This window comes from Platalea leucorodia (genome assembly GCF_965183815.1).
Source record: "Platalea leucorodia genome assembly, chromosome: 11".
NCBI classification, from domain to species: domain Eukaryota; kingdom Metazoa; phylum Chordata; class Aves; order Pelecaniformes; family Threskiornithidae; genus Platalea; species Platalea leucorodia.
In genome coordinates this window covers 8310687-8443457 of record NC_138833.1, presented here as the reverse complement: position 1 = coordinate 8443457, position 132771 = coordinate 8310687, and the positions used below count along the sequence as shown (strand labels likewise).

Sequence of the window (132771 nt, the reverse complement as noted above, 5' to 3'; positions counted from 1 at the left end):
GGTGGGTTTCAGTCTCATCGCTGTGGATGGAGACTCTCCGCCGAGGAGTGGGACCACCCAAATCCACATTGTCATTCTAGATGCAAATGACAATGCTCCTGTCTTCACAGAGGAGCTGTACGTTGGTCAGGTCTTGGAAAATGCACCGGAGGGCTCTGTGGTCCTCAGCGTGGTGGCAACCGATCGGGACGTGGGAATCAACGGGGACATCACCTATCAGTTCAGCCAAGCAGTGGGCCAGAGCCACTCGGCATTCGCACTTGACCCCACCAGCGGTGAAATTAAAGTCACAAAGCCTCTGGACTTTGAGGCAGCACAGAATCACGAGCTCAGCGTGCGGGCCACAGATGGCGGGGGCCTCTCGTCAATCTGCAAAGTGTTGGTGGAGGTGGTGGATGTGAATGACAATGCACCAGAGCTGGTGGTCAATTCCTTCAGCAGCCCCCTCCCCGAGAACGCGTTACCCGGGACGGTGGTCGCCCTCTTTACTGTCAGGGACCGAGATGCCGGTGCCAACGGGAAGATCACCTGTGCCCTTGAAGACCAGCTGTCGTTCTCCCTGCGGCCGGCCTATAAGAATTACTACGAGCTGGTGACCGTGAGCACTCTGGACAGGGAGGAGACGGCACGGTACATCCTCACTGTCACAGCAGCAGACGCGGGGTCACCTCCTCTCACGACCACCCAGACCTTCACGGTGGACATCTCCGATGTCAATGACAATGCACCTGTCTTCAACCAGACGTCGTACACCATGCATGTGCGTGAGAACAATGCCCCCACGGTGCTCGTCGGAGCCGTCAGTGCCGCGGATGCCGACGTGGGGCCCAATGCCAAGGTGACCTATTCCCTGGCACCAGCCCACCCCGCAGAGCAGCCTCCCTGCTCCTGCATCTCTGTGAACTCTGAGAACGGGCAGGTGTTTGTGCTGCGGCCTCTGGACTATGAGCAGGTGAGGCAGATGGAAGTCTTGGTGAGCGCCTCCGATGCGGGCTCTCCTCGCCTTAGTGCCAACGTCACCGTCCGCCTTGTCGTGGTGGATGAGAATGACAATGCGCCGCTGGTGCTGTACCCGTCGCACGACAGCAGCCCACCATCCAGCGAGCTGGTGCCCATGTCGGCTGAGGCAGGGTACCTCATCACCAAAGTGGTGGCCGTGGATGCCGACTCGGGGCAGAACTCGTGGCTCTCGTACCACCTGCTGAGGGCCACCGACCCCGGGCTGTTTGTGGTGGGTGCGCAGAGTGGGGAGGTGCGGCTGAGGAGGCCCGTGACAGAGAGAGACACCGTGAAGCAGAAGCTCGTTGTCCTGGTGCGAGACAACGGGCAGCCACCGCTGTCGGCCACCGTGGCGCTGAGCGCACTGCTGCTCAGTGACTTCTCAGACATGCGCCTACCGCACAGCAGCCTGGCCACGGAGGATGACAGCGGCTCCCTGACAACCTATTTAATCATTTCATTGGTCTGTGTCTCGCTCCTCTTCCTCACGTCCACGGCAGCCTTCGTCGCTCGCAAGATGTGCAAGAGAAAGGAGCTGAAGGGTGGGCATGTGGTTTACGGCGCTGGCAACTTGCAGAGCGGCCTGGCTGATTCAGCTGCTGCGGGGACCCTGTCCCACGCCTATTGCTACGAGATCAACCTCACGACAGGCTCGGGCAACAGCGAGTTCAAGTTCCTGAAGCCCATCCTCCCCAGCCTGCCACCACAGCACTGTGGCACGAGCGGGGACACTGACGGCGAACGAGATTTCCCCCGTGGCCCTATCACCACGGAGGACATGGCACCAGACAACGCCGGCATGCTCTCTGCAGAAGAGTTCAATAGTCTTTCCTTTAACTAGCATGGAGTCAGCCCAGCCAGAGGCTTCATGCCTCCTGATCGGAAGGGAGCTGGGCTACAACACGGGGCAATGGTTCCTCCAGACTAAATCTGCATTTGCAATTGGTGTCACTGATTTCCCTCCAATTCTAAGTCAGAAGAAAGGTTGTCTCCCCCTCCAAACAAACAAACAAACAAACAAACAAACAAAGAAAAAACCTAAAGGCTCCCTCTCTCAGGCAATAATATCTTTCAGCTCTGCTGCAGCCATTTCTGAAATGCTTTGAGAGTGGGGTTAGTCCCAGGAGCCCCCGGCTAAGTTCTTGCCTCACTTTTTTTTTTTTTTTATTCTGTGCTGTGTTGCGATGGCAAGGTCAGGCAGACAAATCACATGCTCAGTGAAATGCACGTAGCTCTTGTTCCTTGTCAGAAAAGCAAGGAAGTTGTGAGTACCGTGTTACAATGTGTTGCAAGCGTGGGGCTCTTTCTTCTGTGGGTTTGGGATGCGTCTGTCTGAGCTGTGTGGGCTCTGTGTGTTTTGCCCCCTGGTCATTATGTCTGTCCGGACAGCCGTTGTGTGTCTGCCTATGCTGCACAAAGGCTGCCCGCTGAAGCAGGGAGTAGCTCACATCCAGCCGTTGCGATGCACGCAATTGCAGCTCAGCAGGCAAGAAGGCTGTGTTGACCCTTTGAATACAGAAGTCTCATGTTCTCTGAGGGAGAGCAGCAAAACGCACAACAAGATCTTCCTTTGGCCCATAAGGGGAGGGTTGCGTGGGCTGTCTCCTTGGGATTGCCTTGGAAATATGGCAGCACTAACGGTGTTGGGATAGGCTGTAACCGTGCAGAGCTGTGAGAACATGTTCATTGTCGTTGGGTGCACTGTATGAAAACGCCACGAGGTGCTTCAAAGGACTGTGTCTGAAGGTCGAATCGAGATGAACTTGGAAAAGGGCCCTTGACTTTGGTCTCATGCTTGTTGTTCCGGAATTCAGAGGCTTCTTGATGGGAGTGGAAAGGTGTCCCGATATGATTTTCTGGGTTTGTGTTAGAGCATTTGCATCCTCCTTTTTGCCCTTTCTCCTTCTACCCTGCAGACTGCCTTTGAGCATCGTCTTACCTATTCCTCTTGAGAAGGACTGTCACCCCATGTGTAATAACGGATTGCTTGACTGCAGGCAGTGTGGCAGGGAATAGCTGGAAAGCTTCACGCTGTGTTGTGCTGCAGTTAGAAACTGTACCGTTGTAAACCGGGATACCCTTGTGTGTAAAAGTGAAATAAAGAGAGCAGCTGAATGCCTTGTGTGGAGAGAGTCTTTGTGGAGATGTTCTTTCTGGGGAAGCTCTGTCCAAGTTTTCAAAAGGCCGGGAGGCTTTTTTTTCTCATTTTGTCCCTTGGCTGAGGTGAAGTTGAAGGGGTCCATTTCCTCGCTTTGGAGACGCAGCCGACAGAGCATTCAGTAAAACTGTGGGGATCACGGATTTGCTGGCAGGCCTGTATGGGTCTTGTGAGCCCTGATCTTCTGGCTGCAGCAGGGCCCGGTTCGATCGAGGTCAGGGGAAACTGGCGGCTACCCTAGCAGGGGCCCTGGGTGTGCAAAGGCCTCTGCAAAGGCGTGAGGTGGGGGCAGTGACCTGTCCAACTCTCCCAAGAGCTCCAGCTGCAGATGGCAACTGTAAGGCGTTCAAGCACAAAGTGTTTTGATTCTAAAGGCTTTGGGGGATGGACGGCACAAAGACAGGATACACGTTCCTTTGGGGAAGTATTTGGGGGAGCCCCAGGAGGTGGGCAATTGGTGGGTGAAAACCACTACCAGGGAGAGGATTCGCTCTTGGGAAATGCAGAGGACTACAGTTGTCCCTTCCGCAAAGGCCCCAATAAAAAGGTAAGTCCAGAGGACAAGCTGGTATAGTGATGCTGACTGGAAGACCGCTGTAGCTCAAGGACTGAGTGATCCACAGTCCCGTTAATCTGGGAAGGCACGCGCCTGTGCCGTGCTCTGCTGTGCTGTGCTGCATAAATCCCTGGTCAGCAGGACAAACTCAGCTCTCACTCAGGGGTGATGAGACAGCTGCCTGCAAGCAAGAAGTCCGCATGCGAACGTCTTTTACTGTGACAGTAGAAATGATGAATAGAATTGCTGTCTTGCAGGGAAGTCCTAAAACGGTGAGGACACTCTTTCAATTCTATGATGGGGGTCTGCGTGGCACGCTGTGTGTGGCTGGAGTTCTGTGTGAAGCTACTCTGCTCAGGGTTCTCCGCATCTAAAGGGACGAAGGATTCTCTATGCCAGCCTCTTCCTGTAGTGTGAGCTGTAACAGAGGGAGTTGTGAAGGACATCTTAGAGAGTCGGCGTGTCTCTCTTACTGAGATCTCAAGGAGCCAGCATCTCCGGGTGTAAAGCTGCTGCTTCTCAGGTTGCTGCAAGTCGAGGGTCTGGGTGTCTGATGCGGGTGATAACTAGATGGTTTATTGTGGTTTTTCCCCTGTGAGAGGGGGAGGCTGTTTCCCGTATCAGAGGGCCGGAACACGCTGCGGAGCTTTCCCGAGGGGCTCGTCGGAGGTGCCGTTTAGGAAGCAATGCGGTGGGCAGGACTTGTCAGAGAGCCTCTCCTGAACGCATGCATGTCCCGCGAATCCGTCAGCACCGTTCTGAGGGATGCTGGCAAGCGCGGGGCTGCAGCAGGCGCTGTTGGCTGAGCAGGAGTGGGAAGCCGGCAAGGCGGAGGGCCGCTTCCCGGCGCCGGAGCGCTGCAGGTGCTGTGTGCGGCTGCGAGTATCGCTGTTGGCCTCTGCAAAGGCGTGAGGTGGGGGCAGTGACCTTTGCAACTGACCCAAGAGCTCCAGCTGCGCTGAGGCGGGCGAGGACGAAGAAGCGCTGTGCAGCTGGCAGCCCGCTGGCGAGAGGGAAGGCAACGCGGGCCGCACGGCCCCTCCCGCCGTTGAGCCGGCGGAGTGGCCGGCCGGCAGGCGCGTCCACGCCTGAGCCTCGCCGGGAGCCGCCTGCGTTCCCCGTCGTCAGCCTGAGATTCCCGAGGAGCCGTAGTGCCGTGCTGGGCTGCTACCTGCGGAGGCTCTCGCCCGGCTGCTCGACCGGGGAGCGCGGCTCGGTGCCGCCGGGCTGAGCCTCCGCCCCACGGCGCCGTGGGAAACGGGTTGTGCTCGTCTCGCCGCCGTGTTTCTCCAAGGGCGCGGACTGGCGTCCCGGCAGCCAAGCGCGCCCGCCTGCCCGCGGGCTCCGGGCAGCGGGGAGCGGGGCAGGACGCGGGGCAGCTGCCGGCGCCGCCCGTGCGCTCGGACTCGAGCGGCGGCCCCGCAGGGCTCTCGGCGCTCCTTCCCGGCGCTTCCCGCCCCGGCGCGGTGTGCGCGCGGGTCCGTGCGCCGGGGCGAGCCGGCAGCGCGGGCAGCGGGCGGCGGCGGGCGCAGTGCCGCCGCGGGCCGCAGGGTGGTGCTCCCGGCCAAGGCGGCGCCGAGCGGCTGCGGGCGGGGAGGCGGCCGAGCCCAGCCCGGCCGAGCGCAGCCCGGCCCAGACGAGCCGGGCAGCGGCGGCGAGCGGCGGCGAGCGGCGGCGAGCGGTGCCCCGTGCAATCCGCTGCCGGGCCACGGCGGCCGCGCTCCGGGCCGCCGGCCGCACTCGGCGAGAGGGAGGGCGCCCGCCCGCCGCCCCGCCGCGCCGCCGCGCCGCCGCCGGGCGCCGCTTTCGGCGGAGGACCGCGCGGGCGATCGGCGAGGCGGAGGCTGTCCGCCGCCGCGACATGGCGATCGCAAGGCAAGTGCTCTGTCTCTCTGCTTTCCTCTCCCTGCCGCACGCTCGCTCCGAGCCCCTCCGCTACTCCGTAGCCGAGGAGGCGGAGAGCGGCTCCGTGGTAGCCAACGTGGCGGAGGACGCGGGGCTGGCCCCGGCGCAGCTCGCGGCTCGCCGCGCCCGCCTGGCCTCGGACGACGGCCGGCAGCACTTTCGCTTAGACCGCGGCACCGGCCGCCTCGTAGTGGCGGACAGGCTGGACCGGGAGGAGCTGTGCGGGCAGTCCGCTACCTGCACGCTCCCCTTCGAGCTCCTGCTGGCGAACCCCCTGCAGTTCTTTCGGGTCGAGGTGGCGGTGCAGGACGTCAACGACCATTCGCCCGTTTTCCCGGAGGAACGAGTCACTTTTAAGATCCCGGAAACGAGCAACCCGGGCTCGCGTTTCCCGCTGGAGGGGGCTCGGGACCTGGATGTTGGCAGCAACAGCATCCAGGCTTACAGCATCTCTCCCGATAACGAGTACTTTAGTGTCTCCTTTGGGAGTCGGAGTAAGGGAGACAAGTATGTGGAACTGGTCTTGGAAAAGCCGCTAGACAGAGAGGAGCAGGCGGAGGTGGGTTTCAGTCTCATCGCTGTGGATGGAGACTCTCCGCCGAGGAGTGGGACCACCCAAATCCACATTGTCATTCTAGATGCAAATGACAATGCTCCTGTCTTCACAGAGGAGCTGTACGTTGGTCAGGTCTTGGAAAATGCACCGGAGGGCTCTGTGGTCCTCAGCGTGGTGGCAACCGATCGGGACGTGGGAATCAACGGGGACATCACCTATCAGTTCAGCCAAGCAGTGGGCCAGAGCCACTCGGCATTCGCACTTGACCCCACCAGCGGTGAAATTAAAGTCACAAAGCCTCTGGACTTTGAGGCAGCACAGAATCACGAGCTCAGCGTGCGGGCCACAGATGGCGGGGGCCTCTCGTCAATCTGCAAGGTGTTGGTGGAGGTGGTGGATGTGAATGACAATGCACCAGAGCTGGTGGTCAATTCCTTCAGCAGCCCCCTCCCCGAGAACGCGTTACCCGGGACGGTGGTCGCCCTCTTTACTGTCAGGGACCGAGATGCCGGTGCCAACGGGAAGATCACCTGTGCCCTTGAAGACCAGCTGTCGTTCTCCCTGCGGCCGGCCTATAAGAATTACTACGAGCTGGTGACCGTGAGCACTCTGGACAGGGAGGAGACGGCACGGTACATCCTCACTGTCACAGCAGCAGACGCGGGGTCACCTCCTCTCACGACCACCCAGACCTTCACGGTGGACATCTCCGATGTCAACGACAATGCACCTGTCTTCAACCAGACGTCGTACACCATGCATGTGCGTGAGAACAATGCCCCCACGGTGCTCGTCGGAGCCGTCAGTGCCGCGGATGCCGACGTGGGGCCCAATGCCAAGGTGACCTATTCCCTGGCACCAGCCCACCCCGCAGAGCAGCCTCCCTGCTCCTGCATCTCTGTGAACTCTGAGAACGGGCAGGTGTTTGTGCTGCGGCCTCTGGACTATGAGCAGGTGAGGCAGATGGAAGTCTTGGTGAGCGCCTCCGATGCGGGCTCTCCTCGCCTTAGTGCCAACGTCACCGTCCGCCTTGTCGTGGTGGATGAGAATGACAATGCGCCGCTGGTGCTGTACCCGTCGCACGACAGCAGCCCACCATCCAGCGAGCTGGTGCCCATGTCGGCTGAGGCAGGGTACCTCATCACCAAAGTGGTGGCCGTGGATGCCGACTCGGGGCAGAACTCGTGGCTCTCGTACCACCTGCTGAGGGCCACCGACCCCGGGCTGTTTGTGGTGGGTGCGCAGAGTGGGGAGGTGCGGCTGAGGAGGCCCGTGACAGAGAGAGACACCGTGAAGCAGAAGCTCGTTGTCCTGGTGCGAGACAACGGGCAGCCACCGCTGTCGGCCACCGTGGCGCTGAGCGCACTGCTGCTCAGTGACTTCTCAGACATGCGCCTACCGCACAGCAGCCTGGCCACGGAGGATGACAGCGGCTCCCTGACAACCTATTTAATCATTTCATTGGTCTGTGTCTCGCTCCTCTTCCTCACGTCCACGGCAGCCTTCGTCGCTCGCAAGATGTGCAAGAGAAAGGAGCTGAAGGGTGGGCATGTGGTTTACGGCGCTGGCAACTTGCAGAGCGGCCTGGCTGATTCAGCTGCTGCGGGGACCCTGTCCCACGCCTATTGCTACGAGATCAACCTCACGACAGGCTCGGGCAACAGCGAGTTCAAGTTCCTGAAGCCCATCCTCCCCAGCCTGCCACCACAGCACTGTGGCACGAGCGGGGGCACTGACGGCGAACGAGATTTCCCCCGTGGCCCTATCACCACGGAGGACATGGCACCAGACAACGCCGGCATGCTCTCTGCAGAAGAGTTCAATAGTCTTTCCTTTAACTAGCATGGAGTCAGCCCAGCCAGAGGCTTCATGCCTCCTGATCGGAAGGGAGCTGGGCTACAACACGGGGCAATGGTTCCTCCAGACTAAATCTGCATTTGCAATTGGTGTCACTGATTTCCCTCCAATTCTAAGTCAGAAGAAAGGTTGTCTCCCCCTCCAAACAAACAAACAAAGAAAGAAAGAAAGAAAGAAAGAAAGAAAGAAAGAAAGAAAGAAAAAACCTAAAGGCTCCCTCTCTCAGGCAATAATATCTTTCAGCTCTGCTGCAGCCATTTCTGAAATGCTTTGAGAGTGGGGTTAGTCCCAGGAGCCCCCGGCTAAGTTCTTGCCTCACTTTTTTTTTTTTTTTATTCTGTGCTGTGTTGCGATGGCAAGGTCAGGCAGACAAATCACATGCTCAGTGAAATGCACGTAGCTCTTGTTCCTTGTCAGAAAAGCAAGGAAGTTGTGAGTACCGTGTTACAATGTGTTGCAAGCGTGGGGCTCTTTCTTCTGTGGGTTTGGGATGCGTCTGTCTGAGCTGTGTGGGCTCTGTGTGTTTTGCCCCCTGGTCATTATGTCTGTCCGGACAGCCATTGTGTGTCTGCCTATGCTGCACAAAGGCTGCCCGCTGAAGCAGGGAGTAGCTCACATCCAGCCGTTGCGATGCACGCAATTGCAGCTCAGCAGGCAAGAAGGCTGTGTTGACCCTTTGAATACAGAAGTCTCATGTTCTCTGAGGGAGAGCAGCAAAACGCACAACAAGATCTTCCTTTGGCCCATAAGGGGAGGGTTGCGTGGGCTGTCTCCTTGGGATTGCCTTGGAAATATGGCAGCACTAACGGTGTTGGGATAGGCTGTAACCGTGCAGAGCTGTGAGAACATGTTCATTGTCGTTGGGTGCACTGTATGAAAACGCCACGAGGTGCTTCAAAGGACTGTGTCTGAAGGTCGAATCGAGATGAACTTGGAAAAGGGCCCTTGACTTTGGTCTCATGCTTGTTGTTCCGGAATTCAGAGGCTTCTTGATGGGAGTGGAAAGGTGTCCCGATATGATTTTCTGGGTTTGTGTTAGAGCATTTGCATCCTCCTTTTTGCCCTTTCTCCTTCTACCCTGCAGACTGCCTTTGAGCATTGTCTTACCTATTCCTCTTGAGAAGGACTGTCACCCCATGTGTAATAACGGATTGCTTGACTGCAGGCAGTGTGGCAGGGAATAGCTGGAAAGCTTCACGCTGTGTTGTGCTGCAGTTAGAAACTGTACCGTTGTAAACCGGGATACCCTTGTGTGTAAAAGTGAAATAAAGAGAGCAGCTGAATGCCTTGTGTGGAGAGAGTCTTTGTGGAGATGTTCTTTCTGGGGAAGCTCTGTCCAAGTTTTCAAAAGGCCGGGAGGCTTTTTTTTCTCATTTTGTCCCTTGGCTGAGGTGAAGTTGAAGGGGTCCATTTCCTCGCTTTGGAGACGCAGCCGACAGAGCATTCAGTAAAACTGTGGGGATCACGGATTTGCTGGCAGGCCTGTATGGGTCTTGTGAGCCCTGATCTTCTGGCTGCAGCAGGGCCCGGTTCGATCGAGGTCAGGGGAAACTGGCGGCTACCCTAGCAGGGGCCCTGGGTGTGCAAAGGCCTCTGCAAAGGCGTGAGGTGGGGGCAGTGACCTGTCCAACTCTCCCAAGAGCTCCAGCTGCAGATGGCAACTGTAAGGCGTTCAAGCACAAAGTGTTTTGATTCTAAAGGCTTTGGGGGATGGACGGCACAAAGACAGGATACACGTTCCTTTGGGGAAGTATTTGGGGGAGCCCCAGGAGGTGGGCAATTGGTGGGTGAAAACCACTACCAGGGAGAGGATTCGCTCTTGGGAAATGCAGAGGACTACAGTTGTCCCTTCCGCAAAGGCCCCGATAAAAAGGTAAGTCCAGAGGACAAGCTGGTATAGTAATGCTGACTGGAAGACCGCTGTAGCTCGAGGACTGAGTGATCCACAGTCCCGTTAATCTGGGAAGGCACGCGCCTGTGCCGTGCTCTGCTGTGCTGTGCTGCATAAATCCCTGGTCAGCAGGACAAACTCAGCTCTCACTCAGGGGTGATGAGACAGCTGCCTGCAAGCAAGAAGTCCGCATGCGAACGTCTTTTACTGTGACAGTAGAAATGATGAATAGAATTGCTGTCTTGCAGGGAAGTCCTAAAACAGTGAGGACACTCTTTCAATTCTATGATGGGGGTCTGCGTGGCACGCTGTGTGTGGCTGGAGTTCTGTGTGAAGCTACTCTGCTCAGGGTTCTCCGCATCTAAAGGGACGAAGGATTCTCTATGCCAGCCTCTTCCTGTAGTGTGAGCTGTAACAGAGGGAGTTGTGAAGGACATCTTAGAGAGTCGGCGTGTCTCTCTTACTGAGATCTCAAGGAGCCAGCATCTCCGGGTGTAAAGCTGCTGCTTCTCAGGTTGCTGCAAGTCGAGGGTCTGGGTGTCTGATGCGGGTGATAACTAGATGGTTTATTGTGGTTTTTCCCCTGTGAGAGGGGGAGGCTGTTTCCCGTATCAGAGGGCCGGAACACGCTGCGGAGCTTTCCCGAGGGGCTCGTCGGAGGTGCCGTTTAGGAAGCAATGCGGTGGGCAGGACTTGTCAGAGAGCCTCTCCTGAACGCATGCATGTCCCGCGAATCCGTCAGCACCGTTCTGAGGGATGCTGGCAAGCGCGGGGCTGCAGCAGGCGCTGTTGGCTGAGCAGGAGTGGGAAGCCGGCAAGGCGGAGGGCCGCTTCCCGGCGCCGGAGCGCTGCAGGTGCTGTGTGCGGCTGCGAGTATCGCTGTTGGCCTCTGCAAAGGCGTGAGGTGGGGGCAGTGACCTTTGCAACTGACCCAAGAGCTCCAGCTGCGCTGAGGCGGGCGAGGACGAAGAAGCGCTGTGCAGCTGGCAGCCCGCTGGCGAGAGGGAAGGCAACGCGGGCCGCACGGCCCCTCCCGCCGTTGAGCCGGCGGAGTGGCCGGCCGGCAGGCGCGTCCACGCCTGAGCCTCGCCGGGAGCCGCCTGCGTTCCCCGTCGTCAGCCTGAGATTCCCGAGGAGCCGTAGTGCCGTGCTGGGCTGCTACCTGCGGAGGCTCTCGCCCGGCTGCTCGACCGGGGAGCGCGGCTCGGTGCCGCCGGGCTGAGCCTCCGCCCCACGGCGCCGTGGGAAACGGGTTGTGCTCGTCTCGCCGCCGTGTTTCTCCAAGGGCGCGGACTGGCGTCCCGGCAGCCAAGCGCGCCCGCCTGCCCGCGGGCTCCGGGCAGCGGGGAGCGGGGCAGGACGCGGGGCAGCTGCCGGCGCCGCCCGTGCGCTCGGACTCGAGCGGCGGCCCCGCAGGGCTCTCGGCGCTCCTTCCCGGCGCTTCCCGCCCCGGCGCGGTGTGCGCGCGGGTCCGTGCGCCGGGGCGAGCCGGCAGCGCGGGCAGCGGGCGGCGGCGGGCGCAGTGCCGCCGCGGGCCGCAGGGTGGTGCTCCCGGCCAAGGCGGCGCCGAGCGGCTGCGGGCGGGGAGGCGGCCGAGCCCAGCCCGGCCGAGCGCAGCCCGGCCCAGACGAGCCGGGCAGCGGCGGCGAGCGGCGGCGAGCGGCGGCGAGCGGTGCTCCGTGCAATCCGCTGCCGGGCCACGGCGGCCGCGCTCCGGGCCGCCGGCCGCACTCGGCGAGAGGGAGGGCGCCCGCCCGCCGCCCCGCCGCGCCGCCGCGCCGCCGCCGGGCGCCGCTTTCGGCGGAGGACCGCGCGGGCGATCGGCGAGGCGGAGGCTGTCCGCCGCCGCGACATGGCGATCGCAAGGCAAGTGCTCTGTGTCTCTGCTTTCCTCTCCCTGCCGCACGCTCGCTCCGAGTCCCTCCGCTACTCCGTAGCCGAGGAGGCGGAGAGCGGCTCCGTGGTAGCCAACGTGGCGGAGGACGCGGGGCTGGCCCCGGCGCAGCTCGCGGCTCGCCGCGCCCGCCTGGCCTCGGACGACGGCCGGCAGCACTTTCGCTTAGACCTCGGCACCGGCCGCCTCGTAGTGGCGGACAGGCTGGACCGGGAGGAGCTGTGCGGGCAGTCCGCTACCTGCACGCTCCCCTTCGAGCTCCTGCTGGCGAACCCCCTGCAGTTCTTTCGGGTCGAGGTGGCGGTGCAGGACGTCAACGACCATTCGCCCGTTTTCCCGGAGGAACGAGTCACTTTTAAGATCCCGGAAAGGAGCGACCCGGGCTCGCGTTTCCCGCTGGAGGGGGCTCGGGACCTGGATGTTGGCAGCAACAGCATCCAGGCTTACAGCATCTCTCCCGACAACGAGTACTTTAGTGTCTCCTTTGGCAGTCAGAGTGAGGACGACAAATATGTGGAACTGGTCTTGGAAAAGCCTCTAGACAGAGAGGAGCAGGCGGAGGTGGGTTTCAGTCTCATCGCTGTGGACGGAGGCTCTCCGCCGAGGAGTGGGACCACCCAAATCCACATTGTCGTTCTAGATGTAAATGACAACACTCCTGTCTTCAGCCAGAAAGTCTACGTTGGTCAGGTCTTGGAAAATGCACCGGAGGGCTCTGTGGTCCTCAGCGTGGTGGCAACCGATCGGGACATGGGCATCAACGGGGACATCACCTATCAGTTCAGCCAAGCAGTGGGCCAGAGCCACTCGGCATTCGCACTTGACCCCACCAGCGGTGAAATTAAAGTCACAAAGCCTCTGGACTTTGAGGCAGCACAGAATCACGAGCTCAGCGTGCGGGCCACAGATGGCGGGGGCCTCTCGTCAATCTGCAAGGTGTTGGTGGAGGTGGTGGATGTGAATGACAATGCACCAGAGCTGGTGGTCAATTCCTTCAGCAGCCCCCTCCCCGAGAACGCGTTACCCGGGACGGTGGTCGCCCTCTTTACTGTCAGGGACCGAGATGCCGGTGCCAACGGGAAGATCACCTGTGCCCTTGAAGACCAGCTGTCGTTCTCCCTGCGGCCGGCCTATAAGAATTACTACGAGCTGGTGACCGTGAGCACTCTGGACAGGGAGGAGACGGCACGGTACATCCTCACTGTCACAGCAGCAGACGCGGGGTCACCTCCTCTCACGACCACCCAGACCTTCACGGTGGACATCTCCGATGTCAATGACAATGCACCTGTCTTCAACCAGACGTCGTACACCATGCATGTGCGTGAGAACAATGCCCCCACGGTGCTCGTCGGAGCCGTCAGTGCCGCGGATGCCGACGTGGGGCCCAATGCCAAGGTGACCTATTCCCTGGCACCAGCCCACCCCGCAGAGCAGCCTCCCTGCTCCTGCATCTCTGTGAACTCTGAGAACGGGCAGGTGTTTGTGCTGCGGCCTCTGGACTATGAGCAGGTGAGGCAGATGGAAGTCTTGGTGAGCGCCTCCGATGCGGGCTCTCCTCGCCTTAGTGCCAACGTCACCGTCCGCCTTGTCGTGGTGGATGAGAATGACAATGCGCCGCTGGTGCTGTACCCGTCGCACGACAGCAGCCCACCATCCAGCGAGCTGGTGCCCATGTCGGCTGAGGCAGGGTACCTCATCACCAAAGTGGTGGCCGTGGATGCCGACTCGCGGCAGAACTCGTGGCTCTCGTACCACCTGCTGAGGGCCACCGACCCCGGGCTGTTTGTGGTGGGTGCGCAGAGTGGGGAGGTGCGGCTGAGGAGGCCCGTGACAGAGAGAGACACCGTGAAGCAGAAGCTCGTTGTCCTGGTGCGAGACAACGGGCAGCCACCGCTGTCGGCCACCGTGGCGCTGAGCGCACTGCTGCTCAGTGACTTCTCAGACATGCGCCTACCGCACAGCAGCCTGGCCACGGAGGATGACAGCGGCTCCCTGACAACCTATTTAATCATTTCATTGGTCTGTGTCTCGCTCCTCTTCCTCACGTCCACGGCAGCCTTCGTCGCTCGCAAGATGTGCAAGAGAAAGGAGCTGAAGGGTGGGCATGTGGTTTACGGCGCTGGCAACTTGCAGAGCGGCCTGGCTGATTCAGCTGCTGCGGGGACCCTGTCCCACGCCTATTGCTACGAGATCAACCTCACGACAGGCTCGGGCAACAGCGAGTTCAAGTTCCTGAAGCCCATCCTCCCCAGCCTGCCACCACAGCACTGTGGCACGAGCGGGGGCACTGACGGCGAACGAGATTTCCCCCGTGGCCCTATCACCACGGAGGACATGGCACCAGACAACGCCGGCATGCTCTCTGCAGAAGAGTTCAATAGTCTTTCCTTTAACTAGCATGGAGTCAGCCCAGCCAGAGGCTTCATGCCTCCTGATCGGAAGGGAGCTGGGCTACAACACGGGGCAATGGTTCCTCCAGACTAAATCTGCATTTGCAATTGGTGTCACTGATTTCCCTCCAATTCTAAGTCAGAAGAAAGGTTGTCTCCCCCTCCAAACAAACAAAGAAAGAAAGAAAGAAAGAAAGAAAGAAAGAAAGAAAAAACCTAAAGGCTCCCTCTCTCAGGCAATAATATCTTTCAGCTCTGCTGCAGCCATTTCTGAAATGCTTTGAGAGTGGGGTTAGTCCCAGGAGCCCCCGGCTAAGTTCTTGCCTCACTTTTTTTTTTTTTTTATTCTGTGCTGTGTTGCGATGGCAAGGTCAGGCAGACAAATCACATGCTCAGTGAAATGCACGTAGCTCTTGTTCCTTGTCAGAAAAGCAAGGAAGTTGTGAGTACCGTGTTACAATGTGTTGCAAGCGTGGGGCTCTTTCTTCTGTGGGTTTGGGATGCGTCTGTCTGAGCTGTGTGGGCTCTGTGTGTTTTGCCCCCTGGTCATTATGTCTGTCCGGACAGCCGTTGTGTGTCTGCCTATGCTGCACAAAGGCTGCCCGCTGAAGCAGGGAGTAGCTCACATCCAGCCGTTGCGATGCACGCAATTGCAGCTCAGCAGGCAAGAAGGCTGTGTTGACCCTTTGAATACAGAAGTCTCATGTTCTCTGAGGGAGAGCAGCAAAACGCACAACAAGATCTTCCTTTGGCCCATAAGGGGAGGGTTGCGTGGGCTGTCTCCTTGGGATTGCCTTGGAAATATGGCAGCACTAACGGTGTTGGGATAGGCTGTAACCGTGCAGAGCTGTGAGAACATGTTCATTGTCGTTGGGTGCACTGTATGAAAACGCCACGAGGTGCTTCAAAGGACTGTGTCTGAAGGTCGAATCGAGATGAACTTGGAAAAGGGCCCTTGACTTTGGTCTCATGCTTGTTGTTCCGGAATTCAGAGGCTTCTTGATGGGAGTGGAAAGGTGTCCCGATATGATTTTCTGGGTTTGTGTTAGAGCATTTGCATCCTCCTTTTTGCCCTTTCTCCTTCTACCCTGCAGACTGCCTTTGAGCATTGTCTTACCTATTCCTCTTGAGAAGGACTGTCACCCCATGTGTAATAACGGATTGCTTGACTGCAGGCAGTGTGGCAGGGAATAGCTGGAAAGCTTCACGCTGTGTTGTGCTGCAGTTAGAAACTGTACCGTTGTAAACCGGGATACCCTTGTGTGTAAAAGTGAAATAAAGAGAGCAGCTGAATGCCTTGTGTGGAGAGAGTCTTTGTGGAGATGTTCTTTCTGGGGAAGCTCTGTCCAAGTTTTCAAAAGGCCGGGAGGCTTTTTTTTCTCATTTTGTCCCTTGGCTGAGGTGAAGTTGAAGGGGTCCATTTCCTCGCTTTGGAGACGCAGCCGACAGAGCATTCAGTAAAACTGTGGGGATCACGGATTTGCTGGCAGGCCTGTATGGGTCTTGTGAGCCCTGATCTTCTGGCTGCAGCAGGGCCCGGTTCGATCGAGGTCAGGGGAAACTGGCGGCTACCCTAGCAGGGGCCCTGGGTGTGCAAAGGCCTCTGCAAAGGCGTGAGGTGGGGGCAGTGACCTGTCCAACTCTCCCAAGAGCTCCAGCTGCAGATGGCAACTGTAAGGCGTTCAAGCACAAAGTGTTTTGATTCTAAAGGCTTTGGGGGATGGACGGCACAAAGACAGGATACACGTTCCTTTGGGGAAGTATTTGGGGGAGCCCCAGGAGGTGGGCAATTGGTGGGTGAAAACCACTACCAGGGAGAGGATTCGCTCTTGGGAAATGCAGAGGACTACAGTTGTCCCTTCCGCAAAGGCCCCGATAAAAAGGTAAGTCCAGAGGACAAGCTGGTATAGTAATGCTGACTGGAAGACCGCTGTAGCTCGAGGACTGAGTGATCCACAGTCCCGTTAATCTGGGAAGGCACGCGCCTGTGCCGTGCTCTGCTGTGCTGTGCTGCATAAATCCCTGGTCAGCAGGACAAACTCAGCTCTCACTCAGGGGTGATGAGACAGCTGCCTGCAAGCAAGAAGTCCGCATGCGAACGTCTTTTACTGTGACAGTAGAAATGATGAATAGAATTGCTGTCTTGCAGGGAAGTCCTAAAACAGTGAGGACACTCTTTCAATTCTATGATGGGGGTCTGCGTGGCACGCTGTGTGTGGCTGGAGTTCTGTGTGAAGCTACTCTGCTCAGGGTTCTCCGCATCTAAAGGGACGAAGGATTCTCTATGCCAGCCTCTTCCTGTAGTGTGAGCTGTAACAGAGGGAGTTGTGAAGGACATCTTAGAGAGTCGGCGTGTCTCTCTTACTGAGATCTCAAGGAGCCAGCATCTCCGGGTGTAAAGCTGCTGCTTCTCAGGTTGCTGCAAGTCGAGGGTCTGGGTGTCTGATGCGGGTGATAACTAGATGGTTTATTGTGGTTTTTCCCCTGTGAGAGGGGGAGGCTGTTTCCCGTATCAGAGGGCCGGAACACGCTGCGGAGCTTTCCCGAGGGGCTCGTCGGAGGTGCCGTTTAGGAAGCAATGCGGTGGGCAGGACTTGTCAGAGAGCCTCTCCTGAACGCATGCATGTCCCGCGAATCCGTCAGCACCGTTCTGAGGGATGCTGGCAAGCGCGGGGCTGCAGCAGGCGCTGTTGGCTGAGCAGGAGTGGGAAGCCGGCAAGGCGGAGGGCCGCTTCCCGGCGCCGGAGCGCTGCAGGTGCTGTGTGCGTCTGCGAGTATCGCTGTTGGCCTCTGCAAAGGCGTGAGGTGGGGGCAGTGACCTTTGCAACTGACCCAAGAGCTCCAGCTGCGCTGAGGCGGGCGAGGACGAAGAAGCGCTGTGCAGCTGGCAGCCCGCTGGCGAGAGGGAAGGCAACGCGGGCCGCACGGCCCCTCCCGCCGTTGAGCCGGCGGAGTGGCCGGCCGGCAGGCGCGTCCACGCCTGAGCCTCGCCGGGAGCCGCCTGCGTTCCCCGTCGTCAGCCTGAGATTCCCGAGGAGCCGTAGTGCCGTGCTGGGCTGCTACCTGCGGAGGCTCTCGCCCGGCTGCTCGACCGGGGAGCGCGGCTCGGTGCCGCCGGGCTGAGCCTCCGCCCCACGGCGCCGTGGGAAACGGGTTGTGCTCGTCTCGCCGCCGTGTTTCTCCAAGGGCGCGGACTGGCGTCCCGGCAGCCAAGCGCGCCCGCCTGCCCGCGGGCTCCGGGCAGCGGGGAGCGGGGCAGGACGCGGGGCAGCTGCCGGCGCCGCCCGTGCGCTCGGACTCGAGCGGCGGCCCCGCAGGGCTCTCGGCGCTCCTTCCCGGCGCTTCCCGCCCCGGCGCGGTGTGCGCGCGGGTCCGTGCGCCGGGGCGAGCCGGCAGCGCGGGCAGCGGGCGGCGGCGGGCGCAGTGCCGCCGCGGGCCGCAGGGTGGTGCTCCCGGCCAAGGCGGCGCCGAGCGGCTGCGGGCGGGGAGGCGGCCGAGCCCAGCCCGGCCGAGCGCAGCCCGGCCCAGACGAGCCGGGCAGCGGCGGCGAGCGGCGGCGAGCGGCGGCGAGCGGTGCCCCGTGCAATCCGCTGCCGGGCCACGGCGGCCGCGCTCCGGGCCGCCGGCCGCACTCAGCGAGAGGGAGGGCGCCCGCCCGCCGCCCCGCCGCGCCGCCGCGCCGCCGCCGGGCGCCGCTTTCGGCGGAGGACCGCGCGGGCGATCGGCGAGGCGGAGGCTGTCCGCCGCCGCGACATGGCGATCGCAAGGCAAGTGCTCTGTCTCTCTGCTTTCCTCTCCCTGCCGCACGCTCGCTCCGAGCCCCTCCGCTACTCCGTAGCCGAGGAGGCGGAGAGCGGCTCCGTGGTAGCCAACGTGGCGGAGGACGCGGGGCTGGCCCCGGCGCAGCTCGCGGCTCGCCGCGCCCGCCTGGCCTCGGACGACGGCCGGCAGCACTTTCGCTTAGACCGCGGCACCGGCCGCCTCGTAGTGGCGGACAGGCTGGACCGGGAGGAGCTGTGCGGGCAGTCCGCTACCTGCACGCTCCCCTTCGAGCTCCTGCTGGCGAACCCCCTGCAGTTCTTTCGGGTCGAGGTGGCGGTGCAGGACGTCAACGACCATTCGCCCGTTTTCCCGGAGGAACGAGTCACTTTTAAGATCCCGGAAAGGAGCGACCCGGGCTCGCGTTTCCCGCTGGAGGGGGCTCGGGACCTGGATGTTGGCAGCAACAGCATCCAGGCTTACAGCATCTCTCCCGACAACGAGTACTTTAGTGTCTCCTTTGGCAGTCAGAGTGAGGACGACAAATATGTGGAACTGGTCTTGGAAAAGCCTCTAGACAGAGAGGAGCAGGCGGAGGTGGGTTTCAGCCTCATCGCTGTGGACGGAGGCTCTCCGCCGAGGAGTGGGACCACCCAAATCCACATTGTCGTTCTAGATGTAAATGACAACACTCCTGTCTTCAGCCAGAAAGTCTACGTTGGTCAGGTCTTGGAAAATGCACCGGAGGGCTCTGTGGTCCTCAGCGTGGTGGCAACCGATCGGGACATGGGCATCAACGGGGACATCACCTATCAGTTCAGCCAAGCAGTGGGCCAGAGCCACTCGGCATTCGCACTTGACCCCACCAGCGGTGAAATTAAAGTCACAAAGCCTCTGGACTTTGAGGCAGCACAGAATCACGAGCTCAGCGTGCGGGCCACAGATGGCGGGGGCCTCTCGTCAATCTGCAAGGTGTTGGTGGAGGTGGTGGATGTGAATGACAATGCACCAGAGCTGGTGGTCAATTCCTTCAGCAGCCCCCTCCCCGAGAACGCGTTACCCGGGACGGTGGTCGCCCTCTTTACTGTCAGGGACCGAGATGCCGGTGCCAACGGGAAGATCACCTGTGCCCTTGAAGACCAGCTGTCGTTCTCCCTGCGGCCGGCCTATAAGAATTACTACGAGCTGGTGACCGTGAGCACTCTGGACAGGGAGGAGACGGCACGGTACATCCTCACTGTCACAGCAGCAGACGCGGGGTCACCTCCTCTCACGACCACCCAGACCTTCACGGTGGACATCTCCGATGTCAATGACAATGCACCTGTCTTCAACCAGACGTCGTACACCATGCATGTGCGTGAGAACAATGCCCCCACGGTGCTCGTCGGAGCCGTCAGTGCCGCGGATGCCGACGTGGGGCCCAATGCCAAGGTGACCTATTCCCTGGCACCAGCCCACCCCGCAGAGCAGCCTCCCTGCTCCTGCATCTCTGTGAACTCTGAGAACGGGCAGGTGTTTGTGCTGCGGCCTCTGGACTATGAGCAGGTGAGGCAGATGGAAGTCTTGGTGAGCGCCTCCGATGCGGGCTCTCCTCGCCTTAGTGCCAACGTCACCGTCCGCCTTGTCGTGGTGGATGAGAATGACAATGCGCCGCTGGTGCTGTACCCGTCGCACGACAGCAGCCCACCATCCAGCGAGCTGGTGCCCATGTCGGCTGAGGCAGGGTACCTCATCACCAAAGTGGTGGCCGTGGATGCCGACTCGGGGCAGAACTCGTGGCTCTCGTACCACCTGCTGAGGGCCACCGACCCCGGGCTGTTTGTGGTGGGTGCGCAGAGTGGGGAGGTGCGGCTGAGGAGGCCCGTGACAGAGAGAGACACCGTGAAGCAGAAGCTCGTTGTCCTGGTGCGAGACAACGGGCAGCCACCGCTGTCGGCCACCGTGGCGCTGAGCGCACTGCTGCTCAGTGACTTCTCAGACATGCGCCTACCGCACAGCAGCCTGGCCACGGAGGATGACAGCGGCTCCCTGACAACCTATTTAATCATTTCATTGGTCTGTGTCTCGCTCCTCTTCCTCACGTCCACGGCAGCCTTCGTCGCTCGCAAGATGTGCAAGAGAAAGGAGCTGAAGGGTGGGCATGTGGTTTACGGCGCTGGCAACTTGCAGAGCGGCCTGGCTGATTCAGCTGCTGCGGGGACCCTGTCCCACGCCTATTGCTACGAGATCAACCTCACGACAGGCTCGGGCAACAGCGAGTTCAAGTTCCTGAAGCCCATCCTCCCCAGCCTGCCACCACAGCACTGTGGCACGAGCGGGGGCACTGACGGCGAACGAGATTTCCCCCGTGGCCCTATCACCACGGAGGACATGGCACCAGACAACGCCGGCATGCTCTCTGCAGAAGAGTTCAATAGTCTTTCCTTTAACTAGCATGGAGTCAGCCCAGCCAGAGGCTTCATGCCTCCTGATCGGAAGGGAGCTGGGCTACAACACGGGGCAATGGTTCCTCCAGACTAAATCTGCATTTGCAATTGGTGTCACTGATTTCCCTCCAATTCTAAGTCAGAAGAAAGGTTGTCTCCCCCTCCAAACAAACAAAGAAAGAAAGAAAGAAAGAAAGAAAGAAAGAAAGAAAAAACCTAAAGGCTCCCTCTCTCAGGCAATAATATCTTTCAGCTCTGCTGCAGCCATTTCTGAAATGCTTTGAGAGTGGGGTTAGTCCCAGGAGCCCCCGGCTAAGTTCTTGCCTCACTTTTTTTTTTTTTTTATTCTGTGCTGTGTTGCGATGGCAAGGTCAGGCAGACAAATCACATGCTCAGTGAAATGCACGTAGCTCTTGTTCCTTGTCAGAAAAGCAAGGAAGTTGTGAGTACCGTGTTACAATGTGTTGCAAGCGTGGGGCTCTTTCTTCTGTGGGTTTGGGATGCGTCTGTCTGAGCTGTGTGGGCTCTGTGTGTTTTGCCCCCTGGTCATTATGTCTGTCCGGACAGCCGTTGTGTGTCTGCCTATGCTGCACAAAGGCTGCCCGCTGAAGCAGGGAGTAGCTCACATCCAGCCGTTGCGATGCACGCAATTGCAGCTCAGCAGGCAAGAAGGCTGTGTTGACCCTTTGAATACAGAAGTCTCATGTTCTCTGAGGGAGAGCAGCAAAACGCACAACAAGATCTTCCTTTGGCCCATAAGGGGAGGGTTGCGTGGGCTGTCTCCTTGGGATTGCCTTGGAAATATGGCAGCACTAACGGTGTTGGGATAGGCTGTAACCGTGCAGAGCTGTGAGAACATGTTCATTGTCGTTGGGTGCACTGTATGAAAACGCCACGAGGTGCTTCAAAGGACTGTGTCTGAAGGTCGAATCGAGATGAACTTGGAAAAGGGCCCTTGACTTTGGTCTCATGCTTGTTGTTCCGGAATTCAGAGGCTTCTTGATGGGAGTGGAAAGGTGTCCCGATATGATTTTCTGGGTTTGTGTTAGAGCATTTGCATCCTCCTTTTTGCCCTTTCTCCTTCTACCCTGCAGACTGCCTTTGAGCATTGTCTTACCTATTCCTCTTGAGAAGGACTGTCACCCCATGTGTAATAACGGATTGCTTGACTGCAGGCAGTGTGGCAGGGAATAGCTGGAAAGCTTCACGCTGTGTTGTGCTGCAGTTAGAAACTGTACCGTTGTAAACCGGGATACCCTTGTGTGTAAAAGTGAAATAAAGAGAGCAGCTGAATGCCTTGTGTGGAGAGAGTCTTTGTGGAGATGTTCTTTCTGGGGAAGCTCTGTCCAAGTTTTCAAAAGGCCGGGAGGCTTTTTTTTCTCATTTTGTCCCTTGGCTGAGGTGAAGTTGAAGGGGTCCATTTCCTCGCTTTGGAGACGCAGCCGACAGAGCATTCAGTAAAACTGTGGGGATCACGGATTTGCTGGCAGGCCTGTATGGGTCTTGTGAGCCCTGATCTTCTGGCTGCAGCAGGGCCCGGTTCGATCGAGGTCAGGGGAAACTGGCGGCTACCCTAGCAGGGGCCCTGGGTGTGCAAAGGCCTCTGCAAAGGCGTGAGGTGGGGGCAGTGACCTGTCCAACTCTCCCAAGAGCTCCAGCTGCAGATGGCAACTGTAAGGCGTTCAAGCACAAAGTGTTTTGATTCTAAAGGCTTTGGGGGATGGACGGCACAAAGACAGGATACACGTTCCTTTGGGGAAGTATTTGGGGGAGCCCCAGGAGGTGGGCAATTGGTGGGTGAAAACCACTACCAGGGAGAGGATTCGCTCTTGGGAAATGCAGAGGACTACAGTTGTCCCTTCCGCAAAGGCCCCGATAAAAAGGTAAGTCCAGAGGACAAGCTGGTATAGTGATGCTGACTGGAAGACCGCTGTAGCTCGAGGACTGAGTGATCCACAGTCCCGTTAATCTGGGAAGGCACGCGCCTGTGCCGTGCTCTGCTGTGCTGTGCTGCATAAATCCCTGGTCAGCAGGACAAACTCAGCTCTCACTCAGGGGTGATGAGACAGCTGCCTGCAAGCAAGAAGTCCGCATGCGAACGTCTTTTACTGTGACAGTAGAAATGATGAATAGAATTGCTGTCTTGCAGGGAAGTCCTAAAACAGTGAGGACACTCTTTCAATTCTATGATGGGGGTCTGCGTGGCACGCTGTGTGTGGCTGGAGTTCTGTGTGAAGCTACTCTGCTCAGGGTTCTCCGCATCTAAAGGGACGAAGGATTCTCTATGCCAGCCTCTTCCTGTAGTGTGAGCTGTAACAGAGGGAGTTGTGAAGGACATCTTAGAGAGTCGGCGTGTCTCTCTTACTGAGATCTCAAGGAGCCAGCATCTCCGGGTGTAAAGCTGCTGCTTCTCAGGTTGCTGCAAGTCGAGGGTCTGGGTGTCTGATGCGGGTGATAACTAGATGGTTTATTGTGGTTTTTCCCCTGTGAGAGGGGGAGGCTGTTTCCCGTATCAGAGGGCCGGAACACGCTGCGGAGCTTTCCCGAGGGGCTCGTCGGAGGTGCCGTTTAGGAAGCAATGCGGTGGGCAGGACTTGTCAGAGAGCCTCTCCTGAACGCATGCATGTCCCGCGAATCCGTCAGCACCGTTCTGAGGGATGCTGGCAAGCGCGGGGCTGCAGCAGGCGCTGTTGGCTGAGCAGGAGTGGGAAGCCGGCAAGGCGGAGGGCCGCTTCCCGGCGCCGGAGCGCTGCAGGTGCTGTGTGCGGCTGCGAGTATCGCTGTTGGCCTCTGCAAAGGCGTGAGGTGGGGGCAGTGACCTTTGCAACTGACCCAAGAGCTCCAGCTGCGCTGAGGCGGGCGAGGACGAAGAAGCGCTGTGCAGCTGGCAGCCCGCTGGCGAGAGGGAAGGCAACGCGGGCCGCACGGCCCCTCCCGCCGTTGAGCCGGCGGAGTGGCCGGCCGGCAGGCGCGTCCACGCCTGAGCCTCGCCGGGAGCCGCCTGCGTTCCCCGTCGTCAGCCTGAGATTCCCGAGGAGCCGTAGTGCCGTGCTGGGCTGCTACCTGCGGAGGCTCTCGCCCGGCTGCTCGACCGGGGAGCGCGGCTCGGTGCCGCCGGGCTGAGCCTCCGCCCCACGGCGCCGTGGGAAACGGGTTGTGCTCGTCTCGCCGCCGTGTTTCTCCAAGGGCGCGGACTGGCGTCCCGGCAGCCAAGCGCGCCCGCCTGCCCGCGGGCTCCGGGCAGCGGGGAGCGGGGCAGGACGCGGGGCAGCTGCCGGCGCCGCCCGTGCGCTCGGACTCGAGCGGCGGCCCCGCAGGGCTCTCGGCGCTCCTTCCCGGCGCTTCCCGCCCCGGCGCGGTGTGCGCGCGGGTCCGTGCGCCGGGGCGAGCCGGCAGCGCGGGCAGCGGGCGGCGGCGGGCGCAGTGCCGCCGCGGGCCGCAGGGTGGTGCTCCCGGCCAAGGCGGCGCCGAGCGGCTGCGGGCGGGGAGGCGGCCGAGCCCAGCCCGGCCGAGCGCAGCCCGGCCCAGACGAGCCGGGCAGCGGCGGCGAGCGGCGGCGAGCGGCGGCGAGCGGTGCCCCGTGCAATCCGCTGCCGGGCCACGGCGGCCGCGCTCCGGGCCGCCGGCCGCACTCGGCGAGAGGGAGGGCGCCCGCCCGCCGCCCCGCCGCGCCGCCGCGCCGCCGCCGGGCGCCGCTTTCGGCGGAGGACCGCGCGGGCGATCGGCGAGGCGGAGGCTGTCCGCCGCCGCGACATGGCGATCGCAAGGCAAGTGCTCTGTCTCTCTGCTTTCCTCTCCCTGCCGCACGCTCGCTCCGAGTCCCTCCGCTACTCCGTAGCCGAGGAGGCGGAGAGCGGCTCCGTGGTAGCCAACGTGGCGGAGGACGCGGGGCTGGCCCCGGCGCAGCTCGCGGCTCGCCGCGCCCGCCTGGCCTCGGACGACGGCCGGCAGCACTTTCGCTTAGACCTCGGCACCGGCCGCCTCGTAGTGGCGGACAGGCTGGACCGGGAGGAGCTGTGCGGGCAGTCCGCTACCTGCACGCTCCCCTTCGAGCTCCTGCTGGCGAACCCCCTGCAGTTCTTTCGGGTCGAGGTGGCGGTGCAGGACGTCAACGACCATTCGCCCGTTTTCCCGGAGGAACGAGTCACTTTTAAGATCCCGGAAAGGAGCGACCCGGGCTCGCGTTTCCCGCTGGAGGGGGCTCGGGACCTGGATGTTGGCAGCAACAGCATCCAGGCTTACAGCATCTCTCCCGACAACGAGTACTTTAGTGTCTCCTTTGGCAGTCAGAGTGAGGACGACAAATATGTGGAACTGGTCTTGGAAAAGCCTCTAGACAGAGAGGAGCAGGCGGAGGTGGGTTTCAGCCTCATCGCCATGGACGGAGGCTCTCCGCCGAGGAGTGGGACCACCCAAATCCACATTGTCGTTCTAGATGTAAATGACAACACTCCTGTCTTCAGCCAGAAAGTCTACGTTGGTCAGGTCTTGGAAAATGCACCGGAGGGCTCTGTGGTCCTCAGCGTGGTGGCAACCGATCGGGACATGGGCATCAACGGGGACATCACCTATCAGTTCAGCCAAGCAGTGGGCCAGAGCCACTCGGCATTCGCACTTGACCCCACCAGCGGTGAAATTAAAGTCACAAAGCCTCTGGACTTTGAGGCAGCACAGAATCACGAGCTCAGCGTGCGGGCCACAGATGGCGGGGGCCTCTCGTCAATCTGCAAGGTGTTGGTGGAGGTGGTGGATGTGAATGACAATGCACCAGAGCTGGTGGTCAATTCCTTCAGCAGCCCCCTCCCCGAGAACGCGTTACCCGGGACGGTGGTCGCCCTCTTTACTGTCAGGGACCGAGATGCCGGTGCCAACGGGAAGATCACCTGTGCCCTTGAAGACCAGCTGTCGTTCTCCCTGCGGCCGGCCTATAAGAATTACTACGAGCTGGTGACCGTGAGCACTCTGGACAGGGAGGAGACGGCACGGTACATCCTCACTGTCACAGCAGCAGACGCGGGGTCACCTCCTCTCACGACCACCCAGACCTTCACGGTGGACATCTCCGATGTCAATGACAATGCACCTGTCTTCAACCAGACGTCGTACACCATGCATGTGCGTGAGAACAATGCCCCCACGGTGCTCGTCGGAGCCGTCAGTGCCGCGGATGCCGACGTGGGGCCCAATGCCAAGGTGACCTATTCCCTGGCACCAGCCCACCCCGCAGAGCAGCCTCCCTGCTCCTGCATCTCTGTGAACTCTGAGAACGGGCAGGTGTTTGTGCTGCGGCCTCTGGACTATGAGCAGGTGAGGCAGATGGAAGTCTTGGTGAGCGCCTCCGATGCGGGCTCTCCTCGCCTTAGTGCCAACGTCACCGTCCGCCTTGTCGTGGTGGATGAGAATGACAATGCGCCGCTGGTGCTGTACCCGTCGCACGACAGCAGCCCACCATCCAGCGAGCTGGTGCCCATGTCGGCTGAGGCAGGGTACCTCATCACCAAAGTGGTGGCCGTGGATGCCGACTCGGGGCAGAACTCGTGGCTCTCGTACCACCTGCTGAGGGCCACCGACCCCGGGCTGTTTGTGGTGGGTGCGCAGAGTGGGGAGGTGCGGCTGAGGAGGCCCGTGACAGAGAGAGACACCGTGAAGCAGAAGCTCGTTGTCCTGGTGCGAGACAACGGGCAGCCACCGCTGTCGGCCACCGTGGCGCTGAGCGCACTGCTGCTCAGTGACTTCTCAGACATGCGCCTACCGCACAGCAGCCTGGCCACGGAGGATGACAGCGGCTCCCTGACAACCTATTTAATCATTTCATTGGTCTGTGTCTCGCTCCTCTTCCTCACGTCCACGGCAGCCTTCGTCGCTCGCAAGATGTGCAAGAGAAAGGAGCTGAAGGGTGGGCATGTGGTTTACGGCGCTGGCAACTTGCAGAGCGGCCTGGCTGATTCAGCTGCTGCGGGGACCCTGTCCCACGCCTATTGCTACGAGATCAACCTCACGACAGGCTCGGGCAACAGCGAGTTCAAGTTCCTGAAGCCCATCCTCCCCAGCCTGCCACCACAGCACTGTGGCACGAGCGGGGGCACTGACGGCGAACGAGATTTCCCCCGTGGCCCTATCACCACGGAGGACATGGCACCAGACAACGCCGGCATGCTCTCTGCAGAAGAGTTCAATAGTCTTTCCTTTAACTAGCATGGAGTCAGCCCAGCCAGAGGCTTCATGCCTCCTGATCGGAAGGGAGCTGGGCTACAACACGGGGCAATGGTTCCTCCAGACTAAATCTGCATTTGCAATTGGTGTCACTGATTTCCCTCCAATTCTAAGTCAGAAGAAAGGTTGTCTCCCCCTCCAAACCAACCAACCAACCAACCAAACAAACAAACAAACAAAGAAAAAACCTAAAGGCTCCCTCTCTCAGGCAATAATATCTTTCAGCTCTGCTGCAGCCATTTCTGAAATGCTTTGAGAGTGGGGTTAGTCCCAGGAGCCCCCGGCTAAGTTCTTGCCTCACTTTTTTTTTTTTTTTATTCTGTGCTGTGTTGCGATGGCAAGGTCAGGCAGACAAATCACATGCTCAGTGAAATGCACGTAGCTCTTGTTCCTTGTCAGAAAAGCAAGGAAGTTGTGAGTACCGTGTTACAATGTGTTGCAAGCGTGGGGCTCTTTCTTCTGTGGGTTTGGGATGCGTCTGTCTGAGCTGTGTGGGCTCTGTGTGTTTTGCCCCCTGGTCATTATGTCTGTCCGGACAGCCGTTGTGTGTCTGCCTATGCTGCACAAAGGCTGCCCGCTGAAGCAGGGAGTAGCTCACATCCAGCCGTTGCGATGCACGCAATTGCAGCTCAGCAGGCAAGAAGGCTGTGTTGACCCTTTGAATACAGAAGTCTCATGTTCTCTGAGGGAGAGCAGCAAAACGCACAACAAGATCTTCCTTTGGCCCATAAGGGGAGGGTTGCGTGGGCTGTCTCCTTGGGATTGCCTTGGAAATATGGCAGCACTAACGGTGTTGGGATAGGCTGTAACCGTGCAGAGCTGTGAGAACATGTTCATTGTCGTTGGGTGCACTGTATGAAAACGCCACGAGGTGCTTCAAAGGACTGTGTCTGAAGGTCGAATCGAGATGAACTTGGAAAAGGGCCCTTGACTTTGGTCTCATGCTTGTTGTTCCGGAATTCAGAGGCTTCTTGATGGGAGTGGAAAGGTGTCCCGATATGATTTTCTGGGTTTGTGTTAGAGCATTTGCATCCTCCTTTTTGCCCTTTCTCCTTCTACCCTGCAGACTGCCTTTGAGCATTGTCTTACCTATTCCTCTTGAGAAGGACTGTCACCCCATGTGTAATAACGGATTGCTTGACTGCAGGCAGTGTGGCAGGGAATAGCTGGAAAGCTTCACGCTGTGTTGTGCTGCAGTTAGAAACTGTACCGTTGTAAACCGGGATACCCTTGTGTGTAAAAGTGAAATAAAGAGAGCAGCTGAATGCCTTGTGTGGAGAGAGTCTTTGTGGAGATGTTCTTTCTGGGGAAGCTCTGTCCAAGTTTTCAAAAGGCCGGGAGGCTTTTTTTTCTCATTTTGTCCCTTGGCTGAGGTGAAGTTGAAGGGGTCCATTTCCTCGCTTTGGAGACGCAGCCGACAGAGCATTCAGTAAAACTGTGGGGATCACGGATTTGCTGGCAGGCCTGTATGGGTCTTGTGAGCCCTGATCTTCTGGCTGCAGCAGGGCCCGGTTCGATCGAGGTCAGGGGAAACTGGCGGCTACCCTAGCAGGGGCCCTGGGTGTGCAAAGGCCTCTGCAAAGGCGTGAGGTGGGGGCAGTGACCTGTCCAACTCTCCCAAGAGCTCCAGCTGCAGATGGCAACTGTAAGGCGTTCAAGCACAAAGTGTTTTGATTCTAAAGGCTTTGGGGGATGGACGGCACAAAGACAGGATACACGTTCCTTTGGGGAAGTATTTGGGGGAGCCCCAGGAGGTGGGCAATTGGTGGGTGAAAACCACTACCAGGGAGAGGATTCGCTCTTGGGAAATGCAGAGGACTACAGTTGTCCCTTCCGCAAAGGCCCCGATAAAAAGGTAAGTCCAGAGGACAAGCTGGTATAGTGATGCTGACTGGAAGACCGCTGTAGCTCAAGGACTGAGTGATCCACAGTCCCGTTAATCTGGGAAGGCACGCGCCTGTGCCGTGCTCTGCTGTGCTGTGCTGCATAAATCCCTGGTCAGCAGGACAAACTCAGCTCTCACTCAGGGGTGATGAGACAGCTGCCTGCAAGCAAGAAGTCCGCATGCGAACGTCTTTTACTGTGACAGTAGAAATGATGAATAGAATTGCTGTCTTGCAGGGAAGTCCTAAAACAGTGAGGACACTCTTTCAATTCTATGATGGGGGTCTGCGTGGCACGCTGTGTGTGGCTGGAGTTCTGTGTGAAGCTACTCTGCTCAGGGTTCTCCGCATCTAAAGGGACGAAGGATTCTCTATGCCAGCCTCTTCCTGTAGTGTGAGCTGTAACAGAGGGAGTTGTGAAGGACATCTTAGAGAGTCGGCGTGTCTCTCTTACTGAGATCTCAAGGAGCCAGCATCTCCGGGTGTAAAGCTGCTGCTTCTCAGGTTGCTGCAAGTCGAGGGTCTGGGTGTCTGATGCGGGTGATAACTAGATGGTTTATTGTGGTTTTTCCCCTGTGAGAGGGGGAGGCTGTTTCCCGTATCAGAGGGCCGGAACACGCTGCGGAGCTTTCCCGAGGGGCTCGTCGGAGGTGCCGTTTAGGAAGCAATGCGGTGGGCAGGACTTGTCAGAGAGCCTCTCCTGAACGCATGCATGTCCCGCGAATCCGTCAGCACCGTTCTGAGGGATGCTGGCAAGCGCGGGGCTGCAGCAGGCGCTGTTGGCTGAGCAGGAGTGGGAAGCCGGCAAGGCGGAGGGCCGCTTCCCGGCGCCGGAGCGCTGCAGGTGCTGTGTGCGGCTGCGAGTATCGCTGTTGGCCTCTGCAAAGGCGTGAGGTGGGGGCAGTGACCTTTGCAACTGACCCAAGAGCTCCAGCTGCGCTGAGGCGGGCGAGGACGAAGAAGCGCTGTGCAGCTGGCAGCCCGCTGGCGAGAGGGAAGGCAACGCGGGCCGCACGGCCCCTCCCGCCGTTGAGCCGGCGGAGTGGCCGGCCGGCAGGCGCGTCCACGCCTGAGCCTCGCCGGGAGCCGCCTGCGTTCCCCGTCGTCAGCCTGAGATTCCCGAGGAGCCGTAGTGCCGTGCTGGGCTGCTACCTGCGGAGGCTCTCGCCCGGCTGCTCGACCGGGGAGCGCGGCTCGGTGCCGCCGGGCTGAGCCTCCGCCCCACGGCGCCGTGGGAAACGGGTTGTGCTCGTCTCGCCGCCGTGTTTCTCCAAGGGCGCGGACTGGCGTCCCGGCAGCCAAGCGCGCCCGCCTGCCCGCGGGCTCCGGGCAGCGGGGAGCGGGGCAGGACGCGGGGCAGCTGCCGGCGCCGCCCGTGCGCTCGGACTCGAGCGGCGGCCCCGCAGGGCTCTCGGCGCTCCTTCCCGGCGCTTCCCGCCCCGGCGCGGTGTGCGCGCGGGTCCGTGCGCCGGGGCGAGCCGGCAGCGCGGGCAGCGGGCGGCGGCGGGCGCAGTGCCGCCGCGGGCCGCAGGGTGGTGCTCCCGGCCAAGGCGGCGCCGAGCGGCTGCGGGCGGGGAGGCGGCCGAGCCCAGCCCGGCCGAGCGCAGCCCGGCCCAGACGAGCCGGGCAGCGGCGGCGAGCGGCGGCGAGCGGCGGCGAGCGGTGCTCCGTGCAATCCGCTGCCGGGCCACGGCGGCCGCGCTCCGGGCCGCCGGCCGCACTCGGCGAGAGGGAGGGCGCCCGCCCGCCGCCCCGCCGCGCCGCCGCGCCGCCGCCGGGCGCCGCTTTCGGCGGAGGACCGCGCGGGCGATCGGCGAGGCGGAGGCTGTCCGCCGCCGCGACATGGCGATCGCAAGGCAAGTGCTCTGTGTCTCTGCTTTCCTCTCCCTGCCGCACGCTCGCTCCGAGCCCCTCCGCTACTCCGTAGCCGAGGAGGCGGAGAGCGGCTCCGTGGTAGCCAACGTGGCGGAGGACGCGGGGCTGGCCCCGGCGCAGCTCGCGGCTCGCCGCGCCCGCCTGGCCTCGGACGACGGCCGGCAGCACTTTCGCTTAGACCGCGGCACCGGCCGCCTCGTAGTGGCGGACAGGCTGGACCGGGAGGAGCTGTGCGGGCAGTCCGCTACCTGCACGCTCCCCTTCGAGCTCCTGCTGGCGAACCCCCTGCAGTTCTTTCGGGTCGAGGTGGCGGTGCAGGACGTCAACGACCATTCGCCCGTTTTCCCGGAGGAACGAGTCACTTTTAAGATCCCGGAAAGGAGCGACCCGGGCTCGCGTTTCCCGCTGGAGGGGGCTCGGGACCTGGATGTTGGCAGCAACAGCATCCAGGCTTACAGCATCTCTCCCGACAACGAGTACTTTAGTGTCTCCTTTGGCAGTCAGAGTGAGGACGACAAATATGTGGAACTGGTCTTGGAAAAGCCTCTAGACAGAGAGGAGCAGGCGGAGGTGGGTTTCAGCCTCATCGCCATGGACGGAGGCTCTCCGCCGAGGAGTGGGACCACCCAAATCCACATTGTCGTTCTAGATGTAAATGACAACACTCCTGTCTTCAGCCAGAAAGTCTACGTTGGTCAGGTCTTGGAAAATGCACCGGAGGGCTCTGTGGTCCTCAGCGTGGTGGCAACCGATCGGGACATGGGCATCAACGGGGACATCACCTATCAGTTCAGCCAAGCAGTGGGCCAGAGCCACTCGGCATTCGCACTTGACCCCACCAGCGGTGAAATTAAAGTCACAAAGCCTCTGGACTTTGAGGCAGCACAGAATCACGAGCTCAGCGTGCGGGCCACAGATGGCGGGGGCCTCTCGTCAATCTGCAAGGTGTTGGTGGAGGTGGTGGATGTGAATGACAATGCACCAGAGCTGGTGGTCAATTCCTTCAGCAGCCCCCTCCCCGAGAACGCGTTACCCGGGACGGTGGTCGCCCTCTTTACTGTCAGGGACCGAGATGCCGGTGCCAATGGGAAGATCACCTGTGCCCTTGAAGACCAGCTGTCGTTCTCCCTGCGGCCGGCCTATAAGAATTACTACGAGCTGGTGACCGTGAGCACTCTGGACAGGGAGGAGACGGCACGGTACATCCTCACTGTCACAGCAGCAGACGCGGGGTCACCTCCTCTCACGACCACCCAGACCTTCACGGTGGACATCTCCGATGTCAACGACAATGCACCTGTCTTCAACCAGACGTCGTACACCATGCATGTGCGTGAGAACAATGCCCCCACGGTGCTCGTCGGAGCCGTCAGTGCCGCGGATGCCGACGTGGGGCCCAATGCCAAGGTGACCTATTCCCTGGCACCAGCCCACCCCGCAGAGCAGCCTCCCTGCTCCTGCATCTCTGTGAACTCTGAGAACGGGCAGGTGTTTGTGCTGCGGCCTCTGGACTATGAGCAGGTGAGGCAGATGGAAGTCTTGGTGAGCGCCTCCGATGCGGGCTCTCCTCGCCTTAGTGCCAACGTCACCGTCCGCCTTGTCGTGGTGGATGAGAATGACAATGCGCCGCTGGTGCTGTACCCGTCGCACGACAGCAGCCCACCATCCAGCGAGCTGGTGCCCATGTCGGCTGAGGCAGGGTACCTCATCACCAAAGTGGTGGCCGTGGATGCCGACTCGGGGCAGAACTCGTGGCTCTCGTACCACCTGCTGAGGGCCACCGACCCCGGGCTGTTTGTGGTGGGTGCGCAGAGTGGGGAGGTGCGGCTGAGGAGGCCCGTGACAGAGAGAGACACCGTGAAGCAGAAGCTCGTTGTCCTGGTGCGAGACAACGGGCAGCCACCGCTGTCGGCCACCGTGGCGCTGAGCGCACTGCTGCTCAGTGACTTCTCAGACATGCGCCTACCGCACAGCAGCCTGGCCACGGAGGATGACAGCGGCTCCCTGACAACCTATTTAATCATTTCATTGGTCTGTGTCTCGCTCCTCTTCCTCACGTCCACGGCAGCCTTCGTCGCTCGCAAGATGTGCAAGAGAAAGGAGCTGAAGGGTGGGCATGTGGTTTACGGCGCTGGCAACTTGCAGAGCGGCCTGGCTGATTCAGCTGCTGCGGGGACCCTGTCCCACGCCTATTGCTACGAGATCAACCTCACGACAGGCTCGGGCAACAGCGAGTTCAAGTTCCTGAAGCCCATCCTCCCCAGCCTGCCACCACAGCACTGTGGCACGAGCGGGGGCACTGACGGCGAACGAGATTTCCCCCGTGGCCCTATCACCACGGAGGACATGGCACCAGACAACGCCGGCATGCTCTCTGCAGAAGAGTTCAATAGTCTTTCCTTTAACTAGCATGGAGTCAGCCCAGCCAGAGGCTTCATGCCTCCTGATCGGAAGGGAGCTGGGCTACAACACGGGGCAATGGTTCCTCCAGACTAAATCTGCATTTGCAATTGGTGTCACTGATTTCCCTCCAATTCTAAGTCAGAAGAAAGGTTGTCTCCCCCTCCAAACAAACAAAGAAAGAAAGAAAGAAAGAAAGAAAGAAAGAAAAAACCTAAAGGCTCCCTCTCTCAGGCAATAATATCTTTCAGCTCTGCTGCAGCCATTTCTGAAATGCTTTGAGAGTGGGGTTAGTCCCAGGAGCCCCCGGCTAAGTTCTTGCCTCACTTTTTTTTTTTTTTTATTCTGTGCTGTGTTGCGATGGCAAGGTCAGGCAGACAAATCACATGCTCAGTGAAATGCACGTAGCTCTTGTTCCTTGTCAGAAAAGCAAGGAAGTTGTGAGTACCGTGTTACAATGTGTTGCAAGCGTGGGGCTCTTTCTTCTGTGGGTTTGGGATGCGTCTGTCTGAGCTGTGTGGGCTCTGTGTGTTTTGCCCCCTGGTCATTATGTCTGTCCGGACAGCCGTTGTGTGTCTGCCTATGCTGCACAAAGGCTGCCCGCTGAAGCAGGGAGTAGCTCACATCCAGCCGTTGCGATGCACGCAATTGCAGCTCAGCAGGCAAGAAGGCTGTGTTGACCCTTTGAATACAGAAGTCTCATGTTCTCTGAGGGAGAGCAGCAAAACGCACAACAAGATCTTCCTTTGGCCCATAAGGGGAGGGTTGCGTGGGCTGTCTCCTTGGGATTGCCTTGGAAATATGGCAGCACTAACGGTGTTGGGATAGGCTGTAACCGTGCAGAGCTGTGAGAACATGTTCATTGTCGTTGGGTGCACTGTATGAAAACGCCACGAGGTGCTTCAAAGGACTGTGTCTGAAGGTCGAATCGAGATGAACTTGGAAAAGGGCCCTTGACTTTGGTCTCATGCTTGTTGTTCCGGAATTCAGAGGCTTCTTGATGGGAGTGGAAAGGTGTCCCGATATGATTTTCTGGGTTTGTGTTAGAGCATTTGCATCCTCCTTTTTGCCCTTTCTCCTTCTACCCTGCAGACTGCCTTTGAGCATTGTCTTACCTATTCCTCTTGAGAAGGACTGTCACCCCATGTGTAATAACGGATTGCTTGACTGCAGGCAGTGTGGCAGGGAATAGCTGGAAAGCTTCACGCTGTGTTGTGCTGCAGTTAGAAACTGTACCGTTGTAAACCGGGATACCCTTGTGTGTAAAAGTGAAATAAAGAGAGCAGCTGAATGCCTTGTGTGGAGAGAGTCTTTGTGGAGATGTTCTTTCTGGGGAAGCTCTGTCCAAGTTTTCAAAAGGCCGGGAGGCTTTTTTTTCTCATTTTGTCCCTTGGCTGAGGTGAAGTTGAAGGGGTCCATTTCCTCGCTTTGGAGACGCAGCCGACAGAGCATTCAGTAAAACTGTGGGGATCACGGATTTGCTGGCAGGCCTGTATGGGTCTTGTGAGCCCTGATCTTCTGGCTGCAGCAGGGCCCGGTTCGATCGAGGTCAGGGGAAACTGGCGGCTACCCTAGCAGGGGCCCTGGGTGTGCAAAGGCCTCTGCAAAGGCGTGAGGTGGGGGCAGTGACCTGTCCAACTCTCCCAAGAGCTCCAGCTGCAGATGGCAACTGTAAGGCGTTCAAGCACAAAGTGTTTTGATTCTAAAGGCTTTGGGGGATGGACGGCACAAAGACAGGATACACGTTCCTTTGGGGAAGTATTTGGGGGAGCCCCAGGAGGTGGGCAATTGGTGGGTGAAAACCACTACCAGGGAGAGGATTCGCTCTTGGGAAATGCAGAGGACTACAGTTGTCCCTTCCGCAAAGGCCCCGATAAAAAGGTAAGTCCAGAGGACAAGCTGGTATAGTAATGCTGACTGGAAGACCGCTGTAGCTCGAGGACTGAGTGATCCACAGTCCCGTTAATCTGGGAAGGCACGCGCCTGTGCCGTGCTCTGCTGTGCTGTGCTGCATAAATCCCTGGTCAGCAGGACAAACTCAGCTCTCACTCAGGGGTGATGAGACAGCTGCCTGCAAGCAAGAAGTCCGCATGCGAACGTCTTTTACTGTGACAGTAGAAATGATGAATAGAATTGCTGTCTTGCAGGGAAGTCCTAAAACAGTGAGGACACTCTTTCAATTCTATGATGGGGGTCTGCGTGGCACGCTGTGTGTGGCTGGAGTTCTGTGTGAAGCTACTCTGCTCAGGGTTCTCCGCATCTAAAGGGACGAAGGATTCTCTATGCCAGCCTCTTCCTGTAGTGTGAGCTGTAACAGAGGGAGTTGTGAAGGACATCTTAGAGAGTCGGCGTGTCTCTCTTACTGAGATCTCAAGGAGCCAGCATCTCCGGGTGTAAAGCTGCTGCTTCTCAGGTTGCTGCAAGTCGAGGGTCTGGGTGTCTGATGCGGGTGATAACTAGATGGTTTATTGTGGTTTTTCCCCTGTGAGAGGGGGAGGCTGTTTCCCGTATCAGAGGGCCGGAACACGCTGCGGAGCTTTCCCGAGGGGCTCGTCGGAGGTGCCGTTTAGGAAGCAATGCGGTGGGCAGGACTTGTCAGAGAGCCTCTCCTGAACGCATGCATGTCCCGCGAATCCGTCAGCACCGTTCTGAGGGATGCTGGCAAGCGCGGGGCTGCAGCAGGCGCTGTTGGCTGAGCAGGAGTGGGAAGCCGGCAAGGCGGAGGGCCGCTTCCCGGCGCCGGAGCGCTGCAGGTGCTGTGTGCGGCTGCGAGTATCGCTGTTGGCCTCTGCAAAGGCGTGAGGTGGGGGCAGTGACCTTTGCAACTGACCCAAGAGCTCCAGCTGCGCTGAGGCGGGCGAGGACGAAGAAGCGCTGTGCAGCTGGCAGCCCGCTGGCGAGAGGGAAGGCAACGCGGGCCGCACGGCCCCTCCCGCCGTTGAGCCGGCGGAGTGGCCGGCCGGCAGGCGCGTCCACGCCTGAGCCTCGCCGGGAGCCGCCTGCGTTCCCCGTCGTCAGCCTGAGATTCCCGAGGAGCCGTAGTGCCGTGCTGGGCTGCTACCTGCGGAGGCTCTCGCCCGGCTGCTCGACCGGGGAGCGCGGCTCGGTGCCGCCGGGCTGAGCCTCCGCCCCACGGCGCCGTGGGAAACGGGTTGTGCTCGTCTCGCCGCCGTGTTTCTCCAAGGGCGCGGACTGGCGTCCCGGCAGCCAAGCGCGCCCGCCTGCCCGCGGGCTCCGGGCAGCGGGGAGCGGGGCAGGACGCGGGGCAGCTGCCGGCGCCGCCCGTGCGCTCGGACTCGAGCGGCGGCCCCGCAGGGCTCTCGGCGCTCCTTCCCGGCGCTTCCCGCCCCGGCGCGGTGTGCGCGCGGGTCCGTGCGCCGGGGCGAGCCGGCAGCGCGGGCAGCGGGCGGCGGCGGGCGCAGTGCCGCCGCGGGCCGCAGGGTGGTGCTCCCGGCCAAGGCGGCGCCGAGCGGCTGCGGGCGGGGAGGCGGCCGAGCCCAGCCCGGCCGAGCGCAGCCCGGCCCAGACGAGCCGGGCAGCGGCGGCGAGCGGCGGCGAGCGGCGGCGAGCGGTGCTCCGTGCAATCCGCTGCCGGGCCACGGCGGCCGCGCTCCGGGCCGCCGGCCGCACTCGGCGAGAGGGAGGGCGCCCGCCCGCCGCCCCGCCGCGCCGCCGCGCCGCCGCCGGGCGCCGCTTTCGGCGGAGGACCGCGCGGGCGATCGGCGAGGCGGAGGCTGTCCGCCGCCGCGACATGGCGATCGCAAGGCAAGTGCTCTGTGTCTCTGCTTTCCTCTCCCTGCCGCACGCTCGCTCCGAGCCCCTCCGCTACTCCGTAGCCGAGGAGGCGGAGAGCGGCTCCGTGGTAGCCAACGTGGCGGAGGACGCGGGGCTGGCCCCGGCGCAGCTCGCGGCTCGCCGCGCCCGCCTGGCCTCGGACGACGGCCGGCAGCACTTTCGCTTAGACCGCGGCACCGGCCGCCTCGTAGTGGCGGACAGGCTGGACCGGGAGGAGCTGTGCGGGCAGTCCGCTACCTGCACGCTCCCCTTCGAGCTCCTGCTGGCGAACCCCCTGCAGTTCTTTCGGGTCGAGGTGGCGGTGCAGGACGTCAACGACCATTCGCCCGTTTTCCCGGAGGAACGAGTCACTTTTAAGATCCCGGAAAGGAGCGACCCGGGCTCGCGTTTCCCGCTGGAGGGGGCTCGGGACCTGGATGTTGGCAGCAACAGCATCCAGGCTTACAGCATCTCTCCCGACAACGAGTACTTTAGTGTCTCCTTTGGCAGTCAGAGTGAGGACGACAAATATGTGGAACTGGTCTTGGAAAAGCCTCTAGACAGAGAGGAGCAGGCGGAGGTGGGTTTCAGCCTCATCGCCATGGACGGAGGCTCTCCGCCGAGGAGTGGGACCACCCAAATCCACATTGTCGTTCTAGATGTAAATGACAACACTCCTGTCTTCAGCCAGAAAGTCTACGTTGGTCAGGTCTTGGAAAATGCACCGGAGGGCTCTGTGGTCCTCAGCGTGGTGGCAACCGATCGGGACATGGGCATCAACGGGGACATCACCTATCAGTTCAGCCAAGCAGTGGGCCAGAGCCACTCGGCATTCGCACTTGACCCCACCAGCGGTGAAATTAAAGTCACAAAGCCTCTGGACTTTGAGGCAGCACAGAATCACGAGCTCAGCGTGCGGGCCACAGATGGCGGGGGCCTCTCGTCAATCTGCAAGGTGTTGGTGGAGGTGGTGGATGTGAATGACAATGCACCAGAGCTGGTGGTCAATTCCTTCAGCAGCCCCCTCCCCGAGAACGCGTTACCCGGGACGGTGGTCGCCCTCTTTACTGTCAGGGACCGAGATGCCGGTGCCAATGGGAAGATCACCTGTGCCCTTGAAGACCAGCTGTCGTTCTCCCTGCGGCCGGCCTATAAGAATTACTACGAGCTGGTGACCGTGAGCACTCTGGACAGGGAGGAGACGGCACGGTACATCCTCACTGTCACAGCAGCAGACGCGGGGTCACCTCCTCTCACGACCACCCAGACCTTCACGGTGGACATCTCCGATGTCAACGACAATGCACCTGTCTTCAACCAGACGTCGTACACCATGCATGTGCGTGAGAACAATGCCCCCACGGTGCTCGTCGGAGCCGTCAGTGCCGCGGATGCCGACGTGGGGCCCAATGCCAAGGTGACCTATTCCCTGGCACCAGCCCACCCCGCAGAGCAGCCTCCCTGCTCCTGCATCTCTGTGAACTCTGAGAACGGGCAGGTGTTTGTGCTGCGGCCTCTGGACTATGAGCAGGTGAGGCAGATGGAAGTCTTGGTGAGCGCCTCCGATGCGGGCTCTCCTCGCCTTAGTGCCAACGTCACCGTCCGCCTTGTCGTGGTGGATGAGAATGACAATGCGCCGCTGGTGCTGTACCCGTCGCACGACAGCAGCCCACCATCCAGCGAGCTGGTGCCCATGTCGGCTGAGGCAGGGTACCTCATCACCAAAGTGGTGGCCGTGGATGCCGACTCGCGGCAGAACTCGTGGCTCTCGTACCACCTGCTGAGGGCCACCGACCCCGGGCTGTTTGTGGTGGGTGCGCAGAGTGGGGAGGTGCGGCTGAGGAGGCCCGTGACAGAGAGAGACACCGTGAAGCAGAAGCTCGTTGTCCTGGTGCGAGACAACGGGCAGCCACCGCTGTCGGCCACCGTGGCGCTGAGCGCACTGCTGCTCAGTGACTTCTCAGACATGCGCCTACCGCACAGCAGCCTGGCCACGGAGGATGACAGCGGCTCCCTGACAACCTATTTAATCATTTCATTGGTCTGTGTCTCGCTCCTCTTCCTCACGTCCACGGCAGCCTTCGTCGCTCGCAAGATGTGCAAGAGAAAGGAGCTGAAGGGTGGGCATGTGGTTTACGGCGCTGGCAACTTGCAGAGCGGCCTGGCTGATTCAGCTGCTGCGGGGACCCTGTCCCACGCCTATTGCTACGAGATCAACCTCACGACAGGCTCGGGCAACAGCGAGTTCAAGTTCCTGAAGCCCATCCTCCCCAGCCTGCCACCACAGCACTGTGGCACGAGCGGGGGCACTGACGGCGAACGAGATTTCCCCCGTGGCCCTATCACCACGGAGGACATGGCACCAGACAACGCCGGCATGCTCTCTGCAGAAGAGTTCAATAGTCTTTCCTTTAACTAGCATGGAGTCAGCCCAGCCAGAGGCTTCATGCCTCCTGATCGGAAGGGAGCTGGGCTACAACACGGGGCAATGGTTCCTCCAGACTAAATCTGCATTTGCAATTGGTGTCACTGATTTCCCTCCAATTCTAAGTCAGAAGAAAGGTTGTCTCCCCCTCCAAACAAACAAACAAACAACCAACCAAACAAACAAACAAAGAAAAAACCTAAAGGCTCCCTCTCTCAGGCAATAATATCTTTCAGCTCTGCTGCAGCCATTTCTGAAATGCTTTGAGAGTGGGGTTAGTCCCAGGAGCCCCCGGCTAAGTTCTTGCCTCACTTTTTTTTTTTTTTTATTCTGTGCTGTGTTGCGATGGCAAGGTCAGGCAGACAAATCACATGCTCAGTGAAATGCACGTAGCTCTTGTTCCTTGTCAGAAAAGCAAGGAAGTTGTGAGTACCGTGTTACAATGTGTTGCAAGCGTGGGGCTCTTTCTTCTGTGGGTTTGGGATGCGTCTGTCTGAGCTGTGTGGGCTCTGTGTGTTTTGCCCCCTGGTCATTATGTCTGTCCGGACAGCCGTTGTGTGTCTGCCTATGCTGCACAAAGGCTGCCCGCTGAAGCAGGGAGTAGCTCACATCCAGCCGTTGCGATGCACGCAATTGCAGCTCAGCAGGCAAGAAGGCTGTGTTGACCCTTTGAATACAGAAGTCTCATGTTCTCTGAGGGAGAGCAGCAAAACGCACAACAAGATCTTCCTTTGGCCCATAAGGGGAGGGTTGCGTGGGCTGTCTCCTTGGGATTGCCTTGGAAATATGGCAGCACTAACGGTGTTGGGATAGGCTGTAACCGTGCAGAGCTGTGAGAACATGTTCATTGTCGTTGGGTGCACTGTATGAAAACGCCACGAGGTGCTTCAAAGGACTGTGTCTGAAGGTCGAATCGAGATGAACTTGGAAAAGGGCCCTTGACTTTGGTCTCATGCTTGTTGTTCCGGAATTCAGAGGCTTCTTGATGGGAGTGGAAAGGTGTCCCGATATGATTTTCTGGGTTTGTGTTAGAGCATTTGCATCCTCCTTTTTGCCCTTTCTCCTTCTACCCTGCAGACTGCCTTTGAGCATTGTCTTACCTATTCCTCTTGAGAAGGACTGTCACCCCATGTGTAATAACGGATTGCTTGACTGCAGGCAGTGTGGCAGGGAATAGCTGGAAAGCTTCACGCTGTGTTGTGCTGCAGTTAGAAACTGTACCGTTGTAAACCGGGATACCCTTGTGTGTAAAAGTGAAATAAAGAGAGCAGCTGAATGCCTTGTGTGGAGAGAGTCTTTGTGGAGATGTTCTTTCTGGGGAAGCTCTGTCCAAGTTTTCAAAAGGCCGGGAGGCTTTTTTTTCTCATTTTGTCCCTTGGCTGAGGTGAAGTTGAAGGGGTCCATTTCCTCGCTTTGGAGACGCAGCCGACAGAGCATTCAGTAAAACTGTGGGGATCACGGATTTGCTGGCAGGCCTGTATGGGTCTTGTGAGCCCTGATCTTCTGGCTGCAGCAGGGCCCGGTTCGATCGAGGTCAGGGGAAACTGGCGGCTACCCTAGCAGGGGCCCTGGGTGTGCAAAGGCCTCTGCAAAGGCGTGAGGTGGGGGCAGTGACCTGTCCAACTCTCCCAAGAGCTCCAGCTGCAGATGGCAACTGTAAGGCGTTCAAGCACAAAGTGTTTTGATTCTAAAGGCTTTGGGGGATGGACGGCACAAAGACAGGATACACGTTCCTTTGGGGAAGTATTTGGGGGAGCCCCAGGAGGTGGGCAATTGGTGGGTGAAAACCACTACCAGGGAGAGGATTCGCTCTTGGGAAATGCAGAGGACTACAGTTGTCCCTTCCGCAAAGGCCCCGATAAAAAGGTAAGTCCAGAGGACAAGCTGGTATAGTGATGCTGACTGGAAGACCGCTGTAGCTCGAGGACTGAGTGATCCACAGTCCCGTTAATCTGGGAAGGCACGCGCCTGTGCCGTGCTCTGCTGTGCTGTGCTGCATAAATCCCTGGTCAGCAGGACAAACTCAGCTCTCACTCAGGGGTGATGAGACAGCTGCCTGCAAGCAAGAAGTCCGCATGCGAACGTCTTTTACTGTGACAGTAGAAATGATGAATAGAATTGCTGTCTTGCAGGGAAGTCCTAAAACAGTGAGGACACTCTTTCAATTCTATGATGGGGGTCTGCGTGGCACGCTGTGTGTGGCTGGAGTTCTGTGTGAAGCTACTCTGCTCAGGGTTCTCCGCATCTAAAGGGACGAAGGATTCTCTATGCCAGCCTCTTCCTGTAGTGTGAGCTGTAACAGAGGGAGTTGTGAAGGACATCTTAGAGAGTCGGCGTGTCTCTCTTACTGAGATCTCAAGGAGCCAGCATCTCCGGGTGTAAAGCTGCTGCTTCTCAGGTTGCTGCAAGTCGAGGGTCTGGGTGTCTGATGCGGGTGATAACTAGATGGTTTATTGTGGTTTTTCCCCTGTGAGAGGGGGAGGCTGTTTCCCGTATCAGAGGGCCGGAACACGCTGCGGAGCTTTCCCGAGGGGCTCGTCGGAGGTGCCGTTTAGGAAGCAATGCGGTGGGCAGGACTTGTCAGAGAGCCTCTCCTGAACGCATGCATGTCCCGCGAATCCGTCAGCACCGTTCTGAGGGATGCTGGCAAGCGCGGGGCTGCAGCAGGCGCTGTTGGCTGAGCAGGAGTGGGAAGCCGGCAAGGCGGAGGGCCGCTTCCCGGCGCCGGAGCGCTGCAGGTGCTGTGTGCGGCTGCGAGTATCGCTGTTGGCCTCTGCAAAGGCGTGAGGTGGGGGCAGTGACCTTTGCAACTGACCCAAGAGCTCCAGCTGCGCTGAGGCGGGCGAGGACGAAGAAGCGCTGTGCAGCTGGCAGCCCGCTGGCGAGAGGGAAGGCAACGCGGGCCGCACGGCCCCTCCCGCCGTTGAGCCGGCGGAGTGGCCGGCCGGCAGGCGCGTCCACGCCTGAGCCTCGCCGGGAGCCGCCTGCGTTCCCCGTCGTCAGCCTGAGATTCCCGAGGAGCCGTAGTGCCGTGCTGGGCTGCTACCTGCGGAGGCTCTCGCCCGGCTGCTCGACCGGGGAGCGCGGCTCGGTGCCGCCGGGCTGAGCCTCCGCCCCACGGCGCCGTGGGAAACGGGTTGTGCTCGTCTCGCCGCCGTGTTTCTCCAAGGGCGCGGACTGGCGTCCCGGCAGCCAAGCGCGCCCGCCTGCCCGCGGGCTCCGGGCAGCGGGGAGCGGGGCAGGACGCGGGGCAGCTGCCGGCGCCGCCCGTGCGCTCGGACTCGAGCGGCGGCCCCGCAGGGCTCTCGGCGCTCCTTCCCGGCGCTTCCCGCCCCGGCGCGGTGTGCGCGCGGGTCCGTGCGCCGGGGCGAGCCGGCAGCGCGGGCAGCGGGCGGCGGCGGGCGCAGTGCCGCCGCGGGCCGCAGGGTGGTGCTCCCGGCCAAGGCGGCGCCGAGCGGCTGCGGGCGGGGAGGCGGCCGAGCCCAGCCCGGCCGAGCGCAGCCCGGCCCAGACGAGCCGGGCAGCGGCGGCGAGCGGCGGCGAGCGGCGGCGAGCGGTGCTCCGTGCAATCCGCTGCCGGGCCACGGCGGCCGCGCTCCGGGCCGCCGGCCGCACTCGGCGAGAGGGAGGGCGCCCGCCCGCCGCCCCGCCGCGCCGCCGCGCCGCCGCCGGGCGCCGCTTTCGGCGGAGGACCGCGCGGGCGATCGGCGAGGCGGAGGCTGTCCGCCGCCGCGACATGGCGATCGCAAGGCAAGTGCTCTGTCTCTCTGCTTTCCTCTCCCTGCCGCACGCTCGCTCCGAGCCCCTCCGCTACTCCGTAGCCGAGGAGGCGGAGAGCGGCTCCGTGGTAGCCAACGTGGCGGAGGACGCGGGGCTGGCCCCGGCGCAGCTCGCGGCTCGCCGCGCCCGCCTGGCCTCGGACGACGGCCGGCAGCACTTTCGCTTAGACCGCGGCACCGGCCGCCTCGTAGTGGCGGACAGGCTGGACCGGGAGGAGCTGTGCGGGCAGTCCGCTACCTGCACGCTCCCCTTCGAGCTCCTGCTGGCGAACCCCCTGCAGTTCTTTCGGGTCGAGGTGGCGGTGCAGGACGTCAACGACCATTCGCCCGTTTTCCCGGAGGAACGAGTCACTTTTAAGATCCCGGAAAGGAGCGACCCGGGCTCGCGTTTCCCGCTGGAGGGGGCTCGGGACCTGGATGTTGGCAGCAACAGCATCCAGGCTTACAGCATCTCTCCCGACAACGAGTACTTTAGTGTCTCCTTTGGCAGTCGGAGTAAGGGGAAGAAGTATGTGGAACTGGTCTTGGAAAAGCCTCTAGACAGAGAGGAGCAGGCGGAGGTGGGTTTCAGCCTCATCGCTGTGGACGGAGGCTCTCCGCCGAGGAGTGGGACCACCCAAATCCACATTGTCGTTCTAGATGTAAATGACAACGCTCCTGTCTTCACAGAGGAGCTGTATGTTGGTCAGGTCTTGGAAAATGCACCGGAGGGCTCTGTGGTCCTCAGCGTGGTGGCAACCGATCGGGACGTGGGAATCAACGGGGACATCACCTATCAGTTCAGCCAAGCAGTGAGCCAGAGCCACTCGGCATTCGCACTTGACCCCACCAGCGGTGAAATTAAAGTCACAAAGCCTCTGGACTTTGAGGCAGCACAGAATCACGAGCTCAGCGTGCGGGCCACAGATGGCGGGGGCCTCTCGTCAATCTGCAAGGTGTTGGTGGAGGTGGTGGATGTGAATGACAATGCACCAGAGCTGGTGGTCAATTCCTTCAGCAGCCCCCTCCCCGAGAACGCGTTACCCGGGACGGTGGTTGCCCTCTTTACTGTCAGGGACCGAGATGCCGGTGCCAACGGGAAGATCACCTGTGCCCTTGAAGACCAGCTGTCGTTCTCCCTGCGGCCGGCCTATAAGAATTACTACGAGCTGGTGACCGTGAGCACTCTGGACAGGGAGGAGACGGCACGGTACATCCTCACTGTCACAGCAGCAGACGCGGGGTCACCTCCTCTCACGACCACCCAGACCTTCACGGTGGACATCTCCGATGTCAACGACAATGCACCTGTCTTCAACCAGACGTCGTACACCATGCATGTGCGTGAGAACAATGCCCCCACGGTGCTCGTCGGAGCCGTCAGTGCCGCGGATGCCGACGTGGGGCCCAATGCCAAGGTGACCTATTCCCTGGCACCAGCCCACCCCGCAGAGCAGCCTCCCTGCTCCTGCATCTCTGTGAACTCTGAGAACGGGCAGGTGTTTGTGCTGCGGCCTCTGGACTATGAGCAGGTGAGGCAGATGGAAGTCTTGGTGAGCGCCTCCGATGCGGGCTCTCCTCGCCTTAGTGCCAACGTCACCGTCCGCCTTGTCGTGGTGGATGAGAATGACAATGCGCCGCTGGTGCTGTACCCGTCGCACGACAGCAGCCCACCATCCAGCGAGCTGGTGCCCATGTCAGCTGAGGCAGGGTACCTCATCACCAAAGTGGTGGCCGTGGATGCCGACTCGGGGCAGAACTCGTGGCTCTCGTACCACCTGCTGAGGGCCACCGACCCCGGGCTGTTTGTGGTGGGTGCGCAGAGTGGGGAGGTGCGGCTGAGGAGGCCCGTGACAGAGAGAGACACCGTGAAGCAGAAGCTCGTTGTCCTGGTGCGAGACAACGGGCAGCCACCGCTGTCGGCCACCGTGGCACTGAGCGCACTGCTGCTCAGTGACTTCTCAGACATGCGCCTACCGCACAGCAGCCTGGCCACGGAGGATGACAGCGGCTCCCTGACAACCTATTTAATCATTTCATTGGTCTGTGTCTCGCTCCTCTTCCTCACGTCCACGGCAGCCTTCGTCGCTCGCAAGATGTGCAAGAGAAAGGAGCTGAAGGGTGGGCATGTGGTTTACGGCGCTGGCAACTTGCAGAGCGGCCTGGCTGATTCAGCTGCTGCGGGGACCCTGTCCCACGCCTATTGCTACGAGATCAACCTCACGACAGGCTCGGGCAACAGCGAGTTCAAGTTCCTGAAGCCCATCCTCCCCAGCCTGCCACCACAGCACTGTGGCACGAGCGGGGGCACTGACGGCGAACGAGATTTCCCCCGTGGCCCTATCACCACGGAGGACATGGCACCAGACAACGCCGGCATGCTCTCTGCAGAAGAGTTCAATAGTCTTTCCTTTAACTAGCATGGAGTCAGCCCAGCCAGAGGCTTCATGCCTCCTGATCGGAAGGGAGCTGGGCTACAACACGGGGCAATGGTTCCTCCAGACTAAATCTGCATTTGCAATTGGTGTCACTGATTTCCCTCCAATTCTAAGTCAGAAGAAAGGTTGTCTCCCCCTCCAAACAAACAAACAACCAAACAAACAAACAAAGAAAAAACCTAAAGGCTCCCTCTCTCAGGCAATAATATCTTTCAGCTCTGCTGCAGCCATTTCTGAAATGCTTTGAGAGTGGGGTTAGTCCCAGGAGCCCCCGGCTAAGTTCTTGCCTCACTTTTTTTTTTTTTTTATTCTGTGCTGTGTTGCGATGGCAAGGTCAGGCAGACAAATCACATGCTCAGTGAAATGCACGTAGCTCTTGTTCCTTGTCAGAAAAGCAAGGAAGTTGTGAGTACCGTGTTACAATGTGTTGCAAGCGTGGGGCTCTTTCTTCTGTGGGTTTGGGATGTGTCTGTCTGAGCTGTGTGGGCTCTGTGTGTTTTGCCCCCGGTCATTATGTCTGTCCGGACAGCCGTTGTGTGTCTGCCTATGCTGCACAAAGGCTGCCCGCTGAAGCAGGGAGTAGCTCACATCCAGCCGTTGCGATGCACGCAATTGCAGCTCAGCAGGCAAGAAGGCTGTGTTGACCCTTTGAATACAGAAGTCTCATGTTCTCTGAGGGAGAGCAGCAAAACGCACAACAAGATCTTCCTTTGGCCCATAAGGGGAGGGTTGCGTGGGCTGTCTCCTTGGGATTGCCTTGGAAATATGGCAGCACTAACGGTGTTGGGATAGGCTGTAACCGTGCAGAGCTGTGAGAACATGTTCATTGTCGTTGGGTGCACTGTATGAAAACGCCACGAGGTGCTTCAAAGGACTGTGTCTGAAGGTCGAATCGAGATGAACTTGGAAAAGGGCCCTTGACTTTGGTCTCATGCTTGTTGTTCCGGAATTCAGAGGCTTCTTGATGGGAGTGGAAAGGTGTCCCGATATGATTTTCTGGGTTTGTGTTAGAGCATTTGCATCCTCCTTTTTGCCCTTTCTCCTTCTACCCTGCAGACTGCCTTTGAGCATTGTCTTACCTATTCCTCTTGAGAAGGACTGTCACCCCATGTGTAATAACGGATTGCTTGACTGCAGGCAGTGTGGCAGGGAATAGCTGGAAAGCTTCACGCTGTGTTGTGCTGCAGTTAGAAACTGTACCGTTGTAAACCGGGATACCCTTGTGTGTAAAAGTGAAATAAAGAGAGCAGCTGAATGCCTTGTGTGGAGAGAGTCTTTGTGGAGATGTTCTTTCTGGGGAAGCTCTGTCCAAGTTTTCAAAAGGCCGGGAGGCTTTTTTTTCTCATTTTGTCCCTTGGCTGAGGTGAAGTTGAAGGGGTCCATTTCCTCGCTTTGGAGACGCAGCCGACAGAGCATTCAGTAAAACTGTGGGGATCACGGATTTGCTGGCAGGCCTGTATGGGTCTTGTGAGCCCTGATCTTCTGGCTGCAGCAGGGCCCGGTTCGATCGAGGTCAGGGGAAACTGGCGGCTACCCTAGCAGGGGCCCTGGGTGTGCAAAGGCCTCTGCAAAGGCGTGAGGTGGGGGCAGTGACCTGTCCAACTCTCCCAAGAGCTCCAGCTGCAGATGGCAACTGTAAGGCGTTCAAGCACAAAGTGTTTTGATTCTAAAGGCTTTGGGGGATGGACGGCACAAAGACAGGATACATGTTCCTTTGGGGAAGTATTTGGGGGAGCCCCAGGAGGTGGGCAATTGGTGGGTGAAAACCACTACCAGGGAGAGGATTCGCTCTTGGGAAATGCAGAGGACTACAGTTGTCCCTTCCGCAAAGGCCCCGATAAAAAGGTAAGTCCAGAGGACAAGCTGGTATAGTGATGCTGACTGGAAGACCGCTGTAGCTCGAGGACTGAGTGATCCACAGTCCCGTTAATCTGGGAAGGCACGCGCCTGTGCCGTGCTCTGCTGTGCTGTGCTGCATAAATCCCTGGTCAGCAGGACAAACTCAGCTCTCACTCAGGGGTGATGAGACAGCTGCCTGCAAGCAAGAAGTCCGCATGCGAACGTCTTTTACTGTGACAGTAGAAATGATGAATAGAATTGCTGTCTTGCAGGGAAGTCCTAAAACAGTGAGGACACTCTTTCAATTCTATGATGGGGGTCTGCGTGGCACGCTGTGTGTGGCTGGAGTTCTGTGTGAAGCTACTCTGCTCAGGGTTCTCCGCATCTAAAGGGACGAAGGATTCTCTATGCCAGCCTCTTCCTGTAGTGTGAGCTGTAACAGAGGGAGTTGTGAAGGACATCTTAGAGAGTCGGCGTGTCTCTCTTACTGAGATCTCAAGGAGCCAGCATCTCCGGGTGTAAAGCTGCTGCTTCTCAGGTTGCTGCAAGTCGAGGGTCTGGGTGTCTGATGCGGGTGATAACTAGATGGTTTATTGTGGTTTTTCCCCTGTGAGAGGGGGAGGCTGTTTCCCGTATCAGAGGGCCGGAACACGCTGCGGAGCTTTCCCGAGGGGCTCGTCAGAGGTGCCGTTTAGGAAGCAATGCGGTGGGCAGGACTTGTCAGAGAGCCTCTCCTGAACGCATGCATGTCCCGCGAATCCGTCAGCACCGTTCTGAGGGATGCTGGCAAGCGCGGGGCTGCAGCAGGCGCTGTTGGCTGAGCAGGAGTGGGAAGCCGGCAAGGCGGAGGGCCGCTTCCCGGCGCCGGAGCGCTGCAGGTGCTGTGTGCGGCTGCGAGTATCGCTGTTGGCCTCTGCAAAGGCGTGAGGTGGGGGCAGTGACCTTTGCAACTGACCCAAGAGCTCCAGCTGCGCTGAGGCGGGCGAGGACGAAGAAGCGCTGTGCAGCTGGCAGCCCGCTGGCGAGAGGGAAGGCAACGCGGGCCGCACGGCCCCTCCCGCCGTTGAGCCGGCGGAGTGGCCGGCCGGCAGGCGCGTCCACGCCTGAGCCTCGCCGGGAGCCGCCTGCGTTCCCCGTCGTCAGCCTGAGATTCCCGAGGAGCCGTAGTGCCGTGCTGGGCTGCTACCTGCGGAGGCTCTCGCCCGGCTGCTCGACCGGGGAGCGCGGCTCGGTGCCGCCGGGCTGAGCCTCCGCCCCACGGCGCCGTGGGAAACGGGTTGTGCTCGTCTCGCCGCCGTGTTTCTCCAAGGGCGCGGACTGGCGTCCCGGCAGCCAAGCGCGCCCGCCTGCCCGCGGGCTCCGGGCAGCGGGGAGCGGGGCAGGACGCGGGGCAGCTGCCGGCGCCGCCCGTGCGCTCGGACTCGAGCGGCGGCCCCGCAGGGCTCTCGGCGCTCCTTCCCGGCGCTTCCCGCCCCGGCGCGGTGTGCGCGCGGGTCCGTGCGCCGGGGCGAGCCGGCAGCGCGGGCAGCGGGCGGCGGCGGGCGCAGTGCCGCCGCGGGCCGCAGGGTGGTGCTCCCGGCCAAGGCGGCGCCGAGCGGCTGCGGGCGGGGAGGCGGCCGAGCCCAGCCCGGCCGAGCGCAGCCCGGCCCAGACGAGCCGGGCAGCGGCGGCGAGCGGCGGCGAGCGGCGGCGAGCGGTGCCCCGTGCAATCCGCTGCCGGGCCACGGCGGCCGCGCTCCGGGCCGCCGGCCGCACTCGGCGAGAGGGAGGGCGCCCGCCCGCCGCCCCGCCGCGCCGCCGCGCCGCCGCCGGGCGCCGCTTTCGGCGGAGGACCGCGCGGGCGATCGGCGAGGCGGAGGCTGTCCGCCGCCGCGACATGGCGATCGCAAGGCAAGTGCTCTGTCTCTCTGCTTTCCTCTCCCTGCCGCACGCTCGCTCCGAGCCCCTCCGCTACTCCGTAGCCGAGGAGGCGGAGAGCGGCTCCGTGGTAGCCAACGTGGCGGAGGACGCGGGGCTGGCCCCGGCGCAGCTCGCGGCTCGCCGCGCCCGCCTGGCCTCGGACGACGGCCGGCAGCACTTTCGCTTAGACCGCGGCACCGGCCGCCTCGTAGTGGCGGACAGGCTGGACCGGGAGGAGCTGTGCGGGCAGTCCGCTACCTGCACGCTCCCCTTCGAGCTCCTGCTGGCGAACCCCCTGCAGTTCTTTCGGGTCGAGGTGGCGGTGCAGGACGTCAACGACCATTCGCCCGTTTTCCCGGAGGAACGAGTCACTTTTAAGATCCCGGAAACGAGCAACCCGGGCTCGCGTTTCCCGCTGGAGGGGGCTCGGGACCTGGATGTTGGCAGCAACAGCATCCAGGCTTACAGCATCTCTCCCGACAACGAGTACTTTAGTGTCTCCTTTGGCAGTCGGAGTAAGGGGAAGAAGTATGTGGAACTGGTCTTGGAAAAGCCTCTAGACAGAGAGGAGCAGGCGGAGGTGGGTTTCAGCCTCATCGCTGTGGACGGAGGCTCTCCGCCGAGGAGTGGGACCACCCAAATCCACATTGTCGTTCTAGATGTAAATGACAACGCTCCTGTCTTCACAGAGGAGCTGTACGTTGGTCAGGTCTTGGAAAATGCACCGGAGGGCTCTGTGGTCCTCAGCGTGGTGGCAACCGATCGGGACGTGGGAATCAACGGGGACATCACCTATCAGTTCAGCCAAGCAGTGGGCCAGAGCCACTCGGCATTCGCACTTGACCCCACCAGCGGTGAAATTAAAGTCACAAAGCCTCTGGACTTTGAGGCAGCACAGAATCACGAGCTCAGCGTGCGGGCCACAGATGGCGGGGGCCTCTCGTCAATCTGCAAGGTGTTGGTGGAGGTGGTGGATGTGAATGACAATGCACCAGAGCTGGTGGTCAATTCCTTCAGCAGCCCCCTCCCCGAGAACGCGTTACCCGGGACGGTGGTTGCCCTCTTTACTGTCAGGGACCGAGATGCCGGTGCCAACGGGAAGATCACCTGTGCCCTTGAAGACCAGCTGTCGTTCTCCCTGCGGCCGGCCTATAAGAATTACTACGAGCTGGTGACCGTGAGCACTCTGGACAGGGAGGAGACGGCACGGTACATCCTCACTGTCACAGCAGCAGACGCGGGGTCACCTCCTCTCACGACCACCCAGACCTTCACGGTGGACATCTCCGATGTCAACGACAATGCACCTGTCTTCAACCAGACGTCGTACACCATGCATGTGCGTGAGAACAATGCCCCCACGGTGCTCGTCGGAGCCGTCAGTGCCGCGGATGCCGACGTGGGGCCCAATGCCAAGGTGACCTATTCCCTGGCACCAGCCCACCCCGCAGAGCAGCCTCCCTGCTCCTGCATCTCTGTGAACTCTGAGAACGGGCAGGTGTTTGTGCTGCGGCCTCTGGACTATGAGCAGGTGAGGCAGATGGAAGTCTTGGTGAGCGCCTCCGATGCGGGCTCTCCTCGCCTTAGTGCCAACGTCACCGTCCGCCTTGTCGTGGTGGATGAGAATGACAATGCGCCGCTGGTGCTGTACCCGTCGCACGACAGCAGCCCACCATCCAGCGAGCTGGTGCCCATGTCGGCTGAGGCAGGGTACCTCATCACCAAAGTGGTGGCCGTGGATGCCGACTCGGGGCAGAACTCGTGGCTCTCGTACCACCTGCTGAGGGCCACCGACCCCGGGCTGTTTGTGGTGGGTGCGCAGAGTGGGGAGGTGCGGCTGAGGAGGCCCGTGACAGAGAGAGACACCGTGAAGCAGAAGCTCGTTGTCCTGGTGCGAGACAACGGGCAGCCACCGCTGTCGGCCACCGTGGCGCTGAGCGCACTGCTGCTCAGTGACTTCTCAGACATGCGCCTACCGCACAGCAGCCTGGCCACGGAGGATGACAGCGGCTCCCTGACAACCTATTTAATCATTTCATTGGTCTGTGTCTCGCTCCTCTTCCTCACGTCCACGGCAGCCTTCGTCGCTCGCAAGATGTGCAAGAGAAAGGAGCTGAAGGGTGGGCATGTGGTTTACGGCGCTGGCAACTTGCAGAGCGGCCTGGCTGATTCAGCTGCTGCGGGGACCCTGTCCCACGCCTATTGCTACGAGATCAACCTCACGACAGGCTCGGGCAACAGCGAGTTCAAGTTCCTGAAGCCCATCCTCCCCAGCCTGCCACCACAGCACTGTGGCACGAGCGGGGGCACTGACGGCGAACGAGATTTCCCCCGTGGCCCTATCACCACGGAGGACATGGCACCAGACAACGCCGGCATGCTCTCTGCAGAAGAGTTCAATAGTCTTTCCTTTAACTAGCATGGAGTCAGCCCAGCCAGAGGCTTCATGCCTCCTGATCGGAAGGGAGCTGGGCTACAACACGGGGCAATGGTTCCTCCAGACTAAATCTGCATTTGCAATTGGTGTCACTGATTTCCCTCCAATTCTAAGTCAGAAGAAAGGTTGTCTCCCCCTCCAAACAAACAAAGAAACAAACAAAGAAAGAAAGAAAGAAAGAAAGAAAAAACCTAAAGGCTCCCTCTCTCAGGCAATAATATCTTTCAGCTCTGCTGCAGCCATTTCTGAAATGCTTTGAGAGTGGGGTTAGTCCCAGGAGCCCCCGGCTAAGTTCTTGCCTCACTTTTTTTTTTTTTTTATTCTGTGCTGTGTTGCGATGGCAAGGTCAGGCAGACAAATCACATGCTCAGTGAAATGCACGTAGCTCTTGTTCCTTGTCAGAAAAGCAAGGAAGTTGTGAGTACCGTGTTACAATGTGTTGCAAGCGTGGGGCTCTTTCTTCTGTGGGTTTGGGATGCGTCTGTCTGAGCTGTGTGGGCTCTGTGTGTTTTGCCCCCTGGTCATTATGTCTGTCCGGACAGCCGTTGTGTGTCTGCCTATGCTGCACAAAGGCTGCCCGCTGAAGCAGGGAGTAGCTCACATCCAGCCGTTGCGATGCACGCAATTGCAGCTCAGCAGGCAAGAAGGCTGTGTTGACCCTTTGAATACAGAAGTCTCATGTTCTCTGAGGGAGAACAGCAAAACGCACAACAAGATCTTCCTTTGGCCCATAAGGGGAGGGTTGCGTGGGCTGTCTCCTTGGGATTGCCTTGGAAATATGGCAGCACTAACGGTGTTGGGATAGGCTGTAACCGTGCAGAGCTGTGAGAACATGTTCATTGTCGTTGGGTGCACTGTATGAAAACGCCACGAGGTGCTTCAAAGGACTGTGTCTGAAGGTCGAATCGAGATGAACTTGGAAAAGGGCCCTTGACTTTGGTCTCATGCTTGTTGTTCTGGAATTCAGAGGCTTCTTGATGGGAGTGGAAAGGTGTCCCGATATGATTTTCTGGGTTTGTGTTAGAGCATTTGCATCCTCCTTTTTGCCCTTTCTCCTTCTACCCTGCAGACTGCCTTTGAGCATTGTCTTACCTATTCCTCTTGAGAAGGACTGTCACCCCATGTGTAATAACGGATTGCTTGACTGCAGGCAGTGTGGCAGGGAATAGCTGGAAAGCTTCACGCTGTGTTGTGCTGCAGTTAGAAACTGTACCGTTGTAAACCGGGATACCCTTGTGTGTAAAAGTGAAATAAAGAGAGCAGCTGAATGCCTTGTGTGGAGAGAGTCTTTGTGGAGATGTTCTTTCTGGGGAAGCTCTGTCCAAGTTTTCAAAAGGCCGGGAGGCTTTTTTTTCTCATTTTGTCCCTTGGCTGAGGTGAAGTTGAAGGGGTCCATTTCCTCGCTTTGGAGACGCAGCCGACAGAGCATTCAGTAAAACTGTGGGGATCACGGATTTGCTGGCAGGCCTGTATGGGTCTTGTGAGCCCTGATCTTCTGGCTGCAGCAGGGCCCGGTTCGATTGAGGTCAGGGGAAACTGGCGGCTACCCTAGCAGGGGCCCTGGGTGTGCAAAGGCCTCTGCAAAGGCGTGAGGTGGGGGCAGTGACCTGTCCAACTCTCCCAAGAGCTCCAGCTGCAGATGGCAACTGTAAGGCGTTCAAGCACAAAGTGTTTTGATTCTAAAGGCTTTGGGGGATGGACGGCACAAAGACAGGATACACGTTCCTTTGGGGAAGTATTTGGGGGAGCCCCAGGAGGTGGGCAATTGGTGGGTGAAAACCACTACCAGGGAGAGGATTCGCTCTTGGGAAATGCAGAGGACTACAGTTGTCCCTTCCGCAAAGGCCCCGATAAAAAGGTAAGTCCAGAGGACAAGCTGGTATAGTGATGCTGACTGGAAGACCGCTGTAGCTCGAGGACTGAGTGATCCACAGTCCCGTTAATCTGGGAAGGCACGCGCCTGTGCCGTGCTCTGCTGTGCTGTGCTGCATAAATCCCTGGTCAGCAGGATAAACTCAGCTCTCACTCAGGGGTGGTGAGACAGCTGCCTGCAAGCAAGAAGTCCGCATGCGAACGCCTTTTGCTGTGACAGTAGAAATGATGAATAGAATTGCTGTCTTGCAGGGAAGTCCTAAAACGGTGAGGACACTCTTTCAATTCTATGATGGGGGTCTGCGTGGCACGCTGTGTGTGGCTGGAGTTCTGTGTGAAGCTACTCTGCTCAGGGTTCTCCGCATCTAAAGGGACGAAGGATTCTCTATGCCAGCCTCTTCCTGTAGTGTGAGCTGTAACAGAGGGAGTTGTGAAGGACATCTTAGAGAGTCGGCGTGTCTCTCTTACTGAGATCTCAAGGAGCCAGCATCTCCGGGTGTAAAGCTGCTGCTTCTCAGGTTGCTGCAAGTCGAGGGTCTGGGTGTCTGATGCGGGTGATAACTAGATGGTTTATTGTGGTTTTTCCCCTGTGAGAGGGGGAGGCTGTTTCCCGTATCAGAGGGCCGGAACACACTGCGGAGCTTTCCCGAGGGGCTCGTCGGAGGTGCCGTTTAGGAAGCAATGCGGTGGGCAGGACTTGTCAGAGAGCCTCTCCTGAACGCATGCATGTCCCGCGAATCCGTCAGCACCGTTCTGAGGGATGCTGGCAAGCGCGGGGCTGCAGCAGGCGCTGTTGGCTGAGCAGGAGTGGGAAGCCGGCAAGGCGGAGGGCCGCTTCCCGGCGCCGGAGCGCTGCAGGTGCTGTGTGCGGCTGCGAGTATCGCTGTTGGCCTCTGCAAAGGCGTGAGGTGGGGGCAGTGACCTTTGCAACTGACCCAAGAGCTCCAGCTGCGCTGAGGCGGGCGAGGACGAAGAAGCGCTGTGCAGCTGGCAGCCCGCTGGCGAGAGGGAAAGCAACGCGGGCCGCACGGCCCCTCCCGCCGTTGAGCCGGCGGAGTGGCCGGCCGGCAGGCGCGTCCACGCCTGAGCCTCGCCGGGAGCCGCCTGCGTTCCCCGTCGTCAGCCTGAGATTCCCGAGGAGCCGTAGTGCCGTGCTGGGCTGCTACCTGCGGAGGCTCTCGCCCGGCTGCTCGACCGGGGAGCGCGGCTCGGTGCCGCCGGGCTGAGCCTCCGCCCCACGGCGCCGTGGGAAACGGGTTGTGCTCGTCTCGCCGCCGTGTTTCTCCAAGGGCGCGGACTGGCGTCCCGGCAGCCAAGCGCGCCCGCCTGCCCGCGGGCTCCGGGCAGCGGGGAGCGGGGCAGGACGCGGGGCAGCTGCCGGCGCCGCCCGTGCGCTCGGACTCGAGCGGCGGCCCCGCAGGGCTCTCGGCGCTCCTTCCCGGCGCTTCCCGCCCCGGCGCGGTGTGCGCGCGGGTCCGTGCGCCGGGGCGAGCCGGCAGCGCGGGCAGCGGGCGGCGGCGGGCGCAGTGCCGCCGCGGGCCGCAGGGTGGTGCTCCCGGCCAAGGCGGCGCCGAGCGGCTGCGGGCGGGGAGGCGGCCGAGCCCAGCCCGGCCGAGCGCAGCCCGGCCCAGACGAGCCGGGCAGCGGCGGCGAGCGGCGGCGAGCGGCAGCGAGCGGTGCTCCGTGCAATCCGCTGCCGGGCCACGGCGGCCGCGCTCCGGGCCGCCGGCCGCACTCGGCGAGAGGGAGGGCGCCCGCCCGCCGCCCCGCCGCGCCGCCGCGCCGCCGCCGGGCGCCGCTTTCGGCGGAGGACCGCGCGGGCGATCGGCGAGGCGGAGGCTGTCCGCCGCCGCGACATGGCGATCGCAAGGCAAGTGCTCTGTCTCTCTGCTTTCCTCTCCCTGCCGCACGCTCGCTCCGAGCCCCTCCGCTACTCCGTAGCCGAGGAGGCGGAGAGCGGCTCCGTGGTAGCCAACGTGGCGGAGGACGCGGGGCTGGCCCCGGCGCAGCTCGCGGCTCGCCGCGCCCGCCTGGCCTCGGACGACGGCCGGCAGCACTTTCGCTTAGACCGCGGCACCGGCCGCCTCGTAGTGGCGGACAGGCTGGACCGGGAGGAGCTGTGCGGGCAGTCCGCTACCTGCACGCTCCCCTTCGAGCTCCTGCTGGCGAACCCCCTGCAGTTCTTTCGGGTCGAGGTGGCGGTGCAGGACGTCAACGACCATTCGCCCGTTTTCCCGGAGGAACGAGTCACTTTTAAGATCCCGGAAAGGAGCGACCCGGGCTCGCGTTTCCCGCTGGAGGGGGCTCGGGACCTGGATGTTGGCAGCAACAGCATCCAGGCTTACAGCATCTCTCCCGACAACGAGTACTTTAGTGTCTCCTTTGGCAGTCGGAGTAAGGGAGACAAATATGTGGAACTGGTCTTGGAAAAGCCGCTAGACAGAGAGGAGCAGGCGGAGGTGGGTTTCAGCCTCATCGCCATGGACGGAGGCTCTCCGCCGAGGAGTGGGACCACCCAAATCCACATTGTCGTTCTAGATGTAAATGACAATGCTCCTGTCTTCACAGAGGAGCGGTACATTGGTCAGGTCTTGGAAAATGCACCGGAGGGCTCTGTGGTCCTCAGCGTGGTGGCAACCGATCGGGACATGGGCATCAACGGGGACATCACCTATCAGTTCAGCCAAGCAGTGGGCCAGAGCCACTCGGCATTCGCACTTGACCCCACCAGCGGTGAAATTAAAGTCACAAAGCCTCTGGACTTTGAGGCAGCACAGAATCACGAGCTCAGCGTGCGGGCCACAGATGGCGGGGGCCTCTCGTCAATCTGCAAGGTGTTGGTGGAGGTGGTGGATGTGAATGACAATGCACCAGAGCTGGTGGTCAATTCCTTCAGCAGCCCCCTCCCCGAGAACGCGTTACCCGGGACGGTGGTCGCCCTCTTTACTGTCAGGGACCGAGATGCCGGTGCCAACGGGAAGATCACCTGTGCCCTTGAAGACCAGCTGTCGTTCTCCCTGCGGCCGGCCTATAAGAATTACTACGAGCTGGTGACCGTGAGCACTCTGGACAGGGAGGAGACGGCACGGTACATCCTCACTGTCACAGCAGCAGACGCGGGGTCACCTCCTCTCACGACCACCCAGACCTTCACGGTGGACATCTCCGATGTCAACGACAATGCACCTGTCTTCAACCAGACGTCGTACACCATGCATGTGCGTGAGAACAATGCCCCCACGGTGCTCGTCGGAGCCGTCAGTGCCGCGGATGCCGACGTGGGGCCCAATGCCAAGGTGACCTATTCCCTGGCACCAGCCCACCCCGCAGAGCAGCCTCCCTGCTCCTGCATCTCTGTGAACTCTGAGAACGGGCAGGTGTTTGTGCTGCGGCCTCTGGACTATGAGCAGGTGAGGCAGATGGAAGTCTTGGTGAGCGCCTCCGATGCGGGCTCTCCTCGCCTTAGTGCCAACGTCACCGTCCGCCTTGTCGTGGTGGATGAGAATGACAATGCGCCGCTGGTGCTGTACCCGTCGCATGACAGCAGCCCACCATCCAGCGAGCTGGTGCCCATGTCGGCTGAGGCAGGGTACCTCATCACCAAAGTGGTGGCCGTGGATGCCGACTCGGGGCAGAACTCGTGGCTCTCGTACCACCTGCTGAGGGCCACCGACCCCGGGCTGTTTGTGGTGGGTGCGCAGAGTGGGGAGGTGCGGCTGAGGAGGCCCGTGACAGAGAGAGACACCGTGAAGCAGAAGCTCGTTGTCCTGGTGCGAGACAACGGGCAGCCACCGCTGTCGGCCACCGTGGCGCTGAGCGCACTGCTGCTCAGTGACTTCTCAGACATGCGCCTACCGCACAGCAGCCTGGCCACGGAGGATGACAGCGGCTCCCTGACAACCTATTTAATCATTTCATTGGTCTGTGTCTCGCTCCTCTTCCTCACGTCCACGGCAGCCTTCGTCGCTCGCAAGATGTGCAAGAGAAAGGAGCTGAAGGGTGGGCATGTGGTTTACGGCGCTGGCAACTTGCAGAGCGGCCTGGCTGATTCAGCTGCTGCGGGGACCCTGTCCCACGCCTATTGCTACGAGATCAACCTCACGACAGGCTCGGGCAACAGCGAGTTCAAGTTCCTGAAGCCCATCCTCCCCAGCCTGCCACCACAGCACTGTGGCACGAGCGGGGGCACTGACGGCGAACGAGATTTCCCCCGTGGCCCTATCACCACGGAGGACATGGCACCAGACAACGCCGGCATGCTCTCTGCAGAAGAGTTCAATAGTCTTTCCTTTAACTAGCATGGAGTCAGCCCAGCCAGAGGCTTCATGCCTCCTGATCGGAAGGGAGCTGGGCTACAACACGGGGCAATGGTTCCTCCAGACTAAATCTGCATTTGCAATTGGTGTCACTGATTTCCCTCCAATTCTAAGTCAGAAGAAAGGTTGTCTCCCCCTCCAAACAAACAAAGAAAGAAAGAAAGAAAGAAAGAAAGAAAGAAAGAAAAAACCTAAAGGCTCCCTCTCTCAGGCAATAATATCTTTCAGCTCTGCTGCAGCCATTTCTGAAATGCTTTGAGAGTGGGGTTAGTCCCAGGAGCCCCCGGCTAAGTTCTTGCCTCACTTTTTTTTTTTTTTTATTCTGTGCTGTGTTGCGATGGCAAGGTCAGGCAGACAAATCACATGCTCAGTGAAATGCACGTAGCTCTTGTTCCTTGTCAGAAAAGCAAGGAAGTTGTGAGTACCGTGTTACAATGTGTTGCAAGCGTGGGGCTCTTTCTTCTGTGGGTTTGGGATGCGTCTGTCTGAGCTGTGTGGGCTCTGTGTGTTTTGCCCCCTGGTCATTATGTCTGTCCGGACAGCCGTTGTGTGTCTGCCTATGCTGCACAAAGGCTGCCCGCTGAAGCAGGGAGTAGCTCACATCCAGCCGTTGCGATGCACGCAATTGCAGCTCAGCAGGCAAGAAGGCTGTGTTGACCCTTTGAATACAGAAGTCTCATGTTCTCTGAGGGAGAACAGCAAAACGCACAACAAGATCTTCCTTTGGCCCATAAGGGGAGGGTTGCGTGGGCTGTCTCCTTGGGATTGCCTTGGAAATATGGCAGCACTAACGGTGTTGGGATAGGCTGTAACCGTGCAGAGCTGTGAGAACATGTTCATTGTCGTTGGGTGCACTGTATGAAAACGCCACGAGGTGCTTCAAAGGACTGTGTCTGAAGGTCGAATCGAGATGAACTTGGAAAAGGGCCCTTGACTTTGGTCTCATGCTTGTTGTTCTGGAATTCAGAGGCTTCTTGATGGGAGTGGAAAGGTGTCCCGATATGATTTTCTGGGTTTGTGTTAGAGCATTTGCATCCTCCTTTTTGCCCTTTCTCCTTCTACCCTGCAGACTGCCTTTGAGCATTGTCTTACCTATTCCTCTTGAGAAGGACTGTCACCCCATGTGTAATAACGGATTGCTTGACTGCAGGCAGTGTGGCAGGGAATAGCTGGAAAGCTTCACGCTGTGTTGTGCTGCAGTTAGAAACTGTACCGTTGTAAACCGGGATACCCTTGTGTGTAAAAGTGAAATAAAGAGAGCAGCTGAATGCCTTGTGTGGAGAGAGTCTTTGTGGAGATGTTCTTTCTGGGGAAGCTCTGTCCAAGTTTTCAAAAGGCCGGGAGGCTTTTTTTTCTCATTTTGTCCCTTGGCTGAGGTGAAGTTGAAGGGGTCCATTTCCTCGCTTTGGAGACGCAGCCGACAGAGCATTCAGTAAAACTGTGGGGATCACGGATTTGCTGGCAGGCCTGTATGGGTCTTGTGAGCCCTGATCTTCTGGCTGCAGCAGGGCCCGGTTCGATTGAGGTCAGGGGAAACTGGCGGCTACCCTAGCAGGGGCCCTGGGTGTGCAAAGGCCTCTGCAAAGGCGTGAGGTGGGGGCAGTGACCTGTCCAACTCTCCCAAGAGCTCCAGCTGCAGATGGCAACTGTAAGGCGTTCAAGCACAAAGTGTTTTGATTCTAAAGGCTTTGGGGGATGGACGGCACAAAGACAGGATACACGTTCCTTTGGGGAAGTATTTGGGGGAGCCCCAGGAGGTGGGCAATTGGTGGGTGAAAACCACTACCAGGGAGAGGATTCGCTCTTGGGAAATGCAGAGGACTACAGTTGTCCCTTCCGCAAAGGCCCCGATAAAAAGGTAAGTCCAGAGGACAAGCTGGTATAGTGATGCTGACTGGAAGACCGCTGTAGCTCGAGGACTGAGTGATCCACAGTCCCGTTAATCTGGGAAGGCACGCGCCTGTGCCGTGCTCTGCTGTGCTGTGCTGCATAAATCCCTGGTCAGCAGGATAAACTCAGCTCTCACTCAGGGGTGGTGAGACAGCTGCCTGCAAGCAAGAAGTCCGCATGCGAACGCCTTTTGCTGTGACAGTAGAAATGATGAATAGAATTGCTGTCTTGCAGGGAAGTCCTAAAACGGTGAGGACACTCTTTCAATTCTATGATGGGGGTCTGCGTGGCACGCTGTGTGTGGCTGGAGTTCTGTGTGAAGCTACTCTGCTCAGGGTTCTCCGCATCTAAAGGGACGAAGGATTCTCTATGCCAGCCTCTTCCTGTAGTGTGAGCTGTAACAGAGGGAGTTGTGAAGGACATCTTAGAGAGTCGGCGTGTCTCTCTTACTGAGATCTCAAGGAGCCAGCATCTCCGGGTGTAAAGCTGCTGCTTCTCAGGTTGCTGCAAGTCGAGGGTCTGGGTGTCTGATGCGGGTGATAACTAGATGGTTTATTGTGGTTTTTCCCCTGTGAGAGGGGGAGGCTGTTTCCCGTATCAGAGGGCCGGAACACACTGCGGAGCTTTCCCGAGGGGCTCGTCGGAGGTGCCGTTTAGGAAGCAATGCGGTGGGCAGGACTTGTCAGAGAGCCTCTCCTGAACGCATGCATGTCCCGCGAATCCGTCAGCACCGTTCTGAGGGATGCTGGCAAGCGCGGGGCTGCAGCAGGCGCTGTTGGCTGAGCAGGAGTGGGAAGCCGGCAAGGCGGAGGGCCGCTTCCCGGCGCCGGAGCGCTGCAGGTGCTGTGTGCGGCTGCGAGTATCGCTGTTGGCCTCTGCAAAGGCGTGAGGTGGGGGCAGTGACCTTTGCAACTGACCCAAGAGCTCCAGCTGCGCTGAGGCGGGCGAGGACGAAGAAGCGCTGTGCAGCTGGCAGCCCGCTGGCGAGAGGGAAGGCAACGCGGGCCGCACGGCCCCTCCCGCCGTTGAGCCGGCGGAGTGGCCGGCCGGCAGGCGCGTCCACGCCTGAGCCTCGCCGGGAGCCGCCTGCGTTCCCCGTCGTCAGCCTGAGATTCCCGAGGAGCCGTAGTGCCGTGCTGGGCTGCTACCTGCGGAGGCTCTCGCCCGGCTGCTCGACCGGGGAGCGCGGCTCGGTGCCGCCGGGCTGAGCCTCCGCCCCACGGCGCCGTGGGAAACGGGTTGTGCTCGTCTCGCCGCCGTGTTTCTCCAAGGGCGCGGACTGGCGTCCCGGCAGCCAAGCGCGCCCGCCTGCCCGCGGGCTCCGGGCAGCGGGGAGCGGGGCAGGACGCGGGGCAGCTGCCGGCGCCGCCCGTGCGCTCGGACTCGAGCGGCGGCCCCGCAGGGCTCTCGGCGCTCCTTCCCGGCGCTTCCCGCCCCGGCGCGGTGTGCGCGCGGGTCCGTGCGCCGGGGCGAGCCGGCAGCGCGGGCAGCGGGCGGCGGCGGGCGCAGTGCCGCCGCGGGCCGCAGGGTGGTGCTCCCGGCCAAGGCGGCGCCGAGCGGCTGCGGGCGGGGAGGCGGCCGAGCCCAGCCCGGCCGAGCGCAGCCCGGCCCAGACGAGCCGGGCAGCGGCGGCGAGCGGCGGCGAGCGGCGGCGAGCGGTGCCCCGTGCAATCCGCTGCCGGGCCACGGCGGCCGCGCTCCGGGCCGCCGGCCGCACTCGGCGAGAGGGAGGGCGCCCGCCCGCCGCCCCGCCGCGCCGCCGCGCCGCCGCCGGGCGCCGCTTTCGGCGGAGGACCGCGCGGGCGATCGGCGAGGCGGAGGCTGTCCGCCGCCGCGACATGGCGATCGCAAGGCAAGTGCTCTGTCTCTCTGCTTTCCTCTCCCTGCCGCACGCTCGCTCCGAGCCCCTCCGCTACTCCGTAGCCGAGGAGGCGGAGAGCGGCTCCGTGGTAGCCAACGTGGCGGAGGACGCGGGGCTGGCCCCGGCGCAGCTCGCGGCTCGCCGCGCCCGCCTGGCCTCGGACGACGGCCGGCAGCACTTTCGCTTAGACCGCGGCACCGGCCGCCTCGTAGTGGCGGACAGGCTGGACCGGGAGGAGCTGTGCGGGCAGTCCGCTACCTGCACGCTCCCCTTCGAGCTCCTGCTGGCGAACCCCCTGCAGTTCTTTCGGGTCGAGGTGGCGGTGCAGGACGTCAACGACCATTCGCCCGTTTTCCCGGAGGAACGAGTCACTTTTAAGATCCCGGAAAGGAGCGACCCGGGCTCGCGTTTCCCGCTGGAGGGGGCTCGGGACCTGGATGTTGGCAGCAACAGCATCCAGGCTTACAGCATCTCTCCCGACAACGAGTACTTTAGTGTCTCCTTTGGCAGTCGGAGTAAGGGAGACAAATATGTGGAACTGGTCTTGGAAAAGCCGCTAGACAGAGAGGAGCAGGCGGAGGTGGGTTTCAGCCTCATCGCCATGGACGGAGGCTCTCCGCCGAGGAGTGGGACCACCCAAATCCACATTGTCGTTCTAGATGTAAATGACAATGCTCCTGTCTTCACAGAGGAGCGGTACATTGGTCAGGTCTTGGAAAATGCACCGGAGGGCTCTGTGGTCCTCAGCGTGGTGGCAACCGATCGGGACATGGGCATCAACGGGGACATCACCTATCAGTTCAGCCAAGCAGTGGGCCAGAGCCACTCGGCATTCGCACTTGACCCCACCAGCGGTGAAATTAAAGTCACAAAGCCTCTGGACTTTGAGGCAGCACAGAATCACGAGCTCAGCGTGCGGGCCACAGATGGCGGGGGCCTCTCGTCAATCTGCAAGGTGTTGGTGGAGGTGGTGGATGTGAATGACAATGCACCAGAGCTGGTGGTCAATTCCTTCAGCAGCCCCCTCCCCGAGAACGCGTTACCCGGGACGGTGGTCGCCCTCTTTACTGTCAGGGACCGAGATGCCGGTGCCAACGGGAAGATCACCTGTGCCCTTGAAGACCAGCTGTCGTTCTCCCTGCGGCCGGCCTATAAGAATTACTACGAGCTGGTGACCGTGAGCACTCTGGACAGGGAGGAGACGGCACGGTACATCCTCACTGTCACAGCAGCAGACGCGGGGTCACCTCCTCTCACGACCACCCAGACCTTCACGGTGGACATCTCCGATGTCAACGACAATGCACCTGTCTTCAACCAGACGTCGTACACCATGCACGTGCGTGAGAACAATGCCCCCACGGTGCTCGTCGGAGCCGTCAGTGCCGCGGATGCCGACGTGGGGCCCAATGCCAAGGTGACCTATTCCCTGGCACCAGCCCACCCCGCAGAGCAGCCTCCCTGCTCCTGCATCTCTGTGAACTCTGAGAACGGGCAGGTGTTTGTGCTGCGGCCTCTGGACTATGAGCAGGTGAGGCAGATGGAAGTCTTGGTGAGCGCCTCCGATGCGGGCTCTCCTCGCCTTAGTGCCAACGTCACCGTCCGCCTTGTCGTGGTGGATGAGAATGACAATGCGCCGCTGGTGCTGTACCCGTCGCATGACAGCAGCCCACCATCCAGCGAGCTGGTGCCCATGTCGGCTGAGGCAGGGTACCTCATCACCAAAGTGGTGGCCGTGGATGCCGACTCGGGGCAGAACTCGTGGCTCTCGTACCACCTGCTGAGGGCCACCGACCCCGGGCTGTTTGTGGTGGGTGCGCAGAGTGGGGAGGTGCGGCTGAGGAGGCCCGTGACAGAGAGAGACACCGTGAAGCAGAAGCTCGTTGTCCTGGTGCGAGACAACGGGCAGCCACCGCTGTCGGCCACCGTGGCGCTGAGCGCACTGCTGCTCAGTGACTTCTCAGACATGCGCCTACCGCACAGCAGCCTGGCCACGGAGGATGACAGCGGCTCCCTGACAACCTATTTAATCATTTCATTGGTCTGTGTCTCGCTCCTCTTCCTCACGTCCACGGCAGCCTTCGTCGCTCGCAAGATGTGCAAGAGAAAGGAGCTGAAGGGTGGGCATGTGGTTTACGGCGCTGGCAACTTGCAGAGCGGCCTGGCTGATTCAGCTGCTGCGGGGACCCTGTCCCACGCCTATTGCTACGAGATCAACCTCACGACAGGCTCGGGCAACAGCGAGTTCAAGTTCCTGAAGCCCATCCTCCCCAGCCTGCCACCACAGCACTGTGGCACGAGCGGGGGCACTGACGGCGAACGAGATTTCCCCCGTGGCCCTATCACCACGGAGGACATGGCACCAGACAACGCCGGCATGCTCTCTGCAGAAGAGTTCAATAGTCTTTCCTTTAACTAGCATGGAGTCAGCCCAGCCAGAGGCTTCATGCCTCCTGATCGGAAGGGAGCTGGGCTACAACACGGGGCAATGGTTCCTCCAGACTAAATCTGCATTTGCAATTGGTGTCACTGATTTCCCTCCAATTCTAAGTCAGAAGAAAGGTTGTCTCCCCCTCCAAACAAACAAAGAAAGAAAGAAAGAAAGAAAGAAAGAAAGAAAGAAAAAACCTAAAGGCTCCCTCTCTCAGGCAATAATATCTTTCAGCTCTGCTGCAGCCATTTCTGAAATGCTTTGAGAGTGGGGTTAGTCCCAGGAGCCCCCGGCTAAGTTCTTGCCTCACTTTTTTTTTTTTTTTATTCTGTGCTGTGTTGCGATGGCAAGGTCAGGCAGACAAATCACATGCTCAGTGAAATGCACGTAGCTCTTGTTCCTTGTCAGAAAAGCAAGGAAGTTGTGAGTACCGTGTTACAATGTGTTGCAAGCGTGGGGCTCTTTCTTCTGTGGGTTTGGGATGCGTCTGTCTGAGCTGTGTGGGCTCTGTGTGTTTTGCCCCCTGGTCATTATGTCTGTCCGGACAGCCGTTGTGTGTCTGCCTATGCTGCACAAAGGCTGCCCGCTGAAGCAGGGAGTAGCTCACATCCAGCCGTTGCGATGCACGCAATTGCAGCTCAGCAGGCAAGAAGGCTGTGTTGACCCTTTGAATACAGAAGTCTCATGTTCTCTGAGGGAGAGCAGCAAAACGCACAACAAGATCTTCCTTTGGCCCATAAGGGGAGGGTTGCGTGGGCTGTCTCCTTGGGATTGCCTTGGAAATATGGCAGCACTAACGGTGTTGGGATAGGCTGTAACCGTGCAGAGCTGTGAGAACATGTTCATTGTCGTTGGGTGCACTGTATGAAAACGCCACGAGGTGCTTCAAAGGACTGTGTCTGAAGGTCGAATCGAGATGAACTTGGAAAAGGGCCCTTGACTTTGGTCTCATGCTTGTTGTTCCGGAATTCAGAGGCTTCTTGATGGGAGTGGAAAGGTGTCCCGATATGATTTTCTGGGTTTGTGTTAGAGCATTTGCATCCTCCTTTTTGCCCTTTCTCCTTCTACCCTGCAGACTGCCTTTGAGCATTGTCTTACCTATTCCTCTTGAGAAGGACTGTCACCCCATGTGTAATAACGGATTGCTTGACTGCAGGCAGTGTGGCAGGGAATAGCTGGAAAGCTTCACGCTGTGTTGTGCTGCAGTTAGAAACTGTACCGTTGTAAACCGGGATACCCTTGTGTGTAAAAGTGAAATAAAGAGAGCAGCTGAATGCCTTGTGTGGAGAGAGTCTTTGTGGAGATGTTCTTTCTGGGGAAGCTCTGTCCAAGTTTTCAAAAGGCCGGGAGGCTTTTTTTTCTCATTTTGTCCCTTGGCTGAGGTGAAGTTGAAGGGGTCCATTTCCTCGCTTTGGAGACGCAGCCGACAGAGCATTCAGTAAAACTGTGGGGATCACGGATTTGCTGGCAGGCCTGTATGGGTCTTGTGAGCCCTGATCTTCTGGCTGCAGCAGGGCCCGGTTCGATTGAGGTCAGGGGAAACTGGCGGCTACCCTAGCAGGGGCCCTGGGTGTGCAAAGGCCTCTGCAAAGGCGTGAGGTGGGGGCAGTGACCTGTCCAACTCTCCCAAGAGCTCCAGCTGCAGATGGCAACTGTAAGGCGTTCAAGCACAAAGTGTTTTGATTCTAAAGGCTTTGGGGGATGGACGGCACAAAGACAGGATACACGTTCCTTTGGGGAAGTATTTGGGGGAGCCCCAGGAGGTGGGCAATTGGTGGGTGAAAACCACTACCAGGGAGAGGATTCGCTCTTGGGAAATGCAGAGGACTACAGTTGTCCCTTCCGCAAAGGCCCCGATAAAAAGGTAAGTCCAGAGGACAAGCTGGTATAGTGATGCTGACTGGAAGACCGCTGTAGCTCGAGGACTGAGTGATCCACAGTCCCGTTAATCTGGGAAGGCACGCGCCTGTGCCGTGCTCTGCTGTGCTGTGCTGCATAAATCCCTGGTCAGCAGGATAAACTCAGCTCTCACTCAGGGGTGGTGAGACAGCTGCCTGCAAGCAAGAAGTCCGCATGCGAACGCCTTTTGCTGTGACAGTAGAAATGATGAATAGAATTGCTGTCTTGCAGGGAAGTCCTAAAACGGTGAGGACACTCTTTCAATTCTATGATGGGGGTCTGCGTGGCACGCTGTGTGTGGCTGGAGTTCTGTGTGAAGCTACTCTGCTCAGGGTTCTCCGCATCTAAAGGGACGAAGGATTCTCTATGCCAGCCTCTTCCTGTAGTGTGAGCTGTAACAGAGGGAGTTGTGAAGGACATCTTAGAGAGTCGGCGTGTCTCTCTTACTGAGATCTCAAGGAGCCAGCATCTCCGGGTGTAAAGCTGCTGCTTCTCAGGTTGCTGCAAGTCGAGGGTCTGGGTGTCTGATGCGGGTGATAACTAGATGGTTTATTGTGGTTTTTCCCCTGTGAGAGGGGGAGGCTGTTTCCCGTATCAGAGGGCCGGAACACACTGCGGAGCTTTCCCGAGGGGCTCGTCGGAGGTGCCGTTTAGGAAGCAATGCGGTGGGCAGGACTTGTCAGAGAGCCTCTCCTGAACGCATGCATGTCCCGCGAATCCGTCAGCACCGTTCTGAGGGATGCTGGCAAGCGCGGGGCTGCAGCAGGCGCTGTTGGCTGAGCAGGAGTGGGAAGCCGGCAAGGCGGAGGGCCGCTTCCCGGCGCCGGAGCGCTGCAGGTGCTGTGTGCGGCTGCGAGTATCGCTGTTGGCCTCTGCAAAGGCGTGAGGTGGGGGCAGTGACCTTTGCAACTGACCCAAGAGCTCCAGCTGCGCTGAGGCGGGCGAGGACGAAGAAGCGCTGTGCAGCTGGCAGCCCGCTGGCGAGAGGGAAGGCAACGCGGGCCGCACGGCCCCTCCCGCCGTTGAGCCGGCGGAGTGGCCGGCCGGCAGGCGCGTCCACGCCTGAGCCTCGCCGGGAGCCGCCTGCGTTCCCCGTCGTCAGCCTGAGATTCCCGAGGAGCCGTAGTGCCGTGCTGGGCTGCTACCTGCGGAGGCTCTCGCCCGGCTGCTCGACCGGGGAGCGCGGCTCGGTGCCGCCGGGCTGAGCCTCCGCCCCACGGCGCCGTGGGAAACGGGTTGTGCTCGTCTCGCCGCCGTGTTTCTCCAAGGGCGCGGACTGGCGTCCCGGCAGCCAAGCGCGCCCGCCTGCCCGCGGGCTCCGGGCAGCGGGGAGCGGGGCAGGACGCGGGGCAGCTGCCGGCGCCGCCCGTGCGCTCGGACTCGAGCGGCGGCCCCGCAGGGCTCTCGGCGCTCCTTCCCGGCGCTTCCCGCCCCGGCGCGGTGTGCGCGCGGGTCCGTGCGCCGGGGCGAGCCGGCAGCGCGGGCAGCGGGCGGCGGCGGGCGCAGTGCCGCCGCGGGCCGCAGGGTGGTGCTCCCGGCCAAGGCGGCGCCGAGCGGCTGCGGGCGGGGAGGCGGCCGAGCCCAGCCCGGCCGAGCGCAGCCCGGCCCAGACGAGCCGGGCAGCGGCGGCGAGCGGCGGCGAGCGGCGGCGAGCGGTGCCCCGTGCAATCCGCTGCCGGGCCACGGCGGCCGCGCTCCGGGCCGCCGGCCGCACTCGGCGAGAGGGAGGGCGCCCGCCCGCCGCCCCGCCGCGCCGCCGCGCCGCCGCCGGGCGCCGCTTTCGGCGGAGGACCGCGCGGGCGATCGGCGAGGCGGAGGCTGTCCGCCGCCGCGACATGGCGATCGCAAGGCAAGTGCTCTGTCTCTCTGCTTTCCTCTCCCTGCCGCACGCTCGCTCCGAGCCCCTCCGCTACTCCGTAGCCGAGGAGGCGGAGAGCGGCTCCGTGGTAGCCAACGTGGCGGAGGACGCGGGGCTGGCCCCGGCGCAGCTCGCGGCTCGCCGCGCCCGCCTGGCCTCGGACGACGGCCGGCAGCACTTTCGCTTAGACCGCGGCACCGGCCGCCTCGTAGTGGCGGACAGGCTGGACCGGGAGGAGCTGTGCGGGCAGTCCGCTACCTGCACGCTCCCCTTCGAGCTCCTGCTGGCGAACCCCCTGCAGTTCTTTCGGGTCGAGGTGGCGGTGCAGGACGTCAACGACCATTCGCCCGTTTTCCCGGAGGAACGAGTCACTTTTAAGATCCTGGAAAGGAGCGACCCGGGCTCGCGTTTCCCGCTGGAGGGGGCTCGGGACCTGGATGTTGGCAGCAACAGCATCCAGGCTTACAGCATCTCTCCCGACAACGAGTACTTTAGTGTCTTCTTTGGGAGTCGGAGTAAGGGAGACAAGTATGTGGAACTGGTCTTGGAAAAGCCTCTAGACAGAGAGGAGCAGGTGGAGGTGGGTTTCAGCCTCATCGCTGTGGATGGAGGCTCTCCGCCGAGGAGTGGGACCACCCAAATCCACATTGTCGTTCTAGATGTAAATGACAATGCTCCTGTCTTCACGGAGGAGCGGTACCTTGGTCAGGTTTTGGAAAATGCACCAGAGGGCTCTGTGGTCCTCAGCGTGGTGGCAACCGATCGGGACATGGGCATCAACGGGGACATCACCTATCAGTTCAGCCAAGCAGTGGGCCAGAGCCACTCGGCATTCGCACTTGACCCCACCAGCGGTGAAATTAAAGTCACAAAGCCTCTGGACTTTGAGGCAGCACAGAATCACGAGCTCAGCGTGCGGGCCACAGATGGCGGGGGCCTCTCGTCAATCTGCAAGGTGTTGGTGGAGGTGGTGGATGTGAATGACAATGCACCAGAGCTGGTGGTCAATTCCTTCAGCAGCCCCCTCCCCGAGAACGCGTTACCCGGGACGGTGGTCGCCCTCTTTACTGTCAGGGACCGAGATGCCGGTGCCAACGGGAAGATCACCTGTGCCCTTGAAGACCAGCTGTCGTTCTCCCTGCGGCCGGCCTATAAGAATTACTACGAGCTGGTGACCGTGAGCACTCTGGACAGGGAGGAGACGGCACGGTACATCCTCACTGTCACAGCAGCAGACGCGGGGTCACCTCCTCTCACGACCACCCAGACCTTCACGGTGGACATCTCCGATGTCAATGACAATGCACCTGTCTTCAACCAGACGTCGTACACCATGCATGTGCGTGAGAACAATGCCCCCACGGTGCTCGTCGGAGCCGTCAGTGCCACGGATGCCGACGTGGGGCCCAATGCCAAGGTGACCTATTCCCTGGCACCAGCCCACCCCGCAGAGCAGCCTCCCTGCTCCTGCATCTCTGTGAACTCTGAGAACGGGCAGGTGTTTGTGCTGCGGCCTCTGGACTATGAGCAGGTGAGGCAGATGGAAGTCTTGGTGAGCGCCTCCGATGCGGGCTCTCCTCGCCTTAGTGCCAACGTCACCGTCCGCCTTGTCGTGGTGGATGAGAATGACAATGCGCCGCTGGTGCTGTACCCGTCGCACGACAGCAGCCCACCATCCAGCGAGCTGGTGCCCATGTCGGCTGAGGCAGGGTACCTCATCACCAAAGTGGTGGCCGTGGATGCCGACTCGGGGCAGAACTCGTGGCTCTCGTACCACCTGCTGAGGGCCACCGACCCCGGGCTGTTTGTGGTGGGTGCGCAGAGTGGGGAGGTGCGGCTGAGGAGGCCCGTGACAGAGAGAGACACCGTGAAGCAGAAGCTCGTTGTCCTGGTGCGAGACAACGGGCAGCCACCGCTGTCGGCCACCGTGGCGCTGAGCGCACTGCTGCTCAGTGACTTCTCAGACATGCGCCTACCGCACAGCAGCCTGGCCACGGAGGATGACAGCGGCTCCCTGACAACCTATTTAATCATTTCATTGGTCTGTGTCTCGCTCCTCTTCCTCACGTCCACGGCAGCCTTCGTCGCTCGCAAGATGTGCAAGAGAAAGGAGCTGAAGGGTGGGCATGTGGTTTACGGCGCTGGCAACTTGCAGAGCGGCCTGGCTGATTCAGCTGCTGCGGGGACCCTGTCCCACGCCTATTGCTACGAGATCAACCTCACGACAGGCTCGGGCAACAGCGAGTTCAAGTTCCTGAAGCCCATCCTCCCCAGCCTGCCACCACAGCACTGTGGCACGAGCGGGGGCACTGACGGCGAACGAGATTTCCCCCGTGGCCCTATCACCACGGAGGACATGGCACCAGACAACGCCGGCATGCTCTCTGCAGAAGAGTTCAATAGTCTTTCCTTTAACTAGCATGGAGTCAGCCCAGCCAGAGGCTTCATGCCTCCTGATCGGAAGGGAGCTGGGCTACAACACGGGGCAATGGTTCCTCCAGACTAAATCTGCATTTGCAATTGGTGTCACTGATTTCCCTCCAATTCTAAGTCAGAAGAAAGGTTGTCTCCCCCTCCAAACAAACAAACAAACAACCAAACAAACAAACAAACAAAGAAAAAACCTAAAGGCTCCCTCTCTCAGGCAATAATATCTTTCAGCTCTGCTGCAGCCATTTCTGAAATGCTTTGAGAGTGGGGTTAGTCCCAGGAGCCCCCGGCTAAGTTCTTGCCTCACTTTTTTTTTTTATTCTGTGCTGTGTTGCGATGGCAAGGTCAGGCAGACAAATCACATGCTCAGTGAAATGCACGTAGCTCTTGTTCCTTGTCAGAAAAGCAAGGAAGTTGTGAGTACCGTGTTACAATGTGTTGCAAGCGTGGGGCTCTTTCTTCTGTGGGTTTGGGATGTGTCTGTCTGAGCTGTGTGGGCTCTGTGTGTTTTGCCCCCGGTCATTATGTCTGTCCGGACAGCCGTTGTGTGTCTGCCTATGCTGCACAAAGGCTGCCCGCTGAAGCAGGGAGTAGCTCACATCCAGCCGTTGCGATGCACGCAATTGCAGCTCAGCAGGCAAGAAGGCTGTGTTGACCCTTTGAATACAGAAGTCTCATGTTCTCTGAGGGAGAGCAGCAAAACGCACAACAAGATCTTCCTTTGGCCCATAAGGGGAGGGTTGCGTGGGCTGTCTCCTTGGGATTGCCTTGGAAATATGGCAGCACTAACGGTGTTGGGATAGGCTGTAACCGTGCAGAGCTGTGAGAACATGTTCATTGTCGTTGGGTGCACTGTATGAAAACGCCACGAGGTGCTTCAAAGGACTGTGTCTGAAGGTCGAATCGAGATGAACTTGGAAAAGGGCCCTTGACTTTGGTCTCATGCTTGTTGTTCCGGAATTCAGAGGCTTCTTGATGGGAGTGGAAAGGTGTCCCGATATGATTTTCTGGGTTTGTGTTAGAGCATTTGCATCCTCCTTTTTGCCCTTTCTCCTTCTACCCTGCAGACTGCCTTTGAGCATTGTCTTACCTATTCCTCTTGAGAAGGACTGTCACCCCATGTGTAATAACGGATTGCTTGACTGCAGGCAGTGTGGCAGGGAATAGCTGGAAAGCTTCACGCTGTGTTGTGCTGCAGTTAGAAACTGTACCGTTGTAAACCGGGATACCCTTGTGTGTAAAAGTGAAATAAAGAGAGCAGCTGAATGCCTTGTGTGGAGAGAGTCTTTGTGGAGATGTTCTTTCTGGGGAAGCTCTGTCCAAGTTTTCAAAAGGCCGGGAGGCTTTTTTTTCTCATTTTGTCCCTTGGCTGAGGTGAAGTTGAAGGGGTCCATTTCCTCGCTTTGGAGACGCAGCCGACAGAGCATTCAGTAAAACTGTGGGGATCACGGATTTGCTGGCAGGCCTGTATGGGTCTTGTGAGCCCTGATCTTCTGGCTGCAGCAGGGCCCGGTTCGATCGAGGTCAGGGGAAACTGGCGGCTACCCTAGCAGGGGCCCTGGGTGTGCAAAGGCCTCTGCAAAGGCGTGAGGTGGGGGCAGTGACCTGTCCAACTCTCCCAAGAGCTCCAGCTGCAGATGGCAACTGCAAGGCGTTCAAGCACAAAGTGTTTTGATTCTAAAGGCTTTGGGGGATGGACAGCACAAAGACAGGATACACGTTCCTTTGGGGAAGTATTTGGGGGAGCCCCAGGAGGTGGGCAATTGGTGGGTGAAAACCACTACCAGGGAGAGGATTCGCTCTTGGGAAATGCAGAGGACTACAGTTGTCCCTTCCGCAAAGGCCCCGATAAAAAGGTAAGTCCAGAGGACAAGCTGGTATAGTGATGCTGACTGGAAGACCGCTGTAGCTCGAGGACTGAGTGATCCACAGTCCCGTTAATCTGGGAAGGCACGCGCCTGTGCCGTGCTCTGCTGTGCTGTGCTGCATAAATCCCTGGTCAGCAGGATAAACTCAGCTCTCACTCAGGGGTGGTGAGACAGCTGCCTGCAAGCAAGAAGTCCGCATGCGAACGCCTTTTGCTGTGACAGTAGAAATGATGAATAGAATTGCTGTCTTGCAGGGAAGTCCTAAAACGGTGAGGACACTCTTTCAATTCTATGATGGGGGTCTGCGTGGCACGCTGTGTGTGGCTGGAGTTCTGTGTGAAGCTACTCTGCTCAGGGTTCTCCGCATCTAAAGGGACGAAGGATTCTCTATGCCAGCCTCTTCCTGTAGTGTGAGCTGTAACAGAGGGAGTTGTGAAGGACATCTTAGAGAGTCGGCGTGTCTCTCTTACTGAGATCTCAAGGAGCCAGCATCTCCGGGTGTAAAGCTGCTGCTTCTCAGGTTGCTGCAAGTCGAGGGTCTGGGTGTCTGATGCGGGTGATAACTAGATGGTTTATTGTGGTTTTTCCCCTGTGAGAGGGGGAGGCTGTTTCCCGTATCAGAGGGCCGGAACACACTGCGGAGCTTTCCCGAGGGGCTCGTCGGAGGTGCCGTTTAGGAAGCAATGCGGTGGGCAGGACTTGTCAGAGAGCCTCTCCTGAACGCATGCATGTCCCGCGAATCCGTCAGCACCGTTCTGAGGGATGCTGGCAAGCGCGGGGCTGCAGCAGGCGCTGTTGGCTGAGCAGGAGTGGGAAGCCGGCAAGGCGGAGGGCCGCTTCCCGGCGCCGGAGCGCTGCAGGTGCTGTGTGCGGCTGCGAGTATCGCTGTTGGCCTCTGCAAAGGCGTGAGGTGGGGGCAGTGACCTTTGCAACTGACCCAAGAGCTCCAGCTGCGCTGAGGCGGGCGAGGACGAAGAAGCGCTGTGCAGCTGGCAGCCCGCTGGCGAGAGGGAAGGCAACGCGGGCCGCACGGCCCCTCCCGCCGTTGAGCCGGCGGAGTGGCCGGCCGGCAGGCGCGTCCACGCCTGAGCCTCGCCGGGAGCCGCCTGCGTTCCCCGTCGTCAGCCTGAGATTCCCGAGGAGCCGTAGTGCCGTGCTGGGCTGCTACCTGCGGAGGCTCTCGCCCGGCTGCTCGACCGGGGAGCGCGGCTCGGTGCCGCCGGGCTGAGCCTCCGCCCCACGGCGCCGTGGGAAACGGGTTGTGCTCGTCTCGCCGCCGTGTTTCTCCAAGGGCGCGGACTGGCGTCCCGGCAGCCAAGCGCGCCCGCCTGCCCGCGGGCTCCGGGCAGCGGGGAGCGGGGCAGGACGCGGGGCAGCTGCCGGCGCCGCCCGTGCGCTCGGACTCGAGCGGCGGCCCCGCAGGGCTCTCGGCGCTCCTTCCCGGCGCTTCCCGCCCCGGCGCGGTGTGCGCGCGGGTCCGTGCGCCGGGGCGAGCCGGCAGCGCGGGCAGCGGGCGGCGGCGGGCGCAGTGCCGCCGCGGGCCGCAGGGTGGTGCTCCCGGCCAAGGCGGCGCCGAGCGGCTGCGGGCGGGGAGGCGGCCGAGCCCAGCCCGGCCGAGCGCAGCCCGGCCCAGACGAGCCGGGCAGCGGCGGCGAGCGGCGGCGAGCGGCGGCGAGCGGTGCCCCGTGCAATCCGCTGCCGGGCCACGGCGGCCGCGCTCCGGGCCGCCGGCCGCACTCGGCGAGAGGGAGGGCGCCCGCCCGCCGCCCCGCCGCGCCGCCGCGCCGCCGCCGGGCGCCGCTTTCGGCGGAGGACCGCGCGGGCGATCGGCGAGGCGGAGGCTGTCCGCCGCCGCGACATGGCGATCGCAAGGCAAGTGCTCTGTCTCTCTGCTTTCCTCTCCCTGCCGCACGCTCGCTCCGAGCCCCTCCGCTACTCCGTAGCCGAGGAGGCGGAGAGCGGCTCCGTGGTAGCCAACGTGGCGGAGGACGCGGGGCTGGCCCCGGCGCAGCTCGCGGCTCGCCGCGCCCGCCTGGCCTCGGACGACGGCCGGCAGCACTTTCGCTTAGACCGCGGCACCGGCCGCCTCGTAGTGGCGGACAGGCTGGACCGGGAGGAGCTGTGCGGGCAGTCCGCTACCTGCACGCTCCCCTTCGAGCTCCTGCTGGCGAACCCCCTGCAGTTCTTTCGGGTCGAGGTGGCGGTGCAGGACGTCAACGACCATTCGCCCGTTTTCCCGGAGGAACGAGTCACTTTTAAGATCCTGGAAAGGAGCGACCCGGGCTCGCGTTTCCCGCTGGAGGGGGCTCGGGACCTGGATGTTGGCAGCAACAGCATCCAGGCTTACAGCATCTCTCCCGACAACGAGTACTTTAGTGTCTCCTTTGGGAGTCGGAGTAAGGGGAAGAAGTATGTGGAACTGGTCTTGGAAAAGCCTCTAGACAGAGAGGAGCAGGCGGAGGTGGGTTTCAGCCTCATCGCCACGGACGGAGGCTCTCCGCCCAGGAGTGGCACCGCCCAAATCCACATTGTCGTTCTAGATGTAAATGACAATGCTCCTGTCTTCACAGAGGAGCTGTACGTTGGTCAGGTTTTGGAAAATGCACCAGAGGGCTCTGTGGTCCTCAGCGTGGTGGCAACCGATCGGGACATGGGCATCAACGGGGACATCACCTATCAGTTCAGCCAAGCAGTGGGCCAGAGCCACTCGGCATTCGCACTTGACCCCACCAGCGGTGAAATTAAAGTCACAAAGCCTCTGGACTTTGAGGCAGCACAGAATCACGAGCTCAGCGTGCGGGCCACAGATGGCGGGGGCCTCTCGTCAATCTGCAAGGTGTTGGTGGAGGTGGTGGATGTGAATGACAATGCACCAGAGCTGGTGGTCAATTCCTTCAGCAGCCCCCTCCCCGAGAACGCGTTACCCGGGACGGTGGTCGCCCTCTTTACTGTCAGGGACCGAGATGCCGGTGCCAACGGGAAGATCACCTGTGCCCTTGAAGACCAGCTGTCGTTCTCCCTGCGGCCGGCCTATAAGAATTACTACGAGCTGGTGACCGTGAGCACTCTGGACAGGGAGGAGACGGCACGGTACATCCTCACTGTCACAGCAGCAGACGCGGGGTCACCTCCTCTCACGACCACCCAGACCTTCACGGTGGACATCTCCGATGTCAACGACAATGCACCTGTCTTCAACCAGACGTCGTACACCATGCATGTGCGTGAGAACAATGCCCCCACGGTGCTCGTCGGAGCCGTCAGTGCCACGGATGCCGACGTGGGGCCCAATGCCAAGGTGACCTATTCCCTGGCACCAGCCCACCCCGCAGAGCAGCCTCCCTGCTCCTGCATCTCTGTGAACTCTGAGAACGGGCAGGTGTTTGTGCTGCGGCCTCTGGACTATGAGCAGGTGAGGCAGATGGAAGTCTTGGTGAGCGCCTCCGATGCGGGCTCTCCTCGCCTTAGTGCCAACGTCACCGTCCGCCTTGTCGTGGTGGATGAGAATGACAATGCGCCGCTGGTGCTGTACCCGTCGCACGACAGCAGCCCACCATCCAGCGAGCTGGTGCCCATGTCGGCTGAGGCAGGGTACCTCATCACCAAAGTGGTGGCCGTGGATGCCGACTCGGGGCAGAACTCGTGGCTCTCGTACCACCTGCTGAGGGCCACCGACCCCGGGCTGTTTGTGGTGGGTGCGCAGAGTGGGGAGGTGCGGCTGAGGAGGCCCGTGACAGAGAGAGACACCGTGAAGCAGAAGCTCGTTGTCCTGGTGCGAGACAACGGGCAGCCACCGCTGTCGGCCACCGTGGCGCTGAGCGCACTGCTGCTCAGTGACTTCTCAGACATGCGCCTACCGCACAGCAGCCTGGCCACGGAGGATGACAGCGGCTCCCTGACAACCTATTTAATCATTTCATTGGTCTGTGTCTCGCTCCTCTTCCTCACGTCCACGGCAGCCTTCGTCGCTCGCATGATGTGCAAGAGAAAGGAGCTGAAGGGTGGGCATGTGGTTTACGGCGCTGGCAACTTGCAGAGCGGCCTGGCTGATTCAGCTGCTGCGGGGACCCTGTCCCACGCCTATTGCTACGAGATCAACCTCACGACAGGCTCGGGCAACAGCGAGTTCAAGTTCCTGAAGCCCATCCTCCCCAGCCTGCCACCACAGCACTGTGGCACGAGCGGGGGCACTGACGGCGAACGAGATTTCCCCCGTGGCCCTATCACCACGGAGGACATGGCACCAGACAACGCCGGCATGCTCTCTGCAGAAGAGTTCAATAGTCTTTCCTTTAACTAGCATGGAGTCAGCCCAGCCAGAGGCTTCATGCCTCCTGATCGGAAGGGAGCTGGGCTACAACACGGGGCAATGGTTCCTCCAGACTAAATCTGCATTTGCAATTGGTGTCACTGATTTCCCTCCAATTCTAAGTCAGAAGAAAGGTTGTCTCCCCCTCCAAACAAACAAACAAACAACCAACCAAACAAACAAACAAAGAAAAAACCTAAAGGCTCCCTCTCTCAGGCAATAATATCTTTCAGCTCTGCTGCAGCCATTTCTGAAATGCTTTGAGAGTGGGGTTAGTCCCAGGAGCCCCCGGCTAAGTTCTTGCCTCACTTTTTTTTTTTTTTTATTCTGTGCTGTGTTGCGATGGCAAGGTCAGGCAGACAAATCACATGCTCAGTGAAATGCACGTAGCTCTTGTTCCTTGTCAGAAAAGCAAGGAAGTTGTGAGTACCGTGTTACAATGTGTTGCAAGCGTGGGGCTCTTTCTTCTGTGGGTTTGGGATGCGTCTGTCTGAGCTGTGTGGGCTCTGTGTGTTTTGCCCCCTGGTCATTATGTCTGTCCGGACAGCCGTTGTGTGTCTGCCTATGCTGCACAAAGGCTGCCCGCTGAAGCAGGGAGTAGCTCACATCCAGCCGTTGCGATGCACGCAATTGCAGCTCAGCAGGCAAGAAGGCTGTGTTGACCCTTTGAATACAGAAGTCTCATGTTCTCTGAGGGAGAGCAGCAAAACGCACAACAAGATCTTCCTTTGGCCCATAAGGGGAGGGTTGCGTGGGCTGTCTCCTTGGGATTGCCTTGGAAATATGGCAGCACTAACGGTGTTGGGATAGGCTGTAACTGTGCAGAGCTGTGAGAACATGTTCATTGTCGTTGGGTGCACTGTATGAAAACGCCACGAGGTGCTTCAAAGGACTGTGTCTGAAGGTCGAATCGAGATGAACTTGGAAAAGGGCCCTTGACTTTGGTCTCATGCTTGTTGTTCCGGAATTCAGAGGCTTCTTGATGGGAGTGGAAAGGTGTCCCGATATGATTTTCTGGGTTTGTGTTAGAGCATTTGCATCCTCCTTTTTGCCCTTTCTCCTTCTACCCTGCAGACTGCCTTTGAGCATTGTCTTACCTATTCCTCTTGAGAAGGACTGTCACCCCATGTGTAATAACGGATTGCTTGACTGCAGGCAGTGTGGCAGGGAATAGCTGGAAAGCTTCACGCTGTGTTGTGCTGCAGTTAGAAACTGTACCGTTGTAAACCGGGATACCCTTGTGTGTAAAAGTGAAATAAAGAGAGCAGCTGAATGCCTTGTGTGGAGAGAGTCTTTGTGGAGATGTTCTTTCTGGGGAAGCTCTGTCCAAGTTTTCAAAAGGCCGGGAGGCTTTTTTTTCTCATTTTGTCCCTTGGCTGAGGTGAAGTTGAAGGGGTCCATTTCCTCGCTTTGGAGACGCAGCCGACAGAGCATTCAGTAAAACTGTGGGGATCACGGATTTGCTGGCAGGCCTGTATGGGTCTTGTGAGCCCTGATCTTCTGGCTGCAGCAGGGCCCGGTTCGATCGAGGTCAGGGGAAACTGGCGGCTACCCTAGCAGGGGCCCTGGGTGTGCAAAGGCCTCTGCAAAGGCGTGAGGTGGGGGCAGTGACCTGTCCAACTCTCCCAAGAGCTCCAGCTGCAGATGGCAACTGCAAGGCGTTCAAGCACAAAGTGTTTTGATTCTAAAGGCTTTGGGGGATGGACAGCACAAAGACAGGATACACGTTCCTTTGGGGAAGTATTTGGGGGAGCCCCAGGAGGTGGGCAATTGGTGGGTGAAAACCACTACCAGGGAGAGGATTCGCTCTTGGGAAATGCAGAGGACTACAGTTGTCCCTTCCGCAAAGGCCCCGATAAAAAGGTAAGTCCAGAGGACAAGCTGGTATAGTGATGCTGACTGGAAGACCGCTGTAGCTCGAGGACTGAGTGATCCACAGTCCCGTTAATCTGGGAAGGCACGCGCCTGTGCCGTGCTCTGCTGTGCTGTGCTGCATAAATCCCTGGTCAGCAGGATAAACTCAGCTCTCACTCAGGGGTGGTGAGACAGCTGCCTGCAAGCAAGAAGTCCGCATGCGAACGCCTTTTGCTGTGACAGTAGAAATGATGAATAGAATTGCTGTCTTGCAGGGAAGTCCTAAAACGGTGAGGACACTCTTTCAATTCTATGATGGGGGTCTGCGTGGCACGCTGTGTGTGGCTGGAGTTCTGTGTGAAGCTACTCTGCTCAGGGTTCTCCGCATCTAAAGGGACGAAGGATTCTCTATGCCAGCCTCTTCCTGTAGTGTGAGCTGTAACAGAGGGAGTTGTGAAGGACATCTTAGAGAGTCGGGGTGTCTCTCTTACTGAGATCTCAAGGAGCCAGCATCTCCGGGTGTAAAGCTGCTGCTTCTCAGGTTGCTGCAAGTCGAGGGTCTGGGTGTCTGATGCGGGTGATAACTAGATGGTTTATTGTTGTTTTTCCCCTGTGAGAGGGGGAGGCTGTTTCCCGTATCAGAGGGCCGGAACACACTGCTGAGCTTTCCCGAGGGGCTCGTCGGAGGTGCCGTTTAGGAAGCAATGCGGTGGGCAGGACTTGTCAGAGAGCCTCTCCTGAACGCATGCATGTCCCGCGAATCCGTCAGCACCGTTCTGAGGGATGCTGGCAAGCGCGGGGCTGCAGCAGGCGCTGTTGGCTGAGCAGGAGTGGGAAGCCGGCAAGGCGGAGGGCCGCTTCCCGGCGCCGGAGCGCTGCAGGTGCTGTGTGCGGCTGCGAGTATCGCTGTTGGCCTCTGCAAAGGCGTGAGGTGGGGGCAGTGACCTTTGCAACTGACCCAAGAGCTCCAGCTGCGCTGAGGCGGGCGAGGACGAAGAAGCGCTGTGCAGCTGGCAGCCCGCTGGCGAGAGGGAAGGCAACGCGGGCCGCACGGCCCCTCCCGCCGTTGAGCCGGCGGAGTGGCCGGCCGGCAGGCGCGTCCACGCCTGAGCCTCGCCGGGAGCCGCCTGCGTTCCCCGTCGTCAGCCTGAGATTCCCGAGGAGCCGTAGTGCCGTGCTGGGCTGCTACCTGCGGAGGCTCTCGCCCGGCTGCTCGACCGGGGAGCGCGGCTCGGTGCCGCCGGGCTGAGCCTCCGCCCCACGGCGCCGTGGGAAACGGGTTGTGCTCGTCTCGCCGCCGTGTTTCTCCAAGGGCGCGGACTGGCGTCCCGGCAGCCAAGCGCGCCCGCCTGCCCGCGGGCTCCGGGCAGCGGGGAGCGGGGCAGGACGCGGGGCAGCTGCCGGCGCCGCCCGTGCGCTCGGACTCGAGCGGCGGCCCCGCAGGGCTCTCGGCGCTCCTTCCCGGCGCTTCCCGCCCCGGCGCGGTGTGCGCGCGGGTCCGTGCGCCGGGGCGAGCCGGCAGCGCGGGCAGCGGGCGGCGGCGGGCGCAGTGCCGCCGCGGGCCGCAGGGTGGTGCTCCCGGCCAAGGCGGCGCCGAGCGGCTGCGGGCGGGGAGGCGGCCGAGCCCAGCCCGGCCGAGCGCAGCCCGGCCCAGACGAGCCGGGCAGCGGCGGCGAGCGGCGGCGAGCGGCGGCGAGCGGTGCCCCGTGCAATCCGCTGCCGGGCCACGGCGGCCGCGCTCCGGGCCGCCGGCCGCACTCGGCGAGAGGGAGGGCGCCCGCCCGCCGCCCCGCCGCGCCGCCGCGCCGCCGCCGGGCGCCGCTTTCGGCGGAGGACCGCGCGGGCGATCGGCGAGGCGGAGGCTGTCCGCCGCCGCGACATGGCGATCGCAAGGCAAGTGCTCTGTCTCTCTGCTTTCCTCTCCCTGCCGCACGCTCGCTCCGAGCCCCTCCGCTACTCCGTAGCCGAGGAGGCGGAGAGCGGCTCCGTGGTAGCCAACGTGGCGGAGGACGCGGGGCTGGCCCCGGCGCAGCTCGCGGCTCGCCGCGCCCGCCTGGCCTCGGACGACGGCCGGCAGCACTTTCGCTTAGACCGCGGCACCGGCCGCCTCGTAGTGGCGGACAGGCTGGACCGGGAGGAGCTGTGCGGGCAGTCCGCTACCTGCACGCTCCCCTTCGAGCTCCTGCTGGCGAACCCCCTGCAGTTCTTTCGGGTCGAGGTGGCGGTGCAGGACGTCAACGACCATTCGCCCGTTTTCCCGGAGGAACGAGTCACTTTTAAGATCCTGGAAAGGAGCGACCCGGGCTCGCGTTTCCCGCTGGAGGGGGCTCGGGACCTGGATGTTGGCAGCAACAGCATCCAGGCTTACAGCATCTCTCCCGACAACGAGTACTTTAGTGTCTCCTTTGGCAGTCAGAGTGAGGACGACAAATATGTGGAACTGGTCTTGGAAAAGCCTCTAGACAGAGAGGAGCAGGCGGAGGTGGGTTTCAGCCTCATCGCCATGGACGGAGGCTCTCCGCCGAGGAGTGGGACCACCCAAATCCACATTGTCGTTCTAGATGTAAATGACAACACTCCTGTCTTCAGCCAGAAAGTCTACGTTGGTCAGGTCTTGGAAAATGCACCGGAGGGCTCTGTGGTCCTCAGCGTGGTGGCAACCGATCGGGACATGGGAATCAACGGGGACATCACCTATCAGTTCAGCCAAGCAGTGGGCCAGAGCCACTCGGCATTCGCACTTGACCCCACCAGCGGTGAAATTAAAGTCACAAAGCCTCTGGACTTTGAGGCAGCACAGAATCACGAGCTCAGCGTGCGGGCCACAGATGGCGGGGGCCTCTCGTCAATCTGCAAGGTGTTGGTGGAGGTGGTGGATGTGAATGACAATGCACCAGAGCTGGTGGTCAATTCCTTCAGCAGCCCCCTCCCCGAGAACGCGTTACCCGGGACGGTGGTCGCCCTCTTTACTGTCAGGGACCGAGATGCCGGTGCCAACGGGAAGATCACCTGTGCCCTTGAAGACCAGCTGTCGTTCTCCCTGCGGCCGGCCTATAAGAATTACTACGAGCTGGTGACCGTGAGCACTCTGGACAGGGAGGAGACGGCACGGTACATCCTCACTGTCACAGCAGCAGACGCGGGGTCACCTCCTCTCACGACCACCCAGACCTTCACGGTGGACATCTCCGATGTCAACGACAATGCACCTGTCTTCAACCAGACGTCGTACACCATGCATGTGCGTGAGAACAATGCCCCCACGGTGCTCGTCGGAGCCGTCAGTGCCACGGATGCCGACGTGGGGCCCAATGCCAAGGTGACCTATTCCCTGGCACCAGCCCACCCCGCAGAGCAGCCTCCCTGCTCCTGCATCTCTGTGAACTCTGAGAACGGGCAGGTGTTTGTGCTGCGGCCTCTGGACTATGAGCAGGTGAGGCAGATGGAAGTCTTGGTGAGCGCCTCCGATGCGGGCTCTCCTCGCCTTAGTGCCAACGTCACCGTCCGCCTTGTCGTGGTGGATGAGAATGACAATGCGCCGCTGGTGCTGTACCCGTCGCATGACAGCAGCCCACCATCCAGCGAGCTGGTGCCCATGTCGGCTGAGGCAGGGTACCTCATCACCAAAGTGGTGGCCGTGGATGCCGACTCGGGGCAGAACTCGTGGCTCTCGTACCACCTGCTGAGGGCCACCGACCCCGGGCTGTTTGTGGTGGGTGCGCAGAGTGGGGAGGTGCGGCTGAGGAGGCCCGTGACAGAGAGAGACACTGTGAAGCAGAAGCTCGTTGTCCTGGTGCGAGACAACGGGCAGCCACCGCTGTCGGCCACCGTGGCGCTGAGCGCACTGCTGCTCAGTGACTTCTCAGACATGCGCCTACCGCACAGCAGCCTGGCCACGGAGGATGACAGCGGCTCCCTGACAACCTATTTAATCATTTCATTGGTCTGTGTCTCGCTCCTCTTCCTCACGTCCACAGCAGCCTTCGTCGCTCGCAAGATGTGCAAGAGAAAGGAGCTGAAGGGTGGGCATGTGGTTTACGGCGCTGGCAACTTGCAGAGCGGCCTGGCTGATTCAGCTGCTGCGGGGACCCTGTCCCACGCCTATTGCTACGAGATCAACCTCACGACAGGCTCGGGCAACAGCGAGTTCAAGTTCCTGAAGCCCATCCTCCCCAGCCTGCCACCACAGCACTGTGGCACGAGCGGGGGCACTGACGGCGAACGAGATTTCCCCCGTGGCCCTATCACCACGGAGGACATGGCACCAGACAACGCCGGCATGCTCTCTGCAGAAGAGTTCAATAGTCTTTCCTTTAACTAGCATGGAGTCAGCCCAGCCAGAGGCTTCATGCCTCCTGATCGGAAGGGAGCTGGGCTACAACACGGGGCAATGGTTCCTCCAGACTAAATCTGCATTTGCAATTGGTGTCACTGATTTCCCTCCAATTCTAAGTCAGAAGAAAGGTTGTCTCCCCCTCCAAACAAACAAACAAACAACCAAACAAACAAACAAACAAAGAAAAAACCTAAAGGCTCCCTCTCTCAGGCAATAATATCTTTCAGCTCTGCTGCAGCCATTTCTGAAATGCTTTGAGAGTGGGGTTAGTCCCAGGAGCCCCCGGCTAAGTTCTTGCCTCACTTTTTTTTTTTATTCTGTGCTGTGTTGCGATGGCAAGGTCAGGCAGACAAATCACATGCTCAGTGAAATGCACGTAGCTCTTGTTCCTTGTCAGAAAAGCAAGGAAGTTGTGAGTACCGTGTTACAATGTGTTGCAAGCGTGGGGCTCTTTCTTCTGTGGGTTTGGGATGTGTCTGTCTGAGCTGTGTGGGCTCTGTGTGTTTTGCCCCCGGTCATTATGTCTGTCCGGACAGCCGTTGTGTGTCTGCCTATGCTGCACAAAGGCTGCCCGCTGAAGCAGGGAGTAGCTCACATCCAGCCGTTGCGATGCACGCAATTGCAGCTCAGCAGGCAAGAAGGCTGTGTTGACCCTTTGAATACAGAAGTCTCATGTTCTCTGAGGGAGAGCAGCAAAACGCACAACAAGATCTTCCTTTGGCCCATAAGGGGAGGGTTGCGTGGGCTGTCTCCTTGGGATTGCCTTGGAAATATGGCAGCACTAACGGTGTTGGGATAGGCTGTAACCGTGCAGAGCTGTGAGAACATGTTCATTGTCGTTGGGTGCACTGTATGAAAACGCCACGAGGTGCTTCAAAGGACTGTGTCTGAAGGTCGAATCGAGATGAACTTGGAAAAGGGCCCTTGACTTTGGTCTCATGCTTGTTGTTCCGGAATTCAGAGGCTTCTTGATGGGAGTGGAAAGGTGTCCCGATATGATTTTCTGGGTTTGTGTTAGAGCATTTGCATCCTCCTTTTTGCCCTTTCTCCTTCTACCCTGCAGACTGCCTTTGAGCATTGTCTTACCTATTCCTCTTGAGAAGGACTGTCACCCCATGTGTAATAACGGATTGCTTGACTGCAGGCAGTGTGGCAGGGAATAGCTGGAAAGCTTCACGCTGTGTTGTGCTGCAGTTAGAAACTGTACCGTTGTAAACCGGGATACCCTTGTGTGTAAAAGTGAAATAAAGAGAGCAGCTGAATGCCTTGTGTGGAGAGAGTCTTTGTGGAGATGTTCTTTCTGGGGAAGCTCTGTCCAAGTTTTCAAAAGGCCGGGAGGCTTTTTTTTCTCATTTTGTCCCTTGGCTGAGGTGAAGTTGAAGGGGTCCATTTCCTCGCTTTGGAGACGCAGCCGACAGAGCATTCAGTAAAACTGTGGGGATCACGGATTTGCTGGCAGGCCTGTATGGGTCTTGTGAGCCCTGATCTTCTGGCTGCAGCAGGGCCCGGTTCGATCGAGGTCAGGGGAAACTGGCGGCTACCCTAGCAGGGGCCCTGGGTGTGCAAAGGCCTCTGCAAAGGCGTGAGGTGGGGGCAGTGACCTGTCCAACTCTCCCAAGAGCTCCAGCTGCAGATGGCAACTGCAAGGCGTTCAAGCACAAAGTGTTTTGATTCTAAAGGCTTTGGGGGATGGACGGCACAAAGACAGGATACACGTTCCTTTGGGGAAGTATTTGGGGGAGCCCCAGGAGGTGGGCAATTGGTGGGTGAAAACCACTACCAGGGAGAGGATTCGCTCTTGGGAAATGCAGAGGACTACAGTTGTCCCTTCCGCAAAGGCCCCGATAAAAAGGTAAGTCCAGAGGACAAGCTGGTATAGTGATGCTGACTGGAAGACCGCTGTAGCTCGAGGACTGAGTGATCCACAGTCCCGTTAATCTGGGAAGGCACGCGCCTGTGCCGTGCTCTGCTGTGCTGTGCTGCATAAATCCCTGGTCAGCAGGATAAACTCAGCTCTCACTCAGGGGTGGTGAGACAGCTGCCTGCAAGCAAGAAGTCCGCATGCGAACGCCTTTTGCTGTGACAGTAGAAATGATGAATAGAATTGCTGTCTTGCAGGGAAGTCCTAAAACAGTGAGGACACTCTTTCAATTCTATGATGGGGGTCTGCGTGGCACGCTGTGTGTGGCTGGAGTTCTGTGTGAAGCTACTCTGCTCAGGGTTCTCCGCATCTAAAGGGACGAAGGATTCTCTATGCCAGCCTCTTCCTGTAGTGTGAGCTGTAACAGAGGGAGTTGTGAAGGACATCTTAGAGAGTCGGCGTGTCTCTCTTACTGAGATCTCAAGGAGCCAGCATCTCCGGGTGTAAAGCTGCTGCTTCTCAGGTTGCTGCAAGTCGAGGGTCTGGGTGTCTGATGCGGGTGATAACTAGATGGTTTATTGTGGTTTTTCCCCTGTGAGAGGGGGAGGCTGTTTCCCGTATCAGAGGGCCGGAACACGCTGCGGAGCTTTCCCGAGGGGCTCGTCAGAGGTGCCGTTTAGGAAGCAATGCGGTGGGCAGGACTTGTCAGAGAGCCTCTCCTGAACGCATGCATGTCCCGCGAATCCGTCAGCACCGTTCTGAGGGATGCTGGCAAGCGCGGGGCTGCAGCAGGCGCTGTTGGCTGAGCAGGAGTGGGAAGCCGGCAAGGCGGAGGGCCGCTTCCCGGCGCCGGAGCGCTGCAGGTGCTGTGTGCGGCTGCGAGTATCGCTGTTGGCCTCTGCAAAGGCGTGAGGTGGGGGCAGTGACCTTTGCAACTGACCCAAGAGCTCCAGCTGCGCTGAGGCGGGCGAGGACGAAGAAGCGCTGTGCAGCTGGCAGCCCGCTGGCGAGAGGGAAGGCAACGCGGGCCGCACGGCCCCTCCCGCCGTTGAGCCGGCGGAGTGGCCGGCCGGCAGGCGCGTCCACGCCTGAGCCTCGCCGGGAGCCGCCTGCGTTCCCCGTCGTCAGCCTGAGATTCCCGAGGAGCCGTAGTGCCGTGCTGGGCTGCTACCTGCGGAGGCTCTCGCCCGGCTGCTCGACCGGGGAGCGCGGCTCGGTGCCGCCGGGCTGAGCCTCCGCCCCACGGCGCCGTGGGAAACGGGTTGTGCTCGTCTCGCCGCCGTGTTTCTCCAAGGGCGCGGACTGGCGTCCCGGCAGCCAAGCGCGCCCGCCTGCCCGCGGGCTCCGGGCAGCGGGGAGCGGGGCAGGACGCGGGGCAGCTGCCGGCGCCGCCCGTGCGCTCGGACTCGAGCGGCGGCCCCGCAGGGCTCTCGGCGCTCCTTCCCGGCGCTTCCCGCCCCGGCGCGGTGTGCGCGCGGGTCCGTGCGCCGGGGCGAGCCGGCAGCGCGGGCAGCGGGCGGCGGCGGGCGCAGTGCCGCCGCGGGCCGCAGGGTGGTGCTCCCGGCCAAGGCGGCGCCGAGCGGCTGCGGGCGGGGAGGCGGCCGAGCCCAGCCCGGCCGAGCGCAGCCCGGCCCAGACGAGCCGGGCAGCGGCGGCGAGCGGCGGCGAGCGGCGGCGAGCGGTGCCCCGTGCAATCCGCTGCCGGGCCACGGCGGCCGCGCTCCGGGCCGCCGGCCGCACTCGGCGAGAGGGAGGGCGCCCGCCCGCCGCCCCGCCGCGCCGCCGCGCCGCCGCCGGGCGCCGCTTTCGGCGGAGGACCGCGCGGGCGATCGGCGAGGCGGAGGCTGTCCGCCGCCGCGACATGGCGATCGCAAGGCAAGTGCTCTGTCTCTCTGCTTTCCTCTCCCTGCCGCACGCTCGCTCCGAGCCCCTCCGCTACTCCGTAGCCGAGGAGGCGGAGAGCGGCTCCGTGGTAGCCAACGTGGCGGAGGACGCGGGGCTGGCCCCGGCGCAGCTCGCGGCTCGCCGCGCCCGCCTGGCCTCGGACGACGGCCGGCAGCACTTTCGCTTAGACCGCGGCACCGGCCGCCTCGTAGTGGCGGACAGGCTGGACCGGGAGGAGCTGTGCGGGCAGTCCGCTACCTGCACGCTCCCCTTCGAGCTCCTGCTGGCGAACCCCCTGCAGTTCTTTCGGGTCGAGGTGGCGGTGCAGGACGTCAACGACCATTCGCCCGTTTTCCCGGAGGAACGAGTCACTTTTAAGATCCTGGAAAGGAGCGACCCGGGCTCGCGTTTCCCGCTGGAGGGGGCTCGGGACCTGGATGTTGGCAGCAACAGCATCCAGGCTTACAGCATCTCTCCCGACAACGAGTACTTTAGTGTCTCCTTTGGGAGTCGGAGTAAGGGGAAGAAGTATGTGGAACTGGTCTTGGAAAAGCCTCTAGACAGAGAGGAGCAGGCGGAGGTGGGTTTCAGCCTCATCGCCACGGACGGAGGCTCTCCGCCCAGGAGTGGCACCGCCCAAATCCACATTGTCGTTCTAGATGTAAATGACAATGCTCCTGTCTTCACAGAGGAGCTGTACGTTGGTCAGGTTTTGGAAAATGCACCAGAGGGCTCTGTGGTCCTCAGCGTGGTGGCAACCGATCGGGACATGGGCATCAACGGGGACATCACCTATCAGTTCAGCCAAGCAGTGGGCCAGAGCCACTCGGCATTCGCACTTGACCCCACCAGCGGTGAAATTAAAGTCACAAAGCCTCTGGACTTTGAGGCAGCACAGAATCACGAGCTCAGCGTGCGGGCCACAGATGGCGGGGGCCTCTCGTCAATCTGCAAGGTGTTGGTGGAGGTGGTGGATGTGAATGACAATGCACCAGAGCTGGTGGTCAATTCCTTCAGCAGCCCCCTCCCCGAGAACGCGTTACCCGGGACGGTGGTCGCCCTCTTTACTGTCAGGGACCGAGATGCCGGTGCCAACGGGAAGATCACCTGTGCCCTTGAAGACCAGCTGTCGTTCTCCCTGCGGCCGGCCTATAAGAATTACTACGAGCTGGTGACCGTGAGCACTCTGGACAGGGAGGAGACGGCACGGTACATCCTCACTGTCACAGCAGCAGACGCGGGGTCACCTCCTCTCACGACCACCCAGACCTTCACGGTGGACATCTCCGATGTCAACGACAATGCACCTGTCTTCAACCAGACGTCGTACACCATGCATGTGCGTGAGAACAATGCCCCCACGGTGCTCGTCGGAGCCGTCAGTGCCACGGATGCCGACGTGGGGCCCAATGCCAAGGTGACCTATTCCCTGGCACCAGCCCACCCCGCAGAGCAGCCTCCCTGCTCCTGCATCTCTGTGAACTCTGAGAACGGGCAGGTGTTTGTGCTGCGGCCTCTGGACTATGAGCAGGTGAGGCAGATGGAAGTCTTGGTGAGCGCCTCCGATGCGGGCTCTCCTCGCCTTAGTGCCAACGTCACCGTCCGCCTTGTCGTGGTGGATGAGAATGACAATGCGCCGCTGGTGCTGTACCCGTCGCACGACAGCAGCCCACCATCCAGCGAGCTGGTGCCCATGTCGGCTGAGGCAGGGTACCTCATCACCAAAGTGGTGGCCGTGGATGCCGACTCGGGGCAGAACTCGTGGCTCTCGTACCACCTGCTGAGGGCCACCGACCCCGGGCTGTTTGTGGTGGGTGCGCAGAGTGGGGAGGTGCGGCTGAGGAGGCCCGTGACAGAGAGAGACACCGTGAAGCAGAAGCTCGTTGTCCTGGTGCGAGACAACGGGCAGCCACCGCTGTCGGCCACCGTGGCGCTGAGCGCACTGCTGCTCAGTGACTTCTCAGACATGCGCCTACCGCACAGCAGCCTGGCCACGGAGGATGACAGCGGCTCCCTGACAACCTATTTAATCATTTCATTGGTCTGTGTCTCGCTCCTCTTCCTCACGTCCACGGCAGCCTTCGTCGCTCGCATGATGTGCAAGAGAAAGGAGCTGAAGGGTGGGCATGTGGTTTACGGCGCTGGCAACTTGCAGAGCGGCCTGGCTGATTCAGCTGCTGCGGGGACCCTGTCCCACGCCTATTGCTACGAGATCAACCTCACGACAGGCTCGGGCAACAGCGAGTTCAAGTTCCTGAAGCCCATCCTCCCCAGCCTGCCACCACAGCACTGTGGCACGAGCGGGGGCACTGACGGCGAACGAGATTTCCCCCGTGGCCCTATCACCACGGAGGACATGGCACCAGACAACGCCGGCATGCTCTCTGCAGAAGAGTTCAATAGTCTTTCCTTTAACTAGCATGGAGTCAGCCCAGCCAGAGGCTTCATGCCTCCTGATCGGAAGGGAGCTGGGCTACAACACGGGGCAATGGTTCCTCCAGACTAAATCTGCATTTGCAATTGGTGTCACTGATTTCCCTCCAATTCTAAGTCAGAAGAAAGGTTGTCTCCCCCTCCAAACAAACAAACAAACAACCAACCAAACAAACAAACAAAGAAAAAACCTAAAGGCTCCCTCTCTCAGGCAATAATATCTTTCAGCTCTGCTGCAGCCATTTCTGAAATGCTTTGAGAGTGGGGTTAGTCCCAGGAGCCCCCGGCTAAGTTCTTGCCTCACTTTTTTTTTTTTTTTTTTTATTCTGTGCTGTGTTGCGATGGCAAGGTCAGGCAGACAAATCACATGCTCAGTGAAATGCACGTAGCTCTTGTTCCTTGTCAGAAAAGCAAGGAAGTTGTGAGTACCGTGTTACAATGTGTTGCAAGCGTGGGGCTCTTTCTTCTGTGGGTTTGGGATGCGTCTGTCTGAGCTGTGTGGGCTCTGTGTGTTTTGCCCCCTGGTCATTATGTCTGTCCGGACAGCCGTTGTGTGTCTGCCTATGCTGCACAAAGGCTGCCCGCTGAAGCAGGGAGTAGCTCACATCCAGCCGTTGCGATGCACGCAATTGCAGCTCAGCAGGCAAGAAGGCTGTGTTGACCCTTTGAATACAGAAGTCTCATGTTCTCTGAGGGAGAGCAGCAAAACGCACAACAAGATCTTCCTTTGGCCCATAAGGGGAGGGTTGCGTGGGCTGTCTCCTTGGGATTGCCTTGGAAATATGGCAGCACTAACGGTGTTGGGATAGGCTGTAACCGTGCAGAGCTGTGAGAACATGTTCATTGTCGTTGGGTGCACTGTATGAAAACGCCACGAGGTGCTTCAAAGGACTGTGTCTGAAGGTCGAATCGAGATGAACTTGGAAAAGGGCCCTTGACTTTGGTCTCATGCTTGTTGTTCCGGAATTCAGAGGCTTCTTGATGGGAGTGGAAAGGTGTCCCGATATGATTTTCTGGGTTTGTGTTAGAGCATTTGCATCCTCCTTTTTGCCCTTTCTCCTTCTACCCTGCAGACTGCCTTTGAGCATTGTCTTACCTATTCCTCTTGAGAAGGACTGTCACCCCATGTGTAATAACGGATTGCTTGACTGCAGGCAGTGTGGCAGGGAATAGCTGGAAAGCTTCACGCTGTGTTGTGCTGCAGTTAGAAACTGTACCGTTGTAAACCGGGATACCCTTGTGTGTAAAAGTGAAATAAAGAGAGCAGCTGAATGCCTTGTGTGGAGAGAGTCTTTGTGGAGATGTTCTTTCTGGGGAAGCTCTGTCCAAGTTTTCAAAAGGCCGGGAGGCTTTTTTTTCTCATTTTGTCCCTTGGCTGAGGTGAAGTTGAAGGGGTCCATTTCCTCGCTTTGGAGACGCAGCCGACAGAGCATTCAGTAAAACTGTGGGGATCACGGATTTGCTGGCAGGCCTGTATGGGTCTTGTGAGCCCTGATCTTCTGGCTGCAGCAGGGCCCGGTTCGATCGAGGTCAGGGGAAACTGGCGGCTACCCTAGCAGGGGCCCTGGGTGTGCAAAGGCCTCTGCAAAGGCGTGAGGTGGGGGCAGTGACCTGTCCAACTCTCCCAAGAGCTCCAGCTGCAGATGGCAACTGCAAGGCGTTCAAGCACAAAGTGTTTTGATTCTAAAGGCTTTGGGGGATGGACGGCACAAAGACAGGATACACGTTCCTTTGGGGAAGTATTTGGGGGAGCCCCAGGAGGTGGGCAATTGGTGGGTGAAAACCACTACCAGGGAGAGGATTCGCTCTTGGGAAATGCAGAGGACTACAGTTGTCCCTTCCGCAAAGGCCCCGATAAAAAGGTAAGTCCAGAGGACAAGCTGGTATAGTGATGCTGACTGGAAGACCGCTGTAGCTCGAGGACTGAGTGATCCACAGTCCCGTTAATCTGGGAAGGCACGCGCCTGTGCCGTGCTCTGCTGTGCTGTGCTGCATAAATCCCTGGTCAGCAGGATAAACTCAGCTCTCACTCAGGGGTGGTGAGACAGCTGCCTGCAAGCAAGAAGTCCGCATGCGAACGCCTTTTGCTGTGACAGTAGAAATGATGAATAGAATTGCTGTCTTGCAGGGAAGTCCTAAAACGGTGAGGACACTCTTTCAATTCTATGATGGGGGTCTGCGTGGCACGCTGTGTGTGGCTGGAGTTCTGTGTGAAGCTACTCTGCTCAGGGTTCTCCGCATCTAAAGGGACGAAGGATTCTCTATGCCAGCCTCTTCCTGTAGTGTGAGCTGTAACAGAGGGAGTTGTGAAGGACATCTTAGAGAGTCGGGGTGTCTCTCTTACTGAGATCTCAAGGAGCCAGCATCTCCGGGTGTAAAGCTGCTGCTTCTCAGGTTGCTGCAAGTCGAGGGTCTGGGTGTCTGATGCGGGTGATAACTAGATGGTTTATTGTGGTTTTTCCCCTGTGAGAGGGGGAGGCTGTTTCCCGTATCAGAGGGCCGGAACACACTGCGGAGCTTTCCCGAGGGGCTCGTCGGAGGTGCCGTTTAGGAAGCAATGCGGTGGGCAGGACTTGTCAGAGAGCCTCTCCTGAACGCATGCATGTCCCGCGAATCCGTCAGCACCGTTCTGAGGGATGCTGGCAAGCGCGGGGCTGCAGCAGGCGCTGTTGGCTGAGCAGGAGTGGGAAGCCGGCAAGGCGGAGGGCCGCTTCCCGGCGCCGGAGCGCTGCAGGTGCTGTGTGCGGCTGCGAGTATCGCTGTTGGCCTCTGCAAAGGCGTGAGGTGGGGGCAGTGACCTTTGCAACTGACCCAAGAGCTCCAGCTGCGCTGAGGCGGGCGAGGACGAAGAAGCGCTGTGCAGCTGGCAGCCCGCTGGCGAGAGGGAAGGCAACGCGGGCCGCACGGCCCCTCCCGCCGTTGAGCCGGCGGAGTGGCCGGCCGGCAGGCGCGTCCACGCCTGAGCCTCGCCGGGAGCCGCCTGCGTTCCCCGTCGTCAGCCTGAGATTCCCGAGGAGCCGTAGTGCCGTGCTGGGCTGCTACCTGCGGAGGCTCTCGCCCGGCTGCTCGACCGGGGAGCGCGGCTCGGTGCCGCCGGGCTGAGCCTCCGCCCCACGGCGCCGTGGGAAACGGGTTGTGCTCGTCTCGCCGCCGTGTTTCTCCAAGGGCGCGGACTGGCGTCCCGGCAGCCAAGCGCGCCCGCCTGCCCGCGGGCTCCGGGCAGCGGGGAGCGGGGCAGGACGCGGGGCAGCTGCCGGCGCCGCCCGTGCGCTCGGACTCGAGCGGCGGCCCCGCAGGGCTCTCGGCGCTCCTTCCCGGCGCTTCCCGCCCCGGCGCGGTGTGCGCGCGGGTCCGTGCGCCGGGGCGAGCCGGCAGCGCGGGCAGCGGGCGGCGGCGGGCGCAGTGCCGCCGCGGGCCGCAGGGTGGTGCTCCCGGCCAAGGCGGCGCCGAGCGGCTGCGGGCGGGGAGGCGGCCGAGCCCAGCCCGGCCGAGCGCAGCCCGGCCCAGACGAGCCGGGCAGCGGCGGCGAGCGGCGGCGAGCGGCGGCGAGCGGTGCCCCGTGCAATCCGCTGCCGGGCCACGGCGGCCGCGCTCCGGGCCGCCGGCCGCACTCGGCGAGAGGGAGGGCGCCCGCCCGCCGCCCCGCCGCGCCGCCGCGCCGCCGCCGGGCGCCGCTTTCGGCGGAGGACCGCGCGGGCGATCGGCGAGGCGGAGGCTGTCCGCCGCCGCGGCATGGCGATCGCAAGGCAAGTGCTCTGTCTCTCTGCTTTCCTCTCCCTGCCGCACGCTCGCTCCGAGCCCCTCCGCTACTCCGTAGCCGAGGAGGCGGAGAGCGGCTCCGTGGTAGCCAACGTGGCGGAGGACGCGGGGCTGGCCCCGGCGCAGCTCGCGGCTCGCCGCGCCCGCCTGGCCTCGGACGACGGCCGGCAGCACTTTCGCTTAGACCGCGGCACCGGCCGCCTCGTAGTGGCGGACAGGCTGGACCGGGAGGAGCTGTGCGGGCAGTCCGCTACCTGCACGCTCCCCTTCGAGCTCCTGCTGGCGAACCCCCTGCAGTTCTTTCGGGTCGAGGTGGCGGTGCAGGACGTCAACGACCATTCGCCCGTTTTCCCGGAGGAACGAGTCACTTTTAAGATCCTGGAAAGGAGCGACCCGGGCTCGCGTTTCCCGCTGGAGGGGGCTCGGGACCTGGATGTTGGCAGCAACAGCATCCAGGCTTACAGCATCTCTCCCGACAACGAGTACTTTAGTGTCTCCTTTGGCAGTCAGAGTGAGGACGACAAATATGTGGAACTGGTCTTGGAAAAGCCTCTAGACAGAGAGGAGCAGGCGGAGGTGGGTTTCAGCCTCATCGCCATGGACGGAGGCTCTCCGCCGAGGAGTGGGACCACCCAAATCCACATTGTCGTTCTAGATGTAAATGACAACACTCCTGTCTTCAGCCAGAAAGTCTACGTTGGTCAGGTCTTGGAAAATGCACCGGAGGGCTCTGTGGTCCTCAGCGTGGTGGCAACCGATCGGGACATGGGAATCAACGGGGACATCACCTATCAGTTCAGCCAAGCAGTGGGCCAGAGCCACTCGGCATTCGCACTTGACCCCACCAGCGGTGAAATTAAAGTCACAAAGCCTCTGGACTTTGAGGCAGCACAGAATCACGAGCTCAGCGTGCGGGCCACAGATGGCGGGGGCCTCTCGTCAATCTGCAAGGTGTTGGTGGAGGTGGTGGATGTGAATGACAATGCACCAGAGCTGGTGGTCAATTCCTTCAGCAGCCCCCTCCCCGAGAACGCGTTACCCGGGACGGTGGTCGCCCTCTTTACTGTCAGGGACCGAGATGCCGGTGCCAACGGGAAGATCACCTGTGCCCTTGAAGACCAGCTGTCGTTCTCCCTGCGGCCGGCCTATAAGAATTACTACGAGCTGGTGACCGTGAGCACTCTGGACAGGGAGGAGACAGCACGGTACATCCTCACTGTCACAGCAGCAGACGCGGGGTCACCTCCTCTCACGACCACCCAGACCTTCACGGTGGACATCTCCGATGTCAACGACAATGCACCTGTCTTCAACCAGACGTCGTACACCATGCATGTGCGTGAGAACAATGCCCCCACGGTGCTCGTCGGAGCCGTCAGTGCCACGGATGCCGACGTGGGGCCCAATGCCAAGGTGACCTATTCCCTGGCACCAGCCCACCCCGCAGAGCAGCCTCCCTGCTCCTGCATCTCTGTGAACTCTGAGAACGGGCAGGTGTTTGTGCTGCGGCCTCTGGACTATGAGCAGGTGAGGCAGATGGAAGTCTTGGTGAGCGCCTCCGATGCGGGCTCTCCTCGCCTTAGTGCCAACGTCACCGTCCGCCTTGTCGTGGTGGATGAGAATGACAATGCGCCGCTGGTGCTGTACCCGTCGCATGACAGCAGCCCACCATCCAGCGAGCTGGTGCCCATGTCGGCTGAGGCAGGGTACCTCATCACCAAAGTGGTGGCCGTGGATGCCGACTCGGGGCAGAACTCGTGGCTCTCGTACCACCTGCTGAGGGCCACCGACCCCGGGCTGTTTGTGGTGGGTGCGCAGAGTGGGGAGGTGCGGCTGAGGAGGCCCGTGACAGAGAGAGACACTGTGAAGCAGAAGCTCGTTGTCCTGGTGCGAGACAACGGGCAGCCACCGCTGTCGGCCACCGTGGCGCTGAGCGCACTGCTGCTCAGTGACTTCTCAGACATGCGCCTACCGCACAGCAGCCTGGCCACGGAGGATGACAGCGGCTCCCTGACAACCTATTTAATCATTTCATTGGTCTGTGTCTCGCTCCTCTTCCTCACGTCCACAGCAGCCTTCGTCGCTCGCAAGATGTGCAAGAGAAAGGAGCTGAAGGGTGGGCATGTGGTTTACGGCGCTGGCAACTTGCAGAGCGGCCTGGCTGATTCAGCTGCTGCGGGGACCCTGTCCCACGCCTATTGCTACGAGATCAACCTCACGACAGGCTCGGGCAACAGCGAGTTCAAGTTCCTGAAGCCCATCCTCCCCAGCCTGCCACCACAGCACTGTGGCACGAGCGGGGGCACTGACGGCGAACGAGATTTCCCCCGTGGCCCTATCACCACGGAGGACATGGCACCAGACAACGCCGGCATGCTCTCTGCAGAAGAGTTCAATAGTCTTTCCTTTAACTAGCATGGAGTCAGCCCAGCCAGAGGCTTCATGCCTCCTGATCGGAAGGGAGCTGGGCTACAACACGGGGCAATGGTTCCTCCAGACTAAATCTGCATTTGCAATTGGTGTCACTGATTTCCCTCCAATTCTAAGTCAGAAGAAAGGTTGTCTCCCCCTCCAAACAAACAAACAAACAACCAAACAAACAAACAAACAAAGAAAAAACCTAAAGGCTCCCTCTCTCAGGCAATAATATCTTTCAGCTCTGCTGCAGCCATTTCTGAAATGCTTTGAGAGTGGGGTTAGTCCCAGGAGCCCCCGGCTAAGTTCTTGCCTCACTTTTTTTTTTTTTTTATTCTGTGCTGTGTTGCGATGGCAAGGTCAGGCAGACAAATCACATGCTCAGTGAAATGCACGTAGCTCTTGTTCCTTGTCAGAAAAGCAAGGAAGTTGTGAGTACCGTGTTACAATGTGTTGCAAGCGTGGGGCTCTTTCTTCTGTGGGTTTGGGATGCGTCTGTCTGAGCTGTGTGGGCTCTGTGTGTTTTGCCCCCTGGTCATTATGTCTGTCCGGACAGCCGTTGTGTGTCTGCCTATGCTGCACAAAGGCTGCCCGCTGAAGCAGGGAGTAGCTCACATCCAGCCGTTGCGATGCACGCAATTGCAGCTCAGCAGGCAAGAAGGCTGTGTTGACCCTTTGAATACAGAAGTCTCATGTTCTCTGAGGGAGAGCAGCAAAACGCACAACAAGATCTTCCTTTGGCCCATAAGGGGAGGGTTGCGTGGGCTGTCTCCTTGGGATTGCCTTGGAAATATGGCAGCACTAACGGTGTTGGGATAGGCTGTAACCGTGCAGAGCTGTGAGAACATGTTCATTGTCGTTGGGTGCACTGTATGAAAACGCCACGAGGTGCTTCAAAGGACTGTGTCTGAAGGTCGAATCGAGATGAACTTGGAAAAGGGCCCTTGACTTTGGTCTCATGCTTGTTGTTCCGGAATTCAGAGGCTTCTTGATGGGAGTGGAAAGGTGTCCCGATATGATTTTCTGGGTTTGTGTTAGAGCATTTGCATCCTCCTTTTTGCCCTTTCTCCTTCTACCCTGCAGACTGCCTTTGAGCATTGTCTTACCTATTCCTCTTGAGAAGGACTGTCACCCCATGTGTAATAACGGATTGCTTGACTGCAGGCAGTGTGGCAGGGAATAGCTGGAAAGCTTCACGCTGTGTTGTGCTGCAGTTAGAAACTGTACCGTTGTAAACCGGGATACCCTTGTGTGTAAAAGTGAAATAAAGAGAGCAGCTGAATGCCTTGTGTGGAGAGAGTCTTTGTGGAGATGTTCTTTCTGGGGAAGCTCTGTCCAAGTTTTCAAAAGGCCGGGAGGCTTTTTTTTCTCATTTTGTCCCTTGGCTGAGGTGAAGTTGAAGGGGTCCATTTCCTCGCTTTGGAGACGCAGCCGACAGAGCATTCAGTAAAACTGTGGGGATCACGGATTTGCTGGCAGGCCTGTATGGGTCTTGTGAGCCCTGATCTTCTGGCTGCAGCAGGGCCCGGTTCGATCGAGGTCAGGGGAAACTGGCGGCTACCCTAGCAGGGGCCCTGGGTGTGCAAAGGCCTCTGCAAAGGCGTGAGGTGGGGGCAGTGACCTGTCCAACTCTCCCAAGAGCTCCAGCTGCAGATGGCAACTGCAAGGCGTTCAAGCACAAAGTGTTTTGATTCTAAAGGCTTTGGGGGATGGACGGCACAAAGACAGGATACACGTTCCTTTGGGGAAGTATTTGGGGGAGCCCCAGGAGGTGGGCAATTGGTGGGTGAAAACCACTACCAGGGAGAGGATTCGCTCTTGGGAAATGCAGAGGACTACAGTTGTCCCTTCCGCAAAGGCCCCGATAAAAAGGTAAGTCCAGAGGACAAGCTGGTATAGTGATGCTGACTGGAAGACCGCTGTAGCTCGAGGACTGAGTGATCCACAGTCCCGTTAATCTGGGAAGGCACGCGCCTGTGCCGTGCTCTGCTGTGCTGTGCTGCATAAATCCCTGGTCAGCAGGATAAACTCAGCTCTCACTCAGGGGTGGTGAGACAGCTGCCTGCAAGCAAGAAGTCCGCATGCGAACGCCTTTTGCTGTGACAGTAGAAATGATGAATAGAATTGCTGTCTTGCAGGGAAGTCCTAAAACGGTGAGGACACTCTTTCAATTCTATGATGGGGGTCTGCGTGGCACGCTGTGTGTGGCTGGAGTTCTGTGTGAAGCTACTCTGCTCAGGGTTCTCCGCATCTAAAGGGACGAAGGATTCTCTATGCCAGCCTCTTCCTGTAGTGTGAGCTGTAACAGAGGGAGTTGTGAAGGACATCTTAGAGAGTCGGGGTGTCTCTCTTACTGAGATCTCAAGGAGCCAGCATCTCCGGGTGTAAAGCTGCTGCTTCTCAGGTTGCTGCAAGTCGAGGGTCTGGGTGTCTGATGCGGGTGATAACTAGATGGTTTATTGTGGTTTTTCCCCTGTGAGAGGGGGAGGCTGTTTCCCGTATCAGAGGGCCGGAACACACTGCGGAGCTTTCCCGAGGGGCTCGTCGGAGGTGCCGTTTAGGAAGCAATGCGGTGGGCAGGACTTGTCAGAGAGCCTCTCCTGAACGCATGCATGTCCCGCGAATCCGTCAGCACCGTTCTGAGGGATGCTGGCAAGCGCGGGGCTGCAGCAGGCGCTGTTGGCTGAGCAGGAGTGGGAAGCCGGCAAGGCGGAGGGCCGCTTCCCGGCGCCGGAGCGCTGCAGGTGCTGTGTGCGGCTGCGAGTATCGCTGTTGGCTCACGCTGGTCCGGAGGGCGGGCGGCGGCCGCCGGAGAACCGGCGAGCCGTGGAGCGAGCGGCGGGGCTGCAAGGTCCGAGCCTGAAGCAGCGCGGTGGGAGCGAGCCGAGGAGGGCTGCTCGGGGGAAGGCTCGGCGGGAGGAGCGCGGCGACAGCGGTGACCGTCAGGCTGGCTGCGGTGGGCGGAGGGGCGAGCGGGCAGCTGCTGCCGGGCTTTGCAATGGCGGAGAGAGGAGGGCGGCGGGGCCGGCAGGAGCGAGCCCTGCTGTGGTGCGTCCTCGTGGCGGCGTGGGAGGCGGCGTGGGGGCAGCCAAGCGCTACGCCGTGCCCGAGGAGCTGCCGAAGGGCTCGTTCGTGGGCGACGTGGCCAAGGACCTGGGGCTGCAGCTGCCCGCGCTCCGCGACCGCGGCGTCCGCATCTTGGACAGAGGCAGGACGCAGTATTTCGCCCTGCACGGGAAGACGGGACATTTGGTGACGGCGGAGAGGATAGACAGAGAGCAGCTGTGCCGGCTGGTGGCGAAATGCGTGCTGCGCTGTGAGGTGATAGTGGAGGGGGAAATGGAAGTTCACGGAATCGAAGTGGAGATCACGGACATAAACGACAACGCGCCCAGCTTCCGAGAGGCAGAAACGGAGCTGAGACTGAGTGAGACGACGGCCCCGGGATCGCGGTTTCCCCTGCGGTACGCGCAAGACCCGGATGTGGGGTCGAATTCCCTGCAGAGGTACGAGCTGAGCGGCGACGAGCACTTCTCGCTGGCCGTGCAGGCGGGCCCCGGCGGGGAGGAGCGTTTCCGAGACGGCGAAAGTGGCGATCACGGTGACGGACGTCAACGACAACGCGCCCGAACTGACAGTGTCGTCGGCTCGTGTTGGCTACAGAACAGGCACAGGAGCAGGGGCAGATGTACCTGTTATTTTTCTTGCTGTACTCGCAAAGGCATTCGCCCTGCAGTTTGCGTGGAGCCGAGCAGATGGTTCTGGCCAGGTTCACTGCAGGTGCCTCCTGCCTCCTGGGCACTTGTAGTACAATCAGTGCGGAGCGATGAGGTGACCTAGAGCCTGAAAGCGGGGTGGGTGGGAGAGGAGGAGTTTGGAGCAGTAGGGGAGCCTCCTCCTGTACCGTGTCCCCAGGAAGGTCTTGTCGGGAGAAATGCCAGAGCACCAGGCAGGTGCCTGAGCAAGCCCCCCTCCTCAGGAGCTGTAGGGGCTGAGGGGGCTTAGATTCTGTGTTTCAGCTGATTGACCCCACCTTCTTGAGCCCTTAAATGCCTGATCTGAGTCAGTGATGGCGGATTAGTTAATTTGTAGCGTGTTCTGTATGAAGGGAAGTATTGAAAGAAAAGTTCCTGCTGCTTCAGTTAATGAGTCTGCTATTTCTCGTTCTGTGTGTGTGTCTGAATATCACGTTCTGTGTTTCAGAGGGTGTTTTCTTTTCCTAAACTTGTACCAGTCATTCAAGCATGATGGCTACAAAACTTGGTGGTGGGGACTGTGCGTTTGGAGTAATAGGATCAAACTCGTAATATTCTGCATGTCATATGAAGACAAATTATGCTACTTTACATATATCACCATTAGCAAGTAATTTTTCTTGTGCGGTAGAAATACCACGCCCACGGGAGGCCTCTGCCTTCCTCCTGGTTGTGATCACCTTGATGAAAAGGCAGTCGGGTCGTTAAAGACAAGGCAGCTTAGAGAAAAGCCAATGCAGGAAATCACCGGTCTCCATTTGAGGGCGGATCTTCGTTGCTCCTTTGTTCTGTTGGTCGAGATATGGGCAATTAACGTGGGTGGTGGCATTCCAGTATGAGACACTTTTGATCTGCAGAAAGCAGATCTGTGCAATTCGTGGCAGAGATTGTGCTTTTGCACTAATGGAATAAGACTCGTAATATTCCAGACGTCATCTTAAGACAACTTTATATATGTTATATCACCATTACAAAACCATTTTTCCCGTGCGGTGGAAATAAGACAACAACGGGAGGCATGTTATTTCTTTCTGGTCGTGGTGGCCTGGAGGATGAAAGAAGAGATGGTCTCGGGAAAAGCCACGGCTTTTGCGTCACCGGTGGACGGGAAGCGATGTGTCCGTGGGGACGGCGCCGTCCCCGCGAGCTGCCCGTGGGAAAGGCCGGGCGGGCAGCGGTCGGCAGCGCTCGGTGCCTGCAGTGCCGGGAGGAGGCTGCGGGCGCCGCTGTTGACCGAGGAGGAGCGAGAGGAAGGCCGGAGCGCTGCAGGCAGCCCCGCCCGCTGCGGCCCGGCTCGCTCGCTGGCTGGCTGGCTGGCTGGCTCGGCGGCCGGGCGGTCTGCGAGCGTCCCCGCGGTGCGGAGCCGTGCTGCAGCGAGGCGGAGGGGCCGGCGGCAGCGGCCGGGAGCGGCGAGCAGGAGCGGGCGCCGTAGCCGGATCGGGAGCCGGATCGTCGGTGGGCGGCGGGGAGGTGCCGGCGGTGGTGCGGTGTCGGCGGTGCGGCGGCGGCGGCGATGAGCGCGGCGGGGAGGCGGCGGGGCCGGCGGGAGCGAGCCCTGCTGTGGTGCGTCCTGGTGGCGGCGTGGGAGGCGGCGTGGGGGCAGCTGCGCTACGCGGTGCCCGAGGAGCTGCCGAAGGGCTCGTTCGTGGGCGACGTGGCCAAGGACCTGGGGCTGCAGCTGCCCGCGCTCCGCGACCGCGGCGTCCGCGTTGTCTCCGAAGGTAGGACGCAGTATTTCGCCCTGCACGGGAAGACGGGACATTTGGTGACGGCGGAGAGGATAGACAGAGAGCAGCTGTGCGAGAGCGTGCAGCGATGCGTGCTGCGCTGTGAGGTGATAGTGGAGGGGGAAATGGAAGTTCACGGAATCGAAGTGGAGATCACGGACATAAACGACAACGCGCCCAGCTTCCGAGAGGCAGAAACGGAGCTGAGAATGAGCGAGACGACGGCCCCGGGGTGGCGGTTTCCCCTGGCCGAGGCTCACGACCCGGACGTGGGGTCGAATTCCCTGCAGAGGTACGAGCTGAGCGGCGACGAGCACTTCTCGCTGGCCGTGCAGGCGGGCCCCGGCGGGGAGGAGCGTCCCGAGCTGGTGCTGGCGAAGGCGCTGGACCGGGAGGAGGCGGCGTTTCACGAGGTGGTGCTGCGAGCGAGCGACGGCGGAGAGCCGGCGCGGGCGGGCACGGCGCGGATCCGCGTGGCGGTGCTGGACGCGAACGACAACGCGCCCGTGTTCGGCCAGGCGGAGTACACGGTGCGTGTGGCGGAGGACGTGCCCGTGGGCTCCGTCCTCGTCACCCTCACGGCCACCGACGCCGACGAGGGGATGAACGGGCACGTGAAATACTCGCTGAAGAAAATCACAGAGAAAGCCTCGCAGATGTTCGAGCTGGACTCTGAGACGGGAGCGATCACGCTGGTGCGGAGCCTGGACTTCGAGGAAGGCGACTCGTACGAACTGGAGGTGCAGGCACGGGACGGCGGAGGTCTTTCTGACACGGCGAAAGTGGCGATCACGGTGACGGACGTCAACGACAACGCGCCGCAGATTTCGGTGCGGTCGGCGCTGAGCGCGATCTCTGAGGACGCGCCGCCGGGGACGGTGGTGGCCCTGGTGCACGTGCAGGACCGGGACTCGGGGGCGAACGGGGAGGTGCGGTGCAGCCTCGCCGAGCGGCTGCCGTTCCGCCTGGAGAGGTCGTTTGATAATTACTACCGCGTGGTGACGGCGAGGGAGCTGGACCGGGAGGAGGTGTCGGAGTACAACGTGACGGTGCGGGCGGCGGACGGCGGGTCGCCGGCGCTGTGGAGCAGCGCGGTGCTGGCGCTGCGGGTGCTGGACGTGAACGACAACGCGCCGGTGTTCGCGGAGGCGCGCTACAGCGCCCGGCTGCCCGAGAACAACGCGGCGGGCGCGCTGGTGCTGACGGTGCGGGCGGCGGACGCGGACTGGGGGCAGAACGCGCGCGTGCGGTACCGGCTGTCGGAGGGGCGGGTGCGGGGCGCGCCGCTCTCGTCCTACGTGTCGGTGCAGGCGGAGACGGGCGCGCTGTACGCGCTGCGCTCCTTCGACTACGAGGAGGTGCGCGAGGTGGGGCTGTGGGTGCGGGCGGAGGACGGCGGCGCGCCGGCGCTGAGCAGCAACGTGTCGGTGCGGCTCGTGATCGTGGACGAGAACGACAACGCGCCGCAGGTGCTGTACCCGCCGTCGGCGGCGGCGGCGGGCGCGGGCTGGTCGGGCGTGGAGCTGGCGCCGCGCTCGGCGGAGCCCGGGGCGCTGGTGGCCAAGGTGGTGGCGGTGGACGCGGACGCGGGGCAGAACGCGTGGCTGTCGTACGAGCTGGCGAAGGCGACGGAGCCGGGGCTGTTCCGCGTGGGGCTGCACAGCGGCGAGGTGCGCACGGCGCGGTTCCCGCTGGCCCGCGACGCGGCGCGGCAGAGCCTGGTGGTGGTGGTGAAGGACCACGGGCGGCCGGCGCTGTCGGCCACGGCCACGCTGACGGTGGTGCTGGCCGAGAGCGTGGCCGAGCTGCTGTCGGAGCTGGGCAGCGCGGCGGCGGCGGCGCCGGGCGAGCCGGCCGGCAGCCTGACGCGGTGGCTGGTGGTGGCCGTGGCGGCCGTGTCCTGCCTCTTCCTCGCCTTCCTGCTGCTGCTGCTGGCGCTGCGCCTGCGGCGCTGGCGCCGCTCGCAGCTGCTGGCGGCGGGCAGCGGCGCCTTGCGCGGCGTGCCGGCCTCGCACTTCGTGGGCATCGACGGCGTCCGCGCCTTCCTGCACTCCTACTCGCACGAGGTGTCGCTCACGGCCGACTCGCGCAAGAGCCAGCTCCGCTTGTCGGGCGGCAGCTGCTGCGACACCCTCCCGGCCCGGCCGCCGCCCGGGGAGCCCGCGCCGCTGCTCGGGGAGGACCCCGCCGCCGCCGCCCCGGTGAGTTCCTCTGGCCGGACTTGCTCCGCGGCGCTTCCCTCTGCTGCTTCTCTGCCCTTTCCGCCCCGCGTCCTGTCTCCCGCGTAGGGACAGTATTAGCTCTTCGCAACGGAGCTGTTGCATCATTAGCAAACGGAAGTCTGCCTTATTAGCAAGTTCAGGGATCTTCCCGACAGCAATTGTGCTTGAGGAGGAATGCTAATGGCCCCGTGTCTAACTTCTCTGCTCATCGTTTCCACTCTTCTCAGCCTTTATGTTTCTTCATAGTCCTCTAATCAAAAGGTGTTTGTGCAATAACTGTGCATGTAGAACAATGATGCATGTGTAGAATGGCTCCTAATTACTGTGTGAAACCTCCTTTATCCATCTGTAGTTCCCTGTAACATTGCGATGTAGAGTTTCTTCACAGTTCTAATTAGACTTTCTTTCCGGCCTTTGTTTCCTGGAAGGTCGTCGTTCCTTTTCCCCCAGTTCTGGTCAGTGCTTTTTGCATTTGAAGCTATGAGTGTTGTTTTGCAGCAAAGACTTACTTGAGCCACGTGCAACCGAATTTTTGGTGTGAGGAGAACGAAGCAGAAGCTAAAGAGAATCTGTTGCACTTTCCGAGAAGACATAGCATGAGAAAGAGACCCATGATAAGGTGTTTACACTTAGGGTTTCATATTTATGGGAAATGAGCAGGCCACGTAGGAGGAAACTTGCTGATGAGAGCTGTTGGGTATTCCTTAAAATGAACGCCCCTTACTATGTAGTCCAGAGGGAGACTTTAGGGCCACATGTGCAGCTTGCTAGGAATGACTTCCAGGTGGTCTGAGGGATGAATTTCAACACCCACAGTTGGAGACCAAGAAGACTTCCTGGGGAGTTTCTCTGACAACCCTTGCTCTTCTAATGCTTCCTTGCCTTGCTTGTCTGTTGTATGTTTTTGGTTTTCTTTCCCTGGTCTCATACATACGTAGCTTTACTTGTGATTATCAGCATGGCTTGGTTTAGCAATGTGCCGTGTGTTAGTGCCTCTTGCTCCTGCTACAGGGGTTGTGAAAGGCAGGAGAGGTGAGGGTATCTTTGTGTTCTGTTGTTTTCCTGAGGAATGAATGTAAGCATGAGCTTAGTAGAAGTGGCATCTCTGTGGAACAGTGTGTGTGATAAAAGAGGGGAGGAGATTCCCCATAAACCATTAATTTGATGACCCACTCTCTGTTGGATGACCTCTCATCTTGTGTTTTGGCCGTTTATCATTCGTGTGCTTTAGAAGCCTTCTGTTTCTTCTGAGAATGTTGGTGAGCAGAGAACCGTACCTCCCTTCTTGGTGTGCTCGTAGTGCATCATCCTCTGACGGTATGTTTTTGCCACTTATGAGAAGGTCAGAAACAAACCTGCAAGTTGTGTAGGGTTGGAGAGAAGAGAGGGGCTTTATGTGGGGGGAGTGGTATTACAGAAGAGATGGTCATTTCCTTCCTTGTCATAGTTAACAGAACTGTGTGCCTAGTGGAGTACCATGCGATTTGAGTTGATTGTGCTCAGTAAGTTCCCGTATGCACCTTTGAGGTTTACAGCTGCAAAAGGGAAGGCTTTCATAGACATATGTGTTCACACAGTTGGAGAGATATGGATTTGACAAATGGTCTCTTAGATGGATGAGAAACTGTCTGGATGGCTGCATCCAAAGAGTTCTGGTCAATGGCTCAATGTCCAGGTGGAAACCTGTTATGTGTGGTGTCCCTCACGGGTGCGTACTTGCATCAACAATATTAATATCTTCATAGGCAGTGGGATTGAGTGCACCCTCAGCAAGCTTGTGGACAACACCAAGCTGAGTGGTGCCGTTGATTTGCTGGGGGAAGGGATGGCATCTAGAGGGACCTTGAAAGGCTGGACTTTCAGTGCTGGCAGTACTGGTGGGTGACAAATGGGACATACGCTGGCAATGTGCACTTGCTGCCCAGAAAGCCAGTCGTATCCTGGGCTGCATCACAAGCAGTCTGGTGGTTCTCTCCCTCCACTCCGCTTTCGTGAGAGCCCACCTGGAGTACTGCATGCAGTTCTGGGGCCCACAGGAAAAGAAAGATATGGACCCCTTAGAGTAGGTCCAGAGGAGGACTATGAAATTGGTCAAAGGGCGGTGGAACGTCTGTGTTATGAAGAAGGGCTGAGAGAGTTGAGGTTCTTCATCCTGGAGCAGAGAAGGCTCTGGGGAGACCTTGTTGCAGCTTTTCAATATATAAAGGGGGCTTCTGAGAAAGACAGAGAAAGAAGTTTTACCGGGGCCTAAGTTTAGATTGGAGAGAAAGAAGAAATGTTTTACGATGAGCGTGGTGAGAGACTGGACCAGGTTTCCCAGAGAAGTTGTGGATGCGCTACCACTGAAAGGGCTGAAGGTCAGGTTGGACGGGGCTCTGAGCAATTTGATCTAGCGAAGGATGTCCCTGCCCATGGTACGTGGGTTGGACTAGATGATCTTTCAAGGTCCCTTCCAACTCAAACCATTCTATGACTCTATGAAAGACTCAACATGGCTTTGCCCTTCACGTGTGAAGACACAAATGAAGTTCCTTCTTTTGTGAATCAGAAACACAATACTAAAGGTCGTTCTGCAATTTTAGCATAGAGCTATACACATATTACCTTTGGGGTGATATGTTTCTCAGTGTAATCGTTCTTCTCCCTACAAGAAAAACCAGCAGCAGGGCAAAGCTCAGAGACTTACATGAGCAGGAAGGATTGGAGGGAAGACGGAAGCCCCTTGCAGATCTGGTGTGACAGGATTGAAGTGACTTTTGCTTCCTTCTGTCTGTGAGTACGTATGGATTACTCCGTCATGAATATTTCCTGGTTTGACAGGTGGACTGTTAGATGGATAAGGAACTGTCTGGATGGCCTTGTCCAAAGAGTTATTGTCAATGTCTCAATGTCCAGACGGAAACCAGTTATGTGTGGTGTCCATCAAGGGACCGTACCTGGACCAATACAATTTAGTATCTTCATAGGCAGTGGCATTGAGTTCACCCTCAGCAAGGTTGCAGACAACACGAAGCTGAGTGGTGGCGTTGATTTGCTAGAGGGAAGGGTTGCCATCCAGAGTGAACTTGACAAGCTGGAGAAGTGGGCCTGTGTGAATCTCATGAAGCTGGAAAATGCCAAGTGCAAGGTCCTGTCGTGACAGGACAAGGGGTAATGGTTTTAAACTGAAAGGGGGTAGGTTTAGATTGGACATAAAGAAGAAATGTTTTACGATGAGCGTGGTGAGAGACTGGAAGAGGTTTCCCAGAGAAGTTGTGGATACGCCACCACTGAAAGTGCTCAAGATCAGGTTGGACGGGGCTTTCAGCAATTTGATCTAGTGAAGGATGTCCCTGCTGTTGTCAGAGGAGTGGATTAGATAATCTTTCAAGGTCCCTTCCAACCCAAACCTATGATTCTGTGAAAGACTTGATATAGCTTTGTCCCTCAAGTATGGCGATGCAAAACAGGGAACTTCTTTTCTGAATCAGAAACACAATACTAAAGGTCGTTCTGCTATCTTAACATAGAGATACACATATTACCTTTGGGGTGATATGTTTCTCAGTGTAATCCTTCTTCTCCCTACAAGAAAAAGCAACAATAGGGCAAAGCTCAGAGACTTACATGAGCAGGAAGGATTGGAGGGAAGACGGAAGCCCCTTGCAGATCTGGTGTGACAGGATTGAAGTGACTTTTGCTTCCTTCTGTCTGTGAGTACGTATGGATTACTCCGTCATGAATATTTCCTCCTTGGTATTTGTCCCAGGGAAGCAAAGGAGAACACAAAATACCTGGCAGAGTGCTAAAAAGCTCTTAAACTCTTCCCTAGCTGTAATAGCATTTCTTGCTCTTCTAGTTCCCTCTTGATTTTTATTAAGGGCAGCTGAGTTCCTTTATTTCTTGCTCTGCCGTGAAGATTTCCCTCTGCCTGCTCACAGCGACTCAAGGAGACGACCTAAAGGACCGGACAGCGTGTCTCCCTTTTCAACGCCTGTGGAGTTGCAGCAAGGCAATGCCTCTGAAATTCCGGATTCGAATGAAGGAGAGAGCCCAAAGCTGGATGCAGCCGCAAAGCCCCGGTGAAAAGCCCGGGCCCCTGCGAGCGCGGCCATCAGCCGGCTGCGGTGGCGTCGCGGCGCCTCCGGGTGCCGCTGTTGGCCGACGCGGAGCGGCGCCGGAGCCCGAGCCGCAGCCGCAGCCGGAGCCGCAGCCGCAGCCGGAGCCGGAGCCGCCGCAGCGTCCTGCCCCCCAGGCTGCTCGCTCGCACGGCGCCGGCCGGAGCGGCAGCGGCACGGGCAGCAGAGGCGAGAGGCGGCGCGGCGCGGGGAGCAGCGGCGTCCGAGCCGGCGGCGAGATCGCTGCCCGCCGGCGGCCCCTGCGCTCGCTGCGGCGAGGGGCTGGCAGGGAGGGAGGGCAGCGGCAGGAGGGAGGAGCGCGGCGAGCGCTGCCGAGGATGGCGGGCAGGCAGAGGCAGAGGCAGAGGGCGAGCCGGCGGCGAGCAGGCGGGCGAGTGCTGCTGCCCGCTTTGCTGCTGTGCTTGTGCTGCCGGGCGGCGCCGGAGCGGATCCGCTACGCCATCCCCGAGGAGCTGGGCAGAGGCTCGCTGGTGGGGCCGCTGGCGCGGGACCTGGGGCTGAGCCCGGCGGAGCTGCCGGCACGCAAGCTGCGGCTCAGCGCGGAGAAGCAATACTTCGGCGTGAGCGGGGAGAGCGGGAACCTGTACGTGAGCGAGAGGCTGGACCGGGAGGAGATGTGCGGCGAGTCGGCGTCCTGCTCCGTCAGCTTCGAGGCGCTGGTGCAGAACCCGCTGAACGTGTTCCACGTCGAGGTGGCCATCCAGGACATCAACGACAACGTACCGCGCTTCTTGCGAGACAATTTCCAGCTCGAGATCAACGAGTTGACTTCTCCTGGCGCCCGGTTTGCCTTGGGCATGGCGGAAGACGCGGACGTGGGCAGCAACTCGCTGCAGGGCTACGAGCTGGAGGCCAACGGGTACTTCGCGGTGGAGGTGAAGGAGAGCCAGGACGGCAGCAAGTTCGCGGAGCTGGTGCTGCGCCGCGCGCTGGACCGGGAGAGCGAGCAGAGCCTGCGGCTGGTGCTGACGGCGCTGGACGGCGGCGAGCCGCCCCGGAGCGGCACCGCCCAGCTCTGCATCAACGTCACCGACGCCAACGACAACGCGCCCGAGTTCGCGCAGGACCGGTACCGCGCGAACCTGCGGGAGGACGCGCCGCCGGGCTCGCTGGTGCTGAACGTCTCCGCCTCCGACGCCGACGCCGGCACCAACGCCCGCATCACCTACGGCTTCGGGGAAATGCCGGCCAAGGTGCTTCAGAAGTTCGTGTTGGACGCGGAGAGCGGGACGATCACGCTGCAGGAGGCGCTGGACTTCGAGGACACGCGAGCGTTCAGCCTGGCCGTGGAGGCGAGGGACGGGGGCGGTCTGGTGGCGCACTGCAAGGTGGAGGTGGAGGTGCTGGACGTGAACGACAACGCGCCCGAAATCACGGTGTTGTCGGTGTCGAGCCCGGTGCCCGAGGACGCGCCGGCCGGCACGGTGGTGGCGCTGGTGAAAGTGCGGGACCGGGACTCCGGGGAGAACGGCCAGGTGTCGTGCGAGCTGTCGGGCGAGGCGCCGCTGTCGATCGTGGCGTCGTCGGGCGGCTCGTACAAGGTGGTGACGGCGATGGCGCTGGACCGGGAGCAGGCGGCCGAGCACCGGGTGACGGTGGTGGCCAGGGACCGGGGCAGCCCGGCGCTGTCCAGCGGCGCGGCGCTGGTGCTGGAGGTGTCGGACGTGAACGACAACGCGCCGGTGTTCGAGGAGGCCGCCTACAGCGCCTACGTGGCGGAGAACAACGCGGCGGGCGCGCCGGTGCTGCGCGTGCGCGCGCGGGACGCGGACGCGGGCGCCAACGGGCGCGTGAGCTACTGGCTGGCGGGCGGCAGCGCGGGCGCGGCGCCGTACGTGTCGGTGGAGGCGCGGAGCGGCGCGGTGTACGCGCAGCGCTCCTTCGACTACGAGCAGTGCCGCGAGTTCGCGGTGGCGGTGCGGGCGCAGGACGGCGGGGCGCCGGCGCGGAGCTCGACGGTGACGGTGCGCGTCTTCGTGCTGGACCGCAACGACAACGCGCCGCGGGTGCTGTGGCCGGCGGCGGGGGCGGGAGCGGCGGGCGCGGGCGCGGCCCCGGCGCCGGCGCCGTTCGAGGTGGTGCCGCGGTCGGCCGAGGCCGGGTACCTGGTGGCCAAGGTGGTGGCGGTGGACGCGGACGCGGGGCGCAACGCGTGGCTGTCGTACGAGCTGGTGCAGGCGGCGGAGCCGGCGCTGTTCCGCGTGGGGCTGCACAGCGGCGAGGTGCGGACGGCGCGGGCCGTGTCGGAGAGGGACGCGGCGAAGCAGCGGCTGGTGGCCGTGGTGAAGGACCACGGGCAGCCGGCGCTGTCGGCCACGGCCACGCTGCACGTGGTGCTGGCCGAGAGCTTGCAGGAGGCGCTGCCGGAGCTGAGCGAGCGGGCGGCGGGCGCGGACTCGCCGGCGGAGCTGCAGTTCTACCTGGTGCTGGCGCTGGCGCTCCTCTGCGCCCTGTTCCTGCTGAGCGTGGCGCTGGCCGTGCTGGCGCGGGTGCGCCGGGCCGGGCCGCCCGCCGTGCTGCGCTGCCTGGGCGCGCAGCGCTTCTCCGTGGCCGGCGCCGCCTTCCCGGCCGACTTCTGCGAGGGCACCTTGCCCTACTCCTACAACCTGTGCGTGGCGCCGGGCCGCGCCGTCGCCGAGGGCGCTTGGCTGCCGCCGCCGCCGCCGCTGCCCAGCCTGCCCGCGGAGGAGCTTCTGGGCGGGGAGCCCTGCGGGAAGCGGAGCCCGAGCAGCAGCGCCGGCGCGGGAGAGCCGCCCGCGGAGCCCGACGCACCGCAGGTCTGTAAGCCCGCGCTCTCTCGCTCTTCTCCTTGCGCCTTTCTCAACCCCCGTCCCTATCGCCCCGCGTTTTCCCCGACTGCCGTGACTGGCAAGTGCTGATCCGTGTCTCCGTGAAGAAAGCAACGCAGTATCCCCCTTCCGCTCTCAACAGGCAGCTGGCGGCGGCCCTTCTTGCTTCTTCGGTGCTGACGGGTTCGGGTTCACCTGAGAGCTTTTGACTTCAACGCTCGTTTGAGCTGGCAGCGGTGAATTTGTTAAATTAACGATTCTGCATGACAAGATCGGGAAACTTGAACCTGGTTGATAGGTGGATGCTGGGAAGCCGTTGGTTTCCCAAAGGAAAGGTGCGTGTGGCTCCATGAGTGGAGAAGTTGCTGGTTGTTGCTCCCTAGTGAATGTACCCCTCTTCCACCGAGTGCCCTCTCATCTTTTGGAAGAAGGCTGCTGCAGAAATGGCAGCACTAATGGGATGGAGAAATTTTCTCCAGGCATGATTTTTCCGAGTCCTTTGTACAGTTATTTCCGATTTTAGGGGTGAACGCGGATCCTTACTGTGTAGAATGAGATGTGCTGATTGTGCATGACGGAGTTGGGGAAATGGGATTGCGGCTTGGTGTTGGAGATTTTACCTTCCTCAAACGTGCATGTTTTCTCCACATAAGGAGAAGTTACGAGTTGTTCCTCCCTGACGAAGGAGGACAGTGTCGCCCATCTTTTGGGGTGAGGCTTCTGCAGGAATGGTAGCCCAGGTGGGACGGGTTAATTTGTGCAGGCATTTTTTCTCTCTGCCTTTATTTCTCTCTTTTTTTTCCTTCCATACTGGCTGGTAGTTCCCTTGTGTTTTACCGTTCCTGACCTCTCTTTCATAGACATGTGAAGGGGTAGAAGGAGATCTGAATGAAAAAAGAAAAAACCCTAAGGTATTGTATTTCAGAGCCTGTTTTCTTTCCCTATCCCCGTTTCCCAACTGGAAGTACTTGGACCTGGTTGATCGCATTGGCAGGGTAATACTGGACTGAGGAATTGGGTCTCTCAGCCACTTCTTGCACTAGTTGTTGTGCCTGCCTGTTTTACCAGGGGAGGCTATAGGCATCCTGAGAACATCTCTGAAATGACAAGCACCTTTGCAAAATGTCATCAATTAGGCACTTGAATAAAGTGCATTTGCACCTTTACAAATGGTCTGCAAGGTTCAGGGTGTGCAGCTGTTCTTCTCTTCTCCTGCTCTCCTACAGTATTATGTGGCCTATTAAAAAGGGAAATCCCACGTGAAAGCCCTTCAACTTTGCTTTGTGAAGGGCTAGAAGGAGATATCAATGACAAAAAAACAAAGCACCCAACGTTTTGTATTTCAAGGCAAGTTTTCTTTTCCTATCCCCTTTTCCCAACTAGCGCACTTGGTTGATCGCAGTGACAGGGTAATACTGAAGCGACGAATTGGGTCTCTCAGCCAGTTTTTGCATTAGTTGTTGTTTCTGCCTGTTTTACCAGGGGAGGTTATAGCCATCCTGAGAACATCTCTAAAATAACAAGCACATTCGTAAAATGTTAGTAATTAGGCATTTAAATAAAACCCATTTGCACATTTACAAATGGTCTGCAAGGTTCAGGGTGTGCAGCTGTACTTGTCTTCTCCTACTGTCCTACGGTATTTTGTTGAAAATGTGCATGAACCCGCTTTTGTTGAAAGGTGCATGAACAACATGAAGACTCAAGGACCACATGAATACTTTACTAATCAGCATCAATCTTTTACACACTGATATCTGAGAAAAGTAAAGCCCCTTCTTGGTCTTGCAAGCCGTAGAATTACTTGTCTATCTGTATATGTATAAATAATACAAACTCTGAATTAATGTGGCCTATTAAAAAGGGAAATCCCACGTTAAAGTCCTTCAACTTTGCTTTTCCAGTATTAGCTGTACCTGTACCACCATTGTAATGCAACTCAATTGCTCCCATGCAGTTCAAAAATGCTGTTGAAAACAGATGCATATCCAGAAAATAATCGCACAAGAAGAAGTTGCAAGCAATCAATTCTGTCGTAGTGCTGCTTATCATCCTCCCTTTTGCTCGTGTTGGCTACAGAACAGGCACAGGAGCAGGGGCAGATGTACCTGTTGTTCTTCTTGCTGTACTCGCAAAGGCATTTGCCCTGCAGTTTGCGTGGAGCCGAGCAGATGGTTCTGGCCAGGTTCACTGCAGGTGCCTCCTGCCTCCTGGCCACTTGTAGTACAATCAGTGCGAAGCGATGAGGTGACCTAGAGCCTGAAAGCGGGGTGGGTGGGAGAGAAGGAGTTTGGAGCAGTAGGGGAGCCTCCTCCTGTACCGTGTCCCCAGGAAGGTCTTGTCGGGAGAAATGCCAGAGCACCAGGCAGGTGCCTGAGCAAGCCCCCCTCCTCAGGAGCTGTAGGGGCTGAGGGGGCTTAGATTCTGTGTTTCAGTTGATTGACCCCACCTTCTTGAGCCCTTAAATGCCTGATCTGAGTCAGTTGATGGCGGATTAGTTAATTTGTAGCGTGTTCTGTGTGAAGGGAAGTATTGAAAGAAAAGTTCCTGCTGCTTCAGTTAATGAGTCTGCTATTTCTCGTTCTGTGTGTGTGTCTGAATATCACGTTCTGTGTTTCAGAGGGTGTTTTCTTTTCCTAAACTTGTACCAGTCATTCAAGCATGACGGCTACGAAACTTGGTGGTGGGGACTGTGCGTTTGGAGTAATAGGATCAAACTCATAATATTCTGCACGTCATATGAAGACAAATTATGTTACTTTACATAAATTTACAAATTATGTTACTTTACACCATTAGCAAGTAATTTTTCTTGTGCGGTAGAAATACCACGCCCACGGGAGGCCTCTGCCTTCCTCCTGGTTGTGATCACCTTGATGAAAAGGCAGTCGGGTCGTTAAAGACAAGGCAGCTTAGAGAAAAGCCAATGCAGGAAATCACCGGTCTCCATTTGAGGGCGGATCTTCGTTGCTCCTTTGTTCTGTTGGTCGAGATATGGGCAATTAACGTGGGTGGTGGCATTCCAGTATGAGACACTTTTGATCTGCAGAAAGCAGATCTGTGCAATTCGTGGCAGAGATTGTGCTTTTGCACTAATGGAATAAGACTCGTAATATTCCAGACGTCATCTTAAGACAACTTTATATATGTTATATCACCATTACAAAACCATTTTTCCCGTGCGGTGGAAATAAGACAACAACGGGAGGCATGTTATTTCTTTCTGGTCGTGGTGGCCTGGAGGATGAAAGAAGAGATGGTCTCGGGAAAAGCCACGGCTTTTGCGTCACCGGTGGACGGGAAGCGATGTGTCCGTGGGGACGGCGCCGTCCCCGCGAGCTGCCCGTGGGAAAGGCCGGGCGGGCAGCGGTCGGCAGCGCTCGGTGCCTGCAGTGCCGGGAGGAGGCTGCGGGCGCCGCTGTTGACCGAGGAGGAGCGAGAGGAAGGCCGGAGCGCTGCAGGCAGCCCCGCCCGCTGCGGCCCGGCTCGCTCGCTGGCTGGCTGGCTGGCTGGCTCGGCGGCCGGGCGGTCTGCGAGCGTCCCCGCGGTGCGGAGCCGTGCTGCAGCGAGGCGGAGGGGCCGGCGGCAGCGGCCGGGAGCGGCGAGCAGGAGCGGGCGCCGTAGCCGGATCGGGAGCCGGATCGTCGGTGGGCGGCGGGGAGGTGCCGGCGGTGGTGCGGTGTCGGCGGTGCGGCGGCGGCGGCGATGAGCGCGGCGGGGAGGCGGCGGGGCCGGCGGGAGCGAGCCCTGCTGTGGTGCGTCCTGGTGGCGGCGTGGGAGGCGGCGTGGGGGCAGCTGCGCTACGCGGTGCCCGAGGAGCTGCCGAAGGGCTCGTTCGTGGGCGACGTGGCCAAGGACCTGGGGCTGCAGCTGCCCGCGCTCCGCGACCGCGGCGTCCGCGTTGTCTCCGAAGGTAGGACGCAGTATTTCGCCCTGCACGGGAAGACGGGACATTTGGTGACGGCGGAGAGGATAGACAGAGAGCAGCTGTGCCGGCTGGTGGCGAAATGCGTGCTGCGCTGTGAGGTGATAGTGGAGGGGGAAATGGAAGTTTACGGAATCGAAGTGGAGATCACGGACATAAACGACAACGCGCCCAGCTTCCGAGAGGCAGAAACGGAGCTGAGAATGAGCGAGACGACGGCCCCGGGATCGCGGTTTCCCCTGGCCGAGGCTCACGACCCGGACGTGGGGTCGAATTCCCTGCAGAGGTACGAGCTGAGCGGCGACGAGCACTTCTCGCTGGCCGTGCAGGCGGGCCCCGGCGGGGAGGAGCGTCCCGAGCTGGTGCTGGCGAAGGCGCTGGACCGGGAGGAGGCGGCGTTTCACGAGGTGGTGCTGCGAGCGAGCGACGGCGGAGAGCCGGCGCGGGCGGGCACGGCGCGGATCCGCGTGGCGGTGCTGGACGCGAACGACAACGCGCCCGTGTTCGGCCAGGCGGAGTACACGGTGCGTGTGGCGGAGGACGTGCCCGTGGGCTCCGTCCTCGTCACCCTCACGGCCACCGACGCCGACGAGGGGATGAACGGGCACGTGAAATACTCGCTGAAGAAAATCACAGAGAAAGCCTCGCAGATGTTCGAGCTGGACTCTGAGACGGGAGCGATCACGCTGGTGCGGAGCCTGGACTTCGAGGAAGGCGACTCGTACGAACTGGAGGTGCAGGCACATGACGGTGGGGGTCTTCCTGACACGGCGAAAGTGGCGATCACGGTGACGGACGTCAACGACAACGCGCCGCAGATTTCGGTGCGGTCGGCGCTGAGCGCGATCTCTGAGGACGCGCCGCCGGGGACGGTGGTGGCCCTGGTGCACGTGCAGGACCGGGACTCGGGGGCGAACGGGGAGGTGCGGTGCAGCCTCGCCGAGCGGCTGCCGTTCCGCCTGGAGAGGTCGTTTGATAATTACTACCGCGTGGTGACGGCGAGGGAGCTGGACCGGGAGGAGGTGTCGGAGTACAACGTGACGGTGCGGGCGGCGGACGGCGGGTCGCCGGCGCTGTGGAGCAGCGCGGTGCTGGCGCTGCGGGTGCTGGACGTGAACGACAACGCGCCGGTGTTCGCGGAGGCGCGCTACAGCGCCCGGCTGCCCGAGAACAACGCGGCGGGCGCGCTGGTGCTGACGGTGCGGGCGGCGGACGCGGACTGGGGGCAGAACGCGCGCGTGCGGTACCGGCTGTCGGAGGGGCGGGTGCGGGGCGCGCCGCTCTCGTCCTACGTGTCGGTGCAGGCGGAGACGGGCGCGCTGTACGCGCTGCGCTCCTTCGACTACGAGGAGGTGCGCGAGGTGGGGCTGTGGGTGCGGGCGGAGGACGGCGGCGCGCCGGCGCTGAGCAGCAACGTGTCGGTGCGGCTCGTGATCGTGGACGAGAACGACAACGCGCCGCAGGTGCTGTACCCGCCGTCGGCGTCGGCGGCGGGCGCGGGCTGGTCGGGCGTGGAGCTGGCGCCGCGCTCGGCGGAGCCCGGGGCGCTGGTGGCCAAGGTGGTGGCGGTGGACGCGGACGCGGGGCAGAACGCGTGGCTGTCGTACGAGCTGGCGAAGGCGACGGAGCCGGGGCTGTTCCGCGTGGGGCTGCACAGCGGCGAGGTGCGCACGGCGCGGTTCCCGCTGGCCCGCGACGCGGCGCGGCAGAGCCTGGTGGTGGTGGTGAAGGACCACGGGCGGCCGGCGCTGTCGGCCACGGCCACGCTGACGGTGGTGCTGGCCGAGAGCGTGGCCGAGCTGCTGTCGGAGCTGGGCAGCGCGGCGGCGGCGGCGCCGGGCGAGCCGGCCGGCAGCCTGACGCGGTGGCTGGTGGTGGCCGTGGCGGCCGTGTCCTGCCTCTTCCTCGCCTTCCTGCTGCTGCTGCTGGCGCTGCGCCTGCGGCGCTGGCGCCGCTCGCAGCTGCTGGCGGCGGGCAGCGGCGCCTTGCGCGGCGTGCCGGCCTCGCACTTCGTGGGCATCGACGGCGTCCGCGCCTTCCTGCACTCCTACTCGCACGAGGTGTCGCTCACGGCCGACTCGCGCAAGAGCCAGCTCCGCTTGTCGGGCGGCAGCTGCTGCGACACCCTCCCGGCCCGGCCGCCGCCCGGGGAGCCCGCGCCGCTGCTCGGGGAGGACCCCGCCGCCGCCGCCCCGGTGAGTTCCTCTGGCCGGACTTGCTCCGCGGCGCTTCCCTCTGCTGCTTCTCTGCCCTTTCCGCCCCGCGTCCTGTCTCCCGCGTAGGGACAGTATTAGCTCTTCGCAACGGAGCTGTTGCATCATTAGCAAACGGAAGTCTGCCTTATTAGCAAGTTCAGGGATCTTCCCGACAGCAATTGTGCTTGAGGAGGAATGCTAATGGCCCCGTGTCTAACTTCTCTGCTCATCGTTTCCACTCTTCTCAGCCTTTATGTTTCTTCATAGTCCTCTAATCAAAAGGTGTTTGTGCAATAACTGTGCATGTAGAACAATGATGCATGTGTAGAATGGCTCCTAATTACTGTGTGAAACCTCCTTTATCCATCTGTAGTTCCCTGTAACATTGCGATGTAGAGTTTCTTCACAGTTCTAATTAGACTTTCTTTCCGGCCTTTGTTTCCTGGAAGGTCGTCGTTCCTTTTCCCCCAGTTCTGGTCAGTGCTTTTTGCATTTGAAGCTATGAGTGTTGTTTTGCAGCAAAGACTTACTTGAGCCACGTGCAACCGAATTTTTGGTGTGAGGAGAACGAAGCAGAAGCTAAAGAGAATCTGTTGCACTTTCCGAGAAGACATAGCATGAGAAAGAGACCCATGATAAGGTGTTTACACTTAGGGTTTCATATTTATGGGAAATGAGCAGGCCACGTAGGAGGAAACTTGCTGATGAGAGCTGTTGGGTATTCCTTAAAATGAACGCCCCTTACTATGTAGTCCAGAGGGAGACTTTAGGGCCACATGTGCAGCTTGCTAGGAATGACTTCCAGGTGGTCTGAGGGATGAATTTCAACACCCACAGTTGGAGACCAAGAAGACTTCCTGGGGAGTTTCTCTGACAACCCTTGCTCTTCTAATGCTTCCTTGCCTTGCTTGTCTGTTGTATGTTTTTGGTTTTCTTTCCCTGGTCTCATACATACGTAGCTTTACTTGTGATTATCAGCATGGCTTGGTTTAGCAATGTGCCGTGTGTTAGTGCCTCTTGCTCCTGCTACAGGGGTTGTGAAAGGCAGGAGAGGTGAGGGTATCTTTGTGTTCTGTTGTTTTCCTGAGGAATGAATGTAAGCATGAGCTTAGTAGAAGTGGCATCTCTGTGGAACAGTGTGTGTGATAAAAGAGGGGAGGAGATTCCCCATAAACCATTAATTTGATGACCTGTTCTCTGTTGGATGACCTCTCATCTTGTGTTTTGGCCGTTTATCATTCGTGTGCTTTAGAAGCCTTCTGTTTCTTCTGAGAATGTTGGTGAGCAGAGAACCGTACCTCCCTTCTTGGTGTGCTCGTAGTGCATCATCCTCTGACGGTATGTTTTTGCCACTTATGAGAAGGTCAGAAACAAACCTGCAAGTTGTGTAGGGTTGGAGAGAAGAGAGGGGCTTTATGTGGGGGGAGTGGTATTACAGAAGAGATGGTCATTTCCTTCCTTGTCATAGTTAACAGAACTGTGTGCCTAGTGGAGTACCATGCGATTTGAGTTGATTGTGCTCAGTAAGTTCCCGTATGCACCTTTGAGGTTTACAGCTGCAAAAGGGAAGGCTTTCATAGACATATGTGTTCACACAATTGGAGAGATATGGATTTGACAAATGGTCTCTTAGATGGATGAGAAACTGTCTGGATGGCTGCATCCAAAGAGTTCTGGTCAATGGCTCAATGTCCAGGTGGAAACCTGTTATGTGTGGTGTCCCTCACGGGTGCGTACTTGCATCAACAATATTAATATCTTCATAGGCAGTGGGATTGAGTGCACCCTCAGCAAGCTTGTGGACAACACCAAGCTGAGTGGTGCCGTTGATTTGCTGGGGGAAGGGATGGCATCTAGAGGGACCTTGAAAGGCTGGACTTTCAGTGCTGGCAGTACTGGTGGGTGACAAATGGGACATACGCTGGCAATGTGCACTTGCTGCCCAGAAAGCCAGTCGTATCCTGGGCTGCATCACAAGCAGTCTGGTGGTTCTCTCCCTCCACTCCGCTTTCGTGAGAGCCCACCTGGAGTACTGCATGCAGTTCTGGGGCCCACAGGAAAAGAAAGATATGGACCCCTTAGAGTAGGTCCAGAGGAGGACTATGAAATTGGTCAAAGGGCGGTGGAACGTCTGTGTTATGAAGAAGGGCTGAGAGAGTTGAGGTTCTTCATCCTGGAGCAGAGAAGGCTCTGGGGAGACCTTGTTGCAGCTTTTCAATATATAAAGGGGGCTTCTGAGAAAGACAGAGAAAGAAGTTTTACCGGGGCCTAAGTTTAGATTGGAGAGAAAGAAGAAATGTTTTACGATGAGCGTGGTGAGAGACTGGACCAGGTTTCCCAGAGAAGTTGTGGATGCGCTACCACTGAAAGGGCTGAAGGTCAGGTTGGACGGGGCTCTGAGCAATTTGATCTAGCGAAGGATGTCCCTGCCCATGGTACGTGGGTTGGACTAGATGATCTTTCAAGGTCCCTTCCAACTCAAACCATTCTATGACTCTATGAAAGACTCAACATGGCTTTGCCCTTCACGTGTGAAGACACAAATGAAGTTCCTTCTTTTGTGAATCAGAAACACAATACTAAAGGTCGTTCTGCAATTTTAGCATAGAGCTATACACATATTACCTTTGGGGTGATATGTTTCTCAGTGTAATCGTTCTTCTCCCTACAAGAAAAACCAGCAGCAGGGCAAAGCTCAGAGACTTACATGAGCAGGAAGGATTGGAGGGAAGACGGAAGCCCCTTGCAGATCTGGTGTGACAGGATTGAAGTGACTTTTGCTTCCTTCTGTCTGTGAGTACGTATGGATTACTCCGTCATGAATATTTCCTGGTTTGACAGGTGGACTGTTAGATGGATAAGGAACTGTCTGGATGGCCTTGTCCAAAGAGTTATTGTCAATGTCTCAATGTCCAGGCGGAAACCAGTTATGTGTGGTGTCCATCAAGGGACCGTACCTGGACCAATACAATTTAGTATCTTCATAGGCAGTGGCATTGAGTTCACCCTCAGCAAGGTTGCAGACAACACGAAGCTGAGTGGTGGCGTTGATTTGCTAGAGGGAAGGGTTGCCATCCAGAGTGAACTTGACAAGCTGGAGAAGTGGGCCTGTGTGAATCTCATGAAGCTGGAAAATGCCAAGTGCAAGGTCCTGTCGTGACAGGACAAGGGGTAATGGTTTTAAACTGAAAGGGGGTAGGTTTAGATTGGACATAAAGAAGAAATGTTTTACGATGAGCGTGGTGAGAGACTGGAAGAGGTTTCCCAGAGAAGTTGTGGATACGCCACCACTGAAAGTGCTCAAGATCAGGTTGGACGGGGCTTTCAGCAATTTGATCTAGTGAAGGATGTCCCTGCTGTTGTCAGAGGAGTGGATTAGATAATCTTTCAAGGTCCCTTCCAACCCAAACCTATGATTCTGTGAAAGACTTGATATAGCTTTGTCCCTCAAGTATGGCGATGCAAAACAGGGAACTTCTTTTCTGAATCAGAAACACAATACTAAAGGTCGTTCTGCTATCTTAACATAGAGATACACATATTACCTTTGGGGTGATATGTTTCTCAGTGTAATCCTTCTTCTCCCTACAAGAAAAAGCAACAATAGGGCAAAGCTCAGAGACTTACATGAGCAGGAAGGATTGGAGGGAAGACGGAAGCCCCTTGCAGATCTGGTGTGACAGGATTGAAGTGACTTTTGCTTCCTTCTGTCTGTGAGTACGTATGGATTACTCCGTCATGAATATTTCCTCCTTGGTATTTGTCCCAGGGAAGCAAAGGAGAACACAAAATACCTGGCAGAGTGCTAAAAAGCTCTTAAACTCTTCCCTAGCTGTAATAGCATTTCTTGCTCTTCTAGTTCCCTCTTGATTTTTATTAAGGGCAGCTGAGTTCCTTTATTTCTTGCTCTGCCGTGAAGATTTCCCTCTGCCTGCTCACAGCGACTCAAGGAGACGACCTAAAGGACCGGACAGCGTGTCTCCCTTTTCAACGCCTGTGGAGTTGCAGCAAGGCAATGCCTCTGAAATTCCGGATTCGAATGAAGGAGAGAGCCCAAAGCTGGATGCAGCCGCAAAGCCCCGGTGAAAAGCCCGGGCCCCTGCGAGCGCGGCCATCAGCCGGCTGCGGTGGCGTCGCGGCGCCTCCGGGTGCCGCTGTTGGCCGACGCGGAGCGGCGCCGGAGCCCGAGCCGCAGCCGCAGCCGGAGCCGGAGCCGCCGCAGCGTCCTGCCCCCCAGGCTGCTCGCTCGCACGGCGCCGGCCGGAGCGGCAGCGGCACGGGCAGCAGAGGCGAGAGGCGGCGCGGCGCGGGGAGCAGCGGCGTCCGAGCCGGCGGCGAGATCGCTGCCCGCCGGCGGCCCCTGCGCTCGCTGCGGCGAGGGGCTGGCAGGGAGGGAGGGCAGCGGCAGGAGGGAGGAGCGCGGCGAGCGCTGCCGAGGATGGCGGGCAGGCAGAGGCAGAGGCAGAGGGCGAGCCGGCGGCGAGCAGGCGGGCGAGTGCTGCTGCCCGCTTTGCTGCTGTGCTTGTGCTGCCGGGCGGCGCCGGAGCGGATCCGCTACGCCATCCCCGAGGAGCTGGGCAGAGGCTCGCTGGTGGGGCCGCTGGCGCGGGACCTGGGGCTGAGCCCGGCGGAGCTGCCGGCACGCAAGCTGCGGCTCAGCGCGGAGAAGCAATACTTCGGCGTGAGCGGGGAGAGCGGGAACCTGTACGTGAGCGAGAGGCTGGACCGGGAGGAGATGTGCGGCGAGTCGGCGTCCTGCTCCGTCAGCTTCGAGGCGCTGGTGCAGAACCCGCTGAACGTGTTCCACGTCGAGGTGGCCATCCAGGACATCAACGACAACTCCCCGGCCTTCAGCAAGCCTGCTCTGGACCTCGAGATCACAGAGCTGACGCTTCCCGGTGCTCGTTTCCCGCTGGAGATGGCCCGAGACGCGGACGTGGGCAGCAACTCGCTGCTGACTTACGAGCTCGCTAGCAACCCGTCCTTCAGTCTGGCCGTGAAGGAGAGCCCGGGGGGAAAGAAGCAGCCGGAATTAGTGCTGGAGAGAGCGCTGGACCGTGAGAAGCAGAGCTCCTTTCAGCTGGTGCTGACGGCGGCGGACGGCGGGGACCCCGTGAGGTCCGGGACTGTGCAGGTTCGCGTCAACGTGACGGACGCCAACGACAACGCGCCCGCGTTCAGTAAAAGCGTCTACGAGGCGCGAGTGCGGGAGAATCTGCCGGCGGGGTCGCTGGTGCTGCGGGTGCGGGCCACGGATGCGGACGCGGGCTCCAACGGGCGGGTCTCCTACTCCTTCGGCAACGTCCCGCAGGGCGTCCGCGCGATGTTCAGCGTCGAGAGCGAGAGCGGCGAGGTGAGGATGGCGGGGCCCCTCGATTTCGAGGAGAAGAGCAAGTACAGCTTCGGCCTGGAGGCGAGGGACGGCGGCGGGCTCACGGCTCACTGCGAAGTGCAGATAGACGTCACGGACGAGAATGACAACGCTCCCGAAATCACGGTGTTGTCGGTGTCGAGCCCGGTGCCCGAGGACGCGCCGGCCGGCACGGTGGTGGCGCTGGTGAAAGTGCGGGACCGGGACTCCGGGGAGAACGGCCAGGTGTCGTGCGAGCTGTCGGGCGAGGCGCCGCTGTCGATCGTGGCGTCGTCGGGCGGCTCGTACAAGGTGGTGACGGCGATGGCGCTGGACCGGGAGCAGGCGGCCGAGCACCGGGTGACGGTGGTGGCCAGGGACCGGGGCAGCCCGGCGCTGTCCAGCGGCGCGGCGCTGGTGCTGGAGGTGTCGGACGTGAACGACAACGCGCCGGTGTTCGAGGAGGCCGCCTACAGCGCCTACGTGGCGGAGAACAACGCGGCGGGCGCGCCGGTGCTGCGCGTGCGCGCGCGGGACGCGGACGCGGGCGCCAACGGGCGCGTGAGCTACTGGCTGGCGGGCGGCAGCGCGGGCGCAACGCCGTACGTGTCGGTGGAGGCGCGGAGCGGCGCGGTGTACGCGCAGCGCTCCTTCGACTACGAGCAGTGCCGCGAGTTCGCGGTGGCGGTGCGGGCGCAGGACGGCGGGGCGCCGGCGCGGAGCTCGACGGTGACGGTGCGCGTCTTCGTGCTGGACCGCAACGACAACGCGCCGCGGGTGCTGTGGCCGGCGGCGGGGGCGGGAGCGGCGGGCGCGGGCGCGGCGCCGGCGCCGTTCGAGGTGGTGCCGCGGTCGGCCGAGGCCGGGTACCTGGTGGCCAAGGTGGTGGCGGTGGACGCGGACGCGGGGCGCAACGCGTGGCTGTCATACGAGCTGGTGCAGGCGGCGGAGCCGGCGCTGTTCCGCGTGGGGCTGCACAGCGGCGAGGTGCGGACGGCGCGGGCCGTGTCGGAGAGGGACGCGGCGAAGCAGCGGCTGGTGGCCGTGGTGAAGGACCACGGGCAGCCGGCGCTGTCGGCCACGGCCACGCTGCACGTGGTGCTGGCCGAGAGCTTGCAGGAGGCGCTGCCGGAGCTGAGCGAGCGGGCGGCGGGCGCGGACTCGCCGGCGGAGCTGCAGTTCTACCTGGTGCTGGCGCTGGCGCTCCTCTGCGCCCTGTTCCTGCTGAGCGTGGCGCTGGCCGTGCTGGCGCGGGTGCGCCGGGCCGGGCCGCCCGCCGTGCTGCGCTGCCTGGGCGCGCAGCGCTTCTCCGTGGCCGGCGCCGCCTTCCCGGCCGACTTCTGCGAGGGCACCTTGCCCTACTCCTACAATCTGTGCGTGGCGCCGGGCCGCGCCGTCGCCGAGGGCGCTTGGCTGCCGCCGCCGCCGCCGCTGCCCAGCCTGCCCGCGGAGGAGCTTCTGGGCGGGGAGCCCTGCGGGAAGCGGAGCCCGAGCAGCAGCGCCGGCGCGGGAGAGCCGCCCGCGGAGCCCGACGCACCGCAGGTCTGTAAGCCCGCGCTCTCTCGCTCTTCTCCTTGCGCCTTTCTCAACCCCCGTCCCTATCGCCCCGCGTTTTCCCCGACTGCCGTGACTGGCAAGTGCTGATCCGTGTCTCCGTGAAGAAAGCAACGCAGTATCCCCCTTCCGCTCTCAACAGGCAGCTGGCGGCGGCCCTTCTTGCTTCTTCGGTGCTGACGGGTTCGGGTTCACCTGAGAGCTTTTGACTTCAACGCTCGTTTGAGCTGGCAGCGGTGAATTTGTTAAATTAACGATTCTGCATGACAAGATCGGGAAACTTGAACCTGGTTGATAGGTGGATGCTGGGAAGCCGTTGGTTTCCCAAAGGAAAGGTGCGTGTGGCTCCATGAGTGGAGAAGTTGCTGGTTGTTGCTCCCTGGTGAATGTACCCCTCTTCCACCGAGTGCCCTCTCATCTTTTGGAGGAAGGCTGCTGCAGAAATGGCAGCACTAATGGGATGGAGAAATATTCGCCAGGCATGATTTTTCCGAGTTCTTTGTACAGTTATTTCCGATTTTAGGGGTGAACGCGGATCCTTACTGTGTAGAATGAGATGTGCTGATTGTGCATGACGGAGTTGGGGAAATGGGATTGCGGCTTGGTGTTGGAGATTTTACCTTCCTCAAACGTGCATGTTTTCTCCACATAAGGAGAAGTTACGAGTTGTTCCTCCCTGACGAAGGAGGACAGTGTCGCCCATCTTTTGGGGTGAGGCTTCTGCAGGAATGGTAGCCCAGGTGGGAGGGGTTAATTTGTGCAGGCATTTTTTCTCTCTGCCTTTATTTCTCTCTTTTTTTTCCTTCCATACTGGCTGGTAGTTCCCTTGTGTTTTACCGTTCCTGACCTCTCTTTCATAGACATGTGAAGGGGTAGAAGGAGATCTGAATGAAAAAAGAAAAAACCCTAAGGTATTGTATTTCAGAGCCTGTTTTCTTTCCCTATCCCCGTTTCCCAACTGGAAGTACTTGGACCTGGTTGATCGCATTGGCAGGGTAATACTGGACTGAGGAATTGGGTCTCTCAGCCACTTCTTGCACTAGTTGTTGTGCCTGCCTGTTTTACCAGGGGAGGCTATAGGCATCCTGAGAACATCTCTGAAATGACAAGCACCTTTGCAAAATGTCATCAATTAGGCACTTGAATAAAGTGCATTTGCACCTTTACAAATGGTCTGCAAGGTTCAGGGTGTGCAGCTGTTCTTCTCTTCTCCTGCTCTCCTACAGTATTATGTGGCCTATTAAAAAGGGAAATCCCACGTGAAAGCCCTTCAACTTTGCTTTGTGAAGGGCTAGAAGGAGATATCAATGACAAAAAAACAAAGCACCCAACGTTTTGTATTTCAAGGCAAGTTTTCTTTTCCTATCCCCTTTTCCCAACTAGCGCACTTGGTTGATCGCAGTGACAGGGTAATACTGAAGCGACGAATTGGGTCTCTCAGCCAGTTTTTGCATTAGTTGTTGTTTCTGCCTGTTTTACCAGGGGAGGTTATAGCCATCCTGAGAACATCTCTAAAATAACAAGCACATTCGTAAAATGTTAGTAATTAGGCATTTAAATAAAACCCATTTGCACATTTACAAATGGTCTGCAAGGTTCAGGGTGTGCAGCTGTACTTGTCTTCTCCTACTGTCCTACGGTATTTTGTTGAAAATGTGCATGAACCCGCTTTTGTTGAAAGGTGCATGAACAACATGAAGACTCAAGGACCACATGAATACTTTACTAATCAGCATCAATCTTTTACACACTGATATCTGAGAAAAGTAAAGCCCCTTCTTGGTCTTGCAAGCCGTAGAATTACTTGTCTATCTGTATATGTATAAATAATACAAACTCTGAATTAATGTGGCCTATTAAAAAGGGAAATCCCACGTTAAAGTCCTTCAACTTTGCTTTTCCAGTATTAGCTGTACCTGTACCACCATTGTAATGCAACTCAATTGCTCCCATGCAGTTCAAAAATGCTGTTGAAAACAGATGCATATCCAGAAAATAATCGCACAAGAAGAAGTTGCAAGCAATCAATTCTGTCGTAGTGCTGCTTATCATCCTCCCTTTTGCTCGTGTTGGCTACAGAACAGGCACAGGAGCAGGGGCAGATGTACCTGTTGTTCTTCTTGCTGTACTCGCAAAGGCATTTGCCCTGCAGTTTGCGTGGAGCCGAGCAGATGGTTCTGGCCAGGTTCACTGCAGGTGCCTCCTGCCTCCTGGCCACTTGTAGTACAATCAGTGCGAAGCGATGAGGTGACCTAGAGCCTGAAAGCGGGGTGGGTGGGAGAGAAGGAGTTTGGAGCAGTAGGGGAGCCTCCTCCTGTACCGTGTCCCCAGGAAGGTCTTGTCGGGAGAAATGCCAGAGCACCAGGCAGGTGCCTGAGCAAGCCCCCCTCCTCAGGAGCTGTAGGGGCTGAGGGGGCTTAGATTCTGTGTTTCAGTTGATTGACCCCACCTTCTTGAGCCCTTAAATGCCTGATCTGAGTCAGTTGATGGCGGATTAGTTAATTTGTAGCGTGTTCTGTGTGAAGGGAAGTATTGAAAGAAAAGTTCCTGCTGCTTCAGTTAATGAGTCTGCTATTTCTCGTTCTGTGTGTGTGTCTGAATATCACGTTCTGTGTTTCAGAGGGTGTTTTCTTTTCCTATCCTTGTATCAGCCATTCAAGCATGACGGCTACGAAACTTGGTGGTGGGGACTGTGCGTTTGGAGTAATAGGATCAAACTCATAATATTCTGCACGTCATATGAAGACAAATTATGTTACTTTACATAAATTTACAAATTATGTTACTTTACACCATTAGCAAGTAATTTTTCTTGTGCGGTAGAAATACCACGCCCACGGGAGGCCTCTGCCTTCCTCCTGGTTGTGATCACCTTGATGAAAAGGCAGTCGGGTCGTTAAAGACAAGGCAGCTTAGAGAAAAGCCAATGCAGGAAATCACCGGTCTCCATTTGAGGGCGGATCTTCGTTGCTCCTTTGTTCTGTTGGTCGAGATATGGGCAATTAACGTGGGTGGTGGCATTCCAGTATGAGACACTTTTGATCTGCAGAAAGCAGATCTGTGCAATTCGTGGCAGAGATTGTGCTTTTGCACTAATGGAATAAGACTCGTAATATTCCAGACGTCATCTTAAGACAACTTTATATATGTTATATCACCATTACAAAACCATTTTTCCCGTGCGGTGGAAATAAGACAACAACGGGAGGCATGTTATTTCTTTCTGGTCGTGGTGGCCTGGAGGATGAAAGAAGAGATGGTCTCGGGAAAAGCCACGGCTTTTGCGTCACCGGTGGACGGGAAGCGATGTGTCCGTGGGGACGGCGCCGTCCCCGCGAGCTGCCCGTGGGAAAGGCCGGGCGGGCAGCGGTCGGCAGCGCTCGGTGCCTGCAGTGCCGGGAGGAGGCTGCGGGCGCCGCTGTTGACCGAGGAGGAGCGAGAGGAAGGCCGGAGCGCTGCAGGCAGCCCCGCCCGCTGCGGCCCGGCTCGCTCGCTGGCTGGCTGGCTGGCTGGCTCGGCGGCCGGGCGGTCTGCGAGCGTCCCCGCGGTGCGGAGCCGTGCTGCAGCGAGGCGGAGGGGCCGGCGGCAGCGGCCGGGAGCGGCGAGCAGGAGCGGGCGCCGTAGCCGGATCGGGAGCCGGATCGTCGGTGGGCGGCGGGGAGGTGCCGGCGGTGGTGCGGTGTCGGCGGTGCGGCGGCGGCGGCGATGAGCGCGGCGGGGAGGCGGCGGGGCCGGCGGGAGCGAGCCCTGCTGTGGTGCGTCCTGGTGGCGGCGTGGGAGGCGGCGTGGGGGCAGCTGCGCTACGCAGTGCCCGAGGAGCTGCCGAAGGGCTCGTTCGTGGGCGACGTGGCCAAGGACCTGGGGCTGCAGCTGCCCGCGCTCCGCGACCGCGGCGTCCGCGTTGTCTCCGAAGGTAGGACGCAGTATTTCGCCCTGCACGGGAAGACGGGACATTTGGTGACGGCGGAGAGGATAGACAGAGAGCAGCTGTGCGAGAGCGTGCAGCGATGCGTGCTGCGCTGTGAGGTGATAGTGGAGGGGGAAATGGAAGTTCACGGAATCGAAGTGGAGATCACGGACATAAACGACAACGCGCCCAGCTTCCGAGAGGCAGAAACGGAGCTGAGAATGAGCGAGACGACGGCCCCGGGATCGCGGTTTCCCCTGGCCGAGGCTCACGACCCGGACGTGGGGTCGAATTCCCTGCAGAGGTACGAGCTGAGCGGCGACGAGCACTTCTCGCTGGCCGTGCAGGCGGGCCCCGGCGGGGAGGAGCGTCCCGAGCTGGTGCTGGCGAAGGCGCTGGACCGGGAGGAGGCGGCGTTTCACGAGGTGGTGCTGCGAGCGAGCGACGGCGGAGAGCCGGCGCGGGCGGGCACGGCGCGGATCCGCGTGGCGGTGCTGGACGCGAACGACAACGCGCCCGTGTTCGGCCAGGCGGAGTACACGGTGCGTGTGGCGGAGGACGTGCCCGTGGGCTCCGTCCTCGTCACCCTCACGGCCACCGACGCCGACGAGGGGATGAACGGGCACGTGAAATACTCGCTGAAGAAAATCACAGAGAAAGCCTCGCAGATGTTCGAGCTGGACTCTGAGACGGGAGCGATCACGCTGGTGCGGAGCCTGGACTTCGAGGAAGGCGACTCGTACGAACTGGAGGTGCAGGCACATGACGGTGGGGGTCTTCCTGACACGGCGAAAGTGGCGATCACGGTGACGGACGTCAACGACAACGCGCCGCAGATTTCGGTGCGGTCGGCGCTGAGCGCGATCTCTGAGGACGCGCCGCCGGGGACGGTGGTGGCCCTGGTGCACGTGCAGGACCGGGACTCGGGGGCGAACGGGGAGGTGCGGTGCAGCCTCGCCGAGCGGCTGCCGTTCCGCCTGGAGAGGTCGTTTGATAATTACTACCGCGTGGTGACGGCGAGGGAGCTGGACCGGGAGGAGGTGTCGGAGTACAACGTGACGGTGCGGGCGGCGGACGGCGGGTCGCCGGCGCTGTGGAGCAGCGCGGTGCTGGCGCTGCGGGTGCTGGACGTGAACGACAACGCGCCGGTGTTCGCGGAGGCGCGCTACAGCGCCCGGCTGCCCGAGAACAACGCGGCGGGCGCGCTGGTGCTGACGGTGCGGGCGGCGGACGCGGACTGGGGGCAGAACGCGCGCGTGCGGTACCGGCTGTCGGAGGGGCGGGTGCGGGGCGCGCCGCTCTCGTCCTACGTGTCGGTGCAGGCGGAGACGGGCGCGCTGTACGCGCTGCGCTCCTTCGACTACGAGGAGGTGCGCGAGGTGGGGCTGTGGGTGCGGGCGGAGGACGGCGGCGCGCCGGCGCTGAGCAGCAACGTGTCGGTGCGGCTCGTGATCGTGGACGAGAACGACAACGCGCCGCAGGTGCTGTACCCGCCGTCGGCGTCGGCGGCGGGCGCGGGCTGGTCGGGCGTGGAGCTGGCGCCGCGCTCGGCGGAGCCCGGGGCGCTGGTGGCCAAGGTGGTGGCGGTGGACGCGGACGCGGGGCAGAACGCGTGGCTGTCGTACGAGCTGGCGAAGGCGACGGAGCCGGGGCTGTTCCGCGTGGGGCTGCACAGCGGCGAGGTGCGCACGGCGCGGTTCCCGCTGGCCCGCGACGCGGCGCGGCAGAGCCTGGTGGTGGTGGTGAAGGACCACGGGCGGCCGGCGCTGTCGGCCACGGCCACGCTGACGGTGGTGCTGGCCGAGAGCGTGGCCGAGCTGCTGTCGGAGCTGGGCAGCGCGGCGGCGGCGGCGCCGGGCGAGCCGGCCGGCAGCCTGACGCGGTGGCTGGTGGTGGCCGTGGCGGCCGTGTCCTGCCTCTTCCTCGCCTTCCTGCTGCTGCTGCTGGCGCTGCGCCTGCGGCGCTGGCGCCGCTCGCAGCTGCTGGCGGCGGGCAGCGGCGCCTTGCGCGGCGTGCCGGCCTCGCACTTCGTGGGCATCGACGGCGTCCGCGCCTTCCTGCACTCCTACTCGCACGAGGTGTCGCTCACGGCCGACTCGCGCAAGAGCCAGCTCCGCTTGTCGGGCGGCAGCTGCTGCGACACCCTCCCGGCCCGGCCGCCGCCCGGGGAGCCCGCGCCGCTGCTCGGGGAGGACCCCGCCGCCGCCGCCCCGGTGAGTTCCTCTGGCCGGACTTGCTCCGCGGCGCTTCCCTCTGCTGCTTCTCTGCCCTTTCCGCCCCGCGTCCTGTCTCCCGCGTAGGGACAGTATTAGCTCTTCGCAACGGAGCTGTTGCATCATTAGCAAACGGAAGTCTGCCTTATTAGCAAGTTCAGGGATCTTCCCGACAGCAATTGTGCTTGAGGAGGAATGCTAATGGCCCCGTGTCTAACTTCTCTGCTCATCGTTTCCACTCTTCTCAGCCTTTATGTTTCTTCATGATAATGTGGAGAGCAACGAAATGTCTTTGCCTTGGTCCATGCTGCAGAGATATGGTTTGGGAAGAGATATGGGAGCTTTGGGAAGAGCAAACTGTGTAGTCATGACCTGCTAAGCACCTTGGCTATGTATCTTCCCTAAGTGCCATAATCTAGAAGAGTATGTTGTGATCCCTTCCTTTCTGCAGGTGTTAACTTCTTGACTTGCTCGTTGTCGTGATCTGAAGGTGGGCCTTTGTCTCTGATAATGTGTTGAAGATGAAATCTGTTACATTTGCCTGACTGTCCTGTACGTGCCTGTCATGTTAACAGCTGTAAAGAGAAAGCCTTTCATAGATGTGTTTCCTTAAAATGTCCCTGGAAGAAATGCTCTTGGCTTGTCACATACCAACGGTGAGAAGTGAAATATTATCCATGGTAAAGGAGAAGTCATCTGTCCACCTTTTCTCTGGAGGGGGTCTATCTGCAAATGATGAAGATCATTGACAACCATACGATCTGTGCATGGTTTGAGAAGAGTCTTGGTGGGGTTGTGTTTGAGGCGGTATGCTGGAGACATGGCATATGTTTTGTTCATTCCTGTGGTTTATTGCTGGCCTTCTGAAAATGAGTCCCACTGCTTAGATTGGATTTAAAGGCTTGGGGTTTTTGTTGTGAGGAATTTCTGGGCTTGGGGCTTGTTATTTGAAGCATGTGTGAGGAAGTTAATCAATTTATGCGCTGTCATGTAGTCGTAAACATCGAATTAATGGTTGCAGGGTCACGTATCTTTCAAATTGCCAACGTGCTGAAGAAGGATGACGACGTCTTTGAGCTGATACTGATGACTGAGTCTTTAACTGAGCTGTATATTGCTTCTGCCCTTTAGAACATTTTAAGTTTCTTGACGTGAGCGTGATGAGCAGAGAAGTCTCTATGCGTGCATCCGTGTTGTGATCCTTGTTCTCCATCAGGAGAAGTTGTGGGCACAACATTTCTTTCAACGATGTCTGTCTGCAAAGTGATCTTCCCTGTTGCGTGATGTTTGAGCCCGCTGGAGCATTCTGTCTGCACAGAGACAGGGCAGGTGGGAGAGTTCGCTGTGGTATAGTTTGAAATGTGTAACAGGTAGGAGTCAATGTTCAGTTTCTCCTAGCTGTTACATGGGTCCCATAGTTGTGGTCCTGTGCATTTTCCTTTTCTTATTGTCCAAAGAAATTACTTGGAGAACTGTGGCTGTGGTCTTTGGTGGGAACTCCTCTGTGACCCTCCTGCGTACTTTCTACCAACTAGATACTCTTCTTGTGTACCTGCTACAGTTGACAGAATCTGAAATGTTAAGCTAGGATTGCTTCACTTCTGTAGGTTTCACAGTCCTTCTGTGTTTCTTCTCATGTTCCAAAACTGGGCGTCAGTATGGCCTTCAGTATGGCCGTCAGTAAGTCCTTAGAAGTTGAGATCTGTTAAAATTATCAGGGGGAAGGAGCAGTTTGCATCCGTAGCTTGAAGGGTTACCGCTGCCGAGACAAAGAGTTTGATATACTTCTGTTTCCCTAAGATGTCCCTGAAGGAAACGCTCTTTCACCTGTGACTGACGCACGGCCAAAAGTTGAGTATTGTCCATGGTTCAAGTAAAGGCTGAGAATGCAGAGCAAGGGGGGTGAGAGGCTGGTTACCAACCATGGAGGTGGGTGGATCAATGTGGTTTTGGCTGGGCACTGGTTTGATTTCATGCCTGGTGCCAAGGCCTGTGCCATTTGTGCTGTGACCCTGGCCTCCTTGTCCTGAATGGCAATGGTAGTCCTCTGAGAGTAAAGTATTTGAGCATAAGTGTGTACCCAGAACAATGTTATATGCGTGGAATGGCTTATAACTCCCGTGTGAAACCTCCTTTATTCATCTGTGTTTCCCTGGAACTTTGCGATGTAGAGTTTCTTCACAGTTCTAATTAGACTTTCTTTCAGGCCTTTGTTTCCTGGAAGGTCATGGTTCCTTTTCTCATTTCTGGACAGTGCTTTTGCATTTGAAACCGACGGTGTTGTTTTTTAGAAATACTTCAGCCACATGCAACAGAATTTGAGGTGTGAGGAGAATGAAGCAGGAGCTAAAAGAGAATGTGTTGTAATTTCTGAGAAGACAGCTTGAGAAAGAGGCCGATGATAAGGTGTTTACACTTAGGGCTTCATATTTGTGTGAGAGGAGCATGCCACACAGGAGAATACTTGCTGATGAGAGCCAATGACTATTTCTTAAAATGAACCCCCCGCTACTATGTAGTCCAGAGGGAGACTTTAGGGCCAGACTTGAGACTTCAGTGACTTCCAGGTGGTCTGAGGGATGAATTTCAACACCCACAGTTGAAGACCAAGAAGACTTCCTGGGGAGTTTCTCTGACAACCCTTGCTCTTCTAATGCTTCCTTGCCTTGCTTGTCTGTTGTATGTTTTTGTTTTTCTTTCCCTGGTCTCATACGTACGTAGCTTTACTTGTGATTATCAGCATGGCTTGGTTTAGCAATGCGCCGTGTGTTAGTGCCTCTTACTCCTGCTACAGGGGTTGTGAAAGGCAGGAGAGGTGAGGGTATCTTTGTGTTGTTTTTTTCTGGTGGAATGGATGTAAACATGAGCTCCATAGAAGTGTTTTGCTGATTCCCCATCTTTTAAAGTTGACTTATTGGAAAAGGAGCTGCTTGTGCCTTGGCCTGAAAATAGATGCTACGGGAAGAGCTGTAGGAGGGCGGGAGGGGAGAGATTGAAGGTGTAAGGAAAGACGTAAGGAGGGAGATATTCCCCCTCTGCAGATGTTCACTGACTCAGTCTCTCCCAGAGGACTTCTCTTCTTTCACTTTTAGACCCCTAGTGTTTCTTCGCAGAACAGTAGTGAGCAGAGAAATGTATCTTCCTTCTTCTTACAGAGATGTATAGATAGCTATGTGAAGTCTGTGGTGTGATGGTGGTGCATGTTGAAGAGAAAAGGTCTGGGCACCTGGCCCTTTTGGTGTCATGTGCTTGCAAATTATGCGGGTCAAAGAGGGTTGCAGATGCGAGTCATGGGAGCTGTTTGTGAGGGGCTGTTGCAGGACACAAGAGAGATGGTTTGCTCCTTTCCCTGCTTGGTGTCCAGCCGTAGGATCAGGCAATGGGAGTTTCATCTTCCCAAAGAAGACTGGCTAGAACGTATGTTTTTCCAGCTGTGTTGGGAGCCCTGGGAGGTTCTTCCTCTGTGATTGCGGGTTGTCCTCAATTCTTAACTAACAGCTTAATTATGTACTTATTATGACAAATGCTGTGATGGGAGCTTTGGGAAGAGCAAACGGGGCATTCATGACCTACTGAGCACCTTGGTTATGTATCTTCCCTAAGTGCCATAATGTAGAAGAAAGAGTATGTTGGGATCCCTTCCTTTCTGCATGGGTTAACTTCTTGACTTGCTCGTTGTCATGATCCGAAGGTGGGCCTTTGTCTCTGATAATGTGTGGAAGATCACATCTGATATATTTGTCTGACTGTCCCGTACATGCCTGTCATTTTTCAGCTGTAAAGAGAAAGCCTTTCATAGGTGTGTTTCCTTAAAAGGTCCCTGGCAGAAATGCTCTTGCTTGTCACATACCAACGGTGAGAAGTGAAATATTATCCATGGTAAAGGAGAAGTCATCTGTCCACCTTTTCTCTGGAGGGGGTCTATCTGCAAATGATGAAGATCATTGACAACCATGGGATCTGTGCATGGTTTGAGGAGAGTCTTGGGGGTGCTGTGTGTGTGAAGAGATACTGGTGCGTTTTGTCAGTTCCCAGGGTGTATTGCTGGCCTTCTGCACGTGAGTCTGGAAGTGTCTTATGCTTGGATATCCCATTGCTCAGATTCCAGCTGGCCAAGTTGTGGATACCTCAGTTTCCTTTCCTGTTGCGTGATGTTTCCTGTGAACGGTAGTTATTGAGCACAGGTTACACTTTAGGTTAAGATTCAAGCATCGTGTATCTTCCAAGTTGCCCATGTGCTAAAGAAGGATGATGGCGTCTTTGAGTTGACACTTTGACGACCGGGTCTTTATCGGAGCTCCATATTGCTTATGCCCTTGAGAACATGATTTGATTCCATGCCTGGTGCCAAGGCCTGTGCCATTCATGCTGTGATCCTGAATTCCCTCTCCTGAAAGGCAAT

The 132771-nt window shown here is 59.5% G+C and overlaps 21 protein-coding genes across 21 annotated transcripts in view; all 21 read left to right on the top strand.

Annotated features, from left to right (window-relative positions):
- LOC309596073 (protocadherin beta-15-like) overlaps nt 1-1840 on the top strand; it is a gene marked incomplete at its 3' end in the record, with an annotated part of 2457 nt that extends 617 nt beyond the window's left edge. The window contains exon 1 of the mRNA XM_082323819.1: nt 1-1840. This exon is cut by the window's left edge and continues 617 nt beyond it. Within this exon, the coding sequence (XP_082179945.1) occupies nt 1-1840 (1840 nt within the window).
- Nucleotides 1841-5559: 3719 nt separating this feature from the next.
- Nucleotides 5560-8064, top strand: LOC309596065 (protocadherin beta-15-like). The gene has a single exon (XM_082323811.1). It carries the CDS (start codon nt 5575-5577, stop codon nt 8014-8016), a length of 2442 nt encoding a protein of 813 aa, XP_082179937.1. The 5' UTR covers nt 5560-5574; the 3' UTR covers nt 8017-8064.
- Nucleotides 8065-11759: 3695 nt separating this feature from the next.
- Nucleotides 11760-14222, top strand: LOC309596070 (protocadherin beta-15-like). The gene has a single exon (XM_082323816.1). It carries the CDS (start codon nt 11775-11777, stop codon nt 14214-14216), a length of 2442 nt encoding a protein of 813 aa, XP_082179942.1. The 5' UTR covers nt 11760-11774; the 3' UTR covers nt 14217-14222.
- A 3725-nt stretch (nt 14223-17947) lies between these two features.
- On the top strand, nt 17948-20410 carry LOC309596067 (protocadherin beta-15-like). The gene has a single exon (XM_082323813.1). The coding sequence runs from the start codon at nt 17963-17965 to the stop codon at nt 20402-20404; it is 2442 nt and encodes an 813-aa protein (XP_082179939.1). The 5' UTR covers nt 17948-17962; the 3' UTR covers nt 20405-20410.
- Nucleotides 20411-24135: 3725 nt separating this feature from the next.
- On the top strand, nt 24136-26607 carry LOC309596068 (protocadherin beta-15-like). The gene has a single exon (XM_082323814.1). The coding sequence runs from the start codon at nt 24151-24153 to the stop codon at nt 26590-26592; it is 2442 nt and encodes an 813-aa protein (XP_082179940.1). The 5' UTR covers nt 24136-24150; the 3' UTR covers nt 26593-26607.
- Nucleotides 26608-30320: 3713 nt separating this feature from the next.
- Nucleotides 30321-32783, top strand: LOC309596059 (protocadherin beta-15-like). Its single transcript, XM_082323805.1, has one exon. It carries the CDS (start codon nt 30336-30338, stop codon nt 32775-32777), a length of 2442 nt encoding a protein of 813 aa, XP_082179931.1. The 5' UTR covers nt 30321-30335; the 3' UTR covers nt 32778-32783.
- Nucleotides 32784-36504: 3721 nt separating this feature from the next.
- On the top strand, nt 36505-39009 carry LOC309596066 (protocadherin beta-15-like). Its single transcript, XM_082323812.1, has one exon. The coding sequence runs from the start codon at nt 36520-36522 to the stop codon at nt 38959-38961; it is 2442 nt and encodes an 813-aa protein (XP_082179938.1). The 5' UTR covers nt 36505-36519; the 3' UTR covers nt 38962-39009.
- Nucleotides 39010-42688: 3679 nt separating this feature from the next.
- On the top strand, nt 42689-45193 carry LOC309596071 (protocadherin beta-15-like). The gene has a single exon (XM_082323817.1). The coding sequence runs from the start codon at nt 42704-42706 to the stop codon at nt 45143-45145; it is 2442 nt and encodes an 813-aa protein (XP_082179943.1). The 5' UTR covers nt 42689-42703; the 3' UTR covers nt 45146-45193.
- A 3670-nt stretch (nt 45194-48863) lies between these two features.
- Nucleotides 48864-51326, top strand: LOC309596061 (protocadherin beta-15-like). The gene has a single exon (XM_082323807.1). It carries the CDS (start codon nt 48879-48881, stop codon nt 51318-51320), a length of 2442 nt encoding a protein of 813 aa, XP_082179933.1. The 5' UTR covers nt 48864-48878; the 3' UTR covers nt 51321-51326.
- A 3725-nt stretch (nt 51327-55051) lies between these two features.
- LOC309596064 (protocadherin beta-15-like) lies at nt 55052-57514 on the top strand. The gene has a single exon (XM_082323810.1). It carries the CDS (start codon nt 55067-55069, stop codon nt 57506-57508), a length of 2442 nt encoding a protein of 813 aa, XP_082179936.1. The 5' UTR covers nt 55052-55066; the 3' UTR covers nt 57509-57514.
- A 3725-nt stretch (nt 57515-61239) lies between these two features.
- On the top strand, nt 61240-63702 carry LOC309596060 (protocadherin beta-15-like). The gene has a single exon (XM_082323806.1). The coding sequence runs from the start codon at nt 61255-61257 to the stop codon at nt 63694-63696; it is 2442 nt and encodes an 813-aa protein (XP_082179932.1). The 5' UTR covers nt 61240-61254; the 3' UTR covers nt 63697-63702.
- A 3725-nt stretch (nt 63703-67427) lies between these two features.
- On the top strand, nt 67428-69932 carry LOC309596058 (protocadherin beta-4-like). The gene has a single exon (XM_082323804.1). The coding sequence runs from the start codon at nt 67443-67445 to the stop codon at nt 69882-69884; it is 2442 nt and encodes an 813-aa protein (XP_082179930.1). The 5' UTR covers nt 67428-67442; the 3' UTR covers nt 69885-69932.
- A 3674-nt stretch (nt 69933-73606) lies between these two features.
- On the top strand, nt 73607-76111 carry LOC309596063 (protocadherin beta-15-like). Its single transcript, XM_082323809.1, has one exon. It carries the CDS (start codon nt 73622-73624, stop codon nt 76061-76063), a length of 2442 nt encoding a protein of 813 aa, XP_082179935.1. The 5' UTR covers nt 73607-73621; the 3' UTR covers nt 76064-76111.
- A 3679-nt stretch (nt 76112-79790) lies between these two features.
- Nucleotides 79791-82295, top strand: LOC309596072 (protocadherin beta-4-like). Its single transcript, XM_082323818.1, has one exon. The coding sequence runs from the start codon at nt 79806-79808 to the stop codon at nt 82245-82247; it is 2442 nt and encodes an 813-aa protein (XP_082179944.1). The 5' UTR covers nt 79791-79805; the 3' UTR covers nt 82248-82295.
- A 3674-nt stretch (nt 82296-85969) lies between these two features.
- Nucleotides 85970-88474, top strand: LOC309596062 (protocadherin beta-15-like). Its single transcript, XM_082323808.1, has one exon. The coding sequence runs from the start codon at nt 85985-85987 to the stop codon at nt 88424-88426; it is 2442 nt and encodes an 813-aa protein (XP_082179934.1). The 5' UTR covers nt 85970-85984; the 3' UTR covers nt 88427-88474.
- A 3683-nt stretch (nt 88475-92157) lies between these two features.
- Nucleotides 92158-94662, top strand: LOC309596069 (protocadherin beta-4-like). Its single transcript, XM_082323815.1, has one exon. It carries the CDS (start codon nt 92173-92175, stop codon nt 94612-94614), a length of 2442 nt encoding a protein of 813 aa, XP_082179941.1. The 5' UTR covers nt 92158-92172; the 3' UTR covers nt 94615-94662.
- Nucleotides 94663-99758: 5096 nt separating this feature from the next.
- On the top strand, nt 99759-102384 carry LOC309596202 (protocadherin gamma-A2-like; the record flags this gene model as incomplete). Its single annotated transcript, XM_082324045.1, has 1 exon — nt 99759-102384. The coding sequence occupies exon 1, from the start codon at nt 99883-99885 to the stop codon at nt 102382-102384; it is 2502 nt and encodes an 833-aa protein (XP_082180171.1). The 5' UTR covers nt 99759-99882.
- A 4369-nt stretch (nt 102385-106753) lies between these two features.
- On the top strand, nt 106754-109424 carry LOC309596201 (protocadherin gamma-B5-like; the record flags this gene model as incomplete). Its single annotated transcript, XM_082324044.1, has 3 exons — nt 106754-108442; nt 108512-109213; nt 109368-109424. The coding sequence occupies 3 exons, from the start codon at nt 106754-106756 to the stop codon at nt 109422-109424; spliced, it is 2448 nt and encodes an 815-aa protein (XP_082180170.1).
- A 3382-nt stretch (nt 109425-112806) lies between these two features.
- Nucleotides 112807-115432, top strand: LOC309596200 (protocadherin gamma-A2-like; the record flags this gene model as incomplete). The annotated part of the gene is made up of 1 exon (XM_082324043.1): nt 112807-115432. The coding sequence occupies exon 1, from the start codon at nt 112931-112933 to the stop codon at nt 115430-115432; it is 2502 nt and encodes an 833-aa protein (XP_082180169.1). The 5' UTR covers nt 112807-112930.
- Nucleotides 115433-119783: 4351 nt separating this feature from the next.
- Nucleotides 119784-122339, top strand: LOC309596199 (protocadherin gamma-B5-like; the record flags this gene model as incomplete). The annotated part of the gene is made up of 1 exon (XM_082324042.1): nt 119784-122339. One exon carries the CDS (start codon nt 119784-119786, stop codon nt 122337-122339), a length of 2556 nt encoding a protein of 851 aa, XP_082180168.1.
- Nucleotides 122340-125839: 3500 nt separating this feature from the next.
- LOC309596198 (protocadherin gamma-A2-like) lies at nt 125840-128456 on the top strand (the record flags this gene model as incomplete). Its single annotated transcript, XM_082324041.1, has 1 exon — nt 125840-128456. Exon 1 carries the CDS (start codon nt 125955-125957, stop codon nt 128454-128456), a length of 2502 nt encoding a protein of 833 aa, XP_082180167.1. The 5' UTR covers nt 125840-125954.
- Between the last annotated feature and the right edge of the window lie 4315 nt (nt 128457-132771).

What these genes read in the sequence shown, in the direction of transcription:
- LOC309596066 (XM_082323812.1), top strand. Translation starts at nt 36,520, where the DNA reads ATGGCGATCGCAAGGCAAGTGCTCTGTGTCTCTGCTTTCCTCTCCCTG.
- LOC309596067 (XM_082323813.1), top strand. Translation starts at nt 17,963, where the DNA reads ATGGCGATCGCAAGGCAAGTGCTCTGTCTCTCTGCTTTCCTCTCCCTG.
- LOC309596060 (XM_082323806.1), top strand. Translation starts at nt 61,255, where the DNA reads ATGGCGATCGCAAGGCAAGTGCTCTGTCTCTCTGCTTTCCTCTCCCTG.
- LOC309596065 (XM_082323811.1), top strand. Translation starts at nt 5,575, where the DNA reads ATGGCGATCGCAAGGCAAGTGCTCTGTCTCTCTGCTTTCCTCTCCCTG.
- LOC309596059 (XM_082323805.1), top strand. Translation starts at nt 30,336, where the DNA reads ATGGCGATCGCAAGGCAAGTGCTCTGTGTCTCTGCTTTCCTCTCCCTG.
- LOC309596069 (XM_082323815.1), top strand. Translation starts at nt 92,173, where the DNA reads ATGGCGATCGCAAGGCAAGTGCTCTGTCTCTCTGCTTTCCTCTCCCTG.
- LOC309596070 (XM_082323816.1), top strand. Translation starts at nt 11,775, where the DNA reads ATGGCGATCGCAAGGCAAGTGCTCTGTGTCTCTGCTTTCCTCTCCCTG.
- LOC309596058 (XM_082323804.1), top strand. Translation starts at nt 67,443, where the DNA reads ATGGCGATCGCAAGGCAAGTGCTCTGTCTCTCTGCTTTCCTCTCCCTG.
- LOC309596062 (XM_082323808.1), top strand. Translation starts at nt 85,985, where the DNA reads ATGGCGATCGCAAGGCAAGTGCTCTGTCTCTCTGCTTTCCTCTCCCTG.
- LOC309596061 (XM_082323807.1), top strand. Translation starts at nt 48,879, where the DNA reads ATGGCGATCGCAAGGCAAGTGCTCTGTCTCTCTGCTTTCCTCTCCCTG.
- LOC309596068 (XM_082323814.1), top strand. Translation starts at nt 24,151, where the DNA reads ATGGCGATCGCAAGGCAAGTGCTCTGTCTCTCTGCTTTCCTCTCCCTG.
- LOC309596063 (XM_082323809.1), top strand. Translation starts at nt 73,622, where the DNA reads ATGGCGATCGCAAGGCAAGTGCTCTGTCTCTCTGCTTTCCTCTCCCTG.
- LOC309596071 (XM_082323817.1), top strand. Translation starts at nt 42,704, where the DNA reads ATGGCGATCGCAAGGCAAGTGCTCTGTCTCTCTGCTTTCCTCTCCCTG.
- LOC309596072 (XM_082323818.1), top strand. Translation starts at nt 79,806, where the DNA reads ATGGCGATCGCAAGGCAAGTGCTCTGTCTCTCTGCTTTCCTCTCCCTG.
- LOC309596064 (XM_082323810.1), top strand. Translation starts at nt 55,067, where the DNA reads ATGGCGATCGCAAGGCAAGTGCTCTGTCTCTCTGCTTTCCTCTCCCTG.